A 115,198-nucleotide genomic window follows, 5' to 3' on the forward strand; every position below is an offset into this window, starting at 1 on the left:
AATCCTTTCCAGATATGACATTCAAAGTTCAAACATATCTGATAGGACACTAATGATGCACCCCTAAAAGGCCCTTGGACTTTCCCACATGGCTCAGGTCCCTTCAGCTCATCTGAGGCTCTTCTCAGCATAATCCTTTTAACTGCCCTTTCATTGTGGCCCTCATTGTCTGCACCCTAGACCCCCACTCCTTGATTCCATCTAGACCCGCTCCTTGACTACTGTGTAAAAAGTCCATCTTGCCTCTATTAAAGTGTTCAGATTCCTTAAGAATCTGGCCCGCTTGCATTAAGATATTGAAAGACTCAGATTCTTAAAATCTTGCCAATCCCAACCAGTGTTCTAATTAATTTTGTCTCTGGCTGAAAGAAAGCTTCAGAGGAATTCATTAGAGGTAGGCCCCTGTTATTTGCCCTTGAATTTCTGGGTCCCAGCACTCCTAGACATCAACAATACCCATCATTTGTTTCCTGGATGAGTGGGAATAAGGCATGAGGAGGGTCCTTCCATTTCCCCTCTTCACCTCAAATAGAAATCCCCATTCTCTATTTAAAAAATAAATTTTATTAGTATGTTTTGTTTTTACATTGTCTGCATCTCTCAATGTATCCCTACAGTCCTTATAACAGAATAAAAAAGGGAAGAAAACATGTCAGCACTGTCTGCCCTAACACATATCTGGATCAAATGTAACAAAATTATAAAAAGATCCAGCAGGATTCAGAATGAAGACAGAAGAGAGGACACTCCCCAACCTACCCCTTCATGAAGGTGAGAGGTCTGCAGGTTTTAAAATGTTACACTTATTTTCAGACTTTACAATGTATCGATAAGTTGGAGGTTATAGACTGTACAAGTCCCCACCCACCTAGCACAAAGCCAACATAATTACCATATAGTAACTGTTTCTCTTTTACGCAGGAACCCTGAGGGTCTTCCCTCCCAGTCTGATTTTTTTTTTTTTTATTAAAGCCTCCATCCTTTGAGTAACTACTTAAAGAAGCCTATTGATTGAATGGGTGCATCTCACTCAAAGTGAGAATGTGATAAGACCTTAGCCTGAAAGGGCCAGGTTCTCACACTGCATCCTAGGCCATCTCCAGCTGTCCTGAAGAATATCAGCTCACTGGACCCAGATAGCTCCAGAGGAGAAAGTGAGGCTGGTGACTGCACAGCCCTCCCTCACTCAAATGAAAGTCAACTGCAAGTCATGTCATCATCTTGATGTCATGGTCCTCTTGGAGAACGAAGGAGAAACACAACAACCTGTACAGGTTTTTTCTCAAAAAAAAAAATTCCATTTGTTGTTATAGGAGGATAGCTCTCTGGGAGGGAGGATACTTGGGACAATTATGATCATGCAAAAAAAAAAAGATAGCAATAAAAGCTTATTTTCAATTAATCAATACACTTTACTAAGCACCTAGTATAAGTGCCAATCAATCAATAATCAATAATCACTAAGCGACTTCTAAGTGCCTGTCACTATGCTATAAAGGTGGGGATAGACAAAGAGGCAAAAGGCAGTGCGTGCCCTCAAGGAGCTTGTAGTCTGTTTATCAGGAAAAGTCTGACGTTCTGTCCCGAGCGCCATGGCCAACAGTCCCCGGAGAACCGCCCCCATTTCTCCCCAGCCGGGTGGAGCGCTCTGAGCCTCAACCCAGGGCCCCAGAGAAACTACATTTCCCAGCACAACCCAAGGCCAGGATAAGACTCTCGGGAAGTCGGAAGTAGTAGAGTGAGGTCTAAGGGCGGAGGGGCGGAGACGAGGGGGAAAAGTTGTGCGCGCGAGCCTGCCGGAGCCGATTTGCAGCAAACCTTCGGTCCTCGTGCGTCCGGGCCCGACAGCACCCGCCGCTGTCCAGCCTCGCAGACATGGCCGAAGCCCGAAAGCGGAGGGAGCTGCTGCCGCTCATCCACCACCACCTGGTGCAGGCTGGCTACGTGAGGGCGGCGCGGGAGGTGAAGCTGCAGAGCGGCCAGGTGAGGAGGAGGCAGGGAGGGAGGAGGGAGGGAAGGGACCCTCGTGGCCACCTGTCTAGTCCCCGATCGGATCGCTGCCGAGCCCGGCAGAGCTTCCAGGACAGGCTTGGGAGAAGGGGGCAGCTTGGCAGCATCCCCGGGGTTCGCCTGTCACACCAGACAGCCCAGAATCGTGATGCCCTCATGTCTTGAAGTCCCCCTTACTGGGTTCATCCTGCACGGCTTGTGGCCTCAGCCCTTGGAGAAATACTTGATAGCATGTTTTCAGTTACTGTGGAATGACTTGCTAAGCAGAAGATGGCAGAGGGATAACCGGAAAGGAGGGACAGTGTGGATGGCCAGGGTGAAGAGGAACAGGAAAAGCCTATTGAAGAACTGGCTGGTAATTGCCCTGTAACTCTGCTCGGCATGTATGGGATAAGCCCCAATCTGAACCCTGTCATTACAGCAGCTGATAGCGGTGTCCGAGCCCTGCGTGTGCACGAGGGGAAGACAGGAAGCGTGTATCCACTAGAGATGTCAGGAAAGGTTGGCCATGTTTCCTGGAACTGACACGTGCTGCTAGATCACTAGCAGATCTTGGGAGGGAGACGCTGAGAAGGTTCTGTTCCTACATGGCTGTCTGGCTCTCTTTGCTAGGAAGGCAGATCTCTGGGTAGTTCTTGTTCTTCCTTTGGGCCTCCTCCTAACTTTACCTACTGAGTTGCAGCGTGGCAAAGTGAAAAATGCCCTGGATTGAGGGCTAGACACACCCGGCACTGCTCCATACTTAGTGTATGACTGGATCAGTTACTTAACTTGTTTGAAACTCTGTTTTCTCACTTGTAAAATAGAAAGGATTAGATTAGATTAATTACCTCCCAGGGCCCTTCTCTGAATGCGGAAGAGTGTGGCAAGGGAAGGATGTTCTCTGGTGACATTCTTTCCAAAATACGCATTGCAATGGTCTTGGGTTTTACCCAGTGGAGTCCTGGGGTTTAATTATGGTCTAGGGTAAATTGCTTACAAGTGATAAGACTTCCTCTGCCTTGGGCTGTCTTCTCATATGTAAAAGGAAGGTTTACATTGAAAAGACCCCGTAGTTAACTAAGGGCTCTGGTTCCTTTGTACTTCCTTATTCCCGCTCAGTTTTCCAAAACTGTTTCTTTCTGATTGTTTTAGCCAGAAAGGACCTTGGTAGAGACTTCCTAGTCTCATCCTAGAGAATAAAAATCTGAGCTCCAGACAAAGAGAGCAGATGGGGAACTAGAAGCCAGGTCTCTTCACAAGACACTTTACAGGCTAACTGTCTTATTTAATCTTTGAAACAACCCTGTAAGGTAGGTATTACAGATTTTAGTCCCATTTCACAGATGCGGAAATCAAGGTTCATAGAAGTTGTGACTTGCCCATGATCCCCCAACTGTCAGACATGGAACTGAACCCAATTCTTCCTTACTCTTAGGTCCATCATGCTACCTACCACTCCATGCTGTCAGGATCCCTTATTAGCATTGGACTTCATCCTGAATTTCATTCCTTGGAGAGAACTTTCCAGTTAGCCCATACCCCTTACCTTCTCTGCCCATCTCCTTAGGATCTTTCCTTCCCTGCCCCAGTTATTTTGTATCAAAAAAAAAAAAAAGTGAAACTGGGAAGGGAAGACCCTCAGGGTTCCTGGGTAAAAGAGAAACAGTTACTATTTAATATTTGTATCTCTCTCCCTCTCCCTCCCCCTCAAAATCCCCTGAACCTAGGGAAATACATGCTGCATAATAGTTGCTTAATCCTTACTGAAGAAGTATGCCCATGTACCTTCTGTTCCTTCAGGGTACTTACTTGAACTACTGCTCTGTTTGAATGGGATGCTTGTTCTGGAGGTCTGACATACCCTTAGCCTTCTTCTTTTTATCCTCTTTTATCTGTTAATTTTTTATTCTGCTATCAAAGTGACCTCTTGAACTCATCCTCCATCCCATTCAATAAACTCCAGGGGCTCCCTATGGCATCCAGGATTAAATATAAAATAGGCTGATTGCTACCTGAAGCCCTTCACGACCTGGCCCTGTCTGACCTTTACAGTCTTCTTACGCCTTACACTACATCCCATATCCTGTATCCCAGGGACACAGGCCTCCTCCCTGTTCTTCTCACCAGACATTCCATCTCCCAGTCATCTGCATTTTCTTTACCTGTCTCCTGTGCCTGGAATACCCCAGCCTCTTTATCCCAACTTGTTGACTTTTCTGGGTTACTTCATGCCTCAGCTAAAACCCTTACCTCCAGTGCACAGTAATGTTAGTGCTTTCGCCCAGTGGATTGTCTCCGGTGTGCGCCGCATATAACTCGTTTGTACATAGTTGTTTGCCTGTCGCACTCCCCCCACCATTACTTGCTTTTTTCCTGTCTTTATCACTTAGCATATAGTAGGCACTTAATAAATTACGCTTGCTATTGTTACCCATCCTTTAAAGCCCACTTCTTTTTTTTTAAAATCAAATTTATTATTTTTAACATTCTTTTCTTTTTAAATTTCAGGTTCCAAATTCTCTCCCTCTCTCCGACCCCTCCCCCACCTAATGAGAAGGCAAGCAAAATGATATCAATTATAATTGTGAAATCATGCAAAACATATTTCCATGTGAGCCATATCACACAAAAAAACAAAGTGATAAACTCTACTTCATTTTAGACTCAAGAGTTCATCAATTCTGTCTCTCTGGAAGTGGACAGCATTTTTTTCATAATGAGTCCTTCGGAATTGTCTTGGATCTTTTGTATTGATCAGAGTAGCCAAGCCTTTCATGGTTAATCATCATTACAACATTGCTGTTACTGTGCACAGTGATCTCCTTCTCATTTCATTTTGCATCAGTTCATATAGGTCTTTCTGTGTTTTTCTGAAACCATCCTCTTGTCATTTCTTGTAGCACAATAGTATTCCATTACATGCATGTGCCACAACTTGTTCAGCCATTCCTCAGTTGATGAGCATCCTTTTATTTCTAATTTTTTGCTACCATGAAAAGAGAGGATGTAAATATTTTTTGTACATATAAGTCCTTTTCCCTTTCCTTTGATCTCTTTGGGATCCAGACCTAGTAATATTTTTGCTGGGTCAAGGGGTATGCACAGTTTTATAGCCCTTTGGACGTAGTTCCAAATTGTTCTCCAAAATGATGGAACCAGTTCACAATTCCACCAAGTTTATTAGTATTCCCATTTTCCCCCAGCCCTTCCAGCATTTGTCTTTTCTGATGGGTATGAAGTAGTACTTCAGAGTTATTTTTTATTTGCATTCCTCTAATCAAGAATGATCTGGAGCATTTTTTTCGTGTGACTATAGATACCTTTGATTTCTTCTTCTGAAAACTACCTGTTCATATCCTTTGACCATTTGTCTGTTGGGGCATGGCTCTTTTTATAAATTTGACTCAGAAATGAGGCCTTTATCAGAGAAACTTGCTATAAAATTTTTGATATTACTTCATTATCTTTAGAAAAATGTAGTTTCTTCTGATTATTTCTTTCAGTTAGATCTATTTTTGCTTTTGCTTTGTCTGAGATCAAGATTACTACCCCTGCCTTTTTTACTTCTACTGAAGCATAATAAATTCTGCTGTAGTCTTTTATTTTGACTCTCTGTCTTTTTCTATTTCAAGTGCATCTCTTATAAACAACATATTATTGGATTCTGATTTCTAATCCTTTCTGCTTTCTTCCTCCATTTGAGGTGGCACAGTAGATAGAACAATGCGCTTGGAATCAGGAAGACTCATCTTCCTAAACTCAAATCTGGCCTCAAAACTAGCTGTGTGACGCTGAGCAAGTCACTTAACACTGTTTGCCTTAATTTCCTCATCTGTAAAATGAGCTAAAGATGGAAGTGGTAAAACCGCTTTGGTATCTTTGCCAAGAAAACCCCAAATGGAGTCAAGAGTTGGACACAACTGAAATGACTGTACTACAACAACAAACATCCCATTCATATTCAGTTATGATTATTAACTATATTATCTTCCATCCTGTTTTCTTCTGTTTTTCTTTCTCTCTCTCTGTTTATCCTGTATATCCTCTAAAGTTTGTTTTCCTTCTGACCACTGCCTCCCTTAATCTGCCCTCCTTTTTATCATCCCTCTATCCCACCATATCTCTTATTCCCTTGCCCTCCTATTTCCTTGGTGAGTAAGATAGATTTCTATATCCCACTGAGTGTGTATATATATTCTTCCATCTTTGAACCAGTTCTGATGAGAATGAGGTTTAAGCATTGCCTGCCATCCACACCCCATTTTCCCCTCTACTGTAAATACTCTTCATTTGTGTGAGAAAAGTTTCCTCATTCTTCCTTTCCCTTCCCCCTTCTCCCAGTACCTCCCTCTTTTTTACCCCTTCATTTTTTTGAAGGGGGGAAATCATCCCAACATAATTGACTCACATTCATGCCCTCTCTCCTTCTGATTGCCCTAATGATTATAAAGTTCTTAGGAATTACATATATTATCTTCCCATATAAAGAATGTAAACAGTTTAACTTTATTGAGTCCTTTATGATTATTCTTTCATGTTTACCTTTTTATGCTTTTCTTAATTCTTGTGCTTGGATGTCATATTTTCTGTTCAACTCCAGTCTTTACATTAGGAATACCTGAAAGTCCTCTATTTCATTCCCTTTAAGGATTGTACTCAGATTGTACTCAGTTTTGCTGGAAAGGTTATTCTTGGTTGTAATGCTAGATCCTTTGCTTTTCAGAATATTATATTCTAAGCCCCCTGCTCCTTTAAGATAACCATGACAGCAGCAGCAGCAGCTTTGGGAGCTCTCAGCCTAGAGCCAATAAGGGGGTTGGACAACTGGTCAAAAAGAAATTAGAGGGAACCCTTTGCTGGCACTCAGTACATCTGGTATTGATTGGCAAATCTATTGCCCACATTCAGTTCTGGGTCATAGTTCTAGCACTAGCCTTTGCAGATACAGGGAAGCAGGGAACCTGGTCACAGTTGGTCCACAGGCCAAGAGGAACACTAGCAGTTGTTACAGCAATGGAGAAGAGTCTTTTTCTGGATAAAGACCAGAGTGCAGACCAGAAGAGCAATGATCACACCACCTCAGAAGCACCAAAAACTTGTAGACTCCCAGAACTAGCTCTGAAAATAGCAGCACGAAAAGCTTGAAGCTTAGGACAGTGGCTCTCCACCTACAAGTGATCAGAGACCAACTTTAACATAAAAGTTCAAAGTCAAGAAATAGGCTGGAAAAAATGAGCAAACAAAAAAAGAACATGACCATAAAAAGCTACTAGTATTACAGAAGACCAAGACACAAACCCAGAAGAAGACAAATGTAAAAAGTTACAAAGTTTCAAAGAAACATGCTAATTGAACCCAAGCCCAACAAGAATTCCTGGAAGAGTTAAAGAAAGAAATAAGAAAGGTAGAGGAAAAATTAGGAAGAAAATGAGATTGATGCAAGAAAATTATGAAAAAAGAATTAACAGCTTGGTAAAAGAGGCACAAAAAAAAATTGAATAAAAGAATTCCTTAAAAAGCAGAATAGGCCATATGGAAAAAGAGGTACAAAAGTTCAGTAAAGAAAATAATTCCTTAAAAATCAGAACTAGGCAAGTGGAAGCTACTAACCCTATGAAACATCAAGAAACAAAACAAAGTCAAAAGAGTGAAAAAAATAGAAGAAAATGTGAAATAGCTCATCAGAAAAACAATTAACCTTGAGAGATAATTTAGGAATTATTGGACTACCTGAATGTCATGATCAAAAAAAAGTCTAGACATCATATTTCAAGAAATTATAAAGCAAAACTACCCCAATATCTTAGATCCAGAGGGTCAGATAGAAATTAAAAGAATCTACCAATCATCTCTTGAAAGAATTCCCAAAATGAAAATTCTCAGGAATATAATAGCCAAATTTCAGAGCTCTCAGGTCAAGGAGAAAATATTGCAAGCAGCCAGAAAGAAGCAATTCAAATATTGTGGAGCCAAGTCAGGATCACACAAGTTTTAGCAGCCCCTGCTACACCCCTGGTTGGTTCCCACCCCAATGTCACAGGCCTGTGCTGTCATTCTGACCTTTTGTTGACTCTGCCACTCCAAAATTGGATTCATGGTGTTCCATTTAAAGTTGTTTGGAGGGGAATGTTGGGAGAGTTCAGCTGGGTTACTGCCTGTACTCTGCCACACACACTCCTCAATTCTTTTTTTCTAAATAAATTTTTATTATCTCATTTGACATTATCTGCATTTCCTACTATATCCCTTCCCAGACCTCTCCCAAAGACCCATCCTTTATAATAAAAAAAGAAGAGAAAAAGAAGTTTCAGAAACCTAACCAACATATTAATGAAAGTCTGACTTTATATTAGTCAATATATATTAAGCACCTACTGTGTGTCAGGTACTATGTGCAGTATTCCATATCCATAGTCCCCCACTTCTGTCTGGGGGAAGGGAAATGTCATCTTTTCTCTTTGGGACCACGCTTGGTTATTGTCTTGTTATAATAAAATGGCATTCACTTTTGCTTTTGTTATTGTTTTCTTTGCCGTTGTGTTTATTGTTTTCCTGGTTATGTTTACCTCATTTTGCATCTGTTCGTGCTTCTGTCTCTGCTTCTCATAATCATTTGTTTTTTGCTGTTTTGTCAGCGCATTCTTATATCACAGTTTGTTGAACCATTCTCATTTAATGGGCATATGCTTTGTTTCTTGCTCTTTGCTACCATAAAAAATTGTTGTTATCATTATTTAAGTCTTTTCCTTTTGTCATTGAACCCCTATAGTAGAATCTTTGGGTCAAAAGAAATGGACATTAGAGTAACTTCCTTTACATAATTCCAGATTGTGAAGTCCCACTCTTTCCTGATTCTACATTTGGTAATAACACGGTTGGGATTTCACATCTCATTTTGATTTGTACTTCTGCAAATGCAATTATTGTGTGTTGTTGCCCCTCATTAGATTACTTCTCCAGGACAAGGGGTCATAGAATTTTACAGATCTGGAGCTGAAGGGGGCCTTAGATTCCATTGAGTCCAACCCTCACATTTGATATGTGTGATACTAAAGCGCTGAACTGTTGTGACTTGTCCATCATCACATGTCTGCAAAGTGTCCATGTTGAGATTTGTACTCAAGTCTTCCTGATTCCAAGTCCAGTGCCCTGTGCTGTCTTACCTAAATGTTTCATCTTTCCTAGTACTTAGTAAGGTGCCCTGTTTACGGTTAGTACTTAATAGATGTTTGTAGGCTGGGGAAGGAAATGGCAAACCACTCCACTATCTTTGCCAAGAAAACCCCAAATGACGTCACAGAAAGTCAGGCATGACTGAACAACAAATATTTTTAGAATAAGTGAATGAGTATTAGGCATAAGTCTCAATTCACAGGATCTGTGAAGAAATTGAATTAAGAATAATTAACATTTAAGGTTTTGATTTTAAAATTTTAAGATTTTTGCTCTTTTGAACCTGACAACAACCTTAAGATCTAGGTACTATGATATTGTCCCCATTTTACAAATAATGAAACTGAGGCCTAGAGAAGTTAAGTGACACAGAAGCAGAACTCAGTCACATATTCCAAGTGTAGCATATTATCCACTAAACCACACTGTCAGGGATAGAGTCAGGATTCCTCATTTGGCTTCTGTCCTGAAAACTGTAAGACTCAACTTTGTGTTTGGGCTTCTTTTTATTTTGGATATTCTTAGGACAAAACCAAAAGGCATTTGAAGTGCTGGGCCTGACATCTGGGACTCCATGATGCTTGGTGAGAGAGTTGAGGCCTGTGAACTAGGAGCCAGGAAGACCATCCTGGCTTCATTTTCTCCTGAAGCATATGCTAAGTCAGTTACACATTTTCTCTCATTTTTCCGACCTCAGTAGGGAGATGGATTGAGGGGTTGTGGAGTAGGGGGAGAAAGAAGTGGGGTTGGTGATGTTGGAGTCTGCTTTACCTAGTGAAACCAAAATGAGCTGTTTCATGAAAAGTCAGGAATAGAATGGAAATTGGCTGTAAATATCCAGGCTCCACTTCTCCACTTGTCCTACCCCTGTGCCAAGTATGGTCCTTTCCAGCATTTAGGGTTGGAACCAATAGGAAGGAGAGGGTTTTCCAGACATAGTATTAGACACCTCTTAGAGATGTGAGAAGCAGAATGGTATAGTGGTTAGACTTTGAGTCAGGAAGACTTGAATTCAAATTCTACTTCTGAAACTTATTAATTTTGTGACTAGTCAAGGAATAGCTGAGGCTTAGTTTTCTCATCTGTAAAAGGCAATGATACAATGATCCCATGACCCATTTCACAGAGTTTTTGTGAAGTTCAAATGAAAACGAATGTATCATTTTAAAGCACCATGTAAAAGTCAGCTTTTGTTTTTATTTAACTCATGAATTATCTTAAAATATTTTCATTTGGGCTCTTCCTCCTGCTTTGGTTTCAAGAAAGTGATGGGTAGTGTCCATGGACCCTGTATCCTTTTTTGCTTACCTGTTATGTAGTAGGTCCTATTCTTCTTAGCATAGGCTATCTTCCCATTTAGAGTCTTAGAGGCTAAAATCCATCCAAGACCAGACTTGCATCAAATTCTTACACCTTTTCTATAGCTGTTTTTCAGGTGGCCTAAAGTTAGAAGAATCTCAGGTTGGAAGGAATTGTAGACTTCATCAAGTACTATTCCCTGCTCGATGCATTAGTTATAAGGGTGTGGATAGGTATTTTTTGAAGATATCTTCCCGCTTCAGTTTATATTACGTTACAATAATACCGAAGCCATTTTTTTAGCTCAAATCTCTCAATGTATAAGGTTGGTTGCTTTTCTCCTTCAGGTGCCAAAGCAGTAGTGAATCCAAAGAAGTATCCAATTCCTTTTTTATTCCTGTTTCTCATTATATGCAATTGATTCTTTTTCTATTCCTCCACAGAAAACTTTCCCAGCACAATCAGTGACCCTTCTGGACATCTATACCCACTGGCAACAGTAAGTCTGCACTTTGGGGTTCCTAGCTTGGGCTAGGGAGAAATTTGCAGGATATGAGGTCTGGAACATACTGGCTTCCTCCACAGGAAACCCTAGGATGACCCCCCTGAGTAGGACATCTTGGGATTAGTGCTTGGTAGGTTGTAGGGGCCCTCATGGAAAAGAATAGAGGGGCAGATAGGTTTGCATGTTGGTACTGTTGGATGGGGATACAGGAGATAGAGTGGGGGTAGATGTGTGGACTGTGGGGTCAAGCAGGAGGATGAATATAAACCAGGAGGCTTTCCGTCAGACCAGACTTAGCTTGGCCTTCACAGAGGTTGCAAAGAGTTGACCTACTAAGAATGGGGACTAAGAACACTTCACATTTAGGGGATTAAATAGAGATTATGTGAAATTTTGTCTCTCTGGTCTCCCTTGGCTCTGGTGAGGAGAAGAGTCTTAAACTGGTTTGGTTGTGTTCTCTTTGAGTTATGAGAAGGAGCCATTCACCCTAAATTACATACTCTGTCAGTCAATCAGTAAACATTTATTAAGTGCTTGGTATAGGCCAGGCTCTGTGCTGAGTTCTAAGGATACAAAAAGAGCCAAAAGATAGTCCCTGCCTTCAAGGAACTTATATGCAGTTGTAAAAACCTTTACACCAAGACAAATAACTTCAAATGTGTTTTTTCTTCCTTCATAGTATTCTTAAACAGAGGACATAAAAACAAAAGGAGTGTGTGTGTGTATATTTAAGATGCATCATTGACTGAAGAGAGTGGTTTCATTTGAGTGATGAGGTCAAAATCCAGGTTGCAGAGGGTTAGGGAGTAAGAGGAGCAGTGGAGGCAAGGGGATATAGTTGGCTTTTTCTAGGAATTTGACAAAGGCTAGCTTGTGGGGATGGCAAAGTGAAGGGAGAGTTTTAAGGATGGGGGAAATCCAGTTTTGTTTGTAGGCAGCAGGAAAAGGAGCAGTAGATAAGGAGAAATTCAAGATTGAAGAGGAAGAGATTTGGATGTCAAGCTTCTAGTAGAGCCAGGAAGGAGTAGGATAGAGAAGTTGGCCTTGGAGAGGCAGAGGGGGAGGGGAGGAATAAGTGTCAAGGAATTTTGAGATGTAGAATAGGTGATAAGAGAGAGCTTATTGTGGAGTGAATAACTAATGGTTTTTGATTTTTTCTCTAAATATATACTCCACAGATTGTTGTAAGGATCAAAGGGAATAATATGAATGGGAAGCAACTTTAAATTAATAAAGTAAAAAACAAAAATACAAACACACAGACATACATATATTAGTGATTTTTTTTGTTTTTAGATCACTCACATTTTCTAAGATAACCTTACTCCCCTCTCCCCCGCTCCCAGAGAACCATTCTTTTTAATAAAGACTATTAAAGAAAGAAAGAAAAAGAAGTCTCACAAAATTAATCAACACATTAAAAAAATATATTATATAGAGTAGTGGACCTCCATTCTGCAAAGAAGTTGTGGAGAGTTGTCTTTTCATGTCTCTTCTTTGATGCCAAATTTGATCCTTATTATTTCATTCAGCTTCAATTTCTGTTGTTATCTATTCCGTTCATGTTGTCGTAAATTTCGAGGTAAGGTCCTTTACTGAGGGGCTTGGGTCAGGAGTCTTGAGAGGATCTTTGCAACCACCACCATGTGAAATGTCATTTAGAGATGAAGCAAAGAATCGCCTTGGAGAAATGAGGACTCAGCTGAAATAGATAACAGAAATTTATAGTGGCTTCCTCCAGAACCAGTCAGCAGCTTTTGTCTAGGAACAGGGAATTTGTACAGTTGGCTAGGATCCAGAATGGCGGTTCACAATGCATGAGCACTGATAGGATCTGGGTACATAGGAATTCAGGGATGGGTAGAAGACAAGGCATGTAGTCGAATTAACTATAGGGTAAAGATTGGGAAGAGAGAACAGTGAAGTGAAAACAAAATTGGTGGTCCAGAAAGAGCACTGAGAGATGGATGGATTGGGGTTCATGGGGAGGCTGAAGGTGATGATGATGATGATGATAAATAATAAATTGTATTATCTATCAGATGATATACAATAAATTATATAAGCTACCATATATTAATTATATGGAAAATTATATATAAAAATAAACTATCATAGCCAACATTTCTATAAGACTTAGTATGTACCAGATACTGCTAAGTGTGAGTTCTTGATCATGGAAATAGAACGTTATGAGTTACCTTCCATCCATTCTTTATTACTTGTGTGTACCTAGTTATTCATGTTATCTTCCCTGATAGAATGAGAGCTCCTTGAAGGCAAGAACAGTGCTTTTGCCTTTCTTTGTATCCCCATTGCTTAGCACAATGTCTGGCAGGAATTGCCATAAATTCTCTTTGACAGACTGATGCTAAGATCAAGCATATGACAATCCCTTTGTGTGGCCAGATTGTAATGAAGATGAAGGTCATGGGAATTGAGAAGGTTGATGAACTAGGAGGTCATTGTATTTGAGTGATCATCAACATGTATATTAAATATTAGGGCACGAGTTTGGGTGGGGAAAAAACTGGGGCCGAGTTCTGAAGTCTGAAAGAGAAAAGAGAATGACCTGGGGCCATCAGGTAACGTAGCCAAGCTTGGGAGGTGGGGTTAGGTGCAAATGACTCGGTGTGTTTTATTACAAAATTTGCTATGTGTTCACTTATGAGGGAGCCTCTACATCACAGGGGCTAATAATAGTCGTACTTCCCTTTTGTCTTTTACTTTATGAATTTCAAACTGCTTCCCATTCATATTATTTCCTTTGATCCTCACTACAACCTGTGCAATAGATTAGATGGATATTATTATCCCTAATTTATTAATGAGGAAACTGTGATTTAGAGGTGAACTCCCTTGCCCAAGATCACACTGCTAGTATGTGGAAGAGCCAAGATAAAAATCCAGGTCTTTAATAACATCATAGATTTAGAGCTAGAAGGGATCTTCAAGGCCTTGTAGTCTAGCCCCGTAATTTTACAGAAAAGGAAACTGAGGCCTAGAGAGGTTATATGCCTTGTCCAAGTTTCTACCAAGGTAGTTAGTGTCAGAGTGAGATTTGAATCCAGGTTGTCTGACTCCAAAGCCAGTGCTCTTTCCACTTACCAGCCTGACTTCCATACTAATTGTATTATCTCCTTGGATATGGGTCCAGGCAGCTGGGGTGAGGCAGGATGGCAGGTGCTAAAGCAGGTATTGATCTACGCTTTTTCGTTCCCTCTTTTAAATATTCCCGCCAAGATGGAGAATTCTCTATCCCTCCAAGTTCATTCATTCATAAGCTTCCTTCAAGCCCCAACTGAGAGAGACTTTCCTGACTCCCCCCAAAATTACTTTATGTTTCTTTGTGTGTAGGTTGTATTTTATTTATGTACATCTTGTTTTCTCCCGTAGAATGTAAGCTTCATGAGACCAATGACTGTTTTTGTTTTTCTGTTGTTGTCTCAGTGACTAGCATAGTTCTGGCCTTTGGTGCTTAGTAGATGCTTAGTAAATACTTGTTGAATCAATCATTGTGTTACACCCTTTTTTTAAAGGAGAGGGCCTAGATTGCCCTTGCTGTGTATTGGTAGATGACGAGCTGTGATAAAGTCCCATATTTGTCTTTCTGATGTATCTGTATGCACCAAAGTGAGTTCTCTGTCCTGCAAGTGAAGTAGGAGTTCCTACCTAAGTTCCTCCTCTTACCTCACCTCCAATCCCTTCCTTCCATTCCCTGGGAAAAGGACAGTGAAGTTTGGGCCAGTTTAGTCCTTGCCAAATCCAACTGCTCCTAACTGGGATGAGAAGATGAGGTACTAAAGAAGTCAGGAAACTTGGTTTCTCTTCTTTCTTCTGTCTTAGACAGGACAATTGGCCCTTCATTGGATGATCTTTCCTTTGCCCCATTTGAAAAGTTGTGCTAGAGTGAGGATTAATTAGTCTCTAAGGCCCCTCAGAAGAAGGTGCCATATAAACGCAGGATTCCGGCATTAAAATTCTCTCTTCCACCTTGGCAACTGACTCCATTCCAGGTAACACTTTTCTTTGCTGTCAGTTAGAGGAACAGTGGTGTAGTGGATAGAGGGGTGGCCTTGGAGTCAGGAAAACCTGAGTTTGAATCTTATCTCAGACAAGTATTAGGTGTGAGATTGTAAGCAAGTCATCAGACCTCTCAGCACCTCCTCCAGCTCTTTTAAAACTCTATACCAGTTGCCACATCTGTTGAGAGAGTTTCCTCACTAGAAGTTCCCTACACTGATAAAATCACAGATCTGACCAAAAATGTCAAAAAGCTCCAGCTGGTGGGATTTTGGGCCACATAGTCACTGGGAAAAAGATCAGGAATGGCCTCTAATGGATGCTTACTTACTGTCCACCTTGAATGGGGTAGATTGGAAGGGTGTGAGAGGGGGTAAAGCAGAGGTTAAGAGATGGCTCTGGCTAAAGCCTGGCTCCACTGGGAAGACCCAAGCACAGGAAAACAAAGTATATAAAACCCATATTATCCAGCGCTTAAGCTGTGTGATTTGGACCAGTGGTCCCCAAAATGAGGCTTCAGGGTATGAAAGATGATCCACTGGGGTCCTGGAAACAATATTACAGCTTCTCTTTATATTTTTTAATCTAATAAGAAGGAAATGAACATTTAATAGGTAGATTGGCACCACTGCCCTGATCCATTATTTCCATATGTCACAAGGTGTCCTGAGGGAAGAATGAGTTTCCCAACTCAGAAACATTGACACAGTCATCCTCATTCCTCTGCTTTCAGCAGGTTGCAGCCTATTGTAATTTATGTGGAACAGTTTAAGTGGATTTGCAGATTGTGACTTTTAGCTAAACTAACCCTTATAAAATGGACAAGTAGGTTAAAAAGATTTCTGCAAAGAAACTGCAGAGTGAAGCTAATACTAGTAATTATGAGCACAAAGGAAACACTAAAAAATAACAACTCTCATTTCTTCTGCCTCTAGTGATAAGCTTGTAATGATGAGCTCATCAGATGTGACAGAAGTAGGCCAAAATAATTTGAAAATATCAAGATTATTTGGAAAATGAATTTATATCCACTATGTAAACAGTGAACCTAAGATTAAGCGTATATTGTATCTTGAGATATTAATGATAGTATGAAACCATCATGACTAGCAAGACATATCAAAACTAAGCATTTGTTGAAAAAAATGATGTGTCATTTATATAAACATTCTCAGATCTGCATACTTTGAAAACCTGGAAACAGAATTTTCTAACCTCTTAAAAAATCTTCCAAACAATAAGTCTCAGTGGAATTTGAAACCCATTTGTTACAAATAGAAAAATGTAATAGTTTTTAATGGGTTTGCAAGAATAGCTGAGTAACATGAGGGATGATGGAAATTGACAAGATTTTAGCAAAAACCTTTGCATAATTGGTGAACTGAGATTGAAAAATGAATATCATGATTTAGTAATTGCAGCCAACTGTGTACTTCAGTTTGGATGCATGAATCTTTGTGAGGAATCTTTTTGTTTTAGCTATGGTACCCGTTAAAGCCAAATGTTGAAATAAATAGAACTTAGAACCAGACATTTGAATTGCTATATGAAAATATGCTAAACAAGATTTTATAAAATGATGAGGCATATTCACACAATAGTTGCTTAATAAATGCTTTATCTCTCACTACAATATAATGATATAACTTTAATGTTTTTGTGAAAGAAAGAGGGCTTTGTACTTTGAAATAAAAGCATTTTAAAATACTGTATATTTCATCTTTCACCTCATTTTTTTAAAATTTGTGTATGTTTTCTGAGAACAGCAAGGTGGTATGATAGAGTGCTGGGCTTAGAGTCAGGAAGATTCTTCTTCATGAGTTCAAATCTGGCCTCAGACACTCATTAACTATGTGACCCTTGGCAACTCACTTAACCTGTTTGCCTCAGTTTCCTCACTTATCAAATGAGCTGGAGAAGGAAATGGCAAACCACTCCAGTATCTTTGTCAAGAAAACCCCAAATAGAGCTAGACAAGACTGAAATGACTGAACAACAAATAAAATGTTTTCTAATGTATATAACGTTAGTACTATAGTACTAATAGTAATATAATATTAAAGTATATAATTTATGAATAAATTTGCATATAGTTAGAGTACTTGGCCAAACATATTTACTGATAAGTTAAAACAAAGGTTGACAACCACTACTTTTAGATTGTAAAGTCAGACAAAGAAAGGATCATTGTGGGCCTGAGTAGTTAGGGGAAAGCTTCCTGAAGGCAGTGAACTTGATCTTAATCCAGACAGAAGGTTGTCAAGAGTTTGGATTGGTAGAAGTAGGAAGTACATTCTATAGGACATGATGGTAATGATACTTTAATAAAGTGCTGTTGAGGTTTATGTTATAATAACTCACATATTTGGATATGAGCTACTATAACATAATGAGCTATTATAAAACCAATATGGTGTAATAAATTTAAAATTTATGAAATACTGTCCTCATAACCACTTTGTCAGGTAGGATGAGACATGTATTATTATCCCAACTTTATAGATTAGGGAACTGAGGCTCAGAGTAGTACCATGAATTATTCAGTCATGCTGCTAGTAAATCTAGAGCCATAACTTAAAACAGACTGATTCTACTCAGAGACTAAGGTTTGTTCTGCTTGGCCTCAGCAGGTTCAACTATAACTAATTTGATACAAGAAAGGAGTTTTCCAATTCCCAGCATTCAGAACTGTCCAAAATAGAGTGGGGCTGCCATGCAAGGGGGCTGGACGCTTCTAACTGAAAGTGTTGAAGAGGGAGGCTGGAGGACCAGTTGTTGGGATAGTGTTTCCTGCATTAGTAGAGATTGGATAGGGGACCTATGAGATCTGATTCCTGTGATCTTGTGATCTTACAAAGAAGATCAAAGCATGGACAGGGCAGTTCAATATTTATTCAGACCTTGAGCTAGTTATGAGTGGAACTGGGCTATGAATCAAAACATGATCCAGATATGAACTTCTTGGCCTATCTCAAGTTTTATTATTGTTTTTAGATTTAGCATACCAGTTTGAAATAGAGGAAGCATGTTTTCTTAATTCAAGTCCCCATTTCTTTCATTTCACCTTTAAAATCAATCTGAACAAAGTCTAAAGGAAACACACAAAAAGGACAATTTTGTTACTACTTTATTAAACTTAATGTACTTTTAAAAAACAAATTATACAAGAGAAGTTCATAATTTCATGTACAACCCTTTGTTCCTTATGAATTTAAAGTGTTTATTGGTGATCGATAATTAGAAAAAAGGAAATATATAAAAATAAAAAAAATCTGATAGGAAAACAACTCAAAATATATGTTACCTACTAAAGACAATAAGAGGACCAAATTCACATTACATGCATACAAAGAATGTCAAAAGAAATCAGGGAAAATGGTGATGTGGTTATTAATATATTAAAGTCATCTTTGGGAGATGGCATTAACAGTTGTAAAGTAACAGAAGTTACAGATATGGACAATCATTTACAGTCATGGTATTTTAGTTTGAACTCGTGCTTCTTTTATTTTTATTGTCTTCTGTATTTGTTCATGAATTTGAATGCCTGTGTTTGTCAATGGAAGGCAAAGTAAAATTTATGTTTAAAGAAAAAATTAGTCTAAGTTGTAGCTGAAGGGATGAAGAGGTAGGTTTTGAGGCTGTTGATTTTGGGTGACTCTACTAGGCAAGATCTTGCCTGTTCTGGGAATCAAAAAACTGAAGAAACATAAAGGAACTTGTTTGCTTAGATTTCTTAATTCTCAGTTAGTCAAGGAATTATAGATTTAGAGATAGAAAGGATTTTAGAATTCATCTATGACAACCTCATTTTACAGATGAGGAAACTAAGCCTGAGAAAGAGAGGAAGTGACTTGTTCCAGGTCACCTGGGTCTGTAGGCGCAGAGCTAGGAATCAGACTTAGTCAATCATCTGACTAGTTCAGGGCTCATTTCCCCACGCTACTCTGTGTTCTCCCACTCTTTCCTTGTGATTCCATACCTTTATGGGTTGTTAGGGATGTCGCGTGGACAGAATGATATTTTGAAAGTCTAGGTCTGACTACGTCGTTTCCCTATTCAAGAAGCTCCAATGCCTCCCTATTTCCCACAGTGTCTGGCATGTAGTATATTCTGAATAAATGCTTATTGACCTGAGCACTATATACAGTGAATGCTTTGAAAAAAAATGTTTTGAATTATATGTTCACTTGTGCTCTACAGCCCCTGGTTTAGTACTTTATACATAATAGGTGCCTGATAAATACTTGTTGAATTGAATTGTTGATTGTAAGGATCGACAGCACAGGATCCAGTCTGAGACACGGGTAAGAGAAAGGTGAATGAGCGAAGTAAGAAGGAAGGGCCTAAATATAGAGAAAAAACATGGAGACAGCTTGTATGGTTTAAAAAAAACCCCACTAAAATTGGAAAGACCCAACACTGCTATAAACAATCTGTGTGACTGAACATTCAGCCTTGTTTTTCCTTGTTTGTAAAATGGAAATTATGTGCCAACTTGTGCAAACTAATGTAGGGGAGGAGAGGAACAAGGGGATACCAGAACTTAGGTCTTTTTTTTTCTACTTAGTAGCATTTTATTTTTTCCAATTACATAGAAAGGTAGTTTTCAACATTCACTTTTATAAGATTTTGAGTTCCAAACTTTTTTCTCCCCTTCCCAGGACGACAAGCAATCTTATATAGGCTATACATGTATAATCATATTAAACATATTTTCACATCTGTCACATTGTGAAAGAAGAATCAGAACAAAAGAGGAAAACCACAAGAACAGAACTTAGGCCTTTGAGACAGTGCTAAAGACCAGGAGGCCTAGCCTAGGTCTTTCTGTTGGCGTTTTTCAGTCCCTTCTGCCTTCAGTAGATGAAGGCATTTCTCCTTTTTTTTTTTTTTTAATTTTGTAATGTTTAACAATCACTGCCATGCAATTGTGATTTTATCCCCCCCACCTACCCCCCACTCCCCCCCCCCCTCCCCACGACTGCATACAATTCTGTATAGATTCTACATATACTTTCCTATTGAGTATATTTTCACTGTAGTCATGCTATGTAATCAGACTAAGATAAATGAAAGAAATCGTATAACAAATCAGAACATGATACACAAACACATACACATACACAAACATGATCTGCTACAATATGTGAGTGACTTCCATGTTTCTCTCTCTGAGTGTGGCAGGCATTTTGCCTTGAGATCCTCCACTGGGATTTTTTTTTTTTGGTAAGAAGTTCTTGTGTTATTACAAAAATCTAAGTCTACCAGAAAAAACTCTCACACACTGTGGTTGTTGCTGTGCATAAAGTTCTCCTGGTTCTGCTCCTTTCACTCAGCATCAGGTCATATAAGTCCTTCCAGGCCTCTCTGAAGTCTTCTTGTTCATCATTTCTTATGGCACAATAGTACTCCATTACATTCATATACCAATTGATGGACATCCCCTTGACTTCCAGTTTTTGGCAACTACATAGAGTGCTGCTATAAATATTTTTGTACATGTGGGACCCTTTCCCATTTTTATGATCTCTTGGGGATATAGTCCTAGTAGCGATATTGCTGGGTCAAAGGGTATGCACATTTTTGTAGCCCTTTGGGCATAGTTCCAAATTGCTCTCCAGAATGGTTGGATGCGCTCGCAGCTCCACCAACAATGAATTAGTGTTCCAACTTTCCCACATCCTCTCCAGCATTTATCATTTTCTTGTTCTGTCATGTTTGCCAATCTTATAGGTGTGATGTGGTACCTCAGAGTTGTTTTGATTTGCATCTCTCTAACCAATAGTGAATTAGAGCATTTTTTCATATGATTATAGATAGCCTTAACCTCTTCCTCTGAAAATTGCCTGTTCATATCCTTTGACCATTTATCAATTGGGGAACATTTCTCCTTTTTTTAAAAAAAAAATTTTTATTTAGCATTTCATTTTTCTTTACTTATATGTAAAAACAATTTTAACATTCATTTTTAAAACTTTGAATCCCAAATTCACTCTCTTCCTCGCTCCCTAACCCCCCACATTGAGAAGGCAAGCAATTTGATATAGATTACATGTGTGATCATGCAGAACACTTCCATAACAGTCATATTGTAAAAAACTAATTATATTTCCCTCCATCCTATTTCCCCCACCACCCCATTTATTCTGTTTTCTCTCTCCTTTCATCCTATCCCTCCTCAAAAATGTTTTGCTTATGACTACCCCCTCCCAATCTGCCCTCCCTTCTATCACCTCTCTCTCTAAGATAGATTTCTATACCCAGTTGAGTGTGTATGTTTTTCTCTCTTTGAGCCAATTCTGATAAGAATAAGGTTGTCTCTCATCTCTCCTTCCCCTCCACTATAAAAACTTTTTCTTGAGATGCCCATCAATTGAGGAATGGCTGAATAAACTGTGGTATATGAATGTAATGGAATGCTATTGTGCTATAAGAAGACTTCAGAGAGGCCTGGAAAGACTTATATGATCTGATGCTTAGTGAAAGGATCAGAACCAGGAGACCTTTGTGCTTAGCAACAACCACAGTGTGCGAGGAATTTTCCTGGTAGACTTAGTATTTCATTGCAATGCAAGGACTTAAAAAATTCCCAGTGGACTCTTGAGGCAAAATGCCTTCCACATCCCTAGAAATAACTATGGAATTTGATCACAGAATGAAGCAGACCATTTTCTTTTGTATTGTGTTTTGTTTTGTTTTATGATTTCTCCCATTCATTTTAATTCTTCTATGTAACATGACTAAGGTGAAAATGTATTTAATAGGAATGTTTGTGTAGAACCTGTATAAAATTGTGTGTCTCAGGGAGAAAGTGAGGAAGGAGGGAGAGGGAGGGGAAAAAATCAGAGATATATGGAAGTGATTGTAGAACACTGAAAACAAATAAAATAATTTAATTTTAAAAAAACTTTTTATTGCCTCTTTTATTTGAGATTATTTACCCCATTCTACCTCTGCCTTTCTCTTTCTCCCATTACATTCCTCTCTTATCCCTTAATTTTATTTTTTAGATATCATCTCTTCATATTCAACTCACACCTGTGCCCTTTGTCAATATATACTCCTTCTAACTGTCCTAATAATGAGAAAGGTCTCATGAATTCCAAATATCATCTTAATGGAGGCATTTCTTAAAAGAATCTTAAATAAATCAGTTCTTTGGAATGTGGTACAAAGCATTCTTATTGATCAGGGGAACATGATCTTGGGAAATGGGATGGTGGGCAGCATGTTACTTCCCATCATTTGTTAATTGTGCTTGCTGTACCATCTCTGTCTTCCTTTGCAAAACCTTTCCTGCAGAACTTCAGAAGTTGCTAAGAAACGCAAAGCAGAAGAAGCAGATGGAGAGATTCCCTGTAAGGTCAGAGTGTCTGATCCTACAAGCAGCTCTGAGAGCTCAGAGGAGGAGAAGGAACAACAGGGGAGAGTGGGGGCAACAGTGAAAAGTAAGTCTAATTTGTAGGCCTGAGGAACATGAGGAACTACATAAGGTCTCTAGCACCCCAGGCTTTTAATTTACCAACCTGTTCCTCCTCTCCCCTCTGCCCTTTCCAGAGTTCTGGCAAGCTGGCCTCTTTCTTAGTGGTGGTGGTGGTTCATGTTCATTGAATCTAAGCAAATGAAAATTGTACCTTTGAGATAAAACCTATGGCAAGGAGAATGAGCCTCTTGGGACTGGCTCTCCCCACAACCTCTCTGTTTAATTGAGCTCTGACAATACTTTGGGTTTTGGTCGCCTCAAGTGGTATTTTACAGAGGTTGAGATTGGGAATTTGTAGCCAGAAAGAAAGCTGGGAGAGAAGGCAGAGGAGGTATTAGCATTGCCTATGAAAACTTGCAAGTTTTTTGTGTGTTCCCCCATGAGGGCATCCTTCTGAAAGTCTAGGGAAAATCCATCTGGAGCCTCATTTGGATTTTCTTGTAGTTAAAGATAAAAATTGCCCTAGTACAGAGGTTATTATTATGCGTGGAAGTATTAACCACAGTAAGCTGGAGTCTGGGCAGCATTTCTCTTGTCCCTGGAGCCCTATGTCTAGACTGTTCCCTAGATAATAAATATCCATTTTTATCCTTGCATACCCACCCTAGCTGGGGAGGGGGTGGGTTCTTACTTAATCAAGCTACAGTTGACTCTGGCCCCCTTCCCCATGTTTCAGCCACCAAAGTGCTGTATTCCAACTCTGTATCTGTGACAAAGGACGCCCAGTGCAAGAATTCACTGTCAAAACCTAAAGAGGATGCCAAGGTAAGCAAGAAGACTGCTTCACATGAATTTGGTGCTAAAATCCTTCACAGTCCCAAAAGCCTGGAGCTAGGTGTAGGTGACTAGGCCTGGAGAAGGGAGGCCAGGGAAATGATGCTTCCCTGGCGGTCCTTTAGTTGCTTCATCTGGATTATTAGTCCATTTTTCTATTACTTACACTTAGAAATCCTAAAATCTTGGAGCTGTAAAGAACAGTGGTTCTCACACTTTGATTCCAGGACGCTTTTAAACTCAAATTATTGAGGACCTTCCAAAATGCTTTGTTTTATATGGATTTTATGGATTATATGGATTGTATCTATCTATATTTACTCAATTAGACTTTAGGAGTGTCTTAGTATGATTTTGAAAATAGTCTTGACTTCAAAAACCCACTGAAAGAACCCTCAAGGGTGCCTGGACTATACTTTGAGAACCTCTACCTTAGAAATTAGTCCAAATGCCTCATTTTGTAGATTGTCCACTCCCCCCAGGGACCCCACATGGCTACTAATGGTACAACCACTAGAACCCAGATCTCCAGACTCTAAGGTTCTTTTCATTCTATCTTAATTCCCTCATCTCCTAAATTTTCTTATCAGGGAAGAAGAGATCAACTTCCTTTATAAAATGTCACTGAGGGGAAGGAAGAGATTTGGATACAGGTGTCCCAGAAACCTTCATTTGTAAAGCTTCCATTGTCAAAACCTACTGTCTTCATTCCCTCATCTAAAAATCATTAAATGCCTGCATTATGGAAAGCATTGCCATGCACTGTCAAAGATAGATAACTAAGACCTTGTCCTTACTCTTAGGGAGCTAACAGTCCAGCCAAGAATATAACACATGCACAGATATTCAATACTACCTAATGTATGATGACTAACGCAGCACAGAATACCGTAAGAGATGTACAAAGTGTACTGATCTCTAATAAAGGAAAGGATGCTCCAGCTGGGAGTGCCAGAGAAGGCTTTAGGGAGGGGCTGGCATTTGTTCAGAAGGAATGGGTAAGATTTTAACATGCAGGGATTATGGGGGCGGATATCTAAGCTGTATGGAACAGTTGGAGAATGTGCAGTATGTATGAAGGAAAGCAAATACTGCAGTTTGTTGGAATAGCTTGGTGTGGAAAGGAATAGTGGAAAGATGGAGAGAGGTACTGGCCTGAGGAATATGAGCTTTATTTAATAGGTTATATGATTTTAAGCAGAGGAATGACAGTAGATTATAGGTTCATGGATTTAGACCTTAGAAGGGACCCTTGAAATGTAACTTCACTTTTACAGAAGAGAAAAACTGAGACCCAAAGAGTCTTGGTTCAGGTTCACAAACCCAGGCCCTGTAATGCCAAATCTAATGCTCTCTCTGCTATACTGTATTGTCTCTATCTATGGGTAAGGAAGACAACTATCTTAGTCACATGGAAGGTCTCAGTTATAGAGACTGAGAGACTAATTAGGAAGCTTGTCTCATTGCCCCAGTAGTTGTTCACTAGACTGGTGGCAGGAGGCATGCAGAAGTGGGATTTAAGAGATACCATCTGGGATGGTGTTGTCCAGGCAGATTATTCACATCAGATTTATAAAACCTTAGAATGGAAAAGTGCCTCAGTGGGCATCAAATCTCACTCTGATCTAATGTATGAATCTGCTCTCTAACCCCTATTCAGTAAGCATCCATCTGCTTGAAAACCCTCCAGGAACAGGGAATTTGGGTGAATTGAGAGGGTGGAGGGAACAGCTCAGGAAATAGCTTCTGGCATTAGCAGATGTGAATTCTACACAGGTGGGATGCCTCAGTTTGGCATTTTGTCATTCTTTTCTACCCAGACTCCCAGTGTAGAAAGATGTGGGTATCATGGGTATGGCCATTTGTTATTCCTAATCCTCTACTACATGCAAAGTAACTAGCTCTCCTCCCTCGCCAAACCCTGAAGCTGAGTATCCCCATGTGCTGTGTACCACTAACAGGCTTCATTGTGCCCCTAGGCATGTGAGGGGCTTATTTCAAAGGGCCTTTCCAGAGAGACTGTAGGAACTTGGCCTCAAGAGCCCTGAGGTCCTCTTTGCTGGGTTACCCCTGCATTAGAAGTCTGCACCAACACTTGTGGAGAGAGAGGAGTCTAATCCAGTTTTCCGTGGATCTATGCAGACACTGACACTGTAGCCCTCATTCATCCTCCGAAAATGCCATTGGGTGATTGTAGACTCATAGGATCAGAGATTCAGAGTCAACTGCAGAGGTCATCTCATTCAACTCCCCTCATTTTACAGATAAGGAAACTGAGGCTGAAAGTTTTAAGCGACTTTCCCAAGGTCACAGAAGTATTTATTCACAAAGCTGAGGGCTGAGCTTAATACAGAGAAGAGAGTGCAGCAACCCCATGAGGAGGGACAATTGGTTGGTGGAAAGAATGGGGGAGGAAGGAAAATGCCTTCTTGAAAGATTGACTGACAATTTCAGCTATGCAGGGGACTGTCATTCAGCTTAACACATGTAGGATGAGCCCCAATCTGAACTCTTTCTATTGCCCCCAAGAGTGGTGCCCTTGCTTTGTGCCTGGGGGAAGACAGAAAGCTTGTAGCCAACTGAGATGACAGGGGGTTTCTTGGCAATGATGTGTGCTGCTGGATCACAGGCAGGTCTTGGGAGGAAGACTAGGTACTCAATATGTGACTGTGGGTAAACCACTTAGCACTCTTTCCACCTCAATTTTCTCATCTGCAAAATGGAAGAGGTTAGACAAGTTGACCTGAGATACCTTCTAGGTCAAACACTAATCCAGTTGTTGTGACCTCTGGGACCAAGGAGAAAAAGTCGACAGCACTTTAACAAAGTGACTCCTTTACAACAATCCTATGAGAGTGATAGTACAGATGTCACCATCTCTATTTTATACATTAGGGAAAATGAAGAGCAGACCTTTTAAAAAGGAATTTACTTAGGATGCAACCTGCTGTAGGTCCCCTGGCTCCCAAGTTTAGCATTCTTCCCATGATATCATTGGGTTAAGATATTAAGTGATAGCTGTCCTGTCATTTACTTCCTCCCTTCTCCCGTTTCTCAGTATCCCCAAGACTCTGCTTCTCCAGGCCAAACACTCCTTCACCCTGCTCATCAATGTGAATGTTGTGGAAAGGCCCAAGATACTTTCTAGGTTTCTGTCACCTGTATTATCTGTGATTATGGTTGTTTCTCTTTCTTATGTAGACGAAGAATAAGAAAGGAACCTGTAAGACCGTGGTGACCTCTGCATCACACCCTGACCCCCTCGAAGCACAGACCACCTCTGGAAAGCCAGGCCCCACGGTGTCAGTGCAGTCCCCTTCCAAAAAGTCCCCAGCAACCCCCAGAAAACAGGCAGCGCAGCCTCCAAGCAATAGCTTGGCTACACAAAGGGAAGAAAAGGTCACTTCCCCTGTTGTTAAGTCGGTTCTGAAGTCTGGTAAGAGGATTTTCCCATCACCTCTTAAATTGTTGAGACATTCCTGGGTTCAGGGGAAAGTTGGCTTGTACCCTCATCCTCAAAGCAAAAGACCTCATCCCTGAAATGAACGGACCAAAAGGAGTCATCTTTTCTGTGTTTGTTGGATCCTTTTCTTGGCAGGGTTGGAGGGGTTGTCTCTCCACCCTCTCCCCCGCCCCCATCTTGCTCTTTCCTTTGGGTTTATAATGTGCTTCTAACCACAGTGAGTTACCTTCACCATGAAATGAGGGGGGAAGTGGGAGGACAGGTGATGCCTTGTTATTCCTGTCAGAGATGCTGGAAAAAGAATTCCTGCATTGGGTTCAAGGTTGCAACAGGTGACCTCAGAGGTTAAAAGGTAGCTCCGAGGTTAGAATCCTACTCTTTCCTGTTTTCCCTATTTGCTTCAGTGTCCCTTTCTGCTGAATGGGTAATACTGCCTAAACACCTTCATAGCCACTGAATGATTAGAGATGCCGCCGGCTAAGGAAAGAGACAGTGAGCTTGTTGTAGGTCCCTTCAGTCGTTACTAGACACTTCGTGTGCGCAATTCCTGCTAAGGGATACAGGGATACAGAAATGAATGGAAGGAATGAGCCTTGTGCACTTGCTGTGTGCTGGGCACTGCACTAAGCACTTTACAGATATTATCTCATTTGATCCTCATAACAGTCCTGAGAGGTTGGCGCTATTGTTGTCCCCGTTTTACAGTTGAGGAAACTGAGGCAAATGGAAGTGAAGTGACTTGCCCACAGTCTTACAGTGAGGACAAGCCTGAGGCTGGATCTGAGTTCAGGTCTTCCTGTTTCCATGCCTGCTCCTACCCACAGCCTGCTAGAATAAGGCACAGTATCTGCCACATTCATGGAATTAAGCCTTAGTTCATTCGTATGCATGTATGGAAACAACTGTGGACTGATACTTTAACACATGAGGAATAGAGCAGCTATAAGAGATATTCATGGGATTTGGGAAATATCACTCTTGGTTGGTATTTAGCTCCTCAGCCTTTCCAGGAATTCTGGGGTAGAGGATCTGTTCTGCTGAGAGAGCAGGCACAGACGTGGAGCTCATATTTTTCTCATGTCGCAGCCCTCATGCCTCCAGACAAGAAGACAGAGAGCAGCAGTGAGGACGCCTCATCGGATGAGACAGATATAGAGGTGATTCCCACATTCCTCTTCCCCTCCTGCACTCCTCTGGCTTCCCCAGCAGCCCAGTACCCCAGCTGCCTGTCGAGTCAGTATTTCATGTCTTATTCAGTAAACATGGAGCACTCATTCTGTGCTAGGCCTTCTGGGGCATCCTGGTCACCTGCCTTCATGGAGTTTACCACTTAGTAGGGTGGGTAAGACAGGGGCCTGGTCTCTTCCTTTCAGCTATGATAAGATCAGGTAAGGTACCCTTGGAAACTTTAACACGATGGTGTGACCTTTACTATTTTGTTCGATGTTTGGGGTTTTTTGGGGGGGAGGGAGGGAGAATATCCAGACATATAAGATGATACATTCATTTCATTTGACTATTGACTATTGGAGTTCACCTCTCTTCACCCTCAGCCCTATAAACTCCTGGACAGCAGGGATTGTATCACATTCCTCTTTATATCCCCTAGCACCTAGGATGCCATTCCAAAGCAACACCAACAAAAGTGTTGGTTGCATTTGTTGCTGGTATCAAGCACTGGTAAAACCATAAGCCAATTTAAAGAGTCTTCAAAGTGGCAAATTATTATTTTTTAAATGGCAAATTGTTCAAGGCCGTTATTATTCTCTTGCTGATTAAATGGTCAAATGTTTTCTAATAAAAATGTTGAATACTCTAAATCTATTTAATTCCAAATCTGATTTCTTCTAGTCCTTTGCATTTTAAATTAATAGGGTGATCATGTATTAGATGATCAGAGTAAGAGAATGTTTGTATTGATCTTTTTTTTTTTTTAATGCCCTAATCTCCTAGGCATGCTACAGTGAAGCTCTGTTACTGGACCCTGAATGGTTCCCCTGGAATTTCAGTGAGCCCAGTGTAGACAAGTAGAATAGAATGGGAGAATGTTTTGATGAGAATAATGCAGCAGTGTACTTGTCTGACTCCTACTTTTGCATATTTTCCCTGCCTCAATTAGGTCACTATATTGGACCACTAATATATTCTTTCTTTTTATGTCCCTTCCTTTGGTCAGATGGAGAAAGCAACGGGAACTCCCCAGGGCAACTCTGCCCTGGTGAGAGGTGACTCTACTGCCTCAGTTCCCCCCAAGGGATCCCAGGAGAAAGTGGTCGCCCCATCTCCTGGGAGATTAGTGACTGAACCTCCAACAGCCAAGGAGAAGAATCCAGAAGAAACTTCTGAGAGCAGCGATGAGTCTGAGAGTGATGAGAATACACCATCACTCCAGGGACAGGTGAGACTGTGGGGAGAAGGGCAGTGTAGGTATAGCTGGATTATCAAATAAGCCTTTGCTCAAGAAGAATATACTTCCAAATTGGTAAAGGCTGAGTCCTGAGGCTTCCTCTTTCATTTGGACCCTGCAGGGAAGGTTGAAGTATTCCCTAGAATAGCCCTTTGAGTTTGAGACAGTCATTTTTTATATATCCTGCCTTAAAAAAAATTGGAAGTAGTGATGATGATGATGGTGATGATGGTGATAGTGATGGTGATGATGAGGAGGAGGAGGAGGAGGAGGATGGTGATGATGATGATGATGATGATGATGATGATGATGATGATGATGATCTCCTCCCAGTAAAACCATCAGTGAAAACTCTTCAGCTGAAAAGCTACCATGAGGTCTAAGGGAAAAGGATGGGCTTCAGCTTCTGGGGGGTTGCAGGCCTTCTTCAACTTTTTCCACCTGAGACCCACAGTTTAAGAAGTGCTGGATTAGAGAATATAGCCCAAGGCCATTCAAAGCTGAGCAGCCCCAGTGTGCCAAGGATAAGTATGTCTTACTCAGTCCTCAATCATAAGGGAAGCATTTCTAAGTTTCCTTGCCTGGTGAGAAGTTTTCATTCTAAAGAGTGTGAAGGGAGTACTTACTCCCATTACTCTCATTTTTATGTTTTATCATGACATGAGGGAAAGAGCAGTGGAACTGTAATCAAAGGATCTGGGTTTGTATCCCAAAAGTACCACTGATTAACTTTGTGGGCTTGAGCAGGTCATTTAACTTCTCAGGGCCTCAGTTTCCTTGTCTGTAAAAATTAATGGGTTGAGCTAGTTGTTAGAGCCTACAAGAGTTCTCCTTTATGGTTCTAGAAACAAGAAGTGAAAATTTCTCGTCTTGGCAAAGTACTGGGGAGAGTAGGCAAGACCACCCAAACCACAGGAAAAACCATCACTCCATCCTCCAAACCAAATTTGGAGCTGCCCTCCAAGGCAGCTAAGACCCAGAAGGCAGAGGAGAGTTCAGAAACCAGCGAGGAGTCAGAAAGTGAAGAGGAGGATGCATTGCTTCAGAGACAACAGGTGAGGCCTGGGGGAGGGATGAGGTTAAACCAGGGATGGGGAACCACAAATTCTTTTATTAAGGGGATTTATTCTGTGAAGTTTGGATTCAGTCAAAGGGCCACCCTTGAGGACCTAGAGGGCCACATGTGGCCTGGAGGCTGCAGGTTCCCTACCCCTGAAACCTTGCTGATCCCCAGGTAGTCAAGCCTATTCTAGGTCTTTATGACTTGGAAATGAATCAGTCCTGTGGTCCAACAGAACTGCTTGACTGGGGTTGGGAGTTGGGGATGAACTTTGACTGACTTCTTGTCTTATTGGTCCTAATCATCTTGAAATTTGCCTTCCAACAGAAATTGCAGCTTTGACTCCCTGTTAGAAGTCTCCTTAGATTCCTGACCTCCCTTTTTCTTGTCCCCTCGGTTGTTAAGCTGACAATGATAGTTCCTTAGGTCAGCTTCCCCTTAGGGGAGGAGGCCCCTGTCACTCCCAAGTTCCATTAAGACTCACCCCAAAAAGAGAGCGACTGACTTGTTCATGCTCTCTAGAAATTAATGACAGTAAGCTGGCAGGGCCAAAATGAGAGTGCCCAGACCACTGAGAAATTAGGTGATTTGTCCAGGATCACACAACCAGAGGGAGAATATGAAGTTGAACTCAGGTCTTCCTAGTTTTGAAGCTAGCCCTATCCTACTACACTGTACAGTCTGACAGTTACCTTTTTAATGGTATTTTATTTTTTCCAATTACATGTAAAGAAAAATTTTTGATATTCCCTCACCCTCCCCAAGATGGTAAACAATTTTATATAGGTTATATACGTGCAATCAAGTAAATCATTTCCATATTAGTAATGTTATGAGAGAAGAAACAAACCAAAATAATAAAACCATGAAAAAAATAAAGTGAAAATAGTGTGCTTTGATCTGCATTTAGACTCCATCAGTTCTTTTTCTGAATGTGAATAGCATTTTTCCTCATGAGAACTTTGGAATTGTTAAGGTTAAGAGCTTCTGACTCACCTACCACAGTAGTTCCTAATCTCTTTCCCCATAATCCATTTTTTACTCTACTGCCAGATTGAGATCCCATATATTGCCTCTTAGGAACCCTGTGAAAAAGATATGAAATACATTGTGATCATCGCTTTATAGACGGTGAGACTGAGGCCCAGAAAGCTTACATCACCTGCCTATTGCCACATAGCTAATAAATGTCAGAGGTGGAATTTAATTTCGTTTAATCTTCCTAACTCCAGAAGTCCAGCCTTCTATCCATTACACTATATTTTCTCAGTCAAGGGGTGTAGAAAGCCTGAAATCATCACACCCAGATTTGCATTCCCAGTTTTCCTTTGTGACTTTGAATGAGGTAGTTAGGGTACCCAAGCCTTAGTTTATCTATTTATCTGATGAGGCATTTGAAAGACTGATTCTCTTAAGGTGATGGTATCAAGATGAAACATGTATGTATATGGTGCTTTGTAACACCAAGAGCATGTACCTGTGAGCCCTAAGTTATATAAGACAATCTCATACACAACATTCGAGTGTTTAATTTTGTAATAATTAGGATGCATAAAAATTGGGACAGCGTTTCCCACCACTCCCTCTCACATATGTTAGGCCAAAGTGGATTCCTTGCACTTTCATCAATATAAACTTCTCATCCCTCAGTTTTGCCCACTGTCCCTAACTGTTGAGAGAAAGACCCTGATTCAGAGTTGTCCCTCCCAGAGAGTTTTTCTTGATCTTTGCGATAGGAAATGATCTTTGTCTATTTCCAAATTTGTTAATCTCTCACTCAAATATTTCTTACACCAGAGTTATTTACATATCTCTAAGCTTCTATATAGTTATTTACATTTCTCTCGGAGCTTCTATACCAGACCATAAGCCTCATGGGCCCATAGAATATTCCTTTTTTGATCTTTGTCTCTTCCTCCTGGCCCAAACACAGTACTCTGTGCATAAGTGGAGTTTTTTTTTTTTAATAATTTAGTTTTAGTGTTATTTGGTTATTCTGGACTTGATAGACATCATCAAATATAAGCATTTCCATGGACACTGTACCCAGAGGAACAGGGGCAAAAAAGAGGATTGTACATGAAACCCTGAATCTCTGCTCTTTCAACTGGTATTTTTAAAAGAACATAACAAAATCCATATGCTGGTTTCCAGGCTATCCTGCTTATCTGTGTTTCCATCTTCTGTTCTCTTCTACGCATTTTTAAAAATCCTACAATGATTCTGAGGTTTTTTTTTGTATCCCTATTGCTGGTCTCCATCTCCCTCCTGTATCCGCTGACATTTTTTCCCTTTTAAAAAGTTTACTTGTTTTTATGTGCATTTATAATCTGTTCCTTTTACCACCCCCTCCACAGACACATACACACATACTGAATGATAACAAGAAACCTCCAAAAAACAAAACCCTCATCATAAACATGTGTTATCCAGCAAAACCAATTTCCACATTGACCACGCCCCCAATTGTACGTCTCTTTCTGTATTTTAAGTTCATCTGTGGCAAGAAGTGAGTGGCATGCTCCTCTCCTCTCCTCTGCTGTTGATCAGACTTGTAACATCTTTCAAAGTTGTTTTTCCCTACAATGATATCCTTGTGTAAATTGTTCTCCTAATTCTGTTCACTTTACTTTGCATCAGTTCATAAAACTCTTCCCAGTTTCCTCTGAAATTGTCCATTTTATCTTTTCTTGTGGCACAACAATATATCATAAGTTTCTATGGCATAATTTGTTCAGCTTTTGTTTAGTAGGAAGATAGCCCCTTGGTTTACAGTTTGGGGCTGCTGCAAAGATATCTGCTGTAAATACTTTTGCACACACAGATCCTTTTTCTCTCTCTTTGATCTCTTTGGGGGATACAGGTCTGGGCACTGGGATGGCCAGGTCAAAGAGTTGCAGTTTTATAGCCCTTGGGGACATAATTCCAAATTGCTTCCTAGGATGGTGGAGCCAGTTCACAGCTTCACAACAGTGGAGTACTGTACCTATTTTCCAAAGCCTCAGCAATTGTGATTCTCCCCTTTTATCATCTTTGCCAATCTGATGGATAGGAGATAAAGCACCAGAGTTGCTTTAATTTGCATCTCTCTAATTATTAATGATTTAGAGTCATATCAAGTCAGTGCCCAGCACATTGTAGGTCCTTAATAAATAAATGCTTATTGACTTGACTTTTAGAGCTTTTTTTCATATTGTTTTGGATAACTTGGATTTCTTCTATAGGAAACTGTCTATTCATATCCTTTAATTGTTTATGTCTTGTTTCCCTCCAAAATTAGAAATAAAAAACAACCCTTGTAACAAATAAGCATAGGCAACAAAAATAAATTGTACATCTCAGTTTCCTCCTCAAGTCTCCTACCCCTGTGTCAGGTGTGGGCAGCTTACTTTATACTCATCCTCTTGAGTAGCTATTGGTCACTGCACTGATCATAATTCTTAAGCCTTTCAAAGTTACTTTAATTTACAGGGTTGTACTTGTACTTCATTCTGCATCAGTTTATTTACTAGGTCTTTTCAAGTTTCTCTGAAGCTGTCTCCTTTCTCATTTCTTGTAGCATAATAGTATCCCATTACATTCATATTATCGCAGTTTGCTCATCCGTTCCCCAGTGCTGATCAGTGCCCTCCCCCCTAGCTCCCAGTTATCTGACACTACAAAAGTTGCTGCTAAAAGATTTTTGTAGGCGAGGGCCCTTTTCCTCTTTCTTTGATGTCCCTGGAGCCTAAAGGCATAGCAGGAAAGGTATGATGAAAAGCCTAGGAACGTTTAGAGTATATACACAGCCTAGTGACTTTGGGGGCATAGTTCTAAATTGCTTTCCAGAATGTCTCTGCCAATTCACAGCTCCATCAACCATGAATTAACGCGTCCGTTTTCCCTTAGACCTTCTAACATTCATCATTTTAATTTTTTTCCACCTTTGCTAATTTGAAGTGTTTGAAGTTGAAGGTTGTAATTGTTTTAATTTGCATGTCCCTAATTAGTAGTGATTTGGAGCAGTTTTTTCCCTTGGTTGTTGATAGCTTGGATTTCTGTCTTGAACAACTACATATTTTTTTAAAAGAAAATAAAACTATATTTTCATATTCTTTGACCATTTATCTATTGAAGAATGACTCTTGTTCTTCTAAATTTGAATCAATTCCTTAGGTATCTTGGACATGAGACCTTTATTAGAAAAACTTCTTGCAGAGATTTTTTATACATTTCCTGTTTCCCTTCTAAATTTAACCATGTTGGTTTCATTTGTACAAAATTTTTAAAATTTTATACAACCAACATTATCTACTTTATCTTTTGTCATCCTCTCTATCTCCTTGTTTGGTCATGAACGGTTACTTCTCTAATCTATAGATCCGAAAGGTAATTACTTCTTTTCTTCCTCTACCTTTTTTGTCTTAGTCATGTGTTCATGTAAAACTTGTCTTGATATATGGTGTTAGATGTTAATCTCTCCATAATTTCTGCCAGACTCCGTTCCAGTTTTCCCAGCAGTTTTTAATTAAATAGTGACTCCTTACCGCAGTAGTCTTTGGGTTTATGGAACACTGTAGGGGAAAGACAGTCTTATCACACATCTGTCCCTAGGTCTAAGTGTTTCTGTGTGTTTAAATGAGGGAAGGATCCAGTAACCTTCAGAGTGGGTCAAATTCTCCATTGTCACATTTTCTCTCCTATCAGGAATTCTAGGGCCCTTTAGTTTCAGACTATGCACTACCTAATTCTTTGCTCATCCCATTTCTTTTTCTTTGAGTGAAGCCATCTGTGAAGAGAACTTCAGTCCATCCCTCACATAGTTACAAAAACAATTTTTCCAAGTCACAGGTCTGACTTTGTAACTCCCCTCTCAAAGGCCATCAGTAACGTTGCCTTTAAGATAAAATACATTCTGCTTAGCCTGGCATTTAAGGCTCTTTGAAATCTTGTTCCAATCTATCTTTTTCCTCCTTATTTATATTCATTATACACTTTTAATTCCAGCCAGACTGGATTGCTAGCTTTTTCCTTCACTCAAGGAACTCAACAGGGCAGCTTGGTGTAGATGGAACACTAGACCCAGAACCAAGAAGCCCTGAGTTCCAATCTGCCTCAGGCACTTGCTAGCTGTGTGACCCTGGACAACTCCCTTCACCTCCGTTTGCCTCAATTTCCTCCACTATAAAATGAGAATTCTAATAGTACCTACTTCTCGGGGTTGTTGTGAGGATCAAATAAGATATTTGTAAAAAGTGCTCTCTGTAAATGTTAGCTATGATGGTGATGATTGCTTGATTTTTTGCCTTTGAGGTTCAGCTCGTGGGCCATCTCCCTCACAAAGTCTTCCTTGAGTTTCCTATATACCTTCTATTCCTCACTCCTAGCTGGAAGTATTTTCTTCCTCCTTCCTTATCTTGCATTACCCTCCTCCTGCCTTTTCTTTGTGTCCCTATTGACTAACAGTCAATACATAGTAGGTGATTAATTAATTAATGCTTATTTTCTTCAGGTTAAAACTGCCCCAGCCTCCCAGACCAAAGTATCCCCAAGGAAAGGGGCCCTTCCTGTTCCTGATAAGTCAGTGACTTCGAACCTCCAGGCCAAGGCAGCAGAACTTAGAAGTCCAGAGACTAGTTCTGAGAGCAGTGAGGAATCAGAGAGTGATGAAGAAGCCTCAGTGCCACAGGGACAGGTGATGCCTCCCACCAATCCCCTGGTATTGGGGTCTAAGCTGCCACTGCCTAGTCAGCCCTGCAGGGGTGCAGCTCTGTCAAATTTATGTCTCTGCTTAGGGAAGGCTATAGATCTCAAAGGAGTACTCACTGTGATTCTCAGATTTCTTTCCCTTTTGTCTTCTTTCCTTATAATCTTAGGAAAAATCATCCCTGAAGATGCCTCAGGCCAATGCCATACCAGGAAATCGAGCCTCTGCCCCCTCAAACCTCACTACAGTGCCCGTGGGAAAAGGGGCCATCCAGGCCAAGACAGGACCATCGGCCAAAGCACCAGGATTTAGCTTTCCAGAGACTAGTTCTGATGGCAGTGAGGATTCAGAGAGTGAAGAGGATATCATAGTGCCTCAGAGACAGGTGATACCTCATACTTTACAGCAGTCCCTTTGGTATAATAACTTAAGCTACTCAGGGGTCATACAACTCTGACAGGCAATTTATGTCTCATTTGGGACTTGTTTGATGATCAAGGAGGGCCACGAAAACTTGCAAAGACATAATTCTGAATTTGATTTCTTTCCCCTCATTCTTTTTCCTTGTGATCTTAGGAAAAATCATCAGGGAAGGCTCCCCAAGCCAATGCTACACCAGCGAAAGGGACCCTTCTTGCTGCTGGAAAACCAATGACTTCAGCCCTCCAGGCCAAGACAGAACCTTCAGCCCTCCAGGCCAACACGGGGCCTTCAGCCCTCCAGGCCAAGAAGGGACCATCAGCCCTCCAGGCCAAGACGGGGCCTTCCGCTATGGCAGTGGAATCTGGAAGTTCAGAGACTAGTTCTGAGAGCAGTGAGGAGTCAGAGAGTGAAGAGGAGATCACAGCACCTCAGGAAAAGGTGATGGCTTACCCCCTTCCCCTAGTTAATGGGTCCAAGCTTCCAAGTCCTTCAGGTGTGCAGTCCCTTAGTGGAATTGGTATTTAAGTTGCATCTTGTTTACCGGGTAAGGAAGTCCCTGATGTTTGAGGGAGTAATGGCTCTGAACCTCAGATTTTTTTTCTCTTTTTTTTCCTCCTCATCATCTCAGGAAAAATCAGCAGTGAAAGTTTCCCAGGTAAATGCCATTACAACAAAAATTGCTCCTGCCCCAACCCAAGGGCCCCTGAGGAAAGAGGTCCTTTCTGCCCCTGAGAAATCAGGGACTCTGGCTTCTGGAGTCAAGGCGCCATCAGCTGCTGAGGCCTCTGGGGCAGAGAGCTCGGAGAACAGTGAGGAATCAGAAAGTGAAGAGGAAACCCCCTTCCTCCAGACCCAGGTGGGATTTAAGAGATGAAGAATGCATGGGACAAGGGATCAGGAAGCACTGGCTTGGATACCAGTTTTTCCTCCCTCTCTTTGAGTCTTAATTGTCTCATCAGCAAATGGGGAGGATTTTAATATAGGATCTCTAAGATCCCTTCTGGGCAACTAGGTGGCACAGTGGATACAGCCCTGGGCAAGAAATCAGAAAGACTCATCTTAATGAGTTCAAATCCGGCCTCATACATTTATTAGCTATGTGACCCTGGGCAAGTCTCTTAACCCTGTTTGCCTCAGTTTCCTCATCGGTAAAATGAGCTGGAGAAGGAAATAGCCAATCATTCCAGTATGTTTGCCAAGAAAACCCTAAATGGGATCATGAGGAATCAGACAAGACTGAACCACAACAGCAAAAGATCCCTTTCAGCTATAAATCCCATGCTCTCTTGGGATAGAAGCACTGACATGGCCCTGAACAGTTCCAATCCTCTAGTTGGTTGATTCAATTTTGCATTGTCCTACACTTTGACTCCCTTGTCTCCTTGTCCTCTTGCCATTCCTGCTCTGCTAGTCCTCAGCCCTGGTTCACCTCTACCATCTCTCTTCCCCACTTGTGCTCCTAAGCTGCCCAGCGTTGTGGAGGAAGTCACACCATTGCGCAGACTGGGTCCAACACAAATTCCTGTTCTCCATTCCTAACTGATCCCTTGACAAGACATAGAAGTACTCTTGTTTCTCTCTAATTGACAGTCTGTCCCATTCCTCTTTGTGATTATTCCATACTTGTCTCTCCCTAAGCTCCTAGATGCCTCCCTTTTCTTTTGATAGATGCCTTTTCTTCTGTGTAACTGATAAAGTTGAGACCACCCTTCATTTCCCCTACTCCACAACTCAAAACTGCTCTACATTTTCACCCATTTCTCCTGTTTCACTCCTGGACCTTTCATGGCTTCCCATTTCTCTGAGGAAATCACTGCCTCATCAGTCTGTCATCTTCAGTCTTACCCTATCAACTGTTTCTTTCCTTCGCATCTGCAGATGTGAACAGGCCTCCCTCAACTTGAAGAAAAGCACCTGCGCTCAATTCTGCGATGCCCTCAAGCAGCTGTTTTATTTTTTTCCTTTCCCTGCCACACTTCGAAAAAGAATTTTCTGTCCTTGCTGCCTTTACTTCTTCCCTGCCCACTCAGTGCCCCATTCCATACTATCTGGTTTCTGACCTACCATTTTTCTTTGTACATTAATTTTTTTTAATAAATAAGAATATTTTCTCCCTTCCCCTAAAGTTATTATATTATATATATTATATTATATTAACAAGCATATTTAGTCCAGCAAAACATTCACCATGTCAAAAAAATATACATCTCAATCTTCAGCCTAAATCCAGCATCTCTTGGTGGGTGATATGCTTCATCACGAGTCCTCTGGAATTTGACTGGCAATCTTAAGTCTTTCAGAGTTACTGTCTTTATAGTCTTTGTATTGTATCCTGGTTCTTCTCATTTTACTCTGTTTCAGTTCAAACCTGTCTTGCTAGGTTCCTCTGAAACTGTCCCTTTGCGCATTTTTTCTAAGAAATAATACTGCACTGCGTTCCCATGCCACTAATTTATTCAGTCATTTCCAATAGTGGTCACTCCCTTAATTTGCAGTTATTTGCCATCACAAAAAGATGTGCTATAAATTTTTTGTACATATGAGTCTTCCTCTTCTTTCATCTTGGACCTATCTAGTAGTGATGGTGCATGGTCTAAGGAAATGCACAATATATTGGTCTCGTGTCCCTGCTCTCTTGTTGAAATGGCACAATTCAGGGTTCTCAGTGGTTGCTTCATTTAATGACTTATTCTCAGTTCTTATCACTTTGACTTCTCTATTTTGTTATCCCTACCATATTCTCTTCCCTTGGTTTCCATGACATATTTCTTGAACAGTTCTCCTACCTGTATAGCTATTTCTTCTCTTTCTTATTTAATGAATTATCAGTGTCCTACACCCTGATGAGGGCTCTGTTCTAAGCTCTGTAGTGTCTTTCAGATGTAAATTAAAAGATATACATATAGAGATAAATAGATGTATATATAGATAGATGTATTGATAATATGTGTATAGAGATAAGTAGATGTATAGATAGAGATTGATATGTATATAGATAGACAGAGATAGATATAGATAGATAGACAGACAGATAGATAGTTGTACTGAACTCTTCTCCCCACCCCAGTCTACCTGCCTTCCACCTGAATGTGCCTTTGCCATCTCAAACTCAACATGTCTCATTTTGAGTCTTGGCAAGCTCCTTTCCCCTTGCATAAGCCTCAAGAACTCATTTATTTCTGTTGAGAACACTGCTATCTTCTTTTTTTTTTTATTAATTTATTTGTTTTCAGTTTTTTACAATCACTTTCACAAATCTTATGTCCCCCTTGTCCTCCCTCCCTCCCCAAGATGGCATACAATCTTATATGGGTTCTACACATACATTCTTACTAAATACATTTTCACCTTAGTCATGTTGTATGGAAGAATTAAAATGAATGGGAGAAACCATGAGAAAAACAAAACAAAACATGAGAAAATAGTCTGCTTCATTCTGCGATCCAATTCCATCGTTCTTTCTCTAGATGTATAAGGCATTTTTCCTTGAGTCCATTGGGAATTTTTAGGTCCTTGCATTGCCGTGAAGGACGAAGTCTACCAGAAAAATTCCTCACACGCTGTGGTTGTTGCTGTGCACAAAGTTCTCCTGGTTCTGCTCCTTTCACTCAGCATCGGTTCACATAAGTCCTTCCAGGCCTCTCTGAAGTTTTCTTGTTCATCATTTCTTATAGCACAATAGTACACCATTACATTCATATACCACAGCTTGTTCAGCCATTCCCCAGTTGATGGGCATCCCCTTGCTTTCCAGTTCTTGGCCACCACAAAGAGAGCTGCTATAAATATTTTTGTACATGTGGGACCCTTTCCCATTTTTATGATCTCTTTGGGATATAGTCCTAGAAGTGGTATTTCTGGATCAAAAGGTATGCACATTTTTGTAGCCCTTTGGGCATAGTTCCAAATTGCTCTCCAGAATGATTGGATCACCTCACAGCTCCACCAACAATGAATTAGGAACACTGCCATCTTCCAAGTCACTGAAGTTTATAAACTTGTAGTCATTCCTAACTCTTCCCTCTCCCTATCCTTCCATATCCAGTTAGTCCCCAAGTCTCATCCCTTCACATCTCCCTCATCCTTTCCCTTTTTTTCCATTCTCTTAGCTATCATTCTAGATCAAACCTTCCTCATCTCTCCCTAACATTTCTAGCTAGGTGGCACTGTGTATAAAGTACTGGGCCTGGAGTCAGAAAGCTGTGAGTTCAATGTTCAATTCCTACCTCAGACACCTACTAGCTGAGTGACTCTGACTGAGCAAGTCATTTAATCACCCTCTGCCTCAGTTTCCTCATCTATAAAATGGAGATAATAATAGTATATGCCTTCCAGGATTGCTGAGATAATATAACTAAACTAAGGTTTGCAGACCTTATAGTGCTATAGAAGTGCTAGGTGTTATTATGATTATCATTAAAATACCCTCCTAGTTGGACAGTTTAATCTCCTTCCATGACTCCTAACTCCTTCTCTGCACTTATTCTCTCCCTCCAGGGGAAGCCTTCAGAGAAAACTTTAGCCAAAGTCACCCCTACCCCACCCACGAAGAGCCCTGTAGAGAAGAGGGCTCTTCACACTGCTGGGAAAACAGTGGCTTCAGCTCCCAGCGCCAAGGTGGTACCTCCAGCCACAGGAGTGGGATCTGGGGGGTCAGAGGAGAGTTCTGAGAGCAGTGAGGAGTCTGGGAGTGAAGCAGACACTCCTGCATCTCAGGGACAGGTGAGGAGGCTGGGAGGTCAAAGAGCATGGGGCTGGAACAGATGCCCTCTGTCTGACATGGCTTCCAGCTCTAAATCTTAGGATCATGCCTGAACCTATTTCCTCATCTGTCAAATGGGGATATTAGATCCTTGTGCTAGCTGCCTCTCAGGAATGGTTCTAAGGATCCTAATTGTGATCTACACATGAGTTATGAGATTCTCAAATATGTAGACAACTCACATCTCTCCCAGGTTCACAGCCTGCAGCCATGGGTACATAGTCTCTTGGAAAGCTGTTTAGTTGTTTGTTTGGGTTTTGGGGGGTTTTTTAACCAACCCTTACCTGAGGAAGCCTGAAGACTTCACCAATTATGCCTTTTTTATTGTCATACCTTGAGTTCCCTTTCATGTGGGAGGATTGGGTGTGTGTGTGTGTGTGTGTGTGTGTGTGTGTGTGTGTGTGTGTGTGTGTGTGTGTGTGTGTGTGTGTGTGTGTGTGCGCGAGAGAGAGAGAGAGAGACTGGAAATCTAATTCTGGGTATTTCTTGGATTTGAGGTAAAGAGGATGGTTTTTGCTTCTATGAATGTCAAAACTTGCCCCAAATGGGTCACTTTATCTTATTGTTTGGCTCCTAATTTCTCTGGTTCTGCTTTCTTCACGCTAGATGATATCATCAGTGAAAACTCGTCAGGTCAAAACCTCTCCATCCCCTCCTACCAAGAGGCCCTTGGGGAAGGGAGCTGTTCCCAGCCCGAGGAAGTTAGTGACTTCAGCTTCCAGTGCCAAGGGGACATCTCTAGCCAAGGCCGTGGGGCCTGGGAAGCCAGAGGAGAGTTCTGAGAGCTCTGAGGACACAGACAGTGAGGTTGAGGTACCTGTGTCCCAAGGACAGGTAAGTCGTCATCTCCGGCTGGCTCTGCTTCTGGCTAGAGTACCCATCTCTAAAGTCAGCCAGTCACCTAGACTCTGTGAAGCCACTTCTGTGTGCTGAGCACTGTGCTAGACTCTGGGTCTGCAGTGAAAGATAAAATACAATTTCTACTCTCAGAGGGCTCATATGATCTCATGGGAAAGAACATGCAAACAACTATGTAAAACTATATATATACGTATACATGTACATTTTCTTGTGTTTCAACCACATAGTGGGATTCCCCGCCTGCCATGGTAATCAGGCCAGGGTTGGGTAAGCAGGCAATGTTTAGGGCACCTTTTCTAGTTCCCTTCCTCACACCAGGAGGTGAGCAGTGCAATCCTTAAAAGGCTGCTCAGACACCCAGGGGGCTGCTGAGTCCTACTGCTGTTTCCAGTGAGAAATGACCCTATGGCCTGGGCCACTTGTGTGCAGGGTTATGACTACAGTTCCCAGTGTATCTGCACCTGCTGCTTCATCACTTGCTTGTCACCATAGGACTTTGAGGCATAATAGTGAAATGGTATGGGTGATATCTTTTGATTCTTGCATAAATTGTTTTTAAGTGAGGCAGAGTTGCACAAAGTCATCAGCCTCACTCTCTACTCCCGAGTCACCATAGTCCAGTGGCAGAACAGAGTCAAGACAGCTGGTGATGGCTTAGGATGCAGTGGATGACTTGGGCATCTTTGGTGTCTAACTAAGCCTTAAGCACTCCACATAACCTGCTTCATCTACCTTCATGGTCATTGGAACAAATTGTTCTCATCTGCCCATTTCACCAGATGAAGTCTTCACATGCTTGGGATAGACACCCCCCCCTACCTCACCAATGGTTTGAGAACCCTTGGTAACCCTCAACCTGGTTTGGCCCATCTGCCAAAATGGTTTACCGGGGTGTGACCGCTGCACGTGCTGCAGCTTCTTGGAGCCACAGGTGAGAGTTGGTGGAAGAGGTGGACACCAAAGGTAGAAAGAGCCCTGAAAAGGGCTGAGCAGCCATAACACCAAAGGTACTGGTCCTCCTTGAACACACCTAAACATTGCTTGCTTACTCAATCCTGGCCTGATTACCACAACAGGAGGGGAATCCCACTATGTGATGTAAATACAAAAAAAAAAAATGTACAAAAACATCTGCAAAGATGATTCCACTCACCATCGACACATGGAACATGTGCAGACTAATAAACAACACAAAATCCAGTAGACCTGAAAGAAGAACTGCTCTTATTGCAAGAGAACTCAACAGGTGTCGCATCCAAATAGCAGCCCTGAGTGAAATCAGGTTGGCAAATGAAGGCCAGCGTACTGAAGTTGGAGCTGCATACACATTGTTCTGGAGTGGCTGCAGTGAAGGGGAGTGCTGTGAAGCTGGTGTGGGTTTTACAATCAAAACTAATCTAGTCAACAAGCTGCTATGCCTGCCAAAAGGAGTGAATGACAGACTCATGACAATGTGATTGCCACTCACAGGAAAACCCCATGCCACCATCATCAGTGCCTATCCTCCCACCATGACAAACCCTGATGAAGTCAAAGAAAAATTTTGTGAAGACCTAGAGACCCTTATCGTCAATGTGCCAAAAGAGGACAAGCTTATAATTTGGGGTGACTTTAATGCTAGACTAGGCTCAGACTACCAGATTTGATAGGGTGTCCTAGGGAGGAATGGAATTGGAAACAGCAACTGCAATGGTCATTTACTGCTGAAGACTTATGCATCGCATGACCTTCTCATCACCAACACTGTCTTCCATTTACCTAAACGCAATAAAACTTCATGTATTCACACTTGCAGCAAACACTGACATCTAATAGATTATGTGACTGTAAGGAGAAGACACAGACAAGATGTGAGAGTGACAAGGGCAATATGTGGTGCAGAGTGCTGGACTGATCACAGACTTATCCTTTCCAAGCTAAATATTCACATTCATCAAAAGTGCCACCCCCAGGGCAAAATGACCACCAGAAGAATCAATGTCAACAACTTAGAGCTCTTTTCTGAGCATGAACAGTTTGCTGCTGACTTGGAGGGAAAGTTGAGCCAACACACAGTTGGCAACAGTGGAGCAGAAATGAAGTGGACAGCTTTCAGAGATTTGGTGTACAGCACCGCATTTGCTTATCTGGGTCAGAATACTCGCAAACACCAAGACTGGTTTGATGAAAATGATGGGGAAATTCAAAAGCTGCTAAAAGAAAAACATGAACTCCACAGGATTTACTAGCAGGATAGTTCATCCACCTCCAAGAAGGCAGCATTTAATTCCATCAAAAGCAAAGTACAAGCAAAGCTTAGAGAGATGCAGGATTTCTGGTTCAGTAAGAAGGAAGATGAAATTCAGTTTTATGCTGACAGTAACAATCCAAAGCGCTTTTGTGATTCCCTGAAAGCTATTTATGGACCAAAAACCTATGGTGCATCACAACTACTCAGTGCTGATGGAGCCACATTGATTAGTGATAAGGACATGATCCTCGAGAGATGGGATGAAACTTCCATAGTGATCTCAACACACCATCATCAATCAATGCTGAGGCCATTGACCATCTACCTCAGGTTGAAGTCAGTCCCTCCGTAGCTGAACTTCCAACTGAAGAGGAAGTTCTGAGGGCCATTAGGCTCCTTTCATGTGACAAAGCACCTGGTGCTGATTCTATTCCAGCTGAGATTTACAAGGTTGGGGGACCATTGCTTATACAAAAGCTGACTGAAATTTTCCAGGTTATATGGCAAGAGGAGGTTATCCCCCAGGAGTTCAAGGATACCTCCACTGTCCATCTCTGTAAGGGTAAAGGGAATAGATTGTCCTGCGACAATCATAGGGGGATCTCTCTCTTAGTCATTGCTGGCAAAATTCTTGCTAGAGTTCTCCTTAATAGGCTGATCCTTCACCTGGAAGATGGGCATATACCTGACAGCTCTTGTGGCTTCAGAAAGGGCCAACAAACAGTTGATATGGTGTTTGCTGCCCAACAACTCTAGGAGAAATGCCAGGAGCAGAACAGAGGTCTGTACACAGCGTTTGTGGATCTGACCAAGGCCTTTGACACTGTTAGTCGTGAGGGCTTATGGAAAATTATGTCAAAGTTTGATTGCCTGGAGGAGTTCATCAATATTGTACGTCACTTTCATGATGGCATGTTTGTCTGGGTTCCTGGATACTGGACAATGTTCTAGTGCCTTCCCAGTCACCAATGCAGTGAAACAGAGCTGTGTGCTTGCCCCCATGCTTTTTAGCATGATATTTTCAGTCATGTTGACAAATGCTTTCAATGAGGATGAACTTAGCATCAAGGTCAACTACTATACTGATGGTAAGTTCTTCAATTTGAAAAGGTTACAAGCCAAGACTAAAGTGGAGGGAGTGTTGGTGCATGATTTTCTGTTTGCAGATGATTGTGCACTCAGTACAGCCTCTGAAGCTGAGATGCAACAAAATATGGATCAATTTTCTGCTGCCTGTGCTAATTTTGGCCTAATAATTAACACCAAAAAAACGCAGGTGCTCTGTCAGCCACCACCACACCATCCATACATGGAACCGTCGGTTACAACAAATGGGAAGATTTTAAATGCTGTGGATAAGTTCACTTACCTTAGTAGCGTACTTTCCAGGGATGTACACATTGACAATGAGGTTGATGCATGCATTGCCAGAGCTAGCTCAGTGTTTGAGAGGCTCTGAAGAAAGGTTTGAGAGAGAAGAGGTATTAGACTGACTATCAAACTGAAGGTTTGTTGTGCTGACCTCACTGTTATATTCTTGTGAAACATGGACAGTCTAGCAGCGCCATGCCAGGAAACTGATTAGGAAAAGCTTTGTCCAATAGGATTTTACATTTGATCCTTGAAGTGATAGGGAACCCCTGCAGTGTATTGAAAGGAGGGGGTGAAGGATAGTCAGACCTGTGATTTAAGATCAGTTTGATTGATAGCTGAGTGGAGGTTGTATCGGAGGGATGCAGAACTAGAGGCAGGCAGAGCCCCCAGTAGGCTGTTGCAGTAGTTCAGGCATGAGATGATGAGGTTCTGCATCCGACTGGCAGCAACGTTGAGGAGAAGCCCAGTGGTCATGATGGTACAGGGGGATGAGAGATAGTGACTGTGTCTTTTGTCTCATTCATGAACTTGTGGAAACTGAGCCCACTTGGCCTGTACCCTGATGATTTTCAGTTCTTTGCATTTGAAGTTTCTTTTCTCTTCCCTTTCCCTCCCTACCGCCCAAACCTCTATCACCATCCCTTTGTAACACATAATAATTAACCCCTTCCCTTTTTTCCACCACCACGCCCCCCATACACACACATATACACACCCAGACTCTCCCTTTTTTATTTCTCCCCTAGGAAAATACAATAAAATAATAAAGACATTGGTACTGCAGGAAAAAAAAAGTGAGACAATTTCATCCCTGGCTAGGAATCCCCTAACATATCTGCCTTTTCTACTTTTTCTTTGTAACTTCAGGCAAAGCCACCAGTGAAAGCTCTGCAAACCAATGCCTCTTCACAGAAATCGGCCACTGTCACTCCAGTCTCTCCTAAGAGCACTCAAGGGAGAGTGTCTACTCCAGCTCCTGGGAAGTCAGGGACTACCAAAGCAGCAGGACCTGGGAGACCTGAGGACACTTCTGAAAGCAGTGAGGAGTCAGAGAGTGAAGAGGAGAATGCAGCATCCCAGGGACAGGTGAGGCCCCCAAGAAGATGATTGGATCATGTGTAGAAGTAGAAGGTAATTGATCCAGTGCAGCTCCTTCATTTTAAAAATAAGGAAACAGAGGTTAGTTTTCTCTGACCAGGTACCTTGTGGCCTGCAGTGAGCACCTTCTAGCTTGGAATGAGATATCAGAAGTCTCACAGGAAAGACAATGAGTTCAGTTATGAGTTTGAAATGCCTATGAGACATGCATTTGGAAATTTCCAATAGACTATTGGTGGTGCACTGCTCATCCTAGAGGTCGGGAGAGAAATTCCAGGCTCAATATTTAGATGACACAGTCTGCAATGAGATTCCAATTAAAGCCAAGGTTGCAGATGAGGTCCCCATGAGAGGAGAACATAAAGGGAGAAGAGAGTCAAAGACAGTTTTGGGGTACAGTTCATAGTTAGAGAGTGCTGCATGCAGGAGAATCCAGTAAAGGAGATGGTGAGAGAGTGATCTGACACTGTTGGTTGGTGGACAACCAGGAGACAACAGTATCACCAGAACACCAAAAGGAGAGAGTGTCAGATGCTACCAAGAGGTCAAGAATGATGAAGATTGAGGTCCAACCATCCAATGTGACAGTGAAGTTGTCATGAGTAACTGGTTTCATTGAATGATGAGGTTGGAAAACCAGATTGGGTAGGTTTGAGGAATGAGTGAGAGGGGAGAGGTCCTGGGCTGCTGCTTCCCTTCCTCTGATTCAGCATCTTGTTCCTGATATGTTCTCACCAATCTGCTTAACATGGGCAGCTTTGATTCCTGGTCAGAGTCCTATATTCCCAGTCTTCATTTATGTTATTTTCTGTGTGCAATTTTAGGCAAAGCCCACAATGAAAGCTCCCCAAGTTGATACCCCTCCAGGGAAAGGGGCCCCTGTGACTCCTATCTCTGCTAAGGGCACTCAAGGGAGAGTGTCTACTGCAGCTCCCTGGAAGTCAGGGACTGTGCCTCTCCAGGCCAAAGCAGCAGGAGCTGGGAGATCTGAGGACACTTCTGAAAGCAGTGAGGAGTCAGAGAGTGAAGAAGAGAGCCCAGTATCCCAGGGACAGGTAAAATCTTGAGAGGATCATTGGGTCACGTTTAGAAATGGAAGGGAGTCGATCCTTCATTTTTCAGATGAAAAAACAGGTTAGTTTATTCTCCAAGCCTTTCTCAGTCCAGGTACCTTGTGGCTTGGAAAGGGATCTGTGAAGACTGAGGCACAGAGTGGAACCAGAAAATAGACTTGGAACCCTGCTTTCTTCCTGCAGGGGTGGGATAATGCCTCTCTCACTGAGCATTCATTAAGTATCTCCTGTGTGCCAAGCAAGGAAAAAAATGATATATTCCCTGCCCTCAAGGAGCTTAAATTCTATCCATAGGTATACACATATACACAGTAAATAAAAGATTACTTTGGTGTGAAGGTACTCGTAGCTGGGGCAGGGACTTGAAAAGCCTTCCTGTAGAAAGTGATGCTTAGAGGAATCAAGGGATTCTAAGAGGTTGCCTTGTGAAAACCATGGAGGTAGAAGAGGAAGGGGCATGTGTGAGATAGGGCAAGAAGGCCAGTTGGCCAGACCACAGAATGACAGGAAGGTGAATAAGAAAGTTTGAAAGGTCAGTTAGACCCAGGGCAGGAAGAGCATTATATGCCAGAGGAGTTCGTTTTTGATCTCACCAGTAATGGAAAACACAGTCTGTGTTAGTGGGAGTCTGAGACTGGTGGATCACTTGAGCTTGGGAATTCTGAACCACAATAATGCTGAAGCCAATCATGTATGCACTGAGTCAGCTCACCAATATGGAAAGGTCCTAGAGTGGAGGGAGCGAACCAGGACGCCTAAGGAAGGGCTAACGGGTCTAGTTCTTTCTTTTAATTTTTTTTTTTTAATTTTCATTTTCATTTCCAAATTCTTTCCCTCCTTCCACCTTCTCCCTCATCCATTAAGAAGACAAGAAATGTGATACACTTTATACATATGAAGTTATGCAAAACATTTCTACACTAACCATGTTGTGAAAGAAAAAACTGTGCTTCAGTTTGCACTCAGAATCCATCAGTTCTCTCTGTGGAGATAGAAGTAGGTCACACCTTCCATGGGCATCATAAGTGGGATAAGGCCCATCAGTGGCTGCTACACTTCCAATCTGAGTTCTTTATGAAGATATTTAAGGCAGGGAGACTAATTAGGAGGCTATTGCATAGTCAAGGGGAGAGATGATGAGAAGGTGATAATCCCACAAGTACAAGAAGAGGACAGAAGAAATGTTATATAGGTACAGTGATTAGGACTCAGCAGCTGATTGTATACGTCTGGTGAGAGAGAGTAGTGGGTCATGTGGGCCAGGTTGTGAACGTGGATAACTGGAAGGCTAGTGACACCCTTGATAAGTAATAGGGAAGTTTGGAAGAGAGGTGGGTTTAGGGGAGAAAGATAATGAGTTCAGTTATGGACATGTTGAGTTTGAAATACTTGTGAGACATGCAGTTGGAAATTTCCAATAGACTATTGGTGGTGCACTGCTCATCCTAGAGGTCGGGAGAGAAATTCCAGGCTCAATATTTAGATGACACAGTCTGCAATGAGATTCCAATTAAAGCCAAGGTTGCAGATGAGGTCCCCATGAGAGGAGAACATAAAGGGAGAAGAGAGTCAAAGACAGTTTTGGGGTACAGTTCATAGTTAGAGAGTGCTGCATGCAGGAGAATCCAGTAAAGGAGATGGTGAGAGAGTGATCTGACACTGTTGGTTGGTGGACAACCAGGAGACAACAGTATCACCAGAACACCAAAAGGAGAGAGTGTCAGATGCTACCAAGAGGTCAAGAATGATGAAGATTGAGGTCCAATCATTCAATGTGACAGTGAAGTTGTCAAGAGTAACTGGTTTCATTGAATGATGAGGTTGGAAAACCAGATTGGGTAGGTTTGAGGAATGAGTGAGAGGGGAGAGGTCCTGGGCTGCTGCTTCCCTTCCTCTGATTCAGCATCTTGTTCCTGATATGTTCTCATCAATTTGCTTAACATGGGCAGCTTTGATTCCTGGTCAGAGTCCTATATTCCCAGTCTTCATTTATGTTATTTTCTGTGTGCAATTTTAGGCAAAGCCCACAATGAAAGCTCCCCAAGTTGATACCCCTCCAGGGAAAGGGGCCCCTGTGACTCCTATCTCTGCTAAGGGCACTCAAGGGAGAGTGTCTACTGCAGCTCCCTGGAAGTCAGGGACTGTGCCTCTCCAGGCCAAAGCAGCAGGAGCTGGGAGATCTGAGGACACTTCTGAAAGCAGTGAGGAGTCAGAGAGTGAAGAAGAGAGCCCAGTATCCCAGGGACAGGTAAAATCTTGAGAGAATCTTTGGGTCATGTTTAGATCAGGAGGGGATTGTAGAAGTGATCCATTGAAACTCCTTCACTTCACAGATAAGGAAATAAGAACTGATCATATTTTAAACCCATGTCAAGGTAAATTTTGGACTTCTGATATCTGAAGCATAAAGTGGGATGAAGCAGTAGTCTTCAGAGCAGAGGCTTTCTGACTTCTGGGGTGGCTCTTGTTATGTTTTCCTATGTATTTGGTCCAACTTCCATTGGCTCTGATAGCTTCTCATTAGTTTGATTTTTGGTCAGCATGGGACTGTGGTGAGCCTTGTTTCTTAGATCACAGTCCTTGATTCTTTTCTTTTCACTCCTTGGTCTTAGGCAAAGCCAGTAGTGAAACCTGGCCAAGCTGATGCCCCATCAGGTAAAGGGACCTCCATCTCCCCAATCTCCCTCAAGGGCTCCCAGGGGAAAGTGTCTACTCCATCCCCCTTGAAATCAGGGAATGTACCTCCCCAGACCAAAGGAGAGGTCCAAGTCAAGGCAGTATGGCTTGGGAGACCAGAGGAGACTTCTGAGAGCAGTGAGGATTCGGAGAGGGAAGACAGCATCTCAGTGTCTCAGGACCAGGTGTGTTCCTTATGTGTACTTGTCCTCATTCAGTCTCTTTAATCTAGAAGGGACCATTACCTCTTCTCCTCCTCCTCTCAGTGCTACCTCTTGGTTTTAGGTAAAACCGATGGTCACAGCTTCCCGAAGTTTGGAGGGAAAGAAAGGGACCACCATATCATCTCCCAAAAAGTCAGCAGTTGCCTCTCTTCAGGCCTCAATGGTGGATTCCAGCAGCTCAGATGACAGCTCCAGCAGCAGTGATGATGTGTTTATCCCTGCATCCCAAAGACAGGTGAGGTCAGGAGGGGAGGCAGCAGTCATGCTGCAGCTTGTTTCTAGCTGCTCAGGCCATGTCACACGGGTCTCATCCCCCACTTCAGATTTCAGGCAACGCATCCAGGTGGCACTTAGTGTGATGCTGACTGTTATCACAGCATGTTTCCATTTTCTCTATTGCTCACCTCTTAAATCTTCAGAATAGATCACTTCATGCACTAGAAAAACCTCTGGTTTGGGGAGGCAGTGAATCTGGATTCAAATCCCAGCTCTGCCACCTGTGTGACACTGGGCAAGTCACTTACTCAAGTGAGGGGCTCATTCTCCTTATTTGTAAAATGAAGAGATTGTGCCTTTGTGCCTTTAAGGTCTCTTCCACTCTAGATCTGTGGATCTTGTAACACCCTTGTAATTCCCCATATCCTTTTGCCAAGTTCCTCTTGCCAGAGGAGGCAAGACAAGTTTCTGGAAGGTCATTTCAAACCCTCCACGCCACCATGCCTCGCCCTGCAGTGATTGCCACCTGCAGATGACTTCTCTGGGATCTGGGACACTCACAGACTTCATCAACTTGTTGTCTCTGCATGTTGAATTGCATTGAGGATGCTTGCATCTCAGCCATCTGTAACGGCGATGATTGGAAGAAGTTCAAGATCATGTCCCCATGCACTCCAGAACCCCATTTGCTGGGTTGGGTTTGATCCCTTAATTACCACTTTGGGGATGTGGTCCTGCAACAAGTGAGGTAGTTAATAATGATCATGATGGCATTAAAAAATTCTAGAATTCTCCAGGGACTGCAAAATAGTATCCTCACTACAGACTTGGGATCTTATTATTCTCATTTTACAAATGAGGAAATGGTATTAAAGAGGTGATTAACTTGTTCAGGAGGAAAAAAAGTAAAAGTATTATTCACTCAAGATTAAACTAGTAATTAAGGTAATTGAAGATTAACCTATCAAGGAGCAAAAAGTAAAAGTGTGTGTAGGTGTATAAAAATAAAAGTGTGCCATGTATGTCTGTGTCTGTTAGAGGTAAAAACTATCTTGTTTCTTTCCATATCCTGTCCTAAATGTTTTTGAGTGCATTCATCAGATGTTTGTTGTTATTACTTTGTAATGGTAGTCAGTGTATGTGTTCTTAAAGTTCTTCTTTCATTCACTCTGCATCACCTGAAGTGAGTCTTTCTATATCTGTCTATGTCATACCTGTTAATCTTAAAATGTTCTTATATTACTGTACCCCGAGGCTATTGATCTGTTCCCAACCTTTTGGTACACCAATGTTTTTTAATATTAAGAACAGTAATGACTGAAATATTTTTGTATAGATGAGTCTTCCTAGCAAGAAGCCTATTGCTTCACGCCCCCTTTATGCTTCAGATATCAGAAGTCCAAAATCTACCTTGATATGGGTTTAAAATATGATCAGTTCTTATTTTCTCATCTGTGAAGTGAAGGTCAGAGGGTAGTTTTGTAGTTTTTAGGGTATAATTCCACGTTACTTTCCAAAAAGGTTTTGCCAGTTCAGAACTCCTTGCTTCCTCCCATTGAATTGCTACTTGTCACAAAGGAAAACACATCCAATACAGTGAGCACATGTAACCATGGTTACTGCCAGCATCCCTGTCCTCCGCCAGCCCCTGTGGCCTGAGGAGGGGAGTGGCTTTTCTTATGTGTTCTCTCAGACTTTCACTTAGGTTTTTCAGTTACTCAGAGTTCACTATCATTGTGTGTGTGCTTTTGTTTCTGTTTAGGTCACTATCAATTCATACACATTTTCTCTATGTTCCTCTGAATTCCTCATTCATTATTTCTTTCTCCTCAGTAATAATTGATGTCATTCGTATATCATAATGGTCCTTTTAGCCATTCCTCAGTCAGAGGCAATCTGCTTTTTTTCTAGCTCCTTGCCTCCACATAAAGTGCTACCATGAATATTTTGGCATCTGTGGGGCCTTTATTTCAGTTATTGACATTCTTAGAGTGTATGCCTCATCCTAGAATTCCTATTTCAAAGAAATTGGCCTTTTTCTCCTCTTTTTACTTAATTCCAAACTGATAGAAAACTCCAAGAATGAGTTTCCTCCTCTGTAAAATGAGAGCCCTAGACTTCATGGCCTGTTATTGATGGAAGGTCTGTTCTAGGTCTAACTCTATGATCCTTTGTTAGTATTTTGAGCAACAGACAGGTCTCCCAACACTGCGTTGGGGTGCTTTCCTTCCCATGTCTTATCCAGTGTTTTACCAGTCCCATTTTTGTCATCTTTTCCAATTGCGCTGACCTACTTTTTCCTAAAAATATGTATTTTTTTCCCCAGTTGCAGAAAAAAAAGAAATTTTAATGTTTTTTTTTCAAGTTTTGAGTTTCGACTTCCTTACCTACTCTTTATATTTAAAAATATCTGTGACTGTTTAGGCAAAATCACATGACTTCTTCTCTGTAAATTGCAACATACTTCCATCAGTGCTACTATAGAATTGTTATTTCTCTAATGTGGGTACTCCGTACAAACCTTAGTCAGCAGTTCTCGAGGCCAGCTTTAAAAGAAAGAGCTCACAGATGCCATTTAAGTCTCTAGTCCACTTACTTACTTGCTCCAAGTTCTTATTCACTAAGTATTTTCAAGCTTATTGTCCTCATCTTTGACGGCTCCGGCCCTTTTCAATGTCTCCAACTTCTTAGTTCCGATTTGACCTTATTTGTCTTTAATTATTCCTTAGAATTTAAGTGTATTGGTTACTTCCTTAACATAACTCTGTGATTCATGCACTTTGAGCTTGAAAAGTCCCAAACAACTTTTAATTTTTTTTTTGAGAACTCCAAAACTAAGGATCTTCTCATTAATAGCTCCTACCTCACCAGGTTGTTGTGAGGATGAGGTAAATGAGGATGACTGATGGGGTAACATGTAAAGTGCTTTGCAAGCCTTAAAGCACTGTATAAATGCTAGCTCTGATTATGATAGGAGCAGCTGGGTGGCACAGTGGATAAAGTACTGGCTCTGGAATCAGGAGGACCTGAGTTCAGATCTAGCTGCAGACACTTACTAGCTGTGAGACTTTTGGCAAGTCACCTATTTCAGTTTCTTCATCTGTAAAATGAGCTGGAGAAGGAAATGGCAAAAGACTCTAGTGTTTTTGCCCAGAAAACCCTAAATGGGATCACAGAGTGGAACACGAGTGAAATAACTGAACAGCAATAAATTTTTATTATTGTGGTTATTACTTAGTTTTATTACTGTTGTTGTGACGGTGGTGATGATTCCTGTACATGTGGAAGAGACTTTAGCGCTTCTAAATCATAAAGTTCTGGTAACTGTTTGGTCCTGTGTATCCTGACTAATTGAAGGATGCTTTACTTTAACATCTGTCTTCTTGAAAGGGCTAGATTCAAGTTTTCTAAACATTTAAAGCCATCGAGAAAAGCAAGTAGTTAAGTAGTTTTCTTCACAACCTCCTTAGTCCCTTTTTTTTTAACTCCAGGTGAAACCGTCTGTCCAAACCCCCCAGGGCAAAGCTGCTGAGAAGCCAGCAGTCCACCTCACCACAGTGGAGGAGACGTCATCAGAGAGCGAGGACACAGAGAGTGAAGAAGAGGGTATCCCAGCTCTTCAGGGGCAGGTGTGTGTGTGGGTGTGTGTGTGTCTGTATGTCCTGTACTCAGTCCTCCTGGTCACAACGGAACAGACTACAAAATATTTGTTAAATGTGTCTACTGTGGGCCAGGCTGTGAGTGCAAAACTAAAACCTTCCCTGCCCTTGAGAAATTCTCATTCCAGAGAGGGAGAAACATGTGCATCTATTCAACAGTATACTCAAAATAAGTATAAGTATACACACACACACACACACACACACACACACACACACACACACACACACACACACACATATGTATATATAAGGTAATATAAAAGCACCAACAGGATCATAAAATATATCACATAGAAAATGATGCTTGATCATTTTTTCCATTTTTTCTTTTCCTTTTTTTTGCAACGTGGCTACTATGGAAGCATGTTTTGCATGATTCTGATGTCACAGTCTCTGATATCTCACATTGTTTGCCTTCTCAGTGGGGAGGGGTGAGGAGGAAGAAAGAGAATTTGGAACTCAAATTTTTTTTTTAAATGTTAGAGATAAATAATAAATTCATTTTTGGAAAAAAAGAGAAAAAAAGTGATGCTTAAGCAGAGTGTTGGAGGAGACTAGGGTTGCTTGGGGATGGAAACCATAAGGGATTGCGTTCCACGCATGAAAACAGGCTATACAAGGATACGGAGTTGGAGCCTTGGGCACACGGAGCAGCGAAAAGCCATAGAACACATGAACCAAAACCTGTATGATCATGTAAGTTGGTCCCAGGTTGCAAAGGGCTTTAAATGCCAAACAGAAGAGATTCTAGAGGAAATAGGGAGCCTTGTTGACCTCCAAAGGTCAACAAAGTTTTCTCTCTCTTTCTCCCTTTTTTTTTAACTTTAATGTTTCTTTGTTTTTTAAGGTAAAAGGTGCAGTGAAAAGTACTCAGGTCAATACAGCCTCAGGAAGAGAGAACAAGAGTACACCAGCCTCAGGAAAGTCCATGCCTTCATCAAAGACCACGATAACAGGGCCTATAAAGCCACAGGAACATTCTGATAGCAATGAGGAATCCGAAAGTGAAGATGAAGTGATCCTGGCGCCTCAGGGGCAGGTGTGTCGCCTGTTTTTGTCTTCCTTAAGTCATTTTCTCAACAGGTAGTCCAATTCACAGGAGGCTCACACTATATGCCTTTCCCTTAAAAATGTTTTCTTTTGGTTTCAGGTAAAACCTGCAGTGAAAATTCCTGAGATCGCTACAGCCTCAGCAAGAAAGAAAGAGCCCACACCAGCCTCTGGGAAGTCTGTGACTCCATCACCCCAAACCCAGGTGGGGCCTCAGGCCAAGGTCATTGAAACTGTAGTGTTGGAGGAGAGTTCTGACGCCAGTGATGATTCTGATGGTGAAGTGGTGATTCCTGTGCGTCAGGAGCAGGTGAGGCTTAAGTTGGGGCTGGCCATAGCCAGCCCATCCTCATCTCCAGATGCAAGTTCTAAAGCCACAGCGCTCTAGCCTTTTTTCAGAATCGTAGACTTTTAGAGATAGCAAGGACTTGAAAGCTAAGCTAGAATTTTTTTTTACAGATAACAATCATAACAGGAACTGATATTTATACCACACTAAAATTTGCATTGTGGTTTAGACACAATGTCCCATTTGAGCCCCAGAGCTTAAATAATGTTCCCATGGTCACACAGCTAGTGAGTATCAAAAGGCTGGATTTTAACCCAAGTCCTCTGACCCCAGAGCATGTGTTCTTTCCACTTTGCCTCCTATGAAGAAACTGAGGCCTGGAAAGGAGGCAGGGGCTTGTCCAAAGTTTCATAGCTGGTCAGTGGCATTGTTACTGTCAGCACTGGGATTTTGAGCCCACTTCTCCTAATTCTCAGGCTCCTATTCTCTGCCACTACCTAGTATTGCCTCCCTCTACACGTCTATTAAAGGAGCTGTCACTTCACCCTAGAGGTGGTTGTGTGAATCCGATTTTTGAGTTAGGTGAGGGAGAAAAGGAAATAGGATTTATTATTACTTAAACAGATACTTTTTAAAAATAATGTCACAGTTGTTTACATAAAAAGGCCATTTACATGCATATACAATTTAAGTTTCTAGAGGTGTTTTTGGATTTTCATTCATATATAGAAAGTGATCGTTTAGGACATGACGCACACGTGACCATTCCCCTCCCACTCTGAAAGATGCCAGTGTCCTCCTTCTGACCTTTACTGTACATGTCACATGCACTTCTTATCCGTCTAATCTTCACCTTTATGGTTTTAGTTAACCTTTCTCTCCACTTGGTTCTACTTGCTCAGCTCTGAAAAACCACGCATTTGCCCGTTAGACAAAGGCAGGACTGAACACGCTGGCTGCGCTTCTTTCTGGGCTGGGTGTAATGAGCCTTGGCTTCATCTGACAAACAGCTCCACAGCTTTCACCCAGGCACACTTTTGGCTTATGATTCTTCTCTCCTGACCCTGTCATCTTTGCTGCATCCTGCCTCTTCCTCTGTAATCAAGCAGCTTCTGAGCCGTACCTGAGACATCTGTCTCTTTGTGGTTTTAAGCCACATCTCCAGGAAGTATGTGTATCTACTTAATTCCCCAGGTGGGAAATAGCCTCCGCTAATGTCCTCCTCTGATGTCTCATTGTGAAGCTAACTCTCTGTCACTGAAATCTGTGCCAGCAGGCTGGCTCTGATGCTGGCAGGGTTTACCAGCCTGGAAAGTCTTTGCATATAGGTGATTTTTTTTTTTTCAAATTTAAAAGTACACTATATTTGGAACTGGAGGATTTGGGTTCTTGTTTCAGCTCTGCCTCTACTGCCTCTGTGACTTTGGGCAAATCACTTAATCTCTCTACACCTCAGTTTCCTCATCTAGAAAACGAGAAAATTGGACTCATTGGCCTCTGAAGTCCCTTCCAGCTCTAAATCTATGAGCCTGTGTTACCTAATTGCTACAGAAATCCAACTCATTAACAGTTATGTTTTTCTGATGCCATGTTATTGGAATGCTATAATACCAAAATAATCGGAATTAAAAGTTACCTAATAGACTCGTACCCATTTCCAAGGATAACTTACATCCGTTAAGTGGCATGAAGGCCACCACCCAGGACTTGAGTCTGCCGTGTTCTAAGAATGCTGGTTAGGGGAAGGGAACAAGCATTTATTAAGCACCTGTTGTATTCTAGGCGCTGTGCTAAGCATTTTACAAACCTTATTGCCTTTGGCCCTCCCAGCAGCGCTGGGAGATAGGTGCTGTAATTATTTCCATTTTACAGCTGAGGACACTGAGCTGAACAGAAGCTCGATGACTTGCCTACAGTCACATAGCTAGGAAGTGCAGCCAGCTGTGAGCTTGAGCCTTCCCAGCTCTAGATCTAGAGCTTTGTCTACTGCACCACTGAACCAGACAGCATAGGACAGTACGTTGGTACTTGCAAGATACTGAGCAAAGCAGAGGAAAGGCCTCTAGCATATTGTGTGGTTGTAAGTCCTGGATGTGCTATGTTCAGCCACACTGGTGCAAGTTCTGCCAACCTCAGTGACATTATCAAGCTACAAAACACTCAGTAGAGCAGGTGGGAGAGTTGGCTACTTCCATCTCCCCAGGATCAGGGTTGCCCTGGAATGACTCTGGATTCCTGGAAGAACATGTGGCTTCTCTCTTCTGGGAGAACTGAACCTCCTTCCCACTCTGTTCTTTCATGAATGTCAGCATGGAAATAGGGAAAGAGCACTGCCCTGGGAGTCAGAAAAAGGGTTGGAATTCTGGTCCAGGCCCTGCCTCTATTTAATCCCTGGGTATGAAATCTTGGCCAAGTCCCTTAATTTTCCTAGGATAGAGACTGGGTATACAATTTCATTAACATACCTTGGGAGACCCCCCAACATATGTTTGTTGCCTTCTTGGCATCTTGCCTGGCCTGTGATTGTGTTCAGAATAATAGGTTCATAGTTTTCCATCTTTGAAGGATGAAACAAGCCCAGTCAGTTGAGATTATATGCATAAAAGTGTTTTGAAAAAGCATTCTTATAAAATCACCATCATTAATTTATACTGAGATCTCTGGGCAGATGCATCACTTTACCTGAGGGTAACTTTTTTCTCTCTCCTTGCCTCATCCTCATTATCCCAGGTTTCATCGGGGAAGAAGAATGAGAAAGCTGGAACTGCTAAGAACGATGTGGGCAAAGTGTCTGCTGCATCTCCATACAAGCAGTTGGCTTCACCTGATGCTACCAAGAACCAGAAATCCAAAAGTAACAGTGGGGAGCTGCCAACTGCCCAGGTAGGGCCCTGGTGCTCCAGGGTCTCCCTCTTTCCCTCTGTCCAAAGCAACATTATGTTAGGGGACACTCAACAAACATTAAGTGCCTACTGTATGCAGAGCATTCTGCTAAGTGTTTAGAGAGATAAAAGTTTTAGATAAGACAGGATCCCTGTTCTCATGGATCTTACAGTCTAGCATTGCAATAAAACACAAACAGATAATTATAATTATCAGCCTAGGTGATTTGGGTAGTTTTCCCTTGCATTAGAAATATCCCTTTGACATTAGGAGGTATACGTCCATGCTAGGGGGGTAGATTTTTTGCCTCATTAATCTTACCATCCTCCCTCCCACCCCACCTCCACTTTTCATCCTTTCACCTCATCTAAATCCACTCTTCCTAGAGAGCCCCTCTTTGTATTTTGAAACCCTGCCAGAGTATTAGGGGAGGGTCTAGCACAGTTTGGAGGGGAGGGTTCAAAGGGAAAGATTCTTTTTTCCCTCATTTTTAAAATATTTTTTTCTTTTCTTTTTTTTTTCAAACACTAGAACACAAATACAGGATAGAGAAAAAAACCTAAACTTAAATATTGGAACTTAAATACAAACTAAGAGAGGAAAAGAAAGCATGTCATGCACATAACAGAACATAAGAGAGGATTCAAACTATGTAACAAGAAATTTTCATTTCAAGAAACCTTGTCTGATAAATCCTACACATTGTATTGAGAGCTGTCCTTTTCTTTGCTTCCTTGTACGTTTTCTTTTGTTCTCTGTACTTTTCTACTTAGTTCTTTTTCTTCCCTTTCCCTCCCTACCCCCAGAAGGCTACAATTAAATGCAGATATATTTCTACATAGCTATAGATAGCTATAGATACATGTATACATACTCTTATAGACGTATACTTTCCCAAACAAATTCTACTCCCGATTTTTGGTTTTATGTTTGTGCATATTTCTTGTTCCCTATCCCTCCTGTCTCCTCTACTTTACTTCCACGTGCTACCTTGCCCTCTTATTACTTGCCTACTCCCCCTCCAAGGATCCCTCCCCTATCCTCCTGTTCCCATAAATCTAAACACCCTTCTATACCCCCTTTCACCTATTCCCTCAGCCTCCCCTCTAAAGATCCCTCCATTGTCCTCTCTCCCCTCCCCTTACCGTTTTATTTCTTCTAAATTTAGACGACTTTTATACTCTTTTAAATATATATGTATTGTTCCCTCTTAAGCCCATTCCCGATGAAAGTAGGTTACCAGAACTACCAGCCTTCCTCCCCATCTAAATCCTCTGTATCAGTTCTTCCTCTTGTACTTCATTTGTATAAAATAATTACTCTTTTTAGGTATTCCTAAATGGTTTTGTTTTTTAAATTCATATCATACACAGTTTACTCCAATCTTTCTTATGAGCTACCCAGATATCAATAAGAATCTTAGACATATGTTTTGCACTTTGCATATTTAAAAAGTAAACAGTCTGTCCTTATTGAATCCCTTGCATTCAGTCTTTAGTATGTGCCTTATGTTTCCCTTGGCTCTTTTTTCCGTTTCTGCTTTCCCCCTTGTTCTAATGCCTCAGGATACTTTCTTTATTTCTTGTATTATTGTATCAAGATTCTGTTTTTGAACATAGCTTTCAATTAGTCTGATAATTTTTATGTTTTCTCTTTTTGATCTATTCTCCAGATGTATTGTTTTTCTTATAAGATGTTTCACTTTCTCTTCTATTTTTTCATTTTTTTGTATTTTAATTATTTGTTCATCTTATCATTTCATTGGCTTTGCCTTGCATTTCTAATTTTCAAGGTGTCATTTTCTTCCTGAAGATTCTGAGTCTCCTGTTCTAATTGGCTGACTTTGCTTTCATTATCTTCTTGAATTATTCTTTTTTTTTTTTTTAGTTTTTCCTGATTTCTGTAATTTGATTTTTAAAGTTTTTTTTAAGATCTTCTATGAATTCTTTTTGGGCAGGTGACCATTTGACATTATATAGGTAGAAGAGTGTTTCTTTACTTCAGTATCCTCCTCTGAAGATGAAAGACTCTCTCTCTTAAGGCAAGGGTTCTTAACCTTTTGTGTATCAGGGAGCCCTTCTCAGAATAATATTTTTAAATAGGAAATGCTAAATTTCAGCTAGAGGTTAATGAAAATGAAGATGTCACTTTTTTACCTATCCAAGTTCACAGATTCCCTGAAATCTGTCTGTAGACCTCTTGGGGGTCCATCAACCCCAGGTTAAGAACCCCTATTCTAAGGAGAATCAAATGTGTTTTCCAGACTTTTCTATCCCATCCCACTTTCACGGATGGCATGGAATTCAGTTCTGTCAGGTACTTGTTGTTGAACATTTTTGTGCCCTAAGTATGAAGGGAAGCATCCTAGTAGGTACCAGTGAGGTACGTGTTGTTCCCTATTTAGCCCAGTGTGGAATCGTAAGTAGTTCTCTCAGCACTGGCACTTGGGTAAAGTTCATCACCCAATCACTTCCCTCAATCCGTAAGATAAGGCTGATAGGGACTCCCCAGAGTCACAGCCCTCTCTTCCTTCCCTTTATCAAGAAAAACAAACAGGACTTCACCCCCTTTGACTTTGGTCCAAGCTCACTCAAAGGCTTCATCATTCATCAGGGAATGGCACCTGATAAATGGGCCATAGTCACAAAGCTGAGCCCCAGACTGAATCCGGAGTTACCACATCGATGTCCTTGAATTGATGCTTCCGTGATACATCAGAACTGTAGGGGTCAGTGTCACAATCATCCATACTGGTGGGCTCTCAACACCCACTAGTGTTTATCATTATCTGTAAACAATGGGCTGGAACTCGATGATATCCCATGAAGTAGTAATGTGTTGTGATTTTGTGATTTACGTAGGGTATTTGTATTTGCTTCCTGGAGGTTCTGGCAGCTAGGTCGTTAGTGTATATGATATTACTTATTACTGAGCTATATTTGTTTTATCACTACCTATGCTCATTCAAGCCGTTCAGTCAAGCAAAAGTATTTATTATGCTATTACTGTGTGCCAGACACTCTGGTAGGCATTAAGGATAGAAATACAATGAAAGAAACAAATCCTACTTGCAAAGAGTGTGCATTATAAGAGAAGAGAAAATAAGAGGAGGGGTGTGTGTGTGTGTGTGTGTGTGTACATACATATATAAGAAGGTATTTATACATGGTAGTTTGAGCAATTAAGGAAATCAAGAAAGGCTTCATGTAGAAGGAAGTGTTTCCATGCTCATGGTTATGTTGTTTATCTATAAGACGTCTATTTTTATACTTTTTTTTGTCATCTTCAGTGAAATGGAACTTTGACCGTACTAACTGAATTTAGCAGGTAATACAACCATTTGACTTGAGGCCACAATTCTACATTCTGAGGCCACGGGTACTTGCACTGAGACATGGGCCTCAGACATTTACTAGTTGTAAGTCGCTAAACCATTCTGTACCTCAGTTTCCTCATCCAAAAACTGGGAACAACAACAGCACTTATCTCCCAGGGTTGTCGTGAGGATCAAATGAGACATTATTTGTAAGGCATTTTGCAAATCTTAAAGTGCTGTGTAAATGGTGACTCCTTTTCTTATGTTTGAAGGTTCTAGAAGGTGTTAAAATTTTTAAAAAATCTTTACATGACATCTAAACACTCCCTCTGAAGTAGCGAGCTGGAGTTAGACAGTGGCCTCAAGAAAACAGAAGCTTTTTGTTGTTTTTATTTTTATTATTGTCATCACATACTTACCTGGCTTTAGAGTGGCATGATTCTTTGCATTTTTTATAAATAACCCAACAGTCTTAGGGAAACTCTTCCATCCTGGTTGTGTAGAATGCTACCATGGGCTCCTCCAGAGCTGCATTTCTCTCTCATGTCCCTCATTAGATTGCCAGATAACTTGGCACAAAGGAAACTCTGAGGGACGGAGAGGCAGGAGACTTGCGTCTTGATCCTGGTCCTCTGATAACTAGGTCTGTGACCCTGAACCAGGCTTTTCAGCTTTGTGCCTTTTTTCCTTCTCTGTAAATGATCAAACAAGATGATATTTGTAAAGTGCTTAACAAATCTTAAATGCACTCTGTAAATATTAGCTTGTGTTATTATCGGTAAATAATGGGCAGCACCTTGATGATACCCCATTAAGTGTAATGTGTTTGTGGTTTTGTGATTTGCTCGCACTTGACCTCAATCTTTCCTCTTTGTGTTAAGTTAATAATTACACTTACCCAGCTCTTGCATTCCAAAATTCCCTTTCCCAAAGTTGCTAGGAGGGTTTGTTCATTGCTTTGTCCCTGCTCAGGGACAGCCTTTGGAGCCTTGAAAAACAGCAGTGCCGGGTCATTAAAACCAGATGGAACCAGCCTCTTTTCACAAATAAGAATGAGGTGAAGCCCAGCAGTAACCATGTCTCAGAGTAACACATTTCCAGCTTCTTCGTGAGCCCACATTCTGCTATGGGGAACCAGAGATGTTGGGCGTTACAAGCCATCCTCTTCAAGGCTGTGCTTAGGCTTTCCCTACACCTCCATTCATTTGCATGCCCAAGCCTGAGAGGTTTGGACTCCAAGAAGAGTCACCTTCTCCCTTGCTCCCTCCATGCCCTTTGGTCCACTTGCAAGAAAGATGCTTACAGAGCAGGGGGTCATCCCATGACCCAGATCCTCTTCCTCTTCCCCTCTCCCTCCAGCTCTCTACTTCCTGAAACCCTTTTTCTTCTGTGGTGCTGAAGGCCTACAAGAATCCAGATTCTTGGGTCTGGACATCCCTGCACTGCCCCTTGAACCTTCTCAAGCTTGATTGCATAAACATGTTCCAGGAGGGTGGGGCTCCCGGCTACCCAATGCTTCCCGTCCTTAGAGCCTGTGGCCACAAGGTGGTACCAGAGAGTCACACAGTGGAGTGTTTCCCCCACCCCCAGCCCAAGCTCACATTTCTTTCTCCACTTATCTCTGGCTCAAGCTTTGTAGCTTGGTTTTGTAACTAGATACCCAGGTCACCTGGGGTGTTGGAATTTCCTGTGGCCCGCTCTAGAACCGTCCTTGCCCAGCATCCGTGTGGCTTCTGGCTGAGCCAGGAACAGCCCTGGGACGAGTTTAGGGTGGGGGGATGGAAAGCTTGTTTGGGGAAATCCCAGGATTTGGACTTAGCTGGATTGGGGCCAGCAAGCCTCTGGAGGACAGGATGGTGAGCCCCCCTGAACATTCCAAGACCCTGTTGTTCTTCTGTAATAGGGTTGTTGTGAACAAAGTGCTGTGGTACCTTAACAAAGCTCTTTAATTATCACAACAGTCCTTCTGGGTCATCTGCATTTTACAGAGGAGAAGACTGAGGCTCCAGAAGGGTGAAGGACTTGCCCATGGTCACCCAGCTAGTAATTGGATGAACAAAGCCAGGTTCCTCTTGACTATAAGTACTGAAGCATTTCTATAGAATGCTGCCTTGTCTGGAAACATGAGCTGTTGTCATTCTCAGGCCTTGCCACCTCTCTATGTTCCCAACAAACTACTTCTCCATCTTTTTGTATACAGGAATTTTTCTTGAGCCAGCATTTGAAAGAACTGGTACCTTTTTTTGGCTTTATGTCTCTTTTCTTTTTAAAGACTCATGCTTCTTTTTTTTTGTAGTAATACGTGCCCCCCAAGACAGCCTTTGGGAGAACACAGGCATGGGGGGGGCTGCCATCAGTATCTCTGGTGGGAACTCTCAAATCATTGAGACCATATTAGAGTGATACTTGTCTTACATAGAATGCCAGAAGAGAACTCAGAAGTCCTCAGATCCACCTCATACCTAAATAGGAAGCCCCCAGTCCATAACACCCCTAAGAGCCATTCATTGTCTCTCAAAAATTTCCATTCATGAACAGCGCCTCACCTCGCCTTCCCCAGGTCTTCCTTTGGACAGTCCTGTTGTTGGAACGTGGAATGTTTTTGCTTTTTTTTCTTCATCTCTATAGCATTTGGCACAGAGTAGAAACTAAGTAAATGTTTGTTGCCTTTGGGAAGCTTTTCCTACTGAGATTAACCCAAAATCTATTTCTCTTTCACCCACTCTTTCTGAGTTTGGTGTTTGGAGTTCCACAGAGAACAAACCTAATCCCTTTTCCACTAAATAGCCCTTCAGATATGTGAAAATTGTGGTCATGACCCTCCTGTGTCTTCCCCTAAGAACTTTCCCAGAACCTTATGATAGTTTCCAATCCCCCTCACTATGCTGGTGATCCTCTTCAGGACACAGTTCAACTAGTCAAAGTCCTTCTAAAATATGGTGCTGAGAACTAGATACAGAAATTCCACAGGAAAAATAAATTAATAAATAAATGGAGATAAGAATGGATTCTATGTGAGGTCTGACCAGGGCAGGACACAGGAAGAGGACTATCCCTTCACTCATTCTGAATACCAGGCCTCTCCTAATGTAGCCCGTTATAGAATTAGGTTTTGTTTGTTTTTGTTTTTTTTTACTGCCAAATGACCCCTAATGAGTTTGCAGTCACTAAAATCCATTAAAAACTAGTCTAGCCACACTTCTCATCCTGTATTTTTTAGCCACTGAACCATCTCATCATCAAAAACCTTTAACCATTGGGGGTGGGGGGCGTTTTGTTTTTCTTTTTAAAGGTGATTAAAACCCCTCTGATTTTTATCGACCCCAATGGTAGTCCAGGTGGCAAGGCTGCTGTCCCCATGAAAACCAGGACAGTCTCAAGGAAGAAACAAGTATCAGAGAGCAGGGAGCAAAGCTCATCAGAGAGTGAAGATGATGGTGTGATCCCTGACACCCAGCACCCAACTCTTCCCAGTAAGACCCCTGCTCTCACCTCAGTCTCCTTTATATCTCAAGAGCCACTGAGGTCAGACATTTGGTTCATGGCTGTAGATGGGTGAGGATTGCAGAGTCCTATGTAACTATGCTTTAATTGTGGAGGGGTTAGGGGAGAAATCTCTCCTTTGGTGCTTTGGCTTTGGCGCACCCGAAATTTTTGCCAAATTTTTGGAACAATAATACTTTTGGCACCTTTGCCAGGATCCCCTACTTAGATTATTTTATGCATGTGATTGAGTGGTGAAGAGGGGATGCTAGTAGAAACAAGAAGATGTGGCCTCCTTGCAGAGTAGATGGGGGACACAGCATAAACTTGGCCTGTTCTCTTTCACACCTAATCCAGTCTCCCTTACTCTTACCTATTCCAGCAATAAAAACCATTTTGACAGGAGTGACCCCTATCTGCCAAAAGGCAAGCTCTCCACTCAGCACCAGCCAGCCTGAAGCTAATATTGAAGAGTCCAGTAGTGCCTCTGACAATCAGGAAACAGGAACCTCCCAGGTACCTAGAAAATGGCCACAGGGAAGGAAACTTAGTCAACCTGAGTAAAATTCATTGGCATTCATATAACCTGTCCTTGGAGTGATAGGGTAAGATAGTGGATAGAGTCTAGGTTTAGAGTGGGCTCAAATCACAGCCCTGTCGTTTTCTAATTATCTGATCATGGGCAACACACCGACCTTCTCAGGTTCTCAGCTCCTTCCTCTGTAAACTGGGGATACTTCTAGTACCTACCTACCTCTCAGGGTTTTTGTGAAGCACAAGTAAGATAGTACATAAAGCATTTTTATAAAACGTCAAATGTTGTGAATATTAGTCATTATTGCTACTGCTACTACTATCATAACTACATGTAGTTAAGCCTGGAATCCAAACTCCAATTCCAAGATCTTTCAGGTTCCTTGACTCCATCCTGTGTGTTTCAGACTATTTCCACAGCCCTATGCAGTTTACAAAAGGCTGTCTTTGCACTGTACCTGAGAGAGCAGTGGGGAATATAAATAATATCTTATTTTTTTGTATCTAAAGAAATGTAAACCCACCAAGGGAGCCATTGAAGTGTCTTGAAGTGACTCCTTATTCAGAGTTGCTATGGAGCAGGGTTTTGTCACACTTTTTGTATGTTGTGGTGCTCTTTGGTAGTGTGGTGACACCTGTGGACCCCTAAGATTTTTAGATATATGAATTAAAAAGGAGACCACTGATGTTGAAATAGAGTTGTCAAAATATTTTTTTGAAGCAAGTTCATGGACCCCAGGTTAGGTACTGCTGTGGTGGAGAGAATTCCTAGTCAGATGCAGGTTTCACTAGATGACTTCTAGGGTCCCTTGTAATCCGTGGGTTCTCAGTATTTCAGAATCAGAACCTGACCCCAGGGCTGCTTTGTGATTCTAAAGTTCAAAGTTTCCTCAAAGGGAGGTATAGGATGAGTCTCAACCACTTAATATACCTTTAAAGATATGGACAAGAAGAGTTTTTCCTGTCCTTTTCCTTTCTTCTTCCTCTTTGGTATAATAAATGTCCCTAAGGTGGAGTTGGTTTTTTTCCTATATATATCAAAATTCTAGGACAGAAAGGAAATTCCTTTTTTAGCTTTTTTTGCTTGGCTAGCCTAGTTCATAGGATTTAAGAGCTAGGAAGAGACCTGAGAGATCTAATGTAATGCAACCTGTCAACAAGGAAACTGCTCATGAAAAAACACGGTTTCTTCCATCTGCTTAGCACTTCATAGTTTTCAGGTCATCACAGCATCCTAGAGCAGAGGTGACAAACACATGTTCTACCAGACTCAATTGCAGTCTTAACCAGATTAAACTGTAATGGGGAAATAATAACAAAGATAAATAAAAATACAGTGAAACATAGATAATACATGGTTTTCTAAGTCAATATGTGGCCCTCAGGGATCCTTCTGGATGGTTTTATGGCCTCCTTTTCTGTTGGAGCTTGACATTACCGTCCTGGAAAATAGGCAGGATGATGTTATCAATGCCCATTTTATGTAGATGAGGTTAGGAAACATAACAAATAATTGCATGGGATCATATGAGCTTCGAGTAGGTAGAATCAGTACTTGAACTCAGGTCTTTGGACACCAGAGCCATTACTGTGGACACTTTAAGTTCTTCAAAACTTCTCAATAGGTAGCAGTCCAGGACACTTAGGAAAATGCTTTTTTTCTTCTTTGTAACCATCATCCAAAACAAATATGCAAGTAAACCAAAATTTGTAGATAAGAGTACGTGAATCATTGAACTCTGAATTTTATTTACAATTTATTTTTTTTTATTTTTTAAACAAAGAAATAACAATGTCGTGCTTGTTTTCCCTTCTCATCATTAAAAAAAAAATGTTTTACTGGTACCTTTTGTCATATCTGGGGGGAACCTCCCTGCCCACATTGAATTCTCCCTTATAACAAAGAAATGCAGTTCAATAAAACCCTTTAACTCAATGACCACAGATAACTGACAGACTATGCAGCACTCATCCCCAGCTGTCCCAACATTTCTCTCCCTAGGAGGAAGCCATATCTCAATATTTCTCTAGCACTATCATTTTCAACTTACTCAGAAGTTTGTATTCCTTTTCATGGTCTTTTCCTTTTTATTATTGTCGTTTCTTATCGTTTTTTCTTATGTACATTTTAAACATTCTGTCTTTATTTATTCCACTAACTGTAGTCTATGAATATATTATCCAATTCTGCTTCTTTTACTCTGTGTCATCTGCTCCAGTGAATCTGTACATCATTGATATAGGACAGGTACTTCCTCCATGGATAGTTTTCAGCACTGGAGGACCCTTGTTTATGACCTCCCATAATGTCAGCACAAGGGCTCGTGCAGTCCCTGTGCTCTCCTGACATCTCATGGATCCCCAGCAGACATCCCTTCCCCCCATAGAGCTCCTATAAGCCATCTCTCCACACTGCCTCTCTCAGGACCACTTTACAGAGAGTGCCACGGGAATCCCAAAGCATGGAGGCACATCAGAGGTCCTCTGTGCCAGAAGTGTCCAATTCAAATTGAAACAGATCCCTGAGGGCTGCACGCTGACTTCAGAAAAATACAAACTATTATTATCTACATTGTATTATATTTTTCTTTATTTTGTAAAGATGTTTCTCAGTTACATTTTAATTTGGTCCCTGCTGCACTTGGGACTTTTGCAGGCACTGGGTCTGACATCTTTGATCTAGCGCAGCACTTACTTGAGCAAGATTCCTTTGTACAATCAATATCCCTGACAAGCAATCCAACCTCTGCTGGAAGCCCTCCACTGAAGGGTAACCCAAGAGCTCCCAGAACATCTCAGTCAGTGTCTGGACACTGCTAATTGTTTAGATGCATTTCCTTAATTGATCCATAATTTACCTCTATAGTATCCACTCGTATCTCCTGTTTTGACTTACTATGGCTAACCAGGACAAGTCTCTCTTTCCCAAGACAACCTGTCCAATTTTGGAGGCAGGCTTTCAAAAATAGAATGGACTTCTTTGGAAAGCTATCTCCCCTCCCCGCCCTTTACTGGAGGTCTTACTTACCTAGGATATTGTAGAAGGGTACAGATTGCACTCTGTAGCCTTTGAGGTTCCTTCCAACACTCATTGATCACCCATAATTCTCTCAGTCATTTGCAGCTAGGTGGCAGAGCTGACAGAGCTCTGGGCCTGGAGTCAGGAAGACCTGAGTTCAGATTCAATCTCACATACTTGTTAGCTATGTGACCCTGGGACAGTCACCTAACCTCTGTCTTCCTCAGTTTCCTCTTCTGTCAGATGGGGATAATAATGGTACCTGCCTCTCAGGATTGTTGTTGTGGGGATAAAAGGAAACAATATTCAGAAAGCTCTTTGCCAGCTTTAAAGTGCTACATAAACCCTAATTACTGTTGTTGTTGTTAGCATAGGGCATGGCCTCCAATTGTTTTACCATCATTTGCCCTGCTGTCTAGCTACATTATTAATGATTAAAATAAATAGAAAGAACCATGCCACCATACTTTCCTTCCTAAATTGGGGAAGTGAACATGATATGTTGAGATGTGATCTGACCAGAGAAGAACACAGCAGGACTATCACTTTTTCATTCTGGACGCTGCTGCTCATTTTCCTTAAAGAGGTCTAAAATTGCCTTAGCTTCTTGGCTGGCATTGGTTTAGACTGAGTTTGCAGCCCACACTGCCACCCCAGCCCCCAACCCTGTTTTCACTCTGTATCATCGCGCACTCCTTTCTCATCCTGCTGCTGTCCTGACCATCTATCCTCTTGTGCTGTCCTGCTCTTGGATCTTCTCCCTTATCTTTGTTGTCAAGCCTTGGCACGTCTCCCTGCCCTAACCCCACTCCAGCAATGTTATTCCTCCCTATCCACAGATTCCCTGCATGCACCACCTTGCCTGCCTTCCAAAAGCCTGCTACAGCAGCACTCATCCCCTCAGGGAGGGCACTCACCCCTCAGGGAGGGCACTCACATGTTCATTGTGCTTATTTTATTGGCCTTCCTGCTAATAATCATCCCTTACCTTGATATAGAACTTTCCAAAAGGGTTTTACCCTATCCTTTTCAAAGGGTTTTTCCTTTCATTATCTCATTTAATTCTCCATAGAGCTCTTTCTGAGCTCTCCACACACACACACACACACACACACACACACACACACACACACTCTCTCTCTCTCCCTCTCTCTCTCTCTCTCTCTCACACACACACACACACACACACACACACACACACACACACACACGCGCGCGCGCGCACAGCTTGCTCTTGTTGCTTTCTGAGATTTTCTTCCTTTCCTAGTCAGCCCCCCCACAGAGCTGCTGGGGGGCACATTCTTTCTCTGCCTCTCTGTGGCTGCTGACACCCCTTGCCTAAGCTCCCTGTCACTGCCCTCCCAGTGCTCTATCCTGTGAATCTTGGTTCACCTAATTCAGAGCTTAGTTTATTTCCATAACATCACTTTATTTGAGAATAAATGAAGGAAGATCTGAATTATACATTTATAGAGTGCAGAGCCATCAGGTGACAGGGCACAGGGCTTTTGTCATGTCTCTTAATGAGAGTGACATCTGTCACATCCCATTGACTCCCCCCACCCCTACCTTGGACCCTTTCTTATTACAAGTAAGTACAGAAGCCACAGTCAAGTAGAACAAATCAACACATTGACTGTAGCTGAAAATAGATTCTCTGGCCCCTCTGTGCCAAGAAGCAGGAAGGCCTCCTTCACTCTCACAGCTCTGAGCTTGCCATCGGTCAATGTCATGGTCACAGTCAGGGCAGTTCTCTCCTCTCTTGGTCATTGTGCACATTGGCCTTCTGGTTCTGCTTTCTTTCCAAGGCTCAGGATCAGATATTACAGGTATTCCCACGTTCTTGGAATTCTTCCTATTTGTCATTTCTTATAGTACAAATAATGTTATTTGTATACCACCACAGTTTGTTCTACCATTCCCCAATCAATCTATTCACTTTTCTCCTTGTTCTTTGCTGTGACAAAAAAATGCTGCTATAAATAGATTTGTGTGTATATATCACACTACTCCATATGTATCCTATGTAGCTATAAGAATATTAATACTGATATAACTTGATATAGGCATACTTTGGAGATATTGCAAATTCAGTTCCCAACCACCACAATAAAGCAAATCACATGAATTTTTTGGTTTTCCAGTGCATATAAAAATTATATTTACACTATACTGTAGTCTATTAAGTGTGCAGTAGTATTATATCTAAAATAATGTAGATACCTTAATTCAAAATGTTTGCTAAAAGTGCTAACCATCACCAAGTCATAATCTTTTGCTGGTGAAGGATCTTGCCTCAGTGTTGATGGCTACTGACTAATCAGGGATCTTGTTACTGAAGGTTGAGGTAGTGGTGGCAATTTCTTCAAATAAGACAACAGTGAAATTTGTTGCATGGATTGACTCTTCCTTTCACTTGAACACTTAAAGGCCATTGTGGGATTATTAATTGGCCTAATTTCAATATTGTCATGCCTCAAGTAACAGGGAGGCCTGTGGAGAGGGAGAGAAAGAAGGGAGAATGGCAGGCCAGTGGAGCTGTCAGACACACAACATTTATTGATTTAAGTTCACCATCTTACATTGGTGTCGTTTGTGGCTCCCCAAAACAATTACAGTATTAACATCTCTGATCACGGATCACTATAAAAGAATAATAATGAAAAAGTTTGAAGTATTTTAAGAATTACCTAAATGCAGCACAGACATGATGGGAGCACAGGCTTATTGGAAAAATGATTCCAATAGACTTGCTCAACACAGACCGTCCATTTGTAAAAAGAAAAAACACAATATCTGAGAATAAATAAAGCCCAATAAAATGAGGTGTGCGTGTATATAAATTGTCATAGATAGGTATGTTAATATTGATATAGATTGATATGTAGGATCTGACTTTGGAATGCATATTTAGGAGTGATATCACTGGGTCAGAAGAAACATACATTTTTCAGCTCATTTTCTAGAACTGCTGGACCAATTTACGTTTCACCAACAGTGCTCTGATCATAACTCCACCAATATCTACCATTTCTCTTTTTTTCTTCATCTATATGATTGCTGAGGAGAAACCTCTGAGTCTTTTCATTCACATTTCTTTTATTATTTGTGATTTCAGTATTCTTTCATAAGGATGTGGATAGCTTACAATTCTTCTTTTGATAACTTCCTATCTGTATCCTTTGACCAGTTCTCTATCAGAGCATGTTTATATGAATTCCCAACATATTTTAGATATCTACTTCGTCAAAGGTATTTGCTACATAGATTTTTCCTCCATTTAATTGCTTCTTTTCTAAACCTAGCTGTCTTGATTTTATTCATACAAAAGCTTTTCAATTTGATGCAATTGATTAGGTGGTTTTCTGAATTTATCATGTTCTTCACTCCTTATGATGTACTAATATTCCATTACATTTATATGCCACAGTTCAGCAGTTCCTTAGTCACTGGGCACATATTTTAGTTATAGCAGAACTAAGTGAAGTCAGGTCTCAAAAAGAACAGTAGAAATTGATTGAAAAGAGGATGTGGGAAGATAAAAATACTTGAACTAAGGCATGAAGGCATGAACAAAGTCTACACTAGAGTTTTGAATGCTGAATTTGGACAGGTACTGAGTTTATATGAGCAGGCAGGGCATGAAATGACTGTTTCCCTTCCTCTTCCCTCCCCACTCACCTTTCCTTTTTTCTCTCCTTGGATTAAGATGCCATTGTCTCTAAAAGACCCTTCATGTTTATTCCACAGACCACTTGTGTCAAGAGCAAAACAGCTAAGCAGGACAAGAAATCTAAGGTTGCTGGGAGGAGCCAAGCCATGGCTGCCCAGGACGGCTTTTCTGTGACCACTAGTAATGGTACAAAGAATGAAAAAGAAGACTTAGACACAGTCAAAGCAAAGCAGACACATAATCTAGGTAAGGACACCTAAAGAAAAATGGCCTTGGCCTAATCCACTAAGCCTTGATGATATGGGAAAAGTGGCCTCCTATAGGCTGTGACAGCCAAAAGTGGGGATATCTGGAGGGAGGTTGGCTGTTCTATTCTAAGACAAGAAGAATTGTAGTACGGAGGAAGAGTAGGACCCTCTCTGGGTCTGTTTCTTCATGTTTCCTGTCAAGTGAAGGGTTAGACAGTTGTCATTAGCTACTCCTTGGATTCAAGGCTAGAAGGGATCTCGGAGGTAAGAGCCCAACTCCTCCATCTTGCAGATAAGAGAGCTTAAATAGCTGTGCCCAAAGTCACCCAGTCGGTTACTGTCAAAGCCAGGACTATAACCCACATTTTCTGACTCCATATTCAGCAGTCACACATGTCTATAATTAATGTGGTTGAGCATCGTTGCCATTTTAAGCACCATCTCAAGAGAGTACAGACCCAATCTTCTCTACAGATGAAGGCAATGACAATTCTAAATAAAATGGGAGGTGAAGAATAGCCCCAGAGCACTCAGAGTTTGTTGATGTAGGGAATGCCTCTTAATAGCATTCAGTTATTTCAGGAACCCTGAAAGTTTGTGGAAATCCACCTAGAACAGGAGTAGGGAACCTGCATCCTCAAGGCCACATGTGGCTTTCTAGGTCCTCAGGTGTTGACCTTTTGACTAAGTCCAAGTTTTACAGAACAAATCCTTTTATTAGGGGGATTTGTTCTGTGAAGTTTGGATTCAGTCAAAGGGCTGCACTTGAGGACTTAGAGGTTCACATGTGGCCCCAAGGCCACAGGTTCCCCACCCCTGAACTAGAAGGAAAACTTAGTGAGAGATTTCAAGACAAGACAGGGAAAGTAAGCTGCTGGTTTGGTCCCCAGTAGGGGATGAGTGGAGAATCTAGAGGAGATGGGAAGATGAATGAAAGGTGAGCAGAGAGAATGAGCAAGAAATTTCAGGAGAAACCACCCATGAGAAGGACCATATCCTGCAAGCCACTAGTAGGGCATTTTCTGCACCAACCAACAGGTTTCATAGACTTGTATGCTTCTCCCACAGGTCTTTTCCCGAAGGGCAATGCTTCCGTGAATACAGAGGGCCCAGAGGATTCTAGCGAAGAGGAGATGATAGAACCTTCCCAGGTAGACGTGAAGGGCCAACAGGGAAATTGTTCAGCACCTCTGAATAATACTATTAACTCTTGTTATTAAAGATAGAGCATGTAGAATGTATAGAGCTGGCCTTAGAGCCAGCAAGACCTGAGGTCCAGCCTACCTAACCCTGGACAAGGCAAGTAACCTCTCAGTGCCCCAGAAGGCTCTCTGTGATTATAAAGTACACAGAAGACGCTGAGACAGAGTGGTACGGAGGCTGAGCACCTTGGTTCAGATTTTATCTCTGGTGCTTAGCTACCTATATGATCTTAGGCAATTGGCTTTGCTTCCCTGGATGTCAGTTTCCTCATCTGTAAAATAAGGGAATTGAACTAGATAGCCTCTGAGGTTCCCTCTAGCCTCGATCTGTCATCTGTATTGATAAAAGAAGTTTCCTCCTTGGGATTTCTTCTACTAATGAAACCAGGACAGCTAGGTGGTGCAGTGGATAGAGCACCAGTGCAGGAGTCAGGAGGACCTGAGTTCAAATCTCGCCTCAGACACTTGACACTCACTAGCTGTGTGACCTTGGGCAAGTCACTTAACCCCAATTGCCTCACCCTGGATCATCTCCAGTCATCCTGATGAATAGCTGGTCACTGGATTCAGATGGCTCTGGAGGAGAAGTGAGGCTGGTGACCTGCACAGCCCTCCCTCACTCAAAACAAAGTCAAGTGCAAGTCATGTCATTATTTCTCTGATGGCATGGTCTTCTTCGACAACGAAGGACAAACACACACACGCACACGCACACACATATACACACTAATGAAACTACAGGTACAGATCATGCTACAAGAAACCAGGGTTTACCAAGGACTTTTGATGTCAATAATCCTGTAAAGTAGACTTTTACCATTTGTCCAGTGAAGAAACCAAGGCTCAGAAAAGTGAACTAATTAGCACTATCAGTTATTTATTTATTTTTGTTCCAAGCAATTACAGGGAGAGCTGTTAACTCTGTTTCCCCTGACAATAAAGTAAGAAGGCTTTTGCTTACAAGCAATTTCCAACGTGTGTGTGTGTGTGTGTGTGTGTGTGTGTGTGTGTGTTTTAAAGGTGGAAAAATCAAGAGCAATTAGGTTGAATCACATGCTGTTGCTGAAAGAAAAGAATAATCCATACTAAGACAGTTATGAGCAGAGCACACAGTTCTCAGATAGGGTGTCATAACATTTTACAGCATTGTTCATCACCATTTGCAGAAGACTTTTACATATATTTTCTCACTTTATCCTATCAACAACTTTGGGAGGTAGGTGTTACTGTTAGCCCCGTTTACAGATGAGGATACTGTGGCCCAGGAAGTTGTGATTTGTTTAGATCATACAGCCAAATAACTACCTGAGGTAGAATTTGAACTCGGGCTTTCTCATTCAAAGTTAAGCACTCTATCCACTGATAAAAGGAATACTGGTATAACATTATGAAAGCTTTAGCAATTAGGCCCACTACATAGTTCTTGAAAACATATCCAATACATAATATATTCAAAATATACTGTAAAATTGTAGTCTTTAAATTCGTTTACTTAATTGGAAACAGTACATTAAGTCTTTCGTTTCCACACTGATCAACAAACTCTGTAGTATTTGAGCAAAGATTGAATCAGTGCCCTGACTCTCCTCAGGCCCAATGGACTTCATTCCTGTGTTACCTAGAAATGTAATTAACAAAAGAGTGCTTTTTTAAAAATTACTTTTTTAATAGATAAATTTTGTTGGACATTTCACCTCCCAGCAATCTCCAACCTCTATTGCTTTTCTCTCCGTAAGAAAAAAATGCTTATCCAAATTAGCTGTCCATAATGATTGTGACTGATAATACCTGTAAATTTTCACTCTTGCAGTTTACCGTTTCTCACCAGGAAGGAAGCGTCCCGTCAGTTATGTGTCTGGAGCCAACACTGGCCGTTGTATTCCACCTAGGTTCATTTGTATTGTAGTGTTGTCTTCATCGACATCATGGCAGCCACTGAGTATATTGTTCTTTGGGTTCAGTTTCTCAAAATTCTTTATGTTCATTCAATCCATTTACTATGGTTCTGATTCATTCTTACAGTACAGTTATATTCCTTTATATTAATGTTCCACAGTCTCTTCAGCCAGCCCCCTGTTCATTGGTCACATTTGTTTCCAGCTTTTTACAAATAGTACTGTTGCAACTATTTCAAAATGTGTTGACCCTTCCTCTTGTGACTTCCTTGGGGCACAAGCCCAGGAGTTTGGGATTGTTGAATCAAAGGTTGTGACCATTTTAGAAACTCTTCTAACATAATTCCAAATTGCTTTCCAGAACAATTGGACCAATTCCCAATTCGGCCATGTGTGTTAATGTGCCCTTTTTTTCCCCGCAACCCCTCCAGAATTAACTACTTCTCTGTTCTACCCCCTTCCTCTTTTGATTCATGTGAAGTAATAGTTGAGTGGTATTTTAATTTACATTTTTCTTATTATTAGTGTTTTGGAACTTTTTTCATGAGGTTGTTGATAATTTGCATGTTACCTTTTGAAAACTATTCTTATACTTGGTAGGGTTTTTTGTTTTAATTACTACCGTTTTCATTTTTGATTCTGGGCCTCCCTACCTTGTCCAAGCCAGAAGTGCAGTAGCCACTTAAGAACCTGATCCCACTACTGATCGTCCCAGAAGCTTTGACTGACTTCATTTCTGACCTGAGCCAGTTCCCTCCTCTGTAGGTAGTTTGATGGCCCCTCTGCTCTCGGGGGTCCTACCACAGCTCAGAACCTCTGCGTTCAGTAGCTGTACCATCCTCAGCCTGTCTCAGTAGCAGAGATTACAGGCATGTACCACTACCCCTGACTTTTTATCTATTATAAACTAAAGACTTTTAAGCTTCAGTGATGGTTGTGTCCCTCTGTACAATCTATTCAGCCCAATAGTTATTTCAGTAGAAAGACTCATCTTCCTGAGTTCAAATCTGGCCTTAGACACTTACTAGCTATGTGACCCTGGGCAAATCACTTAACCCTGTTGGCCTCGGTTCCTTATCTGTAAAATGACCTGAAGGAAATGGCCAACTGCTCCTGTATCTTTGCTAAGAAAACCCCAAACGGAGTCAAAAAAGAGTCGCTCACAAACTTATGGGAGTAAATGTTGAAAACTGAAAACAAATAAATTAATAAATTTTTTTTAAAAAGTTGCACACAACTGAACAGTTATTAAACAACAGAGACTGCAGGAGAAGGCTCTGCTCTTCACCTAGGAAAGCTAGAAGGGGAAAGCAACATTGATATAATGGATTTGGAGTCAGAGAATGTTGGTTCAAGTCCTGGCTTTGAAAACTTGGACAGGTCATCCCCCTCCTCTGAGATACAGGGAAGTGGAACTATCCCATCTCTGAAGTCCAGCTCTGTGTCCTGGCACCAGGCTAGGGGCAGAACACCAACACTGTGAATTCTGATAGCAACCTTGACTCCACTCTGATCTCTTGTGTAACATGATGTCTCTTGTCAGTCTATCCTTTCAGCTTATGCATTTCCCAGTTCGTCTCTTCCTGTATCCATCAACCCTCAGCTACAGAAGGCACCTGCCAAGCAAAGAGTTGGAGCAGTTGCCTCTGCAGGCCCAGTTCTGCCAGCATCTTCCGAAGGAAATCCTCAGAGTGACAGCAGTGATTCTGAGGCAGAGTGCAAGACAGAACCAGTACAGCAGCCTCCTCCAACTGGTAAGTATAGGATCTATGCTGAAGGATTAACCAAACCCATTAGCCTGAATAGCTAGGGACTTAATAGTGTCAGTATTAAAAAGCAACTTGAATATGGGTGAGTGTAGGGCAGGCCTGCACAACCTGCAACCCATCTCAGGCCTCTTGTGGCACTCCAGAGGATTTCAGGCATCCTGTGAAGAATGTAGAGGAAAATGTCCTTTGTATGTAGAGGAAATCCTTTGGACTGCAAGTTGTGCAGGACTAGTGTAGGAGTTTTCATTACATTTTCCTCAGAGATTACTCAGAAATGTTCTAGTAAGCATGGGAAAGGCATCCTACCATCCTAGGATCAGCTGGCAGTAATTGTACCTACTGGAAAAAATGATAAGCAGTGTGTGTAGATGTCCATACATGCACACACACACACACATACACCTCTGCAGGGTTTAAGAGTTCATCGTTGCTGGTGACTGTTAGACTAGTCTCTCTTGTTTTGCTTAGGCAGAATTTGTGTGCATATCATCCCTGAGCTGTTTAGGAGAGTTAACTTGGATTCAGATAGCAGACCATAATTGGTCCCATGTAAGAGAGCTGAAGTGGTTAACAGTCCTTCACAAAGATAGGAGTGAAAGATCAGCCATCCCAGGTGTCTTTAGTTTCCTTAGTGTAAGCACAAGACAGCAGTGAGATTCCCAGGACTGCTCTTAAGGCTCAGCTTCAGGAGAACAGTTCTCATTCCCAGTGGGATGGACACTCTTTGGGTGGGGAGGGTGAGGTGGGAAAATTGGGGGTCCTTTTCCTTTGTCCTTTTCCCTCCACCGGCAGTCTCCTGAAATAAAATCTTAGAAGAAAGACGTTTGCTTTAGACCCATATTCTTGTGTAGGCACCTCTGAAGTTAAATTGAGCTTGTAGACACCTTCTGAGGTCTGTGTGTGGATTTTCCTTTGTGTTATCCTTTTTAAAGGGGTGGCATAGCTTAGAGGGCAGGGAGCTGGCCTTGAAACCAGGAAAAGTTGGGGTCAAGCCCTGGATCTAACACTCATTATTACCTCTGTGACCTTAGACAAGACATTTAACTTCATAGTGTTCTAACCAACTCTCTAAGGCTATAAGTTGCAGAAAAGGTAATCGTTGTAAAAGGATAGAAAGGAACTCCCTCATCTCAGCTTTCCTATAAAATTACGTAGGGCCATACCCATGAAATGGCAGGTCCAGTCTTTATCCATATTAGATATTTTATCATCCGTCAACAAGCATTTGTTATGCTCCTACTCTTTGGCAGGCATTGTTGCTGGACATACAAGTACAGAGAATGAAACAGTACCTACTCACAAGGAATTTACCTCTTTTATTTATCTATTTGTTTGTTTATTTTTGACATTCATTTTTTAAAATTTTGAGTTCCAAATCCTCTCCCTTTCTTACAGCCCTCTCCTTCTCATTGAAAATGCCAGCAATATATCAGTTGCACATGTGAAGTTGTACAAAATATATTTCCATATTAGCCATGCTGTCAAAAATAAATGAATAAATAAAAGAAAGAAACAAAAAGTGAAAAAAGTGTGCTTCCCTTTGCACTCAGTTTATCGGTTCTTTCTCTGGACATGGATAGCATTTTTCATCATTGATCCTTTGGTGTTGTTTTGAATCATTGTATTGATCAGAGTAGCTAAGTCTTTCACAATTGATCAGTCACCCTTACAATATTGCTATTACTGTGCACAATGTTCTCCTGACTTTACTTTGTATCAGCTCATATAAATCTTCCCAGTTTTTCTCTGAAACCATCCTATTCGTCATTCCTTACAGCACAATAGAGTTCCATCACAATCACATACCACCACTTGTTCAGCCATTCCCCAGTTGATAGGCACTCTTTCAATTTCTAATTCTTTGCCATCACAGAAAGAGTTGCCATAAAAATTTGTGTACATCTAGATCCTTTTTCTTTTTCTTGGATCCCTTTGGGGTAGAGACCTACTAGTCTTATTTCTGGGTCAAAGGGCATTTTATAGCCCTTCGGGTGTAGTTCCGAATTATTTTCCAGAATGGACCAGCTCACAAGTCCACCATCAGTGCATTAGTGTCCCTGTTTTTCTACATCCCCTGCAGCATTTGTCATTTTTCTTTTCTGTCATGTTAGCCAGTCTTATAGGTATGATATGGTATCACAGAGTTGTTTTAATTTGCATTTCTCTAATCAGTAGTAATTTAGAGCATTTTTTCATGTGATTACAGATAGCTTTGATTTCTTCTTCTGAAAACTCTGTTCATATACTTTGATTGCAGAATGACTCTAATTTTTATAAATTTGGCTCCGTTTCCTATATATTTGAGGAATGGGGCATTTATCAGAGAAATCTGATGTAAATTTTTCCTCCAGTTTCCTACTGTCTTTCTAGTTTGGCTGCATTGGTTTTGTTTGTGCAAAACCTTTTTAATTTCATGTAATCAGAATTATCCATTTTATTTCCTCTGATCTTCCATATCTCTTATCTGGTCTTAAACTCTTCCTTTATCTGTAGATCTGACAAGTAAATTTTCCATGCTCTGCTAATTTACTTATGGTTTATCATCCTCTTTATAACTGATTTACCCATTCTGACCTTATTTTGGTACATGGTGTGAGATGTTGGTCTATACCTGGTTTCTGCCAAACTGCTTTTCAGTTTTCCTATCAATTCTTGTCAGGTGGTGAGTTCTTACTCCAAAAGTTTGGATCTTTGGATTTATCAAACCCTAGATTATAATGGTCATTTACTATTGAGTAATGTGTACCTAATCTATTCCACTGATCCACCACTCTCTTAGCCAGTACCAGATTGTTGGGATGATATCACTGTGTAATGTAGTTTGAAATCTGGTTTTACTAGGCCACCTTACTTCACTGATTTCCGTGACATTGTTGACCTTTTGTTCTTCCAGATGAATTTTTTTTTCCAGCTCTACAAAAAATGTTTTGGTATTCTAATTGGTATGGCATTGAATAAGTAAATTAATTTAGGTAGGATTGTCATTTTTATTTTATTGACTCAGCCTCATGAGCAATTAATATTTCTCCAGTTGAATAGAACTGTCTTTGTTTGTGTGATAAGTATTCTGTAATTGTGTTCACGTGGTCCCTGGGTTTGCCTTGGCAGGCACATTCCTAAGTATGTTATAATGACTGCAGTTATTTTAAATGAAATTTCTCTTTCTAACTCTTCCTGCTGGGTTTTGTTGGTAATAATTGAAATGCTGCTGATTTATGTGAGTTATTTTAGAACTTGCAACTTTACTAAAGTTGTTCATTGTTTCAACTAGTTTTTTAGTTGATTCTCTAGGCTTCCCTAAGTACACACCACCTTCTCATCTGCCAAGAGTGATGGTTTGGTTTCCTTGTTGCCTATTTTATACCTTCAGTTTCTTTTTCTTATGCAGTTGCTATAGCTAGCATCTCTGGTGTAATGTTAAACAATTCTGGTGAACTTCCTCAAACTTAATTGGGTATTATGTGTGACTTTTGACTTGTAGTGCTAGTTCAAGGCCAGTCATAAACTGTCTTATTCCAGAGTTCATGACATCATTTTTTTTTCTGATCTTCAGGGAAAGAATTGAAGACCTTAGTCTCCATCCGTCAGGCAATTAGGGAGGAGTTCAAGCCAGGCACCGTCAATTGTAAATCTACTTCATCCAAACATGGAATCCACTGTCAGAGTCCCATAAAATCTGTGGATCCTTCCAACTTAAGTGCTGATGAGAACTCAGAGCTTAACCATGCATTTCTCAACTCCAAGGACTCTGAAATGAGAATGCCCAGTGACCTGCCACAGCTAGAGAAGAAGAAAAAAAGTACTAAATCCCAAAAGTCAGGCAAGGGAAGCAAGAAGTCAAAATCAAAGCGAAAACTGACAGAGGACAGCCCTGTCACTAAAGACCCCAAGAGTAAGAAGAAGAAGTTGATGGGTGAAGTCCCTGAGGAAGGGGAGACTTTGAAAGAAAAGACCGCTGGGACTCCCAAGGTGGGGAAAAAAGAGAAAGGGAGTGGCGATGCTAAAGGAAGGAAACCAAAGGGAGTCCATAGCCCCAAGAAGAACAAAGAGAAGCCAGAAGGAAACAGTACAGTCACAGTGGAAGAAAGTGGAGAAACACTAGGCACCAAGACCAAAAAAGAGAAGAAGCAGAAAAAGAAATCTGACAAGAGTAAGGGCCTTATAGTCAGCTTCTAACCTCTGTCTTCCAGACCCTGTGGGAACATGGAGCCTAGTGCTCCTTATCAAGAATCAGAGAAGTCCCCAGACTTCTCAGGGGGAAGCCACTGAAGGTGTTCTTTCCATAGCAAAAAGATAACGTCCAAATGGTGGGGGCATCCCCAAGGACTGGCAGGAGTGACATCACATGTGTCTTTGCTGCCAGGTTGCCCTTTCTCATTTCTTATAGTGGAGCGTGGCTAAGGATGTGTCCACTCATTCCATGCCAACTTTTGTAAAAAATACTCTGCAAACATCCAGATGATCCATTCAGTAGATCTTTGCACTTCACTAATTGAGGGGAGGTTGGGGGAGGGTGTCTGCTTCTGTCAGTGTCTAGTCAGACCTACACCTGTGCAGGTTTTCAGAACTGGAGTGGACCATTCATGCCATATGCTCCAGGCTCACTTTTCTCCTGACCTAGAGAGAGGATGTTACTTGACCAAAGTTCCAGGTCTCTCACATCTTAGTCCAGTGTCTCTTTCAACTACACAATTCTGGAAGTCTTCCCCTGCCTCTTCCAGGTGTCTGAGTAGCCCCAGAATGTGGAAAGTAATGTGTGGATTCCAGATGGAATCCCAAAGCCTCCTCCCCCTTCTGGCTCAGATTTTTACCTTGTTCTTGAAATCTCTGGCATCCCAGATTCCTTCTTGCCTCCTCATACCCCAGTCCTGTAAGTAGCAGGGACAGTTCTAATACCCATTATTTATAAGAGCCGTTCCTATTCTCCCACTTCTAGAGAAGAAGGACAAGGACAAAAAGGATAAAAAGAAAAAGAAGTCCATTTCCAAAACTCCTGACCCTGCCTCCATAGACCTCAAGAAAGAGAAGAAAAAGGTAAGCTGTGGTATTGAGCAGTAGAGTAAACCGGAACAGTGTCATGGAAACCATGAAACTCACCCAAGACTCCTCCTTATTAATTTACAGGATGGAGTGGTTTGACAAGGTCATCACACAGGTAGTAAACAATAGAATTAGGATGAGAACCAGGGTCCCCCAGACTCCAGCTCTGTTCACACTACCCCACACTTTGCTCCCCACACTCCATTCACACTCCACATTCATTTGTTAGTTCTGTTAGTGGGAAAATGCAGGTGTGGTGTTTGGCTCCACTCAGCTGGTAATTATAGGTGGTATTTCTTTACACCTATTATGTCACAGAGGTCTCACAATACCCCATGAGATCTTTGGTACAATATCATTATCCCTATTTTAATATTGTATCTTTTTGGACCAGACCCATGATTTCATTGGCTTAGGAAACTGTTTCTTCTAGCACTGCTGTTATTTTGTATTTTGATAATAATAGCGCACACACACACACACACACACACACACACACACACACACACACACACACACACACACACACACACACTGCTCTAAGGTTTAACATGACCTTTTTTTATACTAATCTTGTGAGTTAGAGAGAGTACCAGCAGTAGTGCCCCCATTTCACAGATTAGGAAACGAGCCCAGAGAAAGGGAAAATGACTTGTCTCAGATCACACATAAAGTAAAGGTTAGAGGCAGGGCTCACATCCAGGTCTCCTGGCTCCAAATTTCAGCATACCCTGCACTGTCCTAGATCCCTTTGGCAATCTGATGACACCTGCGCATCCCTTCTCACCTTGTAAATGCACAAAATTAAGGATTTCAAAGAAAACCAATTATACTGAATAGTTTCCAAAATAATAAATGCACAGGCTACAGGTTTAAGAACCTTCATACCATATCATGTTTCTCCCCATCTTATAGATAAGAAAGATAATAATTCATTGAGATAAAATAACTTATTCAAGGCCTCATAGCCGGTAAGGGATGGCACCAATACTTGAACCCAAATTCAGGGACTCTTTCACACAGCCATGGAGCATGCATTAATGAGTCCAAACCTTCCGGTATGGATTCTGTTTTAGCTCATTGTTGAAGATTATCATGTATTTGCTGCCACTGCTGGAACTAGAAGACAGTAAATAGTGTGTTCTATCTATCTGTTTATAGAAATAGATTGATAGATATAAACATATACACACACATTACAGATACATATGTGTATATGTGTGTGTGTGTGTGTGTGTATATACACACACACACACACACACATATAAAGTAGTGTGTACAGTGTAAAAGCAGGGATTTTCTCATCTTCATTTTATAATCTTTAGGTTCACATCTCGTCTCTGACACATACTGCTTGTGGGATCCTTAATACTCCCAAGGCTGATAGAGTCGTTGTTGTTGTTCATTTGTTTCAGTCGTGTCTAACTCTTTGTGATATCATTTGGGGTTTTCTTGGCAAAGGTACTGGAGTGGTTTGCCATTTCTTTCTTTTACAGATGAGGAAACTGAGGCAAACAGGGTCACGCAGCTAGTGAGTGTCTGAGGCAAGATTTGAACTCAAGAAGTTAAGCCTTTCTGTCTCCAGGTTGAATACTCTATCCACTATACCACCTAGCTGCCATGTTATGTTAGAGTCATATTAAAATGTAATTAGGAAATATTTAATGAAATTAATAAAATACAATAGAACATAAATAAGGTTAACAGGTGGTTTTCTAAATCAATAGATGACCAGCTGGGATCCTTATGTTCAGTGTCGTGTCCCCCATTTCTATTTGAGTTTGATATCGTTACTCTAGGGAACTCTATAAGACTAAAGATTTAGAGAAGATGCCAACCTAAATTGGCAGTGGAAATTTTCTCATCTGGGAGTACTCTGTATTAATGAAAATCAGAGGTCCAGTCTCCATCCCAGCACTTAGCACAGTACCTTGTACATAGTAGGTGCTGAGTAATTGCTTGTTGTGTTAAGTTGACCCTCATTCATCCCCTCTCTGCTCCTGGTACTTTTCTAAAGGTCCTGAATTTGTACTGGCAGCTCATGTATGGTAGGGAACAGGTCCTAACTGACAATAGCCATGAGGACCCAGGACAGAGAAAAACATCCTCCAAAGGCATGAACTTCCTCAAGAAGGCTCAAGGGAAGGCTTATATGCATACCTGCCTGCCTTGGTCTGTTGTATCTGGGTTCTCTCTCCAGCATTTTTTTCATCCATGTTAGATGGCACTGTCATCTTCACCTAGATTTGATAGAAAACCTGCCCCTCTGCCTTTATGACTTTTACACACTTCTCTTTTTTTTCTCTCTCTCTACAGAAAAAGAAAATTAAACAAGTAGACTGAGAGGCATTAAGCAGCAGGTAATAAATGGTCTTCCTGTCCTGTATACTCTGGTTAAGATAACACTAAGTGTACATACTCTGGCTCATTTCTCAGAGTATTGGGTGTCACTGAGTGGAAAGTAGGTTCTTCTCTGCCCTCCCCAAAAAATGCTTCTTCTCAGGTAAGGGACATCTCTCCTTCCTTCCTAATCCAGGTGTCACAACCCTGGATCCACAGCCCATTGAGCCTTTGGAGTGTCCTAGAAAGAGGCCCAGCAGAGGGCCTAAGCTCTGGCCAATCGCAGAGTGGGCCTACAAGTTCACTCTGCTTTCTTTTGTGTTTAAACATTAAACCCACTGTTTACCCCCGAATCAATGTGTAAGGAACAACTTGTGGGTCACTTCCTCTGGGGTCTTCTTGACCCTTTTTGATTTATTCCCTTGGATACACTTGTGGTTAGAGCTCCATTGTGCCTCCCTTCTTTGCTTTGCATAGCTTCATAGAGGTCTGTCTTGATTTCTTCATGAATCTAAGCTGTCATTCCATTATATTAATTCCCCACAATTCATACCATGATTTGTTTAGCTGTTGCTTGCTTGTTGAGCATTCAAGTTGTTGTAAATTGATGTCACATATCTTTGACCTCGTTTTTTTCTTATTGATAACTCAGGATATGGTCCCAGTAGTGGGAGTATTGGGTCAAAGGATATGATCGTTTTTGTAACCTTTATAGTTTGTTGCCAGAGCCATTTTCAGAAAGGTTTTTCGTAATTTGCCATTTACCAGCAAATCTGACCTCAACCTGTTTTTCCCCAGCTATGCCAACATTGATATTTCTTTAATTAATTTTTTAATTAATTTTAAATATTAGTTTAATTAATTTTAATTTTAAAATAATTTTTAATTAGTTGTGCCAATTAATGTTACATGGGTGCATAGCACCTCAAAGTTGTTTTACTTCACATCTTTGATTTTTTTAACATATTCTCCAAATGTCTGTTTACCATTTGTGTTTTCCTCTTATGTAAATTGTTCATGATCTTTTGCCTGTTTGCCCACTAGAGATGTATTTCTATTCTTTTTTAATTCCTGATATGCACTAGCAATTAGAGATGTTTATTTTCCTCTCAGATGATAGAGAAGAGCAGACCATTCAAGTCTGTTGGCTCTGATTTCCTCTGAACTAGATAATGCCATTTTCCTTTGCAGGAATGCTATCATGTTAGCCATTTGGGTTCTTGCTCTTGCTTTTCCCTGTAACAACAAGGACTGCTTCATGGATGAGGATTGGGACAGGCAAGAGGGAGAGGGCAAGTCAGGGTTTGTGGATATGGATTTAAAGATAAGGAATAAAAACAGGAGGTTAGCTAAATTAAGCTGTGCCACCCCATTTTTTTTTTTAGCTGTGCCACCCCATTTTTTTTTTTAGCCACAGTGGGATAAGCTCAGTCCTTTCCTCTGTTTTGTTTTGTTCTTAAGAATACAAAAGCCAATATATGTTTTCTTTCCTCCAGGATTTCTCTAGCCAAGTCTTGAATGTACGTGTCCATCTCCCGACCAAATCCCAGCCTGACCTATGAGCCAGTGGATCCAGCAGGAGCACACGAGGGTAACAGAGAGAGCATGCCTCTCTACAACGTGTCCCTAATGAATTGTGATCTCCATGGAGATTATACCTAATATTTATATAGATTTATATAAAATATATATGTACAGTATTTTTTTAAAAGAAAGACTCTCCCCTTCTCCCACTAACACTTCTATTTCTGAAGGCGTTTTGTACTCCTTCCCCACTTTGCTTAGAAGACCTGTGGAATGCCACCGCTGTCAACACTGGGACAGACAGAGCTCATTCTGTTGGAGTCTTGGTCTTAAGCAAATGTCTGCCTTCAAGTGACTTTCCTGTGTCTGTTAGCTTTTTACCTAACTTGTTTATAAGGAACTGTGCAAATAAAAGATTGGTGTGGAAGAGTCCCTGACTGCTGTGTGTGGGTTGTGGGGGAGGGCAGGCCCAGACTGGTTGTTGTAATTGGTGGGAGGGTCTATTAAATGCATTAAGGTAGTGGACAAAAACACTCATATCCCAGCCAGAAGAAAGGAGTGCTTGCATTTGAGGTGGCACCATTTTTTTTTTTTTGCACAAGACGAAGACAGTGGCCAATATTTACATAGATCTTTAGAGCCTGCAAAACATTTTACATAAATTTATCTCAACTGAGTTTTACAACCCCTCGAAGCAGCTACTGCAGAGCTTATTGTCTACATTTATGGTAAGGAAACCGAGTCTCAGGGAGGTCCAGTGATTTGCCTGCAGCCTCTGAATTTGAACCCAGGTCTTCCTGGCTCCAGGCCCACTACTCTGTCCTCCCTGCCATGGTGCCTTTCGTCAGTTCACATAAGAAACAATTGATTCTGTCTATGACCGCAAAGTGAATATGAAAAATCCCTGATGGAAACCTAGTTCTAGAGCAGAACAGGTGATAATCTTCACACTCACTCCCACAGCACTGCCCTGGGCAGACCTCACTGAGTAGATCCTGTCCAGTGCTGGAGATCCTCCCCAATCCCCTTTGAAGAAGGACATTGGCAGGAGAGCAACCATGCTGGGAAGGGGATTAGAGCTCATGTAATGAAAATAAATTAAAGAAACATGGGAGTGTTTAACCTAAAAGAGAAGCCTTAAGGCAAAACTTCACAGCTGCCTTTAGAGGATCTGATGGCTTTTCTTCCATCTTCAAGAGGAGCTAGACTTGTTCTGTTCAACCCCAAAGGAGAGAACAGAGACCAGTGGGAAATCATTCCAGTGAAGCAGGTTTATTTTTTACTTTAGGAGGAAAAGTTAATATATATTTGAAATTGTTGAAAAGCTCATTGAGCTGCCTTGAGAGAAAGGGAACTCCCCATTGCCGTTTGTCCATTTTGGGGGGATATTACAGAGGAGATTCCTACTGAGGAACTCATTGGGCTGGATGCTCTCCCAGTCCTGGAATTTAATGAGACCCTATAGTACAGATGCTAAAAATACCTGGTATTTTTTTGCCTTGTTCTCAGGACTAGGGGGAATTGAAGCAAGCTGCGGTCTTTCCTTGCTTTTGAGGGAGACAGGCAAGGATACATCATCTTTGCCTTGTCAGAAGGAAACTGAGGTCCATAGAGGGAAATGACCTGGCCAAGGTCATGTAGCTAATGAATTGGGGAGCCCAAACCAAGAACCCAGTTTTCTCAGTTGCACTGCAGAAAGAATCCAGCACTTGAATGTGTCATCATCCAATGTCCAAAAATGGAGGCTCTCTATCCTCTCTATCCTCTTTCAGTTGCCTTTCCTGGGGATTAATTTCATCATGGTGATGGAATTAATCCCCCAAGTCAAAATAAGATGTCTCCATTTTTTCTGGTTCTATCAATAAGCATTCTTGAGTGACTACTTTATGCTGAGGAGGTTACCAAGAGAAGCTTATCATCTAGCAAGCAGAGACTGCGCATACATGGATACCTATAAAATAGATGCAGATAATTAAGAAGGAAAGGTGCTAGTACTGAAATGGAAGGAGAGGAGATGGGAAGACTTCATATAGAAGATGGTACTTGAGTTGAGCCCAGTATAAATCGAGGGATTCTAAAAGGTGGAGGTGAGGACTGAGTATGTTTGTAACACGTTGTGTTTTTCTTGCTTTCTCAGTGAGGGTGTGGAAGGAGGGGGTAACAAGTGAGGAGGAAAATAATGCAGACCTGAAAATAAAATTGAATTAGGAGAAAAAAAATAATCCCAATTCCAACTTTATCTGTGTGATCCTGGGCAAGATACATAACCTCTGAACCTCAGTTTCATTATCCGTAAGAAAGGAATAATACTCATGGTACCTACTTTTACCAAAATTGTTGAGGTTCAAATTAAGTAATACATGTAAATCATATTGCAAAGTTTAAAGTGCAAAAGAAAAAACAACTTTTTTTATTTAACATATTTCCTTCCGTAAGAAAGAAACATTAACTTGGAACCAATTCCAATTTCTTCTCTACTACTTCCCTAATGACTCTGTGGCCATGAGCTAGGTAGGTCATCTCTCTAGACCTTAGTCCCCATCTGTAAAATAAGAAAGGGACTAGAGCCAGGGGTTCTTAATAATCACAATAATAGCTAGCATTTATATAGTATTTTAAAGTTGTCAAAATGCTTTACGAATATTTCATTTTATCCTCACAACCCTGGAAGGTAGATGTTATCATTATCATCCCCATTTTGCAGATGAGACTTGAGTCAAGCAGAAGTGAAGTGACTTACCCAGGGTCATTCATCTAATAAGAGTATCTGATTTAACCTTTGCAACACCTCTAAAATATACCCCTTTCTGTCCCCTGACATTGCCACCACCCTTATGTAGGTCCTTTCACCTCATGCCTGGACTATTGCAATAGTTTGCTGGTGGTTCTGCCTGCCTCCAATCTATCCTGCATTCAACCACTAAAGTGGTTTTGCTAAAATGCAGATCCTACCCTCTCCCCACCCTATTCAGTAAACTCCAGTGGCTCCCTATGGCCTTCAGGATTAAATATAAAATCTTCTGCCTGACATTCAAAGCCCTTCTTAACCAAGCCCCCTCCTGCCTTTCCAAGCCGCCATTTATACCTTACTCCCCAGCTTGTACTTTCTGATCCAGTGATACTGGCCTCTTTGGTGTTCCTCAAACAAGACACGCCATCTCCTGACTCTGGGCATTTTCTTTAGCTGTTCCCCATGCCTGAAATGCTCTCCCTCCTTTTCTCTGACTAATTTATAAAATAAAATACACAAGGTTACAGATGGAACCAATTATATTGAAATAATTATAAAAGTATTTTAGAACTCAAGTTCATGGACACTCCTTCCCCTTAAAGAGCCCTTAAACTAGGCAGTTTCTAAGGTCCCTTTTAGCCTGTGTGTTTTAGAATGAATCTAAGAGAAACATGACACCATTTCCGTTTCCTACATTTTATTTTAATGGGAAACTTCTGTTTCTTACAAGCAGATGAGATAGCAAATGAAGATAGCTTTCTTACTTGGAGGATGCTGGGGTGAGGGAGAGGCATAAGCTAAACAGTAATACTCAAGAAAAAGGAAAGAAATTTGCCCATAAGTACCCCACTCCCTTCCCAATTTTCCCCTAGTTAATGTGATTAAGAAGCTTGGTGTTGCTGCGTATTGCTACAGAGAAACAGGAGTAGGTTATGGAATGAAGGGTCTTGTGTTGGAGAAGGAAAATTGATCTCTTTGATTTGATTGCATCTCCCCCAAAACCCAAAATGTAGACTGTTTGGTCTTGCTCTGGAGAGCTGGGGGAAGATTCATTTCCCCATCATGGGTCAAGGGAGCATGTTGGTTGTCCCAGATTGTTCATAGGCAGGTGGTTCAATCTTGAGTGTCAAGCTGAGAATCTAACCTGGGCCCAAGAGAAAGTGGGATTTGGAATTTCTGACTGAGAGGGGCAGGGGAAGAAGACAAGAAAGGGATGGACAGATGGTTGGATCCTGGGGTTGGGTAAACAAATCAGAGCATTCAAGCGGCAGCCATGCAGTTTGTAGGTCTGGCACTGTTTGATTAGCTCTTGCATTTCTTATTTCTCTTAGATCATTGCTGAGGGAGAGAAAGAGAGGTGAAAGGTTAAGGCCTCACAACTCAGGAGTCCTACCTCCCCCCAATCCCTACTGAGTGCCCTCCACTTTCTCCCCCCCTTGATCAGTTTGGTTGGTTGGGGTTAGGGACAACTTTGCAGGAGTCTGAGGATACCAGCCTTGATCCCCTAACGTACCAGCTTAGGAAAACCCAGTCCAGAGGAAATCAGGTCCTCACCCTCCAAGGGACCTGAAAATAGAGCAAGCAACTTGTTATCTACTGACCCAATGTAGTACTAGACTTTCACCTTACCCTAAAGGAGGTCAAGGGAGCCCAGGAAATAAAAAAGATTCTCAAACCTGTGATAGTTCCATGCCTGAGTCCATTACAACTGGGCCCAGTAATGAGTGCTGGATAGATGGATGAACAAGTGACAAAAGAGTGAGTGCGTGCATGTATGAATTAAAAGACTACCATGCATCAGGATTCTTGGAAAGACAAGATTACCCTAGACTGACCATGCAATGGTGCTATGTTTAAGGGGACCTCCTATCCCCATACTATATGCTTACCACTGCAGTCATGGCGATGACGGCTCTTGGTGTGGGGGACCTCGGTGCCATTGGGGTAGACACACCAGCAAAAGCCAGTGCTGCCATGGCACTGAAGAGGCTCATAGTTGCCATTCTCGTCGCACTGGGGGCAGAACATGCCCGGGTGGACGGGAGGAACACGGCTCGCCTCAAGCTGGCACTTGGTCAGAACTGAAGCAATAGGTTTGGGAGATAAATGGTGAGCTGGCTCAAGTGCCCATACAGGGTCCCTGCCTCAAGTTCTACAGACTGGAGATTCAGCTTCTCACTAAGGCCAGGTGATGTATGCACCAAACAGAGCCCAGATTATGATTGCCCAGAACCTTCCATACTAGGATTTAATTGGCATCTCTTGCATTGATGAGGAAATAGGCTAAGAGCAACCCAGTGACTACAGAAAGAATAGGTGGATGGTGGAATTTTGAACCCTCACTCTTCTCTGGAAATAATGGGATTGTAGACCCAAAAGGGACCCCAAAGTACATTCAGTCTGATCATCTACAAAATGGTCCATACACATAGCTAAAGTATACTTGATGCAAATCTGAATAGAGAAAATGCATGTTATTCTCCAGAGCAGACCACATCTTCAGTAACACAACCAACTGTGCAGAGCAGAGACACTAAGAGCCATGAAGTTCTATGCTAGCCTATGCACTAGAGCAAGAAGTGTCCTTCAAAGCTCATCTCCAGAAAAGGTACCTGTGTCTTAAGGTTGTTCAATAACTATAAACATCAAGTGAAGCATAAAATAGGGAGACATATACTCAAGTAACTAAAGACCCATGTACCTGCTTTCTCATTTCTGGGTAATATCTTGACACTCAACTATGTCCATAACAATGATATCCTTGGTGGAGAGTTGTGATATGAAAAAAGAATTAGAAGAACTCTTCCTGCGTGGCTCCAAAGGATATAAGAGTAAAGATGGAAGTTGCTAAGAGGCAAATGTTAAAAGAAAACTAGCAATTATCTTTCTAAAAGTGGAATGGACTGTCTGGTGAGAGTGGGTTCCCCCTTACTAGAGATCTTCAAGAAAAGAACAGATGGATCATTTAGAGGGAGATTTGTAGAGGAGCTTCTTATAGTATACAGGGCTTCCAAGGTTGCCTCCAACTCCGATTCCTGAGATAATCCAATTTCTTCATTTTATAGACCTCTTACTTTTCAATGTCTTGATGGTGAAGTCTCCCTATTTTACAGAACAGAACCTGAGACCCAGAAAGGAAAAGGCTATAGAAGAACAGGCCTGGCAATAGACTGCCTTGCTTTTCTTCATTCCCCCAGGTTATAGCAGAGGACCTTGCACATAGAAAGCATTTAATAAATAAAGGTTGAGTTCAATTAAACAGACCCAATACCAGCCATGTAATAGAGCCCTGGACTTGGAATCAGAAGGCCTCCATTCTTTTGGATGTAGAAGTGATGGGAAATTACTCTAGGACTAAAAGTAGTGAGTTCCTCCTCCCTGGAGATCTTTTGAGAGAAGACTAGATGACCATTTGTCAAGGATATTGTAAAAGAAATTCCTCTTCAGACATGGATCAGACTTCTGAGACCCCTTCCAATTCCAAAATTCTAAGGCCTCAACTGGAGCGACAGTAATGCTTACACCCCCTACTACCTCGTGAAATGGTGAATAAAGTGGTCTCTAAATTGCCAAGTGTTGTAGCCCCATGAACCAGGAGGATTAAAGGAGGATTAAAGAATGTTAGAGTTGTAAGCATGGAATCGTGGGAAAAGCTCATTCAACGGAACAATTAACAGGTTGTTGGAAATACCCAGGATCTCTCCCCACCCATCCTCCACTATGCTGTAAGGGGAGCCCCCTTTACCTCTCAGTCCTTCCACTATCTTAATACCTAAGCCTATAGGCTGGGAAGAAATATGTGCACTGGGAATTCGGGGGAGGTGCTGGGGGGGGATGGGGGGGCAGGACGTGCAGGGAAGGGAATGAGGCGTATGTGCAGTTCTAGCTGAGGGTGTTAGGAGAGGCTCCCAGCGGTTTCTTGCTAGGATTTCCTCAAGTCCTTCCTCTCATACCTTTCTGAGTAGGCCTAGTCTTTTCTTCATCCTTCTCGTTGGGCTTCCTACTCATCTCAAACAGAAGCCACTGGTGCATCCAGTTCTCAAAATCCTGGGATATGGAGAGGGAGAGAGATACACTCAGAGATTCAAAAGCCCCTCATATCATGCAATCCTCCCCAAGGGGATGGTGAAGGGGAAGGTGGAAAGGGTGCTGGCTGGAGCTGGGGGTGGGACGTGGGGCAGGGATTTGATCAGAGGACAGCGAAATCATTTCTTTCTGAGTGATGGAAAGAAAGCCTCCATGGTTTGGTTTATCCCTGTCTAAAACCCAATTTCTCCCCTGCTACCTTCCCCCCTCCCCAGCTGGAGAAGTGAAGTGGCAGGATAAGGGATCCCTGACCTTCCAGTTCTTGCCTCCCATGTTTTTCTTGAGATGTTTCATGTTCTCCTGAAAGCTCTTGGTCAGCTCAGGGAATGACCTTTTGGGATCAGACTGCTACAAGAAGCCAAGAAATCAGAGGGAAGGTTAATAAAAGGTCAAAGGGGACAGTGTCCCTCCTCTTTTTATCACCTCATGCCTAGACCATTGAAACAACCTGATTAGTGTTCCTGCCTCAAGTCTTTCCCCACTGCAGTCCATCCTACCAAAGTGATCTTCCAAAAGTGAAGATCTGACCATATCACTCTCCCTCTCAATAAACTCCCATGGCTCCCTATTACTCCCAGTTTCAAATGCAAAATCCTGTATCTTTTAAAGTCCTTTACACTCGACCACTTCTCTCTTCTGTCTTTTGGGGGCTTTACTCTTCACAAGTACCCTGACCTTCTTGCTATACCTTAAGCATGATGCTCTTATCTCCTGAAGCCATGGATTTTCATTAGCTGTCCCCCATGCTTGAAACCCTCCCTCTTTGCACCTTCACCTCTGCTTTTCCAGCTTCCTTCAAGACTCAACTAAAATCCCACATACAAGAAGGCTTTCAAAGTCCGCCTTACTGCTAATATCTTCCTTTTGTGATCATCTCCCGATTTATACTTTGCACATAGTTGTTTGCCTGTTGTACTCCCCATTAGATTGTGAACTGTTCTCATAGGGTCAGTCCTCATAGGGAGGAACCGAACTAGGTCCCCAGCCTGGGTGCTGGGCCTTCATAGGTAGGAGTAAAAGACAGGCTGATAATAGATCTCCTACCAGTAACAGGTACTTCACTTGGTCCTCGGTATTATTTCCAATCTTGGTCAAGTCCTGTAATAGAAAAGAAAAAGTAATGAGTCTAAGAATAAGAAGAAATTGAGAAACTGCTTGGAGACTGTTCTGATCCCTGGGTGTCTGCCAAAAACTTGGAAGGAGAAACAGTAGCCTCCCCCTTCTCACCTGTTAAATATCCTTTGGGACAGTCCTCTCCCATAGGTGCTAGGTCTCAGTCTGCTTGGACCCCCCTCCCACCCCCACTCAGGCATTCCCACAATATAGTCAGATAGTATTTGTAACCTCCCCAACCCTCCCCCCCCCCCCTCCCGCCCCATCCCAGCCCCTAAATCCTCATTAAACCACCCTCTTCACCAACAATTCATCTAATCAAATCTTTCCTCCAAGGGGAGGTGGTGGTCATGGGAAACTGGGAGCAACAGCCTTACCACTGATGGGAGGTTCTCAGGCTCCAGTTCCCTCATCAGCAGGGGTGTAGCCATTCGGAGTTTGTTCATTGGCATGGAGGCTGCAAGAGGAAGAGACTTGAGTCCTGGGAAGGGGCTCCAAGTCCTCAATCAGGTCAAGAGAAATGGAGTTTGGCAGTCCCAGAAAATACTCAGGCCCCAAACTCACACAAGGATACTCTTCATGACTTTGCATCTCCCTAAGCCAGGGGTGGGGAACCTGCCAGCTCGAGGCTACATGTGGCCTTTTAGGTCCTTGAGTAAGGCCCTTTGACTGGATCCAAGCTTTGTTCTGTGAAGTCTGGATTCAGTCAAAGGTTCACCTACTCTTGCCCTAGGCTATTTACTGCAGGGGGTGCAGGGGAAAGGGAAAGAAGAAAAGCAGACTCACGCTTAGGGAGCTTCATCTTCAAAGATTCCAGTTGTAGATTCTGGGAAGTGACAGTAAGCTTGTCCAGCCTCCCCTGCTGCTGGTAGACAAAGTAGATGGTTGCACCTTGTCCAGCAAGAAGCAGAGCTATCAGCACGGAGAAACCAGTGTAAAAGGCTCCCTGGTTGCAGGACCTGCTAGGACAGAGAGGATGCTTAGCATGGAGGAAGGCATCTTGCACAAGAGTGGAGCCCTGAATGCCGAAATCTAGAGACCTGAATGCAAGGCCTGTCTCCTCTAGGCTTCGGTTTCATCCTCTGCAGTGTAACAAGGGTGACCCTCAAAGGTCCCTTCTCATCCAGACATGTGATTATCTGATCTTAAAGTCCTAGGAACCTAGAATATGGATGGGAATCTTTTTCCTCTGTGGACCATTCTCTTCTCAGTTGCTCAACCAGGTGAAGAAAGGATAAATCCTGTATAGCAGAGTGACAGGGGCAGGGCAGAGTACAGAAATGAAAGAGAAAATTGCAGCCTCTTCAAAGGAGAAGGTAGAGATAGACAAGTTAATGAGAAAAGGGAAGGAAATGGAGAGGGGAGGGCTGGAAAGGAGTCTGTGATACTTGCAAAAGAGAAGTGTGGGGTGGGGGAGACAACTCAGGGAGGAACTGAAATCCTCAAAGGAGGGAGGCAGGGAAGCTTGTCATGAATATGGACTAAAAAAAAATGAATATGGACTAGCTATCAATCAATAAACATTGATTAAGCACCTACTATGTGCTAGGTGCTGGGCATTCAAAAAGAGGCAAAAGATATTCCAATCTAATGAGGACATGCAAACAAATATATATCCAGGATAATCAGAAAATAACTAATAGAGGCAAGGCGCTGGAATTAAAAAGTGTTGGGGAAGGCTTCCTGTAGAAGATAGTACTAGAGCTAGGTCCCTAACCTTTTTTGTGTCATGGACCCTTTTGGCAGTCTGGTAAAATTTTCTCAGAATAATATTTTTCAAATCACAGAATATAAACATATAGGATTACAGGAGAAAACCAATTATATTGAAATACAGTTATCTATCTAGATCATATCTATCTACCCATCTATGTTTTTAAACCCAAGTTTACCGATCCCCAGTTAAGAACCCTTGGACCTGATGCTGTCTAAAGTCCCTTGCAGTTCTGACATTCTGTGACTAGATTCTGGGGCAGGCTTAGAGACAAGCAGCAGGAGGAGTGCAACCTCAGGTATTTTCTTTTCACCCCATAGGAGGAATCATAGGCAACCTAAGGTTAGGAAGGCCACAAGAACTGAAACTGTGAACAGTGCCAAATACTGCTCCACACACAGCCCCCCCCCCGCCCAGGGGTTGGAAACACCTCAAATATAAAACAAACTTTACTGTAGGAAATTCAACAGGGAACCTAAGTATTAGAGCAAGGACTTGGCAAATGATGGGAACAGAGATAGACAACCTTCCTCTGGCAACAGCACAGAATTCTAAAACTTCAGAACTAGGAGGGATTTCAGAGCCAACAAAGAAAGTCTTAAGGACTTTCCAGGTCACTTAGGCCAACCTTCCAACTAGTCGAGATATCTCCCCTCATTAAAGGCCTGTAGGCAAAGGCTGGGTGACTTCTTTGGGATGTATTATGGAGATTTTTGCTTTTGGAGGTGGGTTAAAATTATGAGCTCTTATGAATTATTAGTAAATGTTAACCACGCTATTGCTAATATAAAGCCAGTATCCCCACTTCCACAAATCCCGACTTCGGTAACCTATCTGGTTACTTCTGCTCATTGAGCTTCCTAACACACCACCCCTTTTGGCTTCTTCAAAATCCCCATATGCCTGGCTACAGCTGACGTCATACCTATCTGAGTCTCTGATTGTCTAGCCACCGAAGCACTCAGATTATTTTGGGATCACTGTCAAGTTTGCGAGTGAAAGATACCGCCCCCTTTGTCCACTTTATGGAAAAAAGGGGGGCAGAACTTCTCAGAGCTTAGAAAAAAGAAAGGAGACCAGATGCAGAATCTCTTCTCCCATCAGCGAAGCCTGTTAGTAATGATCAGCTGTTGACTGGTCAGCAAGTGCCTCACTTAAACATCTAGAACTCATGTGGAGGGCCCAAGGCTACACATGACTGAGTATATATGAATGCATGTTTGTATGTATATATGTGCATGGCCTACACTCCTCTAAGTCTTCTGTGTTTTCAGGAATAAGAACTACACTAACTTTGCTCCCAGACTGTGGTGCTTAGGAGTCCATCCACTCCACTCTGAAAGTATTTGTGGGGATCATCTTAGATGGGTATACTGTCCTCACCACTACCCCACCAGTCCCTAGGAGGAGGATGTCAGTTTCTTTCTCCATGCAAATATACCCTCACCCTCACTTTTGCTAGCAATTTAAAAAAAAATGTGGTTTGCCTTGGTATAGCAAAGGATTTCTAATCAAAGACCTTGGGTTCAAATCCTCATTCTGATACTTAATCTTTGCCTTGACTATAGTCACTTAACTTCACTCTCAACTTCCATTTCCCCATCTGAAAAATAAGGTTGGACTGGGTGGGCTCTGAGGCCCCTTCTGTTTCTAAATCTATGACCCTATAATCTTTACGGCTCTAGCTCCAAATCTTATGAGCCTTTATTACCTCTACACAGACCTTGGATTGTGGATATTATACCATAGGCTTCTGACCAGCCCAGCCTCACCTTGGGTCCTCAGCTTGACCAGCTTCCAATTATACAGCTCCAGGTCTCCCCCTGGAGGACCCAAGATGAAGTTTATTCTGGCATCTCTGAGAACTTCTCAGAAAACCTTTTACCTAGTAATTCATGACGTCATGAGTCAAATTTCGTTCTGATGTGTCCACCTGACTAAGTTCTGGGCACCTGTCCAGACCCAAGGAGTTTGGAGGGCCTCCAAAGTGTTCATTTTAAAGGGGATTTGGAGGGGGAGAAACAAGCCCTGTAATGGGGGAAGGGAAGGAACCAACTAGAGAAAAATCAATCACTTCATTCAGTGAATTTGGGTGAGGCTGAGAGAATAAATAGGCTCCCACGAGTACCTTTAAATTGGGGGCAAGTGTTTTATTTCTTTGTTCCATCTACAAAATTGCTATCATTCTCCCTCTTTTCCCTAGTTCTAGCTGAACTATTGATTAGTTTATTTCAAACAAGATGACTCTCTGGGCCTCAGTTTCCTTATCTGTAACATGAGGATGCTATAGATGACCTGTAAGTTACCTTCCAGCTCTAAAGCGATGGTCTTGTGATCGAAATCTAGACAAGTCTGGCTTCCGCTTGTATCTCCCCAGATCCTTTACATGCCTCTTCTATTCTAGTCAGGCCATTTTCATGAGGACCTGAGCAGAACGGAAACCATTCTTCCTATTGCCTAGAAAACTTTTTTTAACTTAACTTTTTTTTGCAAAATACGTGTTGGTAAGGGTGTGCAATGTAACCTCACTTGACCTTCTATCCACCTGCTTAGGTTCTGAACACAATCTCTGAGGAGGCAGGGAAGATTTTTCTAGCTTGACCTCTAATCCAACTTCTTTCTTTTTTCCACAACCCCTCCCCCCATTCTTGGTCCCTAGCTGTCCTCCAAACCCTCCCCCCTCCCCACCCCCACTTCCCAAAAGAGGAAACCCAGACTACGGAAGCCAATAACCAATGAACATCAGATTGGTTGGTGACGCCATAAATTGCTAGGTAGAACCATTTCTGAAAGGCTCCTGATTTCACAGATGATTTTAGAATAAACACAGCAAACCTGCATTTTAAGTTAAAAAAAAAATTATAAAGAATGTGCAACGTCTTCTCTGGACATTAATTTATAACACTGATAGATCACATTATAGTTAATATGTATTCAATTAGGTCTTATGAATCTGAGTGTTCTCATTATAATTAGTTCTGAGCTCAGGCTAGAGTCAGCAGACCTAAGTAATCCCGCTCTTTCCCCTCTCTGGGTCTCAGTTTCCCTTCTGAAAAATGAAATTATGACATCCAAAGACCCTCATAGCTCTAGTTCCATCTTTTTTTAGTAAAGTAAGATGTGTTTTTTTTTCTAAATGCTGTGTAACCTATTCCTTTCTTTAGGCATTTATGTGGTTTAAAAAATAAACCTTCTAAAAATCTGTTTTTCTTATTCATAGGACATAAATACATACGCCCCTTATTTATTCCTTATCCTATTTGTTTATTTTTTAAAGGCTTTAGCAGCTGGCAGATTAAAGATAGGTGAAGATGGTTTGAGGCTGGACACAGATAGGAGGAAAGCTGGTCACACATTAAGCCTGGAATGGACTTGAGGAGTCACCCTGGTAACCGTGGTGTTCTAGCGATCTCCCTTTCTGCATCCCGGCTCAAAATCAGGGGGACTCGCACAGATCCTGACTTCAGCAGACTATCTGATTACTTCATGGAAACTCAACCTTCTGAGCTCCCTCCCCAGGCACACCAACTCTTCTGGCGTCTTCCAAACCCCCATCTACCTGGCTACAGCTGACGTCATACCTACCGAAGTCTCTGATTGACTACCACAGAAACAGAGATTATTTGGGGGTCACTGTCTAAAAGTGCTAGTTTTCGCGGCGGGGTGGTGAGCGTGAGGATTCTGTCCCCTTTATCTATTTCCCAAATAGGGCAACAGTACTTTCGTGGGATTAGAAGAATGAGAGAGGCCAGATACAATGACCTGAGGATTACAGTCAGAATTAAGAGGGGGATGACCACAGGAGAGCTTGGCTTGAGGATATCCCAGCAACAGAAGGCAAAGAGGCAAAAGAGGAAGGTGCTGGCTGTACTACTACTAGAGATGGAATTTTTGGGGGGAGGAAAGCACATTCCTCCCTTGGGAAGCCACAGTAAGGAGCACCCTAGGAGAAAGTCCCCAGATAAATATCAGGTCCCCAGGGTTTGAGGCAAGAAAACTCTGAGGAAGTCAGGGTTGGGGGTAAGAGGTGGGGGAGTTCCCTGAGATTCAGAATGGAATTAGACGCAAGATGGAAGCTCTAATAGATAAAGAAAGAGGAGAGCCAAAGAAACCTGTAAAGGAAGAATAAAGCTCATATTCCCTGGAATATGGAATAGTTTTGAAGAAACAACTTTATAAATCTTAAATTGCTATTAGGAATGTGCACTATGGGCTTTACACCCAGGCACACTCAGTAACAATGCCCTTCTAGCAAAGGAAGCAATTGGAAGGACCACCATGTGAGCCCTGGTTCTGCTACTCACTACCTGTAAAGTGAAGGCATCAAACTAGCCAAGTGCCCCAGGCCCTGCCCAGCTCTGAATCTATGATCCTTTTGACCCACCAACTCAAACTGCTTCCGAAACATGAAAATGGAAGACTCTGGAAAAAGGAAGGGAAGGAGAAGACTTCAAAAGAGAATCATCTCTTTTGAGTCCCATTTGAGAATACCTCACATCCTTTTAACTGACTCTAGTTCCCTTGAATTCCCATTGATTAAGAGAATCTCTCTCTCTCTCTCTCTCTCTCTCTCTCTCTCTCTCTCTCTCTCTCTCTCTCTCTCTCTCTCTCTCTTTCTCCCCCTATGTAGCTAGCTATACAAACATATAGACATTTCAGATTGGGCTAGATTTCCTAGGTCCCATTCTACTCTGAAATTCTATAGAAAAAGATTTTTTTCTTTTTAAAATTTCTGTACCGTTGCTGTCCTCCTGCGCTTCCTCCCAGCATTGGCTGCTGCTCATGGTTGGAGATGAGGTCTCGCTGATCGTCCATGGTGTTTGCGGCTGGTCTACCCCTCACAGAGATTTCAGATGCTGCTAGTCTGACTTGCTCTGCTCTCCTGGATTCTCTGACTCTGATACACCCAGACCAGCCCTTCAAATTGATGCTGAAGAGGAATTTGATTCGTTCAGGGAGAAGGCCAACCCACCCAATTAGTAGAAGTGAAAGTCCAAGTTGGAAATACCCAACTCAGCTCTTGCTGCCCCTCTCCCACTTCAGTGGACAAGGAGGAAGGGAAGTTGTTGGTTCAGGTGGGGAGTCCTGTCATCCCATTGGCTGAGCAGGCAGCATCACTTGCTTCTAGGCAGACCTTTACGAAGAGAGAGCTCTTTGGACCATTAGAAAAAATAGAGATAAGTAAAAGCCAAGACTATTCCTGCTACCAGAGATAACTCTAACTCATGGAAGAGTAAAATCTTTGGTTCCCCCCACTCTGAGATTGGTAGGGACAGAAAGAGGCTAACATGACCATGGATCAATTGTGTCCATAACTCAGTTTCCTCCTTTGTAAATGAGGGATTTGGCCCAGAACATCTCTGACATTTAGCACAGAAAGTGTGTTTAATAAATATTTGACTAACCGAAATTCTGCTGTTTAGTTTCTTCCAGTTCTGACATTTTGTTCCATGGTTCTTTCCAGCTCTGATACTCTGTCCTCTGAGGTCCTTTCTATCTCTGTTGTTCTATGTTAGATGGACCCTTTAAACTCTAACAATAATGTTGCATGATCCCTTCCAGATCTGGCATTCTAGAAACTCATAGAATTTAGAGATGAAGCAAGTTTTCAAATAATATAGCTCATCCCCCTCACTTTTCAAAGGAAGAAACAGGTCTGGAAAAGGAAAGGAAATTGATAGGATTATGGTTCTAGAGCTAAAAGAGACTTTAGAAGTCATCTAGCCCAACAACAGATGAGAAAATTAAAATCTAAAGAATTTCAATGATTGGCCCAGTGTCACTCTGATAGTAAATAGTACAGCTAGGATTTGAATCCAAATACCAAAACTTGAAATTCTTGCCACAATGCCATGTTAACTCCTATGTCTTGACTGGAGAAATTGCCCCATTCTAAGAGCTCCTCTGGGAAGGCGAGAAACATTGGCATAGAAACCGAAGGTCACTAAAATGTATCCGGTCCTTGGGTCTTCAGGTTTTAGGATCACTAGAGGATATAAGCTGGGTGGGATAATTCTACACAAAAGGGTCATAAAACAGTCAGGACACCAGAGCACTCCAAGTAGTTTTTAATGATTGGGGACCCTGTTTCCCTTTGTCCCCAATAGGAGAAGCCTTTGTTGACTGGCTCAAAGAGGCTATTTCCAAGGCAGGGGAGGCATTGGGGGAAGTGGAAAGAAGGTAAACAGAAAGAACAGGGAAGTTCAGGTATTGCTAACCCCTCTGTCACTCAGATCTGAGATGTGGACAGCACCAGGTTGTGAGGAACTCCTGGAGAACCAAAATAGCTTCTTCCTACCTCTCCAATATCTTTCTGCTTGTTTTAAGTAACTAATTTAGATTCTTCTGATTCCTTTGGTTCTGGAAGATCTGTGATTCCTAGGAGTCTAAATTAATTCATAGGTGACTATTAATTGGACAAGTTGCTGACAAGGGGCAAAAATTGCCCCCTCATTTTCCTTTAGTTTCTTGTATAACTGTGTTTCTAAGATGCAATGTAATCTCCCAGAGGATACAAATTCTTTCAAAGCACCAATGCTTTGCCTGTAGTTGGAGCTTAATAAGTGTTCACACAATTGAATGAAGGAACTATGCTTGGCTGCTCTTCAGAAGCCTGTTACTATTTGCACACAGTCCCTAACTCCAAAGTGTGGCTCATCTCCCATGTCCTGGTTGATTTCTTCAACTTCAGAGCTTTAAACATTACTATGTGTATGGGAAGGGGAGAAGATCTTTTTTTCTAATTCCATCCCCCATCTTCCCAAGTCTTGCTTGAATTCAGTCTGCCATCTCAGCCCTATGAAGAAACTACCAGCCTCCATTTTATAGATGAGGAAGCATGATCTGCCCAAGGTTCCACAAAGCCAGACTGAGAAAGGGAACCCAAGCCTCTTTGATCACTCTCCAAGACTAGATGGTCCTCAAGGATTTTTTGCATTTGGTTGGAGGCAGGAAAAGTGGTTCATAGTTAAATAACAAACTGCCATCTGCACTATGGACCTGACTTGTCTTTATAGGAATGGAGATGGGATTTCCTGAACCACTCATACTTTTACCACTCCCCTTGCAACCAATGGCTGGCATTTAGGAGCCAGTAGCCAAGGTAAGGAATCAATCTGGAGGTTAGGCAGTCCATCTGGAGTATTAGAGCCACATTTTAGGAGAGACGCTGACAAACTGGAGTCTATCTAGAGGCTAGAAAAACGAGATTCCAATGAGAAATGACTTAAAGGTGCCATTTTTTCCCTTTATAGCTTTTTTAAAAGGCATATATTAGCTTTATCAAAATTATAACCAAAAGTCAATTCTATTTGCTTCTGGCTCCCCTTCTAATCTTTTTTTCTGTTTTGGATTGTTCTGTAGTCACCATTTTTATTGTCAAAAAGTTGTCTTCCTATGGAGATGGTTCGATGCTGCTTATTCCACTCTATTTCTGTAGGACTTCCCTGATTTCTCTGCATCCTTTATAGTTGCCATTTCTTATGATGAAATAATATTACATGGCATTTGTATACTACATTTGTTTAGTTCTTCTCCAATTGTTGGCCATATGGGTTCTTTTCAGTTTTTTGCTCTTCTGAAAAAAAAAAAAAAGCTCCTATGGCTATTTTCATACAGATAGGTCTTTTTTTTTCCCCTGAAGGAGCTGTTTTCTTCTCCAGGCTTCAGAGAATATTACAGCTGTCTTTAAATATTTGAATGGCTGCCACAAAGAAAAGAAAGCAGAGTTATTCTATGTGGGCCCACAGGGCAAAAGTAGGAGCAGTGGATGGAAGTTACAGAGAGGCGACTACAGGCTTACTATAAGAACTCTCTATCAATTTTAAACATCTAATAATAAAATGACTTTCCTCTCAAAGTCATGAGGCCCTTGTCACTAAGGATGTTCAAGCAAGGGCAGAATCAGGAATTCCTGCATTGGTTAGAATGGCAGACTAAATGACCTCTGAGGTCCCTCCTCAGCCTTAGAGTTTATGAATCTAAAGTATTAGTCAGAGGCCTTGGTTAGGGATCAAAAGTGCGTGCGTGTGTGTGTGTGTGTGTGTGTGTGTGTGTGTGTGTGTGTGATTACTTCCTCACTTCCACACAAGTCATATTCATTCAACTAGCTTCCCCACAGACACAGCACCGCCAAAGTGGGAGTCCATGTGAAAACAGACATATAAGCAGAAGAAAAGACAAAGCTCACACAGTTATCCCTTCCAAATCATGACTTTCCCCATCATGGTTTTGATATATCACAGGTCAGCATAAGAAATTAAATGGGAATTTGGGGGAAGTTTTATGGAAGCTTCAGATGACACAGAAAAAGTTTAGAAACTCAGAATGCATAATATAAGTATATGTATATATGAATATATATAACATTGTATAATATCAACGTTTTATTTTTTAATACTATAATAATTCAAATTTCTTCTCTGATACAAAAAAAGGGCCAAAAAATTTTACATGGATTTTCCAGATTGCTGGAATCCAGGCATTGTGCCCCTAACTCCCTCGATGTGGATGGGATAATTGCAATTTTTATTTTAACCCTTCCTTCCCCATGATGCATTCAGGTATGATTCTGTGCAGTTGCTTCCTATAACAGTGCTCTGCCCTTCAAATCTTAATGACCACAGAGTTCTAACGTTGCACATGGAGTAAATATTCTTCTGTGGTCACCCTCCCTGTTCCCAAGCCCTTTGAATTCAAACTTTCTTTTATCTATTCATAATAGCTATAATTTTTCATTCATAACATTTTTCCTAAGGTTTCTCTCTTCTTCCTTCCTTAAGCCAGTCTGCTCTTGCCGTAGAATGCCAGTAATCAATCTTTTCCTGCCAAACATAGGCTAGGGATGGAATAGAAGAACTCCGAGCTTCCCTTAAGCTGTTAATAACAATAATTCCCTATGTTAATAATAAACTGATCAGACCTCATCTGGAGGGTTTGAGGATAGAACAGAATGCATAGCATTCTCAGAGTTGGCACAGAATCTGAGTTGGAAAGACCTCAGAGTCATCTAGTCCAAATAATGATTGCCATGTAGTCATTCACCAGTCTGTTAAGTGAATTTGACATCTGGGGACCTGGGTTTAAATCTCTTTCCCTCTGTCTGCCTCATACCCAGCAAAATGGAAAAGATGGAAATAATCAATGCTGGAAGGATTGCAGGAAAACAGGCACACAAAAATAATATTGGGGGAACTGTAGATTGGTCTAATAAAACTTGAAAGCAATATGTAATTATTACCAAAAAAAAAAAGGTAGTTACTAAGTTTAGCAATTTGCAATTATGTTTTAAAAAAAGTCAATACCCTTTGACCCAGATGTCTCACTGCTTTCTTTTATCCCAAGGAGGTCAAAGGCAGAAAAAAATGACCCCATATACATCAAAATATTTATAGCAGAGCTTTTCGTGGTAGCAAGAACTGGAAACAATGTAGTTGCCCATGCACTGGGGAATGGCTAAACAAATTGTGATCTGTGGATGTAATAAAATGTATCTGCTGCATATGAACGAATAAATACGAGGAATTCCCACAAATATAGAAAGACTTAGGTGAACAGTTGAAGTAAGCAGAACCAGGAAAACAATTTATACAAATGCAAGAATGGAAATGGAAAAAGTTTAAAAAACTAAAACTGGGTGATACATAATTATAATGACCAAACAGCCCTAGAGAAAAGTTGAGAAAATGAATTTCCCTCTCTCTCTTCATTGAGAAGGTGGGGAACAATGAATATGAAATATTGCATATGCCCTCAAACAGATTCGATATTTTGTTTACTTTGGTTTAACTATTTTTTTCCTCTTTCTTTTTTTTCTATTCTTTGTCACAAGGGATTACTTGTTAGAGAGGTAGGGGGAATGGATATATTTAGAAATTAGGGTGTCATAAAAAACAAAATCCATCAATAAAAATAAAATTAAAAGATTTCAAAAGTGGAGACTTGGACTAGATACTCTTGTGGTTGCTTCTAGTTCTAAATCTATGATTCCATGAGCTACTTGGAAACTCCCAGTGATGGAAAACCCAATTACATTCCAAGATAGCCCCTGTCACATTTCTATAGTTGTAATTATTAGCAAACTTTTATTGATCTCAGACCTGAATCTACCTCTTTTCAGCTGCCTCTCATGGCTCCTGCTTCTCCCTTCTAGGTCCAAATGGTACAAAATGAGTCTCTTTTCTCTATGATAACCCTTCACAGTAATGATGGCAGCTTTCATGCCTTCCTTTAAGAATGTCCAGGCTAAACGTCTCCCATTCTTTCTGTCATTTTTGAGGCAGTATGGTTGTCAGTTCCCTTATCATCCTGGTCCATTCTCCTCTGAATGCTCCAGCTTTTTTAATGTCCTTCCTAAGATGTGATCATCAGAACCTACAGATGTGGTCTGATCAGGACAGAGGCAAGCAAATGTATCACCTTCCTCATTCTGAGCACTATTCTTTTTTTAAGGCAGCCTGAGAGGGAGCTAAGAGGCATAGTGGATAGAGCACCAGAATTGAAGTCAGAAAGACCAGAGTTCAAATTTGAGCTCAGACAATTACTAGCTGTGTGACCCAAGGCAAGTCACTTAACTCTATTTGCCTCAGTTTCTTAATCTGTAAAATGAACTAGAAAAGGAAATGGCAAACCACTCCAGTATCTCTGCCAAGAAAACCCCCAATGGGGTCACAGAGAGTCAGATATGACTGAACAACAAGAAGGTCAGCTTTTTTTGATTACCGTTGCTGATTCATTTTAACCTTGCAGTCCACTAAAACCCTTGGGATGTCTTTGATATGAATGGTTGTCCAGTCAGACCCACCCTATTCTTATACTTTTGAAGTTGGATATCTAAACCCAGCCTATCCAGATCTTTTTGGTTGCTATCATCTGATACATTAGTTATTCCTCCTAGCTTTGTATAATCTAGCTAGGTGGTGCAGTGGATAGAGACCTGGGCCTCAAATCAGGGCAACCTGAGTTCAAGTCCAGCCTCAGACATTTACTAACTACGTAACCCTGAGTAAATCACTTAGTCTCAATTTCGTCATTTGTAAAATGGGGATTATAATAGCACCTTCCTCCCAAGATTGTTGTGAGGATCTAATAAAATAATACTTGTCAAGCCCTTGACACATAGTAAGTATTATATAAGTGGTAGCTTATTATTATCTACAAATTTGGCAAGGATGGGATCTATGCCTTCACCCAAGTCACTAATAAACTGGCCAATGGTACAGGGCCAAGGGCAGAACGCTTCATTGCAGACCTCCCTCCAACTCAGCATCCGCTGATTAATGACTTCTTTTGGGATTTGGTCTTTCAACAAGTTCAGAATCCTCTATTGAAAACCTTATAAAACATGTTACAGAAATCTAACTTACTATGTCTATAGTGTATCCTTGATCTACCATTTTAGTTACTCTGTCCAAAAAGAAGAAGTTTGATGTGACATAAAAGATCTTTTCTTGATGAAGTCATTTTGGCTTATTGAGTGCTACTTCCTTTTTTGGGTGAACAGAAGCCATTGCTTCAATCTTATATTCTAAGATTTTTCAAGGAACTGAAATCAATCTCACTTGTGTAAAGTCTGCAGATTTCACACTTCCCTATTTTGAAGAACAGGCAAAGTTTGCTTTTTCCTAGCCTAGTCCTACAGCCCCTCTCACCAACAGCAGCCATCAGTCACCACCACCAAATATTCTAGATGTGGTTCACCCGGACATTCTTGAACTTAATAAAGGGCATTTATGTGCTCTTTGCAGTTTTCAGTTCCTGGCTACCATTTTTATTCTATCCTTCCTCAGTTCAGAGAACATTTTCCTTGGAAAACAGAAGCAAAATGAACTTAGTTCCTCCTTTTCATCGTCACTTGTTATCCTCAGTCCTAGGCCCACCAAACAGGAGCCCCATGCCTTCTATGGTTTTCTTCTTGCTCCTAACATCAATAAAACCAAAAATCCCACTTTTTATCATCCTTAACTTTCATCTCCAGCTTCAGCTTACTCTTGCCTTTAACGCTACTAGAGGACCTTATACCTGTTGTTTTCAGCCATGTATAACTTTTCATGACCCCAGTTGGGGTTTTCTTGGCAAAAATACTGAAGTGGTTTACCATTTCCTTCTCAGTTCATTTTACAGATGATAAAACTGAGGCACACAGGACTAAGTAACTTGCCTAGGGTCACACACATAGTAATTTGAATTGAGGAAGATGTCTTCTTGACTTCAGGATCAGTATTCTATCCACTGTACCACCTAGCTACCCCTCAAAAAAAAATGCTAGCTATAGATACATGCTACCTATTAGTATCATCTACTAGGTGGTGCAAATGAGGTGGGAAAAGTAGTGGCAAACCATTCCAGTATATTTGTCAAGAAAACCCCAAATGAGGTCACGATGAGCTGGACATGACTAAAATGACTCAATAACAACAGCTTTTTTAAAGGTTTGCAAAGCACCTTATAGATTTTACGTCTTATTATCTTTATAACACTGGAAATTGATGCTATCTCTACTCCCATAATGAGGAAACTGTGGTGACTTGCCCAGGGTCACACAGCTAGTGTCTGAGACCAGATTTGAACTTTCTAACTCCAGGTCCAGAGCTCTATCCACTGTACCACCTAGCTACTGTTGTACCTGTTCTCCATTACCTGCCCTTGCTTCCATCACCTTCATTTGTGTTAATGAGTTTTCTTCGGAGACAGTCTCTTTGTGTCTTTAGAATTTCTTTCCTGAAATCTTCCTATCACTCCTGGGCTGACTTCCCCTGCAGAATTTGAGGTCCCTGAATCCTCTCTATCCTTTTGTATCCACTTTGAAATCCATTCTTCAAAAATTTAGGCCGCTTGTCAGATTACATTCAACTTTCTTCTCTATCACAAATTCTCAAATAGGAAAAGAGAGAGATCCCTTTTCCTTAGGGTCCTCCATTCTTTAATGCTGTCTTCTTCCCTATAGTTTGAGGCTGGGTAACGGTGTATTTAAATAAGTGTAGATTTTGTATTCCCCCAGTAGAAAGTCGGCTTCTCTACATTTCCCTGTTCATGCCAGGAACTCCTGCCTTGGAACCAGGAAGCAATGATGGGGAATTAGTTGCCTTAGTCACCCACTCTAGATTCACTCAGACCATGATCCAATTCACCACCACTGAAATTTCCTCATCAGATGCCAGGCCATCTAGTCTTGAAATCGAGAATGGCAGTACTTAACCCTTTCGTGCCTGGACCTCCTACCCACTTGGAAGCAGCTACTGTGATGAATGGTGGTTGCCTTACATATTCATTTGCTGCACCAGCTGCCAGCGTATCTGCCCCACCCATCCCTCCCTTTTCCATTACTGGAACCTTATATAATAACACCAATACTGAAAAAATTGTGAAAGTTGTAGTCAATAAAATGACCATTCATAATTCCAGAGACATAATTTGTTTTGCTTGAATATGAATTGTTACAAGAAATCCCTCTTCTTTTTAATAGGGTGGGGAGGGAAAATAGATTATTAATCATTTAAAAACTGAGGTGGAGGGGTTGGGGGTGACAAATGTAAAATGTTGCACATTTTGTACTGGGACACTGTATTAATATAGAATAATATTTATAATATGACAATTTTAATTGGGGGAAGTGTCTTATTTCTTTGTCTATGTAATTTCCATCAAAGATTGTCATCATTCTCTGTTCCCTAGTCCTAGTTGAACTATTGATTAGTTTATTTCAGACAAGATGAGGTGATGTGGTTTGGTAGTGGAAAGTGGACAATTTGCCATCAGATGGCTTGGATTCGAATCCTGACTCCACCACTGACTTCCCTATAGGACTCTGGCCAAATCACTTAACCTCTCTGGGCCTCAGTTTCCTTATCTGTAACATGAGGATGCTATAGATGACCTGTAAGTTACCTCCCAGCTCTAAAGCAATGGTCTTGTGATCCAAATCTAGACAAGTCTGGCTTCCGCTTGTATCTCCCCAGATCCTTTACATGCCTCTTCTGTTCTAATCAGGCTTATTTTCATTAGGACCTGAGCAGAATGGAAACCATTCTTCCTATTACCTAGTAAAACTTTTTTTTAACTTAATTTTTTTTGCAAAATATGTGTTGGTAAGGGTGTGCAACTGTCACCTAACTACCTCACTTGATCTTCTCTGGGGAGGCAGGGAAGATTTTTGTAGTTTAACCTCTAATCTAGATTCCTTCTTTTCACCACCCCACCCCCCTCAATTCTTGGTCCCTAGCTGTCCTCCAAACCCTCCCCCACCCCCACTCCCATCCCCACCCCCACCTCCCAAAAGAGGAACCCAGACTACGGAAGCCAGTAACCAATGAACATCAGATTGGTTGGTGACGCCATAAATTGCTAGGTAGAACCATTTCTGAAAGGCTCCTGACTTCACAGATGATCTTAGAATAAACACAGCAAACCTGCATTTTAAGTTAAAAAAATATTTTTATAAAGAACGTGCAGCGTCTTCTCTGGACATTAATTTATAGCACTGATAGATGGTTATAGGTGTGAACACTATACTTAGTTCTGAGCTCAGGTTAGAGTCAGCAGACCTAAGTAACCCCGTTCTTTCCCCTCTCCGGGTCTCAGTTTCCCTTCTGAAAAACGGAATTATGATGTCTAAGGACCCTCAAAGGTCTAGTCCCGTCATTTCTTTTTTAGTATACTAAGATGCGCGTGGCTTTTTTTTCTGAATGTTATATAACCTCTTCCCTTCTTTAGATAAACATTTATATGGTTAAAAATAACCCTCCTCTAAAAATTTGTTTTTCCAATGTTTTTAAAATTCATAGGACATGAACAAAAACATACACCCTTTATTTATTCCCTATTCTGTTTAAAAAAAGGCTTTAGCAGTTGGCAGATTAAAGATAGGTGAAGATGGTTTGAGGCTGGACACAGATAGGAGGAAAGCTGGTCACACATTAAGCCTGGAACGGACTTGAGGAGTCACCCTGGTAACCGTGGTGTTCTAGCGATCTCCCTTTCTGCATCCAGGCTCAAAATCAGGGGGACTCGCACAGATCCTGACTTCAGCAGACTATCTGATTACTTCATGGAAACTCAACCTTCTGAGCTCCCTCCCCAGGCACACCAACTCTTCTGGCGTCTTCCAAACCCCCATCTACCTGGCTACAGCTGACGTCATACCTACCGAAGTCTCTGATTGACTACCACAGAAACAGAGATTATTTGGGGGTCACTGTCTTAAAGCGCTAGTTTGCAGGGGTTGGGGTGAGCGTGCGGGTTCTGTCCCCTGTGTCTACCTCCTGAAAAGTACAACAGTATTTTCGTAGGATTGGAAGAACTTAAGGCTCCACTGACCATCTTATTTTCCAAACCAAATGGTCATCCCCTGGGTAACCAGGCTCCAGTATAAGCAGTTTCCTCTTCAGAATGTAATTTCTTTAGGGCAAGAACTGTCTAAGCCTTTGTACTGGTAACCTCTCAGCACTTAGCACAGTAGTGGCACCTCATAAATTCTTAAAAAGTGCTTTGTAATTCATTTGTGCTTTCCCAGTTCCTATTACAAAACTTTGCACTTAGTAGGCTTAAGAAACATTTGTTGGATTGAATTGAATCAGACACAGAATACCAGTTCCTCTCACTTTTTAGAAAAAAAAAACCGATCTTTAGAACAAATCCTCCTCCTCCCGCCCCCATTACTACTGTCCAGCTCAGCCTTACTCATTGGATGAGCGTTGCCTCAAACTGAGACCTGTTGAAGACCTTAGCTTAAAAAGACCAAGGTCTTTCACTACACCTGGAGCCCTGTCCAGTCATGTTGATCTGTCTAGCTACTGGACACTGATGGCTCCAGACAAGAAAGTGAGGCTGGTGACTTTGTACAGTCCTCCCTCACTTAATTCCAATTCACTTCCATCACCGGGATGTCATGGACCTCTTCCAGAAGGTCGGAGACACGACTGTCATTGGTCCAACCCAGGTATGTGACATTTCCCAAACTCATCATTTATTTGCCTTCTCTCCCAGGAGCTCTAGCAATGGCCTCCAAAGTGTAATACCCGCACCCCAAGGGCCTATTAAATACACAAGAGTATTAAGATTAATACTTATTAAGTGATATTAGTATTAGTATTGAGTACCAGGGTGCAGAAAGAAAATATTTTTTAACCAAAAAAGTCAGTTTTTACTAGTATTTAGTATATGGATCAACACTGGAGCACTCATTTGGCTCATAATCCTAGAGTCCTCACTTAATCCCTATGTCTCATGCTAAAAATCTCAGGGAAAAGGGTGAATTGCACAAGACAGCAAGGTTGACAGCTGTGCCCTCTTGTTCATTCCTTTTCATCATACTGCAGTTCACATGTGCCTGATTATGTGGATTTTCAGATTACTTAGCCCTTACAAAATGAGTCAGTGGCTTAAAAAGACTCTTGCAAAAAATTCTAGATTGAAGATACTGACTGATTTGAGCACAAGTAAACCAGAAAATGGCAGAGCTGATATTTTATTCCAAGTACAGGCTTGGTCAGCCAAATTACAAAGTGAAATTAATGACAAGATCTACAGGTAGGCCAAAACAGCACCCTCAAAATTATCTGAAAAAAATTTACATATTTCATACATTCAATAACAAACCTTGCATTAAGAGCATATAATACTTTGAGATATTAGCTAATGATAATACAAAGCCATGATTATCAAGACACTTAAAACTATGCTTTTGTTACCGAAGATGATATTACCTAATTCTCTGGGTAAAGGGGAAGGGAATTAACAGTATTAAACGCCTACTATGTGCTTAGTACTTTAGAAATATTATCTGCTTTGATATCTGTACACCTGAGAAATCTGGAAACAATTTTCTAACCTGTTTAAAAATCTTCCAATTTTAGGGTTTTTTAAAATACATTTATTAAAAATGAAAAAAAAAAAGCTTGATTATACAGTAGACAGGGCTGGAAGTCAGGAAGTTCTGAATTCAAACCCTGTTCTCAGATGCTTGCTGAGATCCAGGGCAAGTCCCTTAATCTCTCTGGACCATAAAATGGGGACACTAGCAACTTTTTAGGGGTATTGTGACGACTAATAACATACACATATGTACATATATGAAAACCTTTAAGTTATATAAATACCATTATTTCAATTAATTTCTAGTAATTAGCACCAGAAATAATGGAAATGATATTGCTAACAGCTGACGCTGACACAAGGCTTGAAGGTTTACAAAGTACTTTCCACATTAATCTAGGCAAACGATAAAATTGAAAAAGTACTGATTTAAATTCAGAAACAGACATTCAAAAATCAGTGTTAAAATGAAGCATTCCATTGCTGAGAAATTTTAAAATATTTTTGTAGTTCATAAAATTTAAAAATTTTTAAATCTCCATCCCTTCCTTTATGTCTATATTGATATAGTACATACATATGTACTATAAACCATACATATGGTTTATAAAAATGTAAGTGATTGAGGGGTGGCATGCTGGACAAATGTTTACTAATGAGGTATGCAATGAAAAGCTGAGACTCCAGTTACTTTTCTGCTTCCACAATCACTTCTGCACCTGTGGGTCCTTTGGCTAAGTGCTACCCATCTATCATGTAATTCCCAGATTTTCTCATTACCTTTTAAAGAGACAGCAAATTAATTATATTGGCAAGAACACTGGAATTGGCGTTAGGAGACCTGGATTCAAATCCAGTCTGACACTAGTTATGTGACCAGGAAATCACTGAGCTTCATTTTCCTATCTGTAAAATGGAATCACTCACTTCATTGGATTGTCACATCAACTGGCAATGTTTTGCAAATCTAGGTGCTACATAAATGCCAGCTATTGCTACCTACTCTATCCCTCATGAATATATTTCCAGTCGTATTCCAAGCACTGGTCTCATTTCTTCAAGTTTCCATACCTATGACATCAAACATGGGTTACCCAATCTTCATAAATAGCTTCCCATTAATTACTTGCTCCTTCTTTGACACCCTTAGACTAGTTCCCTTCTACAGGAAAAGAACCAAGTTAATCAGCCCAAAAGAGGATTGGACCAATGTGGACTTTGTTCTTGGACTTGATTCTAAAAGTTCATGCATGAATACAACTGGAAAATACGAAATACAGGTAATGGGGTATAGAAATTTATCTTGCTCTAAAGGACAAAAGAGAAGATGGGGGTGGATAAGGGAAGGGAGGAATGTTAGAAGGGAGGGCAGATTGGTGGTAGGAGTAATTAGAATGCTTGGCGTTTTGGGGTGGGGGGAGGGGAGAGAGGGAGAAAATTTGGAACTCAAAAAGTTCATGCATGAGCATTTATTAAATGCCTACTACATTTGATGAGTTGGGGACACTAAAGAAACGTGCTTTTAAGGAAGTTAAAGTATAAAATTTGATGTGGATCTCTTACCCATGACATTTCATGAGACATTTTGACCCTTACTTTGGCCCACCCCTCCCTCCCTTCACCCTCAAAACGAGCTCCCAAAGTGCCTTGATTTTCTTCTGTGTCCCACCTCAGATTGTGAGCCCCCTCCTAAAACTGGTATGGAGATGCCTGAAATCATGACCTGAGTATGCTCCGTTTTGATAACTTAGCAACAGTATGTAATGCCAACTTTTATTGCCTGAGTTCTAGGATGTCAGTAGTGCAAACCCCATTCCCGTGCTACTATCAGTAGCCAGGACAGCCAGACCCAAAGTGGCCTTCCTCCCTGTGATCAGGCAAGATAAAAGCAACCCCTGCTCCTTAATCACCACCCCCTTAAACTCCAACCCTACTTTTAAGGTTAAGGGACAAAGGTAAGAAGAGAATGAGCTCTTTACTTTGGACATAAGTTTCCAAAACAATAAAAGAACT

At 41.5% G+C, this 115,198-nt stretch overlaps 2 protein-coding genes across 6 annotated transcripts; one reads left to right on the forward strand and one right to left on the reverse strand.

The window, feature by feature from the left end:
* Nucleotides 1–649: 649 nt before the first annotated feature.
* TCOF1 (treacle ribosome biogenesis factor 1) lies at nt 650–87,161 on the forward strand. 5 transcript variants are annotated; one of them, XM_072630717.1, is made up of 33 exons: nt 1,744–1,983; nt 10,908–10,963; nt 22,298–22,443; nt 23,155–23,243; nt 26,454–26,688; nt 27,802–27,872; nt 28,892–29,113; nt 29,968–30,177; nt 35,674–35,856; nt 36,038–36,253; nt 36,445–36,729; nt 36,920–37,147; nt 40,789–41,013; nt 41,660–41,887; nt 46,386–46,604; nt 47,441–47,671; nt 49,707–49,937; nt 50,302–50,344; nt 50,423–50,550; nt 50,651–50,824; nt 54,297–54,434; nt 55,315–55,506; nt 55,618–55,827; nt 58,537–58,689; nt 65,298–65,478; nt 65,871–66,004; nt 72,792–72,960; nt 74,031–74,113; nt 77,603–77,813; nt 81,382–81,978; nt 82,765–82,862; nt 85,185–85,228; nt 86,705–87,161. In XM_072630717.1, exons 1-32 carry the CDS (start codon nt 1,876–1,878, stop codon nt 85,209–85,211), a joined length of 5,721 nt encoding a protein of 1,906 aa, XP_072486818.1. In that variant the 5' UTR covers nt 1,744–1,875; the 3' UTR covers nt 85,212–85,228; nt 86,705–87,161. The 5 variants fall into 5 exon arrangements, with proteins under 5 accessions (XP_072486819.1, XP_072486818.1, XP_072486817.1 ...); XM_072630718.1 differs by lacking the exon at nt 1,744–1,983 and adding an exon at nt 650–771 and having other exon boundaries at nt 50,302–50,550; XM_072630716.1 differs by having other exon boundaries at nt 50,302–50,550.
* Nucleotides 87,162–90,143: 2,982 nt separating this feature from the next.
* On the reverse strand, nt 90,144–101,466 carry CD74 (CD74 molecule). The gene is made up of 9 exons (XM_072630721.1): nt 101,115–101,466; nt 95,449–95,621; nt 95,040–95,119; nt 94,594–94,647; nt 93,802–93,897; nt 93,417–93,510; nt 91,353–91,544; nt 90,977–91,029; nt 90,144–90,801 (listed from the first exon to the last, which is right to left on the reverse strand). Exons 1-9 carry the CDS (start codon nt 101,189–101,191, stop codon nt 90,796–90,798), a joined length of 825 nt encoding a protein of 274 aa, XP_072486822.1. The 5' UTR covers nt 101,192–101,466; the 3' UTR covers nt 90,144–90,795.
* Nucleotides 101,467–115,198: the final 13,732 nt, after the last annotated feature.

This window comes from Notamacropus eugenii, chromosome 1, assembly GCF_028372415.1.
Source record: "Notamacropus eugenii isolate mMacEug1 chromosome 1, mMacEug1.pri_v2, whole genome shotgun sequence".
Classification (NCBI taxonomy): Eukaryota; Metazoa; Chordata; class Mammalia; order Diprotodontia; family Macropodidae; genus Notamacropus; species Notamacropus eugenii.

What these genes read in the sequence shown, in the direction of transcription:
- CD74 (XM_072630721.1), bottom strand. Translation starts at nt 101,191, where the DNA reads ATGGACGATCAGCGAGACCTCATCTCCAACCATGAGCAGCAGCCAATG. An exon ending in AGCGCAGGAGGACAGCAACG is followed by an intron (nt 95,622 to 101,114) that starts GTACAGAAATTT and finishes CTGTCCTAGCAG; the next exon opens with GTCCTGCAACCAGGGAGCCT. An exon ending in GACTAGGCCTACTCAGAAAG is followed by an intron (nt 91,545 to 93,416) that starts GTATGAGAGGAA and finishes CTATTGCTTCAG; the next exon opens with TTCTGACCAAGTGCCAGCTT.
- TCOF1 (XM_072630716.1), top strand. Translation starts at nt 1,876, where the DNA reads ATGGCCGAAGCCCGAAAGCGGAGGGAGCTGCTGCCGCTCATCCACCAC. An exon ending in TCCCAGCTCTTCAGGGGCAG is followed by an intron (nt 54,435 to 55,314) that starts GTGTGTGTGTGG and finishes TTGTTTTTTAAG; the next exon opens with GTAAAAGGTGCAGTGAAAAG. An exon ending in ACAGCAGCCTCCTCCAACTG is followed by an intron (nt 77,814 to 81,381) that starts GTAAGTATAGGA and finishes TCTGATCTTCAG; the next exon opens with GGAAAGAATTGAAGACCTTA.